We start from the raw sequence: 144,179 nt of genomic DNA, 5'->3' as shown, positions 1-144,179 counted from the left end.
TCCTCTTTTCACAGGATTGTCCTAATGATTATCTGAAGTAGTTTCAGAAGGTACTATATCTTTGTTAAGTATTGGTTCTACTCATCCAGAATAGTTAGCCCTTACTAGTTTTCACATGTTCTGCTTCATTACTGTGTTTTAGTTCCATGGAGTTATTCCTGTTTTCTTAAAAAACCATGAATAAATTGCTTATTGATTGCTTGGCCAACAAAATACCCCCTTACCAACCTCTCCCTTGCTCTTGTATCATCAGAAAATTGGCAAGCTCAAGTAAACTCTGTGCATGCTGTATTTCTGGTATTGACTCTACAAGGAAGTAGCATTAATGAGAACATTCATTGCAAGGTTTCATCCATTAATTCTTCCTCCTCCAATACCATTTAATATAGTGTTTGAACACCGGTGTAAAAAGAAATGGATTTTTAGAACAAGAGATACTTGAGACGTGTGATTGAATACCTATGTATTAAAGTTAAGATGGAAAAAGAATACACTTATGGAGCACTTAGGAAGAGGTGACCTTCTGTTCCTTATGCAGAATGAGGAAGTAGAATGTTAAGTTGCTCCACTACAGGCTGCAGGTGGAAAGGGTCCCCCCCCCCAATTTGGATTTATTTCTTTGATGGAACATTAATATTTTAAAAAAAATAAAAATGCATAAAGATTTTCATGAAATACAAAAGAATGTGCCATGTCTCTCTCTCTCTCTCTCATACAGATTATAAATTCTTTTGGTTGCGTTCAGTGTAAGACAATATGGTATCCAGAGGTAGGGAGAGAGAGTAGAGGGAAGAGGGTGGGTGATAGACGTACACACAATTGTTTTGTTTTTCCAACTTGGTATATGTGTGAGATTTTTATGTCAGCGTCATTTGGGTAGGTTCTCTTTCTATGCGTTTGTTGGTTTACATGGGCAGTGGGAGAAGGTTGAGGGGGGTTCTGCATTTTTATATAGAAAGAATTACACTAGAGACACTTCTGCCCCACTTCACTGAGATTGCTTTCGTCGCCCCAATCCAGTTCTTAATAGGGTGTTGTGACTGTTCTCATAAACGGCTTTAAAAGGTGGTTAGGCAAGTTTATGGAAGATAAGCCATCCCACGGCTACAAGGCACGTTGGCTCTATGCCATCTCTGGGTTTAGGTTGTCTAACAGTTTGTTGAAGCAAGCAACAGTGGGCAAGGGCTATGGCCTTCATGACCTGTTTGTGACCTCTGAGAGCCAGTGGTAGACGTAGCGGTGGATTTTGAAGTGCACACAGGTGCACAACTGTACTAAACTAAACCCGAAGCATGGTGAGACAGAAAAGCTCTGCAAGCACACTGAAAAACCAATAAAAAGGGGATCAGACAAGGCTCCAGAGGCAGGAAGTTCAGCAATCTGGGCACAGTTTGGCTGCTTCCTCAAAGCTACTTTGAAGAATGTGGTATTGGAAAAGCAACCTATACACACACCTGGGAGGAAGTCTCCCTGCTCTCTGCCTTGCAGGCCTTTCCCCATCTGGTCTGGAATGGTGGAGCCCTGACCGACTCCAGATTCAAAAGCTGAGGCTACTGAACAGACTCATGGGCTGGGTATTGCTTGGGGGGCGTTGTTGCTGGGGAAGGTTGCTGCTTTTATTGATATTAATTTTTTATGTATCTTTATCTTGTATCTTTATTATGATTTATGTGGTGATTGGTTGATTTGGTTGTGTACTTTTTGATGTTTTCTTTATCATTTATGATTACTTTTATTTTTTTAATTATGTTTATTTCACGTTGTAAGCCACCTTGAGCATGGTTTTTACTATGGAAAGTGAAATATACTCAGAGTTGCAAAGTGATTTCATGCTCTTTATTCAGCTCATAGTGGTGAGAAAGAAAGAATGAATGTCCCCTCAAAGTATCTGCTTTACATACATTATTTACACAATGGGCTGCACATGATTGGCTAATTCCGGAATTCTACTGTAAGCCAATCAGGTTGTGGATTCACTTCTATCTGGAGCATGATTGGGTGGTTCCTGCCAACCAATCATACTGCTGCATTGTTCTAGGACCAATCAGACTGCTGCATTCTGAATCCTATTGTTCTAGGACCAATCAGACTGCTGCCTTTTGGATCCTATTGTTCTAGGACCAATCAGACTGCTGCAGTTTGGATCCTATTCAACTCAGTACATAACAGAAAGGCACCATACAAATGAATTCAATGGGGTTTACTTCTGAGTAGGATTGCACTGTTGAACATTTACTATGCCATTAGAATTTCTGGTTTTACTGTATGTTTATAGAACAGAGATTATTTTGAGGTGTGTAAAGCTAATGCAAATTGTCTATGGCTGGTAGATACTATTATATGCTGAAGGTGGGGACCCAGATAATTTTTTTCCAGCTATTTTTAGTGCCTGAAAAATTCATATAAGTTCATCATTTTAGGCTGTAGTCTTTGTTTTCAATATATGCAAGTTCTGTAACTGGCTAGGCAGACTTGAGTTTTGCAGGCATACTTCATTAAACAGATCCTGTTCTGGGTGGCAAAAAGGTGTAGCAAAAGAATTGAATCCTCCATTGAAGTTGACAGCTCTCTGAGCTCTTCCTTTCTTCTGTCATCTATCTTGTTTCTCGGGACCAATATGAGCAAATCCTATGAAGTTGTTCTTTTAGAAGAGCTAGCACTAAAACTAAGATCTGGCTTATTGAACTGATTTTTTCATCTAACAAGATTTATATACCGTTGATTATAAACCCTCAGTAGTTTACAAGAAACATTAAAATTATCAATTAAACAGTTAAAAACAAGTAATTAAAAACATTTTAAAACAACTGAAACCAGTAGTAAACTAAAAATGTGCAGTGAAGGTGCCTGCCTGATGCCAATCGGCAGAGAGTTCCAAACGTAGGTGCTGCTACATTAAAATATTAATTTCTTACAAGTGCAGAATAAATATTGTGCAGCACCTGTAACAGTTCCAGTTCTGCAGACTGAAGCAGTCGTGGGCATACGTGGGATAAGGAAATCCCGCATGTAAATTGGACCCAAACCATTAAGGGCTTTCTATATCAAGAGTCTCCTGCCAACCTAGCAGTTCAAAAGCACACCAGTGCAAGTAGATAAATAGGTACCGCTCCAGCGGGAAGGTAAACGGTGTTTCCATGCGCTGCTCTGGTTCGCTAGAAGTGGCTTAGTCATGCTGGCCACATGACCCAGAAGCTGTATGCTGGCTCCCTTGGCCACTAAAGCAAGATGAGTGCCACAACCCCAGAGCTGGCCACAACTGGACCTAATGGTCAGGGGTCCCTTTACCTTATTATACCAAGAGTAACACCTTGAACTTAGCCCAGTAACAAATCAGCAACCAGTGCAGATCTCAGAGCAGAGATGTTATATGTTGACAGGGTCTCACTTCTGTCAGCAACCTTGCTACAGCATTCTTCAGTAGCTGCAGATCATCCAGGTGCTCTTGGAGGAGACTGAATTTCTAGATCCATTTCAATTGGGGTTTAGGCCCAGTTTTGGAACAGAAAGTGCTTTGGTTGCCCTGCATGATAACCTTTGTCGGGAGAGAGGCAGGGAAAATATGTCCTTGATATTTCTCTTTGACCTCTCAGCGGCTTTTGATACCATTCCTGGTTCTATTCTTGCCATTTCAGGTAGGGCTGGGAAACCCTAAAAAACCCTTCCAGTCAGTGTAGGCCGTACAGAGCTAAATGGACCAGTGTTCAGACTTGGTAAAAGGCAGCTTCCTATGTTCGTAGATCATCAGGCTGAGAGTACAAAACAAGGATTCATTTAGCATTAGTTTTTCAGCAAAAATACACAAATGCTTTCTAATGGTTTCTGGCAGACAGTCTGAAATTCTTATTTGTTGCAATGCTATGGGAACTCACAAAGGCTACGATCTCTGTTATACTAAAATATACTCTTTAAAACAGTACCTTTCATCATTAAGAAAAATTATTACCTAGGGCAGGGTGAAGTACTGAATTAATTTGCTCTCCGTGGCCTAGACCCATCAGGGAAGCTTATGTGTTTTTCAATTGCCAGAATTATCATTCTTATCTAAACTGATCTATTGATCATTAATGATCTGGAAACCCTCGGGGCATGACTGATGAGTGAGAAAAATCCAATAAGCTTCCTTCCCTAGCAGAATACAAATAAGTTAACAGGCTATTGTTGTACCCACATAGAAAAACTTGGGAGATGCCGAATGAATTTGTAAACAAGATCATTTGGATGCTGCAGGCTGACCTTGAGTTCTGCTTTCAGAGTCAGGCACCTATCGAATTGAAGCTTTCACTTCAACAGAGGCATGCAAGCTTATGGTAATCTTTTTAACAAAGCAGTATTTATATGGCCAGTTATTTTGTGCGCTCTACAGAGAAAAGTTTCCATGTCACTCTCTTCATGCATCTTTACCAGAATACTAAACTTAACAACAAAATAATATACTGGGCTTTGTACACTTGTGGCAACATGAGTTTCTTGAAAAGGCAAAAGGATGGCATTTAAATACTTGCATATGGAATCACAGAAAAAAATAAATATAAATGGAAATGCACTGCTAGAAAGTGAATGAAGGCCTTCTGAATATCAATGAATTAGATATTTTAAGATTCTTGTCTTTCTCATTTTCATGAGGAAATCCATTGCTGGAATATCTTGTACAGTTCAATATGTAGTGCACCGCCTAGTCATGTGATGTGGGATCATTTTCACTTGTTGCCTTCCACTGACATGGACAAGTTGCTTAAGGTTATGTGGCCCACCACAAATGTCCTCAACCCTTCCCTATCCTGGCTGATAAGAGAGATTGGCTGGGTGGGTTCAGGCAATGGTAAATGGCTCTTTGCAGGAAAGGGTCGTGCCTACAACCTAGAAAAGGGAGGGTGTTCATGTGCCTCCCTCCCATCCTCATGAGGCTCTCCATGGACTCAGAGGTGTGTAGTAACTACCAACTAGGTACTGTACAAATATTTCCTTCTTGGGCAAGGTACTAAAAAGGATGGAGCGCATACAGCTTTAAGTATGCTTATGTCAATCGGGTGTTATTTACATATTTTAAAAAAAATTAATTCAGTGAATTGGTTCATTTGAATTAGTTCATTCATAGAATCATAGAGTAGGAAGGGACTCAAGGGTCATTCCAGGCCCTTCTTATTTCTGAGTAGGCATGGCTAAGATGACACTGATAATGATGCATCTACTCTAAGAAGCTCTGAGGAAACTTCTCCTTGCCATAAGAGACAGAAGGTTTCAGGAGAAGACTTGAAATGTTCCTCTTCAAGTGAGGTTCAGTTTACACTTTCCTGAATAAGTCTTAAAGGGAAAGGGACCAAATTCTGACATGTGTGCTATAACTAGGTCAAATGCTTCTGAAAGCAATGGGAAAATTTAATTTTGTCTCAAGTAGCAGTATATAGCACAAACATTTCTAGCTACAGGCTAGGCTGTTTGGGAAGGGAGATATGCCCACAAGTACGGTAGTTTATTGCAAAACTGTCATTTTACTGTTTCTTAGCCTTTGGTTAGGGATGCAACTTCTCAATTGATGCAAATGTTGTCCCATTCATGAACTGAGTAGGAGACAGCAATCTCATGGCAGTGAACATATTTAGCGTTAGACCGAGCAGCATAACGTGACCAGACTCCAAGTAAAAATAAATTAATCCACAACAACTGACCCTTTTCATCACAGATTAAAGGATCAGAAGTGTGTATAAGATGCATGTGAAGAACTGCAAATGCAATTAAGATTCTTACATTTGCTTTGTGCACAGATGTGCATCTGATGTTTTAATAGTCATTATTTTGTCAGCCATAAGCAGTACTCTTGGTACAACATGCTTAAAAGTAATGGGGCATTCAGCCTCTTCTTTGATGGTAGTTATCGCAGTAGAGAGACTTTCTCTTTGAGTTATAATTAAGATAATGAATTCATTAATCTATATCCATTCTCTTGTTTGGAAAGTTTTCTGCATTAATTATTTTGCTGGCTTAAAAACTAACCACAACGAGGACACTGCACAACTATCTGCATTTTTGTTTTATTGGATATTAGCTGCTGTACTATGAAGCCAGTCTCTGAATACTTAAAAGCCTGTGGGAAATACAGTATCGTCAAAATGGTTTTGCATTTGATGCCTTTATATTTGGGAGCTAATAAAACTGGAAACTGGTTTAGGAAAGAACTCATTAATAAATGAAAGCCGACACCTTGGGTTCACTCTTCACTTTCCAGGTAAGATTCCCAGGTAAGCACACATTGCTCCTTTAACCTTATCTTCTTCCCTAGTGTGCCAGTAATTTTAAGCAGCAGGAAATGGAGGTCTGGAGAGTGCAAGGCTACAGTTTTAGCTGCTAATGCTGTCAAAACTAACACTTAACTCTAATTGGACTTTCTCAGTTGGTATTGGTCAGGAAGATTTCCTTTTAACATAATGAAAGGCATATTCGAAGGATCAGTTACAAGTGTCTCCTCTACAGCAGTCTAGTGATTTGGAATCGCTAGATTCACTTTTTGTTGCTTTATACCAAATTGGTGACAGCAGTCACAAAATTAAAAGACGCCTGCTCCTTGCGAGAAAGGAGATGGCAAACCTGGACAGCGTCTTAAAAAGCAGAGACATCACCTTGCCAACAAAGCTCCGTATAGTTAAAGCCATGGTCTTCCCAGTAGTGATGTATGGAAGTGAGAGCTGGACCATAAAGAAGGCTGATCGCTGAAGAATTGATGCTTTTGAATTATGGTGCTGGAGGAGACTCTTGAGAGTCCCATGGACTGCAAGAAGATCAAACGTATCCATTCTTAAGGAAATCAGCCCTGAGTGCTCACTGGAAGGACAGATTGTGAAGCTGAGGCTCCAATACTTTGGCCACCTCATGAGAAGAGAAGACGCCCTGGAAAAGACCCTGATGTTGGGAAAGATAGAGGGCACAAGGAGAAGGGGACGACAGAGGATGAGATGGTTGGACAGTGTTCTCGAAGCTACAAACATGAGTCTGACCAAACTGCGGGAGGCAGTGAAAGACAGGAGTGCCTGGCGTGCTCTGGTCCATGGGGTCACGAAGAGTCGGACATGACTAAACGACTAAACAACAACAACCAATTTGAGCAGGAAGGCAGGACCATAAATGGCCATTAGCCAATATCACTCTGCTGTGGGACCCCATACCCATGGTGCCCTTTAAGGTATGAGGCAGTGAATATTGAGAAATGAATGGAGTTAGAAAGGAAAGCCCATTCTCATCCCACTCTGCATTAAATCTGCTTGAAGCTCCTTGCAATTACACTCTGAAAATACATTAAATCCTGTTTTTAATCTGTGAATATGAACTAATAATGAAATCAGAGTCATCCTAGGACATCGGAAAGTATATTTTAGTGCATTATACTTTGGATTTAATAATAAGAGTATTTGCTCCCCCACCCACCCACGAACAGTAGACTCTTCAGGAAGAGAATGCTAGGTGCACTTTGGTTCCATCGAAATTAGGGAATTTCTAGCACCTGGCCATGCCCATCAAGTATATTTATTTCAATGGGATTTAGGCTTGAATACTTTCTGGATTACGTGCTGTAATTTACAAAATTCTGCAGTGAAATAAAGTATCATATTATGGACATCTGGTAGCCCCACAGAATACAATGCTGTTGTATACAGAAGGCTGAACCCAGGAATCGACTACCTGCTTACTTAAGGAGATCAGTAGTAGCAGTGGAGACAGAAAGTGAGAAGAGGCTTCACTAGGGCATACAGTATAGTGCAAGCACCATACTCAGAGATGTCTAGTACAGCCCAGCAAGAGCCAGTGACCTCCTATTTGTTTAATTCTATTGGCCATTGCAGAAGCATAGAGCCTAGTGCAGCTCCCCTTGCTTGCTTCTTTTGCTATCCTTATATCCAGTCAGCACAGGGATCCCTTCCTTCACCATCTCTGACATGACACACTGACTGCTGCTGGTAGTAGCATTCAATCACTCTGCTTCCATTGCTACAGTTCTGAACACAAAGCCTATATTCGGGGGTGTTTCCTGTGTTGATTCATCATTTGGTATTTAGCCATTTCTATCATTATTTTGGTCCAAACTGTTAAAGTCTGAGGACATAGGATGCATCCATTCTGTTGAAGCTAAATGGGCCTGGCCTGGCCAGTGCATGGATAGGGGGCTACCAAGAAACCTCATGCACACCTTCTAAAGTTCTATGATGGCAGAAAGGTGTGCTGGGCACTTCTTAGAACACAGCACTTCTTAGAATACCAGAGTTTTGCTTGGTTTTGTGGGCATCTTGACTGCATGGGCTTTTAACCATTTTGAAATTGTGATAACAAAAGGTGGCATCCCCCATCCCCACCCCCAGCAAGTGTATAACTACTTTTCTAGGCAAAAGGAACCAAATGTAATTTCTGAATATTTACTGATTCAATATTCATTCTCTTAGGTAAGCTACTATAGATTTGCTACCATGTTGTGGCTGATCTGGGAATGCCTGTATTGGTCGTACAGTGGTACCCCGGGTTACATACGCTTCAGGTTACAGACTCCGCTAACCCAGAAATAGTACCTCAGCTTAAGAACTTTGCTTCAGGATGAGAACAGAAATCGTGCTCCGGCGGCGCAGCAGCAGCAGGAGGCCCCATGAGCTAAAGTGGTGCTTCAGGTTAAGAACAGTTTCAGGTTAAGAACGGACCTCCGGAATGAATTAAGTACTTACCCTGAGGTACCACTGTACTCAAAGATTTGCTCAGATACTTTGTCAAGGAGTATGTGTTTAAATTAACTTGCACTGAGGAAACTGCAAACTGACCACAGGGAGGGTCAGCCAAAGATTTAAGAAAAAATACTGAAAGTGCATTGGTACAATATAAAATGTTTCTTAAAGTTCAGCATTGCAGGGCCCCTTTAGTTACTTAGAAAATGTATATCCTGCTTTTCAAGCTCTTGTTTCTGCATAAAATTACTTACACACCCACCCACAACCAAACATCTAAAAAATTCAGGAAGACAGCATGGCCAGATAATAATGATGCATTAAAGGATTAAAATTAAAAGGCCTGGGGGATAAAAAGGGTATTCATCTGGTATATACTGAAAGAGATGCTAGGTGAGTCTGTCTGGGGAAGGCATTCCAAAGAGAGTGTCTTAGGTAAGGGGGGGTCATAAAAACTGGCTGAGTTCATGGATGACTCAATTATCCTTAAGGTACCCTGTTGAAAGATATTTAGGTGTTTTGAATTGAGGCTAGAAGTAGACCAAGAACCAACTGAGTTATTTTAATATTAGGAAGATATGTTCTCCATGTCCAGTTCCAACTGGCAATCTAGCTGCCACATTTTGTGTTAACTTCAGTTTTCAAAGCATCTATTCTGTCTTGGTCAGACCACACCTGGAGTACTGTGTCCAGTTTGGGCACTACATTTTAAGGAGGATATTGACAAGCTGAAACATGTGCAGAGGATCTAGGATCTGGAAACTAAGCCTTATGAGGAACGGTCGAGGAAACTGGGTATATTTAGCTTGGGAAAGAGGAGACTGAAGGGAGATATGATAGCCATCTTCAAATATCTAAAGGGCTATCACATGAAGGATGGTGCAACTTTGCTTTATCCTGCTCCAGAGGCTAGGACCCGTACTAATGGATTCAAGTTATCAGCAAGGACATTTTGACTAAAGATCAGGAAGAACTTTCTGTCAGCAAGAGTTGTTTGACACTTGAACAGACTCCCATGAGAGCTGGTGGACTCTCCTTCCTTGGAGGTTTTCAAGCAGAGGTTGGATGGCCATCTGTCAAATATGATGAGATTCCTGCACTGCAGGGGGTTGGATGAGATGACCCCCAGGGTCGTTTCCAACTCTATGATTCTATATACACCCCATGTAGAAAACACACAAAATTCTAGATTAAAGGTCAATATGTGTGTATTTGTACCCAGCACAATAATATTATTAAACTAAAATAAAACCTCTTTCAAAAGGAAAAACTTTGCTCTTTACAAGATGGTTTGGGATCCATCCAACCAGAAATTATTTTTATGAGGTAAGTATATTTTTGCTGAGTTTAACAAATACTCTTCAGTCACCCCAAGCCAGCCCCCCAGAGAAGCCAGTGGCTTAGCATAGTTTTAAAATTATGTGCATAAAATATCCACTGAGTAATTCAAAGCAATTTTAGGATGTTTCAGAGACTATAAAGTCTCCCTTCAGCTATTGTAGATCACTGCCTTTGCTGTACAAGAAACATTGTTTTGCAGGTTTATAACTCCGCTATATAAATGTGCTCCAGGCTAAATGTAAGCATTCGGGATCTCTGCCAAACAGTAATATTTAGTGCAATTTCAAAACTACAGTTATGCATTTAGGCTACTCTTTGCGAGCCATGTATACAGAAACAGGCTTTAGCACATGGATTGCCCTTGTCCATCAGGCAAGAAAGGAGAGGAAATGCTCACATCCAGGGACTGGGATGAGTAGTAGCCCCTTCCTCTGGTGTATGCACACAACAGTGTAGATGAAGCTGGGAAAGAACAGTCAATAGAGCATGAAACTATTAAACGGATGGTTGTGGGTTGAAGCCCCACCTTGGGCAAAAGATTTCTGCATGGCAGGGGTTGGACTATATGACCCTTTGGGTCCCTTACAACTCTACAGTTCTATGATTCTATCTACAGGAAGGAGGCTTTCACATGTACATGGAAAGACTGCCACATGACTAGAACTTTGTGAAACTAGGCATGCAGCTCATGTGCATATAGGTACATGCGCAGAGACCTCAACTTGACAGACATTAGCACAGAATGTGCAGATGTCAGGGGAAGAAGCTAAACCATGTGTGCAAGATCAGGAGTGTGGCTGCTCAGTGCAAAAGTTGGATGAACTCATGATTCCTCTATCTGAAAAGGATGTTCTCAGTTTCTTTTATCTTGCTTTGATTCCTAACTTGAGGTTGATTATTTTGTGCATTTCTGCTCATGGATCTCTCTTGAACTGCCCCATTCATTGTTGAACCCAGGAGAAACAGCAGTCTGTTAGCGACTCTACAGAGTTCAAACCAAAAGCATTCACAGAGAAGGGCCCCTAACAGTCTGGGGCTGTTATGGGTTTCTTTGGTGGTTGAACTGTTCTCCCTCCAGCTCCCTCCTTTGAACACAGTTGTGTGGTGATGACACATCTGTTATCCTGCTCAGGTTCAAGACCCACTGTGGACACATAGTCCTGATAGTGTGGGGCTGCAGCAGAATGGCCTGGATCTATGCAATGAAGCAATATAACACTGATTCAACTGGTAAAAAAAAAAGTGGCGGATTGGAGAGGTGTGTGAGAGAATCACATTCTTATGCAAGCTTTTTTTAAAACTATGCAATGCCCCCTTTTCCATCTGCTGAATACTCCCAGTGAAAGACAAAAATTACTGTTTTCATAGCATCTTGATGTGATGCCTGAGTTTCAGGAATGCTAATTCACATTCACAAAGCCTTTGTTAGAAACAATGCCTTAGCCTGAGGCATAGTTTCATGGATTTAAAATTGGACTGCTCAGGTGTGCCGGATATAATCTTTTTCCTGTGACAAAAGAGAGAGGAACAAATGAATGGAATTTGAAACATTCCTATTTATGCAAGCCAAATTTTTACTTCCTTTTGTGTATAGTTTCTAGACAATGTTTCATACGTCCTGGTATTACATCTTTTTCTGCTCATTGAACAGGACATGACTTTAATGGCTGTTGTGCCGGGACATTCAGGCTGAAACATCTTCCCTTCAATTTGAAAGTGAAACATAAAAGTGACTATTAGGCAGAGTTTTATAAACTCCCACTCCCATAATGGCCTTGCAAAGCTGATGGAGCTACCCATTTCAAAACTGAACTCTCTCCTAAATGTGAGTTCTGAATGTCACTGGGAATGTAATGTTCAGTTCTGCATTAGCCTACCCACTTGTTTCCCAGACGTTCAAAGATTAACCAGCCAAGTATGAGTCACAGGAAGCGAATCAAGTTTCAATGGGAATCCACAGATGGTTAGCTTGTCCCTAATTTTGGAAGACCATTATTTGTCTAGTGATGTAGGCGAATACAACTAGTGATATGGGAGAAGGGCTGAGGCAACTCATGTAACAGTCACAATGTATATTAAACCATAGCTGGCCCATTAGTGGCTAACAGATTGCATCTAGCTAATGGGTTAATTTGATATTCTCCCCTTATCAGTGTGGGGTAAATACTTGACTACCATTTCCAAAGGCAAATGAAAATGCACCAATTTCAAAAGCTGCATGTGTAAGTGTGAGAGAGTTAAATGAAACTCCCTTATACAGAGTCAGGCCATTGGTCTACTTAGTTCAGCATTGCCCACTGACAGCAGTTCTCTTGGGTTTTAGCAGGAATCTTTCCCAGCCCTGTCTGGAGATGCTAAGGACCTAGAATCTTCTGCAAAGCATCTGCTCTGCCATGGAATTATGTTTCATCCCTGCTGAAGTCAATCTTTCTAATTTAGATTTTATGTATAAGGTATAAGCAAGTGTGCTCCGTATAGGTAAATATTTTTTTATTCCCATAAAAAGAATGTGAACAAACTGGTTTGTTTGAAATGCCACACTATAGTGTGACTGCTAAATGCTGAAGCACTGAATTCCTGTTATTTTCCCCAAACACAAGTTTAAATAATTTAGGCTGTAACCAGTTGCCCACTTATGTGGGGGTAAGCCCCACTGAACTCAATGAGGCTGACTTCTGAGAGGCATTGGATCAATTGCACTGTCAATCTACTGGAGCTCATGATTAATGAACTAAGGTTTCTTTAATCAGGTGACATCCCTTTAAAAATAAAATAGATGTTACAATCTAACAAGCCACGCTTGGTTGCAATTTAATTCTGCATACTGGATTATATCCAACCAAGTCATAATCAGAGCACACACACTGACATTAATGGGCATGACCACTTGATTTCACTGAGTAGGGATGGGGGACAAATTCACTTCAGCTTGCATTAAAAGCCAAATTTATCGAATTTGCACTTTCCAAAACAGTATGAATACTGAAACATAGCCATCCTCTGAAATTAGCACTTATCCAAATTTTGCGATGTAGTTCTCCAACCAGTGTTTACAAAAATGTACAAATGAGGGGGAAATATGCATAAAAATTAACCTATTAGTGAAAATAACATACAAAAATGCATTATATTAGGATAAATTGCTTGCGAAAATGTGTACAATAGTAAAAACTGCATCAAAAACTGTCTTTATTAGAAGAAATTCACAATAAAATGCTGAAGAAACTTCATGAGGACTCACAAAAAACTAACAAATGTGGAGAACTGAATGTAAGATTGGAAAAATGAGGATCCACACTAAAAAAAATCCTTCCATCCCTAACTCTGAGCATGATGCGGTTGGATACAATCCTTTTCTTCATCTTATTCTCTGTACATGCACCATGTCAACTTTGATGCCACATTTATTTCTCTGTTTGAACATAAATTTGTTTTTTCATACCTTGTAGCTCTATTGGAAATAAATAGCAGTTCTTGTGCAAACTCTAAACTTTGAAACATAGGTTAGGAAATAAACAATGGTTTTTCTTAAAAAAGTCTCTTATATGTGGCAGATGACTAATTATCCAAACAATTGCTCAAGAAATAGTTTATCCAATGTGGCAGGCATAATAAATATGCATTAACGGGAGACATTGTTTTCAATTGCACATATCATTAATTCCAGAGACTATAATTGTCTTTTCAGTCATCAGATATGTGCATAAATCAAGCATTCGATGAATTTGATCAGAAATTAAGATGCTTTCAAAGTTATTTGTCAGATCTAGAAAATGTGACTTGTAAATTTAGTTCAATTATTTAATTATTCTCTAAATAGCTGTTGTTAAGTTTACTGATGTAACAGCTTTCTTCATGTGGGTAAGTTAAATACACATTTTTCTTCTGTTAGTACCACTTCCACTTTGTTAGTGTCAGTGCTAATTTATATGAGTTATAGTAAGCTGTATATTTCAATTTAAGGAGTTGCGAAAGGCCTTGTTTAATTTGGACCCTGATTTACATGAAGAAAAAGCACAAGCTGGCTGTTATACTGCACCACTTCAGACTGTTACTTGGAAGGGGTGGTGTGTTTGTGTGCTCCCACATCATTAAAAATACTTCCTGTACATAGGAAGTCAGCATGCCAAGAAGCAGAGGTTTAAATTTGTCTCTCTGACATACTATGGGACCATGATCTGAATTTTGGAACCTCTGTTTACCATTCATTCCTCAACATGTTCGTTCAAATGTATGTTCCATGCATTTAGGAAAGGGGTCAGCAAACTTTTTCAGGAGGCGGCCAGTCCACTGTCCCTCTGACCTTGTGGGGGGCCAGACCCACCCCCTCCCAAAAGCAACCCCCCTTCCAAAAGGTCCCCCCCCCCCGCCAATGCCACTCGCGACACCCACGACGCCTTGTCTTCAGCAGCGTCCTCTGTCTCAGCAGGGCGCAGAGCCCACGCCGCTGCCACTTCCTTCCTGCTCAGCCGCTTCCTCCCACTCGGCCGCCTCAGCGGGAAGGAAGGGTTGGCACCCAGAGGTGTCCATGGCTTCTGATTGGCTGCAGGAGCTTCCTGCAGCCAATCAGAAGCCATGCCGTGTCACGGAAGTCATCTCCACAACGAGGCCTCTGCGCCATGCCTGTTTAGCACGGGGACTGACTGAGCGGGCAGCAGAGTCGGCAAGGTTCATGGCCGGATTAACAAGCCTGGTGGGCCGTATCTGGCCCGCGGGCCTTAGTTTGCTGACCTCTGATTTAGGACTTCACTCCCACATAATATACAGTGGTACCTCAGGTTAAGTACTTAATTTGTTCCGGAGGTCCGTACTTAACCTGAAACTGTTCTTAACCTGAAGCACCACTTTAGCTAATGGGGCCTCCCACCGCCGCACAATTTCTGTTCTCATCCTGAAGCAAAGTTCTTAACCTGAAGCACTATTTCTGGGTTAGCGGAGTCTGTAACCTGAAATGTATGTAACCTGAAGCGTATGTAACCTGAGGTACCACTGAACCTAATATCGCACCTTCAGGAAACCAAAAGAAAGCTGCACAAGTAGATAGGTCCAAGAGCTACATTTATAAGAATATAAGATGAAACTTATATTCTTATAAATGAACAGAAGGCTGGATTTTGATCTATAAAGCCTTACAAAGCTCAGGACCTCAATATCTCAGTCTGCCTTTTCTGGTATGCAATGGAGACTCTTCTGATGGGCAAAGTGGAGCAAAGCCCTCCCAAGATTCTTCCCCCCCCCCCAAAAAAACACATTGAAAGCAATAAGTTATGTACAAAAGTTGGAGGAAAGGGGTCGTTACTATCATTAACTTTAGGGCTCTTTGGGGATATTAACTGGCCTGTTGGTTAGCTTTGTCTTCACTCAGTTTTCTGGGATACAATATGCATGACTTGCTAATTATTAAACTGCTAGTGGTGTAAAAATATTATATTTTTGGTTATGCATTACAGCTATCACATTGCTGTATTTACTTTTAATATTGTAAACTGCTTTGAGTACAAATTCAGAAAACGGTGGTATATAAATAAATTGACTGCTCCTATTATAGGATGCAAAATACTAATGCAAGCCAAATCAGAGGGAAGAACAACATGGAAGAGCTTGACAAACCTGGTGTGATCTTCCAAATGTTAAGAGATGCAATTATCCGATAGCCAAACATTACTGTCAGATAATCAGTGTGACAATGGAAATAAATCCCCTGGGTTTTTGACAAGCTGCTTAAAAGGTATCTTACAGCATTGGCATATAAACAGAATGCCATTACATGATGGAAAATTACAGAACCAAGGACAAGCCAGGGGGGCAGAGAGCAAATGTTTGTCCCACAGCAGAACTTGCAACGATGCCAATATGCTTTTTGCTTTCAAGGGCTAAACTAAAGTTGCATCTACTCTTTAAGCATAGATTACCGGTACATCAAGTCTGGAGTGTTTCCAAAAAAGCAGTTTCAGATGTTTGCTATAATATATAAGCTTTTCTATTAAATGAACCCTGACTGGAAGTTAAAATCTTTATCAAACTTCCCGACTGCCGCAATGGTCGCCTGCTGCAACCAGCCGGACGTCAACAAAATTAAACCTGCAGCTCTTGTTTGGCATTCAATAACCTTTGGGGAATAAAGTTCCACAGCTGCGGAGAGGCTGCTGAAAATGCCTATGAGCCTTTATGTCTAAACACAATGCACAGACGGAATTCCTCTGAGGATAAGAAAGGAGGTTATTTGTTTCAGAGGCATAGTAGCTATTACGAATTTTATACACCAAGAAAAGAGAACCATATGATGTGCCCTGAAGATAATAAGAAGTCAATGCAGATGCTGGAACACAGGTGTAAAAGTTCTGTCGGGAGATATGGGTGACTTATTCTACATATGTGGAAACTAACTGATTTCATCAAGCTGGGTCAATGGACATTTCTTATCCTGAGGTCTTTGTTTTTAGAGCTGTTTTTTTTTTAAAGCTTACAGTGGAATTGGTAGCAAGCCCTGTTGACCATTGTCATACACCAACAGTACATTTGTTAATTAATTTATTTACTACATTTATATCCCACCTGGTTGGAAAACCCAGCCAGATGGGCAGGGTATTATTATTATTATTATTATTATTATTATTATTATTATTATTATCATCATCATCATCATCATCATCATCATCCTCCTCCCAAGGTGATCAGGATGGCCTCAGGGCCACTGCTATCATTGGGCCAGATAGGCATTTGCCTAGGCCACAGACCTCAGAAGGGTGCTGTACTGACCTGTGATGGGCAAATTTTTATACGGATGCTTTTTTGTTATACCCTATAAATTTCTGATGATATTTTACTTTGGAAGAATTTTATCATTTATAAAGTACAGTATTTTTCACTCTATAAGATACAAAGGAGATAGAGGAAGGGCAATCTTCATTCTGATCTTGTTGGGGGAATGAAGATAGAAGCCCTCCCCAGCTGTGCGACATGTCCCCTGCCTTTGCAGGGAGAAACAGACACCCTCACCCTCCACAGCTAATAACTGGTGTGCATCTAGTTTGGCCTTAAAGTGCAGAATGTGTTACATAACAACAACAACAACAACAACAACAACAACAACAACAACAACAACAACAACAACCTGCACTAAATTACTACTCAGTTTTAACAAAACCTAAGATATGTGGCCTATGTTGCAATTTATGTTTAGTTCTTCTGTGATCCTGTTGGGAGGAAGGGCGGTATACAAGTATGAATGAATAAATGAATGAATGAATTAAAAAAACAAAACAAGTGGAACTCTTAGAAATAAGCATCTGGACTCAGACTAAACTTAGCAGACAAAGTTTTATTTTATACATCCTTCCTTGCATTCAGACACAAGCTGATGCACATTCTTCCTTCCAGACCCCATCTTGCCCTGGCAGTCTAATGTAAGTCTTGGGATGGACTGCTCTGTCATTAATGTTGGATATTCTGAAATCCTGGCCTGCATCTGCTACAAGCAGCTACCAACACTTGTCTCTTAACTCTGATTTATAGGCTTTTGTTATCAATGATTTATTTATTTCCTTCTTTCTTTCCTGTTTGCTTGTTGCATTTTAGCTTATTTTGTTTTGTTTTATGTTCGCTGGCTTTTTGAGTTAACAACAAAAATAAAAATTGCTGGGTTACTCTTTCAGTGAGTGCATTTGCTGGATATTGTCATTTGAAACCTAGGCTTGAATATTAACATCTCTGCAATTTTCTATTCCATCTCTCCCTCCAATATTAGAAAGCATGATTCAGTGCACAAGTATTCGGAAGGCAGACACGGAAGAGCAATGGTGACAGGAACATCAAGAGGAGGGTACGTACAGGCAAAGAAAACAATGGCTAAGTCTCATTGCTTGACTTGTTTTCGAGATGACTCCAAGCACTCTGGTGCTCTCAGCCTGAGATGAAGGAATAATAGATGTGGCTGCAGAGAAATGCCAAAAGTCACACTGTGGGAGGCTAAAGGAATGACTGGCCATGACTGCTAAGCTTCAAAATCAGCATCTGTCTCAACGTAATTCCAGGGAATTCACTTAGTTGCACTGTTAGCTTTTTATTAATCTCCCTTACCTAAAGACAGCTGTTTGGCTTTCACAACATACCTGGTTGAGATTTGCTAAGCCCCCATAGTTTATGGTTTCTGGCTTCTGGCCCAAACCTGGATGTCTGGGAAGGCTTCAGTTGAAAAATGTTTCCTTCCTTGTTAAATTGTGTAAAAGCTGTTTCCCTTTCTCTTTGCCTTCACTTTGGCTTTTCAGTTGTTAGTTGAGTTAGTTAAAAAAAAGCTGTCTCACTTTTCTGATCATTGCTTTATATATATTTTGAATTTGGTTTTTATTGTATGTATATTTTATTACTTTAAGCCACTTTGAGTTTCTTTCTTTGGAGGAAAGGGACCTATGAGCTTCTTTTATGCACACTGCTTAGAAATGCTATTGATTAAATAAAATTTTAAATTAATAAAATGAAATAAACCTGCATGAGCCTACCAAGACATGTAAATTTGACAGGTATTTCAATGTTGCTTTATTATGTATTTTTAATGTTTACATTTTGAAATTTTTAGGTCAACTTGTGCTTGCTTTTAACATTTTCTCTTATCAGCACTTTCATATATATCCTACAATTTATGTAAACTACTTAGAGGATTTGATGACTAAGTGGTATATAAATACTATTAAGTGAAATAAATAAAATAAGCTCCCACATTTCAAATTCTACCCATTATACTACCCATTATACTACCATACCACTTTAAACAGTTATGGCTTCCCGCAAAGCATCCTGGGAACTGCAGTTTGTTAAGAGTGGTAAGAGTTTTGGGGATTCTGGTAAAAAACAAAGTAGATCATGCAAGCCTGAAATTTGCCAATCCCTGCTCTAAGGGATGAATGGAGAAAAACAGCCCCTTCATATTTAGTCAGCCTTCATGTCTACACCCACAAGAGATGCAGAAACTGACCTCCATTTCCCAAGCCTCTCTAGCCAATCTTGAAATAATTCAATGAGTCGTTGTCCTTCATGTTGTAAGTGACACTTACTAAGAACTATACCAGAAAGGATCAGTATTTTTCTCTGTTCACGGTTGTTTAAGTGAACCGACAGAGGAAAAGATGATGGGCAGCAGATCAGGTTCCGAGGTGGTAAAATGTGAAAGGCCAGACTCATTTGTCATTGCCAAATGTGGGGAACATCGGAAGAGAAATGATAACTGATACAGAAGAACATAACATACATTGAGAAGAGCTCAAGAGGTGACAGCTGATGATAATAAAGTCTGCTGTTGACTTGATGAGCTGCCAGTGCCCAGGGTCAGTAGGACAACTGTGTATTATAAATAGCGCTGATAAGTTCTGTAATTGAAAATAATAGGTATACTGTCTATGCCTTATCTTTGTACCAAATGGAGCCAGAGCTTTCTTCCTAACCAAGTTGTTCATAAAACCAGGGCCAGAGAACCCTTTTTCACTCAAAGGGCCACATGCTCTTCTGGGCAAGCTTTTGGGAGCCAAAAATCAGCGATGGGCAGGGACAGAGACAAAAGTGCCAGAGCGACAAATGTGATGTTTACCTTTGTGCAATAGGCTGGTTTCAACACATCTACACTTCCCTCTCCATCCTCCATACAGGCAAGCAAGAAGCAGTATCAGAGTTTAAGGACGCATTCCTGCCAGGCAAAAGCACTCAAGGCAGGTGCAAGACAAGGCAGATGAGGGTGTGTGACGTAGGGAGAGTTTTGAGAGCCAGAAAGAGAGGCATGGAGAGCTGGGTTTGGCCCCTGGGCCTGAGGCTACCCATCCCTGCTTAACAGTATGCAAGTAATCTTCCCACTTCTCAGTTTAAGATTATAGTCCCATGCACACTTAATTTTGTATGATTGCAGTATGGGTACCCACACAAGCATAGTGGTGCTACTTACTTAGTCCCACAGCTCTGGAATTTTTTAGCAACTTGGCTCTGTCAAACCACAATATTTTAAAGCCTTTAGGAAAGATCTGAACTCCCATCTGTTCTCACTGACTTTTTTCCTGGATTCCACCCCTCCTCCCCGCTATTCTTGCTTTGGGTCATATTGGTGCTTTAATTCTGAGCTGGATGTTTGTCAGTTTTATTATTTGCTGGCTTATTAATATTTCTGATTAGTGATTGCGTTGTACTATATTGCAGTGCTTTTATGGAAGCTGCCAGAGAAGAGTTTTATTCTTAAAGGTACCATATTAATATTTTAAAGCAACAAATGCTTCTGAGCGAACAAGCATAGAATTGAAATGCACAACTATGAAATAATGTAAGTAATAAATTATCAGTTAGAAAAGTTGCTAAACATCGTTGTTTATATACTTTTGTGAGTGGGTTTCAGCATGAACCAGAATTTTAAGTTTGCACAAATGAATTGAAGGTCTTTTTGCCCTAGCAGAACAAATCCACTTTAAGAGAAGGACTTCTGCTGTTTGGAAAGTGACAGAGAAATACATTTAAAAGTGTTAGATGAACAAATGTTTAAAGGGAAGATATGCAAACATCCCACAATCAAATCAGGGTAAATGCTGAAGGATGCTCATTGCCTCTTTACCACACTGTAAGCAAATTAGGATGAATGCTCAATAAAGACTGGGCATATTCTAACCATTGCACAACCTTTGCACAAGCAAATCTAAATGAATATTGAATATGTGGAGGAGCTGTAGGAAAGAAAGCAGTCAAGAAAGCAGAAAGAAAACCGTCAAGAGCATCACCTTTCTGTAACAAATGCTCACAGGCAGAGCTGGATACAATCCAAAAAGATTTTTGACATGGCCTTGGTTATAGGATGCTGTTTCCCTGAACTTGGTACAAACCCAAGTCAAATATTTCTGTTCCTAAACTTTTTCATTTTAGTTCCCCTTACATCAAAGAATGAGGGTGGGGGCTTTGGTGACTGACATTCAGGGAACATATGTCACCATGCAGGGACACATGGTGTGTCCAAGGCATGTTGATGCTTCAGGTGGAGATAAGTTGAGCCATAGTCTGAATTCTGAAGTGTACCACATCATTTCCATGGAAATGAACCTTTGATCTTTGGTAGAACACACAATTTGCACACAGAAGGTCCCAAACTCAATCCCTAACATAACCAATTAAGAGGATCTCAGTTATCCAAAACATTCCTAGAGACTTTAGAAATCAGCTACCATTTGGCTGGATGAGCCTGACTTATTACAGGAGTTCAGAAATGCCCAATGTTTGTATTACTTATTTTTTTAAAAAAAAATCCCAAGCTTTGAGTGGTCAACAGCACACTGGAAAAGATCCTATTCAGTGGGTCACACAAGGCATATGGGGAAAGTCAGACACATAGGCCATTCTCACCATGTTGACCCAAATGCTTTGTGGCAAAACACTCCAAAGCAAAATGTGCATATTTGTAGCTGAAGAGGCAAACATTTAATGCTGCCTGAACAGACCACCAGCAGGATCTGCTGTGACACTCATGTGACCTTTGCTGGCTGCTGGTTCAGATATAGTGATTATATTATATAATATTAACAGCTGCCAAGTTAACTCTCCAACTCAGTGCACAAAACAGTACCTATAAGGTGCATTCATTGGTTTCATTTTAATTCTGTCCCTTTTGGTAGTTACATATTGGTAAATAAATGCCCATAGCAACTTTGTTTCTTAACAAATGGTGTTTTTTGACAGTTAATAAAAATAATGATTGAGCACCAGTAACACAGATATATAATTACACCAGAGGATTCTTGATCATAAAGGCCCAGTGATACCCTGGAAACTTCACCATAGTTAAGAAAATATCACTAAATTTGTGATAAATCCTGATTTATAGCAACTTGTTCTAAGCTGCAGTTGGTTTAAAATGTCATTGTGATGGTAAAGATGTAAATTCTCCTACATGAAAAATTATCATGCTGTAGGTCACTGATGAAGAGAGTTGTATGAATCAATTTTCCAACAATTTTAGATTGCAGTGGGAGTTATCAACTGCTTCATAAAAAGAAGATTAATTATAGAATTCTATTATCACATATTTTTGGGTGGATGATCAAAGCACCTGTAATTGCTTTAAGCCTACTCCACAAATATAACAGGAACAGTTGATGCATCTACAATCCTCTTTTTTCCTTTGGCAAAGTAATGCCTTGTTTCTCAGCAACAGATTTATTCATAAGAATGTCACAATTTGACAAATGCCTAATTTATAATTTCAATCTACTAATAGCCATCTAAGAGACCTAAGAGCATATCTCAGGCACACCTGTGATTCTCCTAAAAGAACCTGAGCAAAAGCTAACGCATGAAGGAACAGTGTTACTTATTCTGATTGATTACTTTGCCAATGCAAGTATTCATTCATGCCATTATTAAACCAATACATCTACCGGAGCCAGCATTTGTCCACTTCCGCAGACAGTTTTTCCAGGTCATGTGGCCAGCATGACTAAGCTGCTTCTGGCGGAACCAGAGCAGTGCACAGAAACGCCATTTACCTTCCCGCCAGAGCAGTACCTATTTATCTACTTGTACTGTGTGCTTTCGAACTGCTAGGTTGGCAGAAGTTGGACCAAACAACAGGAGCTCACCCTGTCACGTGGATTCGAACCACCGACCTTTCGATTGGCAAGCCCAAGAGGCTCAGTGGTTTAACCCACAGCGCCACCCACATCCCTGTGAATTAGTTTATGTAACTTATATTGCCTTTCTTTACATTGCTTTACCTTCATCAAACACCATAATGCCATTCAGCATTATATTCAATTAAATATAATGCTGATCCATTACAATTACAACCATGAGTCTGTGGTTATCACTGGTTATGTTTTTTCCTTGTTCCACTGGGTAGCTGATGAACTTATTCAAACTGGCTGAAAGACCCAATTAGTGTTGGTGCATTGGCTAGGACTTGGCATGGTATGCACTAGCCTTGACTGGATCCCCAAATGAACACAGGAGAGGTGTTAGTGATGGAGCCTGTTAGGGGCCCTGGAAGCTACTTGAAAATGCTGCATACTAACTACCCTATAGGTTTAGCTCCTTCCCTAACTCTCCCTTCCCAAAACAGCTCTTTTGCTGTGGGAAGAAAGAGTTGCTAGATGTTCCTGGCTAAGTGCATTGTGACATGCCACACTAATCTCCAAGTGATGCGAGATTCCACGGGTACCTGCAGCATCCCTTTCCAATCGTTTTTTGTTTGTCTCCGGACTGCTGCCTTGCAGCCCAACAGCAAAAAGCCATGTCTCTCTGACCCCCCCTGCTTTGTCCTGTCAGCTTGCACTACACTAAGCTTTCATTGCCTCTGATTTTCAAAGGGGGGGAGGCCCCACCCTTTGGATGTGCTAATGACTCATTATCCCCAGGCCATCACCTCCAAGGAAATTAGACTGATTCCATTACCTTTCAACTCATGTTGATTTCCTTGGATTAAGAAGCACACAATTTAAGAAGTCTGCCTAATGTAGTCTTCCGCACATGCTCATCAGAGGAGTAAAGCATTTAACACACATCTTAAGGCACGCAGGTCTGACATCCCATTTTAACACACAAATGCTGATTAAATTCTAATGTTTACCCGGAGCCCAGGTATTTAACACATATAAGCCTATGACAGCATTTAGGAACAATGTATGGCATGAATTCCTTCTCCATGAGGGGGGATGCTCACTACAGCATTGGTGCAGCAGCATGGCTAGAGAGAAGTGGGTTAGTAATGGTCTCATTCCCTGACCACACATGCAGTGGTCTGGCTTACACCCTTTGTTCTGGTTCATGTGCATCCCATAGCTCTTCTCACCTTGCTCTTTATTTCTAACAAACTGAAGTAAAAGCTAGTGTTGAAATTGAGCTGCCGACTTCCGGTCGGCGCCAGCGTTTGATGGCGGTCCTAGCCTCGAGCTCCGAGGCAGGACTGCTCCGTAAGTTCGGGTCTTACCCGCTACGGCAAGCGGGGGACCCCTAAAATCACAGGCGCTGAAGCCTGTGAGCAAGGAGATTCGGTGGGCACCTTTGCGCCCCCCCGGCATCGTGAAAGAGCCTTTTTAAAGGCTCCGGAGCGGCATCGGGGTGAGCGCGGTGCTGAGGATCGCTACCCAGCTTACGGAGTGAAGCCGCGTCGCCATTAACGGAGAGCGCCGATTCCTTTCTGAAACTAAAGATTGGCAACAACAATACCCGTGAGTAAGAACGCAAAATTAAAACGGGACTTAAAAATCTAGAAGATTTGGCTGAAAACGGGAAGGCAAAAATTAAGGAAGTCAGCCTCCCGGATCTGCATGATTAACGGAGCAATGAAAGACTGAGCTGTGTTTAAACGGACTTTCCTTTTAACTCTTATTAAACCAGACATCGAAAGGATCTCCCCCCTGTAGTGCAGGAGAAGGGGGGGAGGAAACAGAATTAATTTAACCTGCAAAAGAAAGGGATAAGGAATAAAAAACCTCTGCTGCTGACACTTCTGGTCAGGCTGCCGGAGCAGCGATCGCCTGAAAAAGGAACTGTCAAGTGAGCTGTCAAAAGACAGTGGCTACAAAATAAGACTTATTTGAAACATATTAACGGGACTTTGGTGGATTACAATTTTAACAGTAAAGTGCTACAAATTAAAGACTCTTAGTGGGACTTTTGCCTTTGGACTTTCTGTTTCTTTGTTGTGGGTGCCTTTGGATGGTTACAATTTCCTCCTCTAGAGGGCTTTAGTTGTATTACGGTGTATCCAGCGGGATTTTCCACTTGCAACTTTCCTGTGTGAATGACCTTGAGTTATGAGCAACCCGCCAGAAGAGATTTCAACAAGAAGTAAAACAAAGCAGGCTCAAAAACAAGCTCAAAAAAGAGGCTCTTTATCAGGAGCAGCAGCTGCACAAGAAAAAATAACAGCAGCATCAATGGAGTCAATGACACAGGCTCTGCTCAAAATAAATCAGTCATTAGAAGTACTCACCAAGCAATCTGCAGAACTTACTAAACAGTCTACAGAGAACTCTAAGAAACTGACGGAGCTGACAACAAGACTAGACCTGAACACAACAACAATCTCATCTAATACAGATTCTATAAACCGTTTGGTTCAAGAGTCTACGGAAACAAGGAGAATAGCAGAGAGTGCTAGGTCTACTGCCGAAGAAACCAAAGGAAAGTTTGCGCCTATTGCAAAAAAAGTACATGAACATGATACAGCATTAGCCCTACTAGAACTGGAAAGGAAAAGCAAGAACCTGAAATTAAGACTGGTTCCAGAAGAGGAAGAGGACAAGCTTGGGGAATTCCTCACAGATAAATTTCAAGACTTTTGGAATGATGAGTTAGATGGAGAAGAAGATGAATTTGTGATAACCTCAGCCTTTCGGATTGGCAGGAAGCAAGGGAAGAAGCCAAGAGACTGTTTAATTACCTTGGGATCAAAGGAACAAAGAGACAAAATACTGAACCTACATTTCCAGAAGGCCTTGGTCATTAAAAATTCTCAGATCCAGATTTTCAAGGATATTCCTAAATACTTTTTGGAGGTTAGATCTCAATTTAAAGAATTAGTTGATCTACTTAAACAGAATAATATCCCATTCAGGTGGGAATTTCCACAAGGGCTGTCCTTTAACTTTAAAGGGAAGAAAATTAAAATAAAAACAAACCAGGATAAAGAACTCTTTTTGGAAAGAAATCAAGAGGATCTTCAGAAAGGAACTGTTAGTGAGGGGGAAGTACCGGACATTTCAAATCTATCATTTGGACTGAACCGAGCACCGACCCGGGAGGAACAACAACTTGGTGCAGTCGGTGGAAGAGCTACCCAGTAACAAAAATGTCTCTGCAACTCTTCAGCTGGAATTGTAATGGTTTGAACCACCCTCGAAAAAGGGGTCAAGTATTCCATCTATTAAAGAAGGAACATCTAGATGTAATCTGTCTACAAGAAACTCACATTGCCAGGATACATAGAAAACTCTTAACAAATAAGAGATTAGGACAAGAATTTATTTCATCAGATAGAGTTAAGAAAAGAGGAGTTGTGATCTATGTCAAGGAAAAATTTGAACCAAAACTGATCTTTAAGGATGACCAAGGAAGATACCTGGCAGTGGAAATTCAAATTCATGGAGAAAAGATTTTGATTGTTGGAGTTTATGCACCAAATGAGGGGAAGGCTGAATTCTTCAAGAAGTTGCATGAGACTTTAATGGACTTTTTGGATTTTAAAATTATAATGATGGGTGATATGAATGGAGTCGTCTCCACAAACATGGACAAGGCCCAAAGACAAACAATATCTAATGATGGAAGACTACCAAAGACATTCTTCGAACTGACTGACACTATGGACCTGATTGACATTTGGAGAACTAGGAACCCTCTGGAAAGGGAGGGGACCTTCTTCTCTGAAGCAAAAATGACATGGACTAGAATTGATCAAATATGGACTTCTAGTAATCTGGCATCAAAAGTTAAAAAAATAGAAATCTGCCCAAAGACCTGTTCTGACCACAATGCTGTCAAGATGGAAATGAAACTGACAACAGCTGGAACCTTTAGATGGAGAATGAATGACACTCTTTTTGGAGATGAAGAAATTTGTAAAAAGGCCCAAAAGACACTTAAAGACTACTTCGAGATTAACCTGAGATCAGACACTGAAAAAAGAGTTATTTGGGATGCAAGTAAAGCCGTGATGCGTGGCTTCCTAATACAACAGAATTCAATAAAGAGGAAAAAACAGAATGAGAAGAAAGAGAAAATTTGGAATCTAATAAAAGAAGGGGAGAAGAAATTGAGATCTAAGCCTAAATCTCAAGAGATATTAAGAGAAATAAAATTCTATCAAACACAATATATGGAATTGATGAATCGGGAAATAGAATGGAAAATTAAACAAATGAGACAAAAGACTTTTGAGTCCGCAGATAAATGTGGGAAGCTACTGTCTTGGCAATTGAAAAAGAGGCAAAAATTGAATACAGTGACATCACTCGAAGTAGATGGGAAGTCTATTAATAAACCAAATGAGATAAGTAATTGTTTTCAAAGTTTCTTCAAGAAATTATACAAACAAGGGCCAAAAAACGAACAGGAGATAGAAGAATTTATTGGAAAATACGGCTTACCAAAAATCTCTGAAAATAATAGAAGGAGTTTGAATGAGAAAATTACAGATCAAGAAATAGAGAGCGCCATTCAGGATATGCAGCTGGGAAAATCACCAGGACCAGATGGACTAACCGCGAGATACTATAAAGTACTGAAGGATTGGTTAATACAACCATTGAAAGAAGTTTGCAATCAAATTTTGGAAGGGAAAAAGGCTCCCGAATCGTGGAAGGAAGCATTCATCTCACTTATACCGAAGACAGAAACTGAGAAACATCAAGTTAAGAATTACCGCCCTATATCACTCTTGAATGTGGATTATAAAATTTTTGCAGACATTTTAGCAAAAAGATTCAAAAAAGTTTTGTTAGAGGAGATTCACAGGGACCAAACTGGCTTTCTACCAGGCAGGCAATTGTCAGACAATGTGAGGAATATTATAGACATTTTAGAACTTCTGGAAACTGACATAAATAGAAAAGCTGTTTTGATTTTTGTGGATGCAGAGAAAGCCTTTGACAACATTTGTTGGAGCTTTATGAAGAGGAATCTCCAAGGGATGGGGGTAGGCAAAAACTTTGAAAATGGTATAAGTGCAATTTACTCTGAGCAAAAGGCCAAACTAATTGTAAATGGTATGGTTATGGACGAAATTCCAATAGAGAAAGGGACACGACAGGGATGCCCAATTTCCCCTCTATTGTTTATATCGGTACTGGAGGTTTTCCTAAATATGATTAGAAGAGACCAGCTGGTTAAAGGTATACAGGTCGGAACTAAACATTATAAGTTAAGAGCATTTGCAGATGATCTAGTCTTGACATTACAACAGCCAGAAACCAGTACAAAAAGAGTTCTGGAACTTATTGAAATATTTGGTCAGGTAGCAGGTTTTAAATTAAATAAACATAAGACAAAGGTGTTGGAAAAAAATCTTACGGTGGGGGAAAAAGATAGTTTTCAAAGAGAAACTGGTTTGGAAATTACTAAAAAGGTAAAATATCTGGGGGTGAATTTAACATCTAAGAATGTGAACCTATTTAAAGACAATTATGAGAAATGCTGGGCCGAAGTGAAGAAAGATTTCGATATATGGTCAAGATTGAGACTTTCCTTGTTAGGCCGAATTGCTGTTATCAAGATGAATGTATTGCCGAGATTGTTGTTTCTGTTCCAGACATTGCAAATTCTAGATAAGATGGACTGTTTCAAGAAGTGGCAGAAAGACATATCTAAATTTGTCTGGCAGGGCAAAAAACCCAGAATAAAATTTAAGATTTTGACTGATGCAAAGGATAGAGGGGGCTTTGCCCTGCCGGACTTAAAACTTTATTATGAAGCAGCAGCTTTTTGCTGGCTGAAACCATGGCTACTTCTTGAGAATACAGACATTCTGGACCTGGAAGGTTATGATAATAGTTTTGGTTGGCATGCATATTTATGGTATGACAAGGTAAAGGTACATAGAAATTTTAAAAACCATATTGTTAGGAAAGCATTGTATAATGTATGGAATCGATATAAAGATTTGCTTGAAAGTAAAACCCCCAGGTGGTTGTCACCAATGGAAGCCAAGGCGGTAAAAAGACTGAACATGGATACAGATTGGCCAAAATATAGTGAAATTATAGAATATGATGGTGAAAAGTTGAAACTACAGAGTTTTGAGAAATTGAAACCTAAAGTCCGAGATTGGTTACATTATTTCCAGATCAATGAAACTTTTAAGCAGGACAGAAAACTAGGATTTCAGAAGGAGAGGTCAAAGTTAGAAACAGAATTGCTAGAACCCAATACTAAGAATTTGTCTAGAATGTATAATCTGCTGCTAAAATGGAATACACAGGATGAAACGGTTAAATCAGCTATGATTAAGTGGGCACAGGATATTGGTCATGATATTATGTTTGCTGACTGGGAGCAGTTATGGACCACAGGTATTAAATTTACGGCATGCAGTGCCCTGAAAGAGAACATAATGAAAATGATCTATAGGTGGTACATGACTCCAGTCAAGCTTGCAAAGATATATCATTTGCCCAATAACAATTGTTGGAAGTGCAATGAATGTGAAGGAACTTTTTATCACCTTTGGTGGACCTGCCCAAAGATTAAGGCCTACTGGGAAATGATCTATAATGAAATTAAGAAAATCCTTAAGTGGACATTTGTAAAGAAACCGGAGGCTTTTCTCCTGGGCATGGTCGGCCAATTGGTACCAAAGAAAGATAGGACCTTTTTTATGTATGCAACAACAGCAGCAAGAATCCTTTTGGCGAAGTATTGGAAGACTAAAGAATTACCTACTCTGGAAGAATGGCAGACCAAGGTGACTGAATTTATGGGACTGGCAGAGATGACCGGCAGAATTCGTGACCAGAGGAAAGAGACAGTGGAGGAGGACTGGAAAAAATTTAAAATCTATCTTAAAAATTGTTGTAAAATTTCGGAATGTTAAGATGTCAAGGGATTGGATACAAAGAATTACAGCTATAAATTGAAATTTATAAAATAGAATTTTTTTTTTAAAGAGAATTAAATATAAAAATGGGATGAAGAATTGCTAAAAATTTTAAAATATGGATGCAGGGAAGGGGAGGTTTGGGGAAGTCGTGTTATGTTTATTTGTTTTTTGTTTATGTTGTAAAATCAATAAAAATTATTTAAAAAAAAAAAATGAAATTGAGCTGCCATGCCTTCAAATACCCTTGTCGTTTTCAGATTAGCATATACATTGCCCTATGATTTTTGGTCAATTCTTGTTTTGCTGTTCAAATTCATTTTTATGGTGCTTCTTTGAGATTAAGAAACACTATATCAGTAGCCCCCACCATCACCAAACATGTTTACAATTTCTTTGGGCAGAGAGAGATACTTTTGTTGATGACTAGGCATCTTAATGGGCTTTATAATGCAAACCAATTTATTATGAATGATTGGACTTTGCAATAAAAACAAAATCAATCTATTTAAATAAGGGAGAGATGAGGAGATGCTATTTTTGCACAAAAATAAAATTGAAGGTGGAACTATGTATTGTGTATGGGCCATCATCAAAACATCATCCCTCTGGCTAGTTCTCCAGTGTCAACAGTAAGTGGAAGGAGGGATTATGTGGGGCAAGAAATGAAAACCTCATGCTGCACTATGAGTGGAAGAACTCAACATGGGGATGCCATGTGTTCAGTGATAGCTTCATGGATAGCTTAATTGTGGTGTAGCAGTTAAGTGTGTCAGGCCAGGACCTGGGAGACCAGGATTCGAATCCCTGCTAAGCCACAAAGCTCACTGGGTCACCTTCGTCCCATCACTGCCTTTCAGCCTAACATACCTCACAGGGTTATTGTGGGGTTTAATTGTGTAAGGGGGAGAACCTTGTATGCCAACTTGAGCTCCTTGGAGTAAAAGGTGGGATGTAAATGAAACAATAAATAAATGTTTCACCTCATATAATAAGGAAGGGGTGAATATAAATTTGGATTTTCAGAAATGCCAGCATCTGTTTAAATCAGAGGTCACCCAAGGGCACATTTGCAAATGAGAGAAACTGTTGTGGGCATCACACGCAACCCTTATCTCAGCACACACTGCAACGTATTCTATTGGCTACAACTGAATGCTTTTTCAAGCCTGGTTTCAGTTGGTGGTGGCGACCCTGTGAGCACACACACACTCACCAGAACTACACTGGCAACTCTTGATTTGAAATAACTGTCTACAAGAGATGACTTAGCACAGATCCATTATTTAACACTTATGCTAGTTTACGTACCTTGAGCTTCTCCTGCTTCCCAATTGAATGATATGCCCCCTTTCTGACATCAGCCTGAGAGATCATTATTTAATAGAAAACAGGCTCAGACTGCAAATTATTTCTAGCTAAACTGTACTGTGCTTCATTATCATACCAGCTACATCTCAGAGTCAACATTCATAACTCAAACGTTTAAGTTGTAATGCAAACATGCATGCATCCCAGAGAAATTATTTATGATATTTTAAATATTTTAGACTGAAAAGGCTTACAGTCTTTCTGTCCCCGCACCCACCGCCCCGAAATTAAAGAAGAGGCATAAAGGAACCCATCTGAATAAAATCAATCTTGGACAGCCTGTGTTCAGCCCCTCCTATGCATAGGATAACGTGGCAGATAATATACAATTAAAGTGCAGCTCTGCTTGGGAAAGAGAGTGTATATAAAATGTTATCACTATACACCATCTTCCTAGCTTCTGCATATATTAAAATACTATTTTTCAAACAAAATTACTTTCAGAAAAAAGTACTAGACCTAGAGGTGGTATTACAGAGCAATAAATGGAACAAGAATTTAACTTACAGGGCACTTACTCAGGACCAGCATTCAGGTGAACAGAGGGCAAGCCCATGGGCAGCTGTGATGAAGAGATGGATCCTCTCAAGGTGTATTGAAAGAACAAGTGAGCTTACTCATTATAATAGAAACAGTCATTTGTTATCTCATAATGCAGTAACAATCTTCTATCTAAACTATAGGTTGCAAGAGGTACTTTAATATGTGATTGCTCCTTTTAAAAAATGTGGTGGGGGGAAGTCTTGCTAATGTTGTCTAGTGTAGAAAGCAAAAGGCCATGCATGTCAAAAAATATAAACCCATAAGAAGTAGGTTTAATGGAAATCAGAGATAACATATTTTGGTGTAGTGCCGTTTGAAACCATGCTCATTGTGAGGGGCTGTATTATTGCCTGCAGTTATTTAAAACAAGTGCATATACCATTTTTCTTCAGTTAAAAGCAGTTAATGCATTACAAAAACAAAAGGCATAATATAAAAAACTGATGAAACCAGTCACAAAAGAATGGTAGCTTGTACAGTGGTACCTCGGGTTACAGACGCTTCAGGTTACATACGTTTCAGGTTACAGACTCCGCTAACCCAGAAATAGTACCTCGGGTTAAGAACTTTGCTTCAGGATGAGAACAGAAATTGTGCGGCGGCGGGAGGCCCCATTAGCTAAAGTGGTACTTCAGGTTAAGAACAGTTTCAGGTTAAGAACGGACCTCCGGAACGAATTAAGTTCTTAACCTGAGGTACCACTGTACTGTATCATGAAAGTAAAGAGAAACAAAACAGTCTTTGGAAGTATACAATTGTGCCCCATTTCTGAAAAGCTCCAAAGGATATTTCTGAATGCAATGGAGGCTGATCCATTTGGGCAAATGAGACCCTGCCCATGCAATCTCACTCTGCTCTCACCCAGCCCCCACTTGCCTGCTTTTCTACATAAAACCAGTCCAAGAGGTGACACTGCAGGAGCTTCCTCTCCTCTCAGTGTTGCCCTTGTAGAACTCAGCAGGGAGGATGAACTCACAGCTAGAATTGGTTGACTCTGCTGGTATCTCTGCCCTTTGCCCGACTAGTGCCAATAAGCACCAGACACCATTGTCTACATGTACTTCCATGGGCTCCACAAAACCAGGGCTACTCCACCCATGTCAGCCCTCCTGACCAGGGATCTTTAGGTTCCCCTGCCCCCCTTCAGCCTTAGAGATCTTAGCACATCAAGCAGAGGTGTAAAGTTTCCTCTAACTCCTGTTCCTTCGTTCTCATGAGGCTAGATGCTGCAATTCAGGCTGATACAAAATCAACTAAAACAATAATTCTTCATAGAGTAAATTCTTCATGTCTAGATGAGTTGTAGTTGCCCGGAGGTTTACACATCTTTGGACAGATCCCTTATTAAAGCAGAACTGTTCTAAATTGTTTCCAGCTGAATTTTTATTTAGGGCCTAGGATCTGAAATAAGACTAATTCAAGTACAAGATCTGAGCGCGCGCACACACACTCACACACCTCTTATATGGATCCTATCACATAAGGAGGGATGGGGAACTTATGACCCTCCAGATGCTGTTGGACTCAAGCTCCCATAAACCCCTACAAGCATGGCCAATGGTCAGGGATGATGGAACTTGTAGTCCAAAGCATCTGGAGGACCACAGCTTTCCTGTCTCTGGCATAAGGGTTTTGCAAAATCCTTGTAGAGGATCCATTAAGAGATAAGATACCTATTCAGCGTAGTGTGTTGATTTTCCAAAGATAATTCATTATTCCTTGTTTTTTACTTTTAAGGATCAAGGCCATACAGTGTGGTAAAATAAAAGTCTGCTACATAGCTACTGATATTTACTTCACCTTCACACTGTTTGCTAGTTGTAGTGGTGTGATTTATAATAGCTGAGATTGCTCTTTTGAAAGGGACTTTTTCAATGCATGCTATTAAATTGCTGGTTAATTTTCCACATGAGGTATTAGATATAATCAGGCACAAAGAAGTAGTGGGATGTATTGATACTATGTCTCCCTGTGATATGCCAAAGAAATTCATGTTTTATATTACAGTATGGCTCTCTGTTTAAGATCAGGCTGATTTGTGTCTCCCTCTTGTCTGATGGTGGGACTGGAAAGTACACCAATACAAGGCACCCTTGACACTTTAACAGCTTTATTTAAATTGGCTTGGGATTTATGACCAAGTCGTCCTTTTAGTAGGTGATCCTATTACAACACAACTGTCTCTGCAATTATAAGCAAGAATTCAAACAAATTAAAATTGGCCTTGGTTCCATGGTGACTTTAATGTGAACTACAGCTGGCCACGCAGCTAAGAGGTCATCTGACGGCTCTGTTGCATGGCCAGATTAGAATTTCGTTTGTGATGAGGTGTGTGGAAAAAGTTACTGGCCTCATCGCAACCTTGAAACCAATCTGGATGTGCCGTGAAGCAGTTCAGATGATTGCTTGCCCATGCAACCACATTGAGCTCAAAGCACATATAATTAAATGAATTTATGTAAAAAAAACAACAACAAACGGTATGTACTTGTTCATCCGGACACATGCAGTTGCTGGAACCTCATATTGTGGTTCCAAAGCATGTTCTCCTACTCAGCTACTGCTTCTTTCACTTTCATGCCCATCATTGCAACCAGTTCTTGCTTCTGTTTGAACACAACATTCTTATTTCATTGCAGGGAAAGATATTTCACAGATCACATCCCTTCATGTTAAAGCATTAATCAAAGATGGGAATCCAGAAATATGTATTGACACGGATATCATTCAATAGGAGTTTTGGAGCAAGATGTCATCAGCATGCTGATTATACCCAAATTTTTGTTGCATCTGAGCAAGCCCTGGACCAATACCTAGGTTGTAGCTGTGGTGATCTGGATGGGGGGGTCAATAAACTTAACTTGAATCCTGGAAAGACAGAGGTTTTGTAGGTGGGTGGTTCCCAGGTCAATCGCCTGTTCTGGATGGCACTGCACTCTCAGAGTTTAACAATAGGGATTTACTTTTATTCTTTCTGAAGCCATGCTGGACATGTTACCACAGGTGAGTTATCATGGAGAAACAGTTTCGACTATTTTGCTCTTTCTGTTCTTCAAAAAGCAGCTCTCTGCTTCTTTGATTGATTGCACTATAATATGGGGTGTTATGGAATCACACTACATAATCTAATTTATGTATTATCCCAGCTCAGTGCATGGATGATAAAGAAGCATCATCCGGACTTAATATTTTATGATGACTGATCAGTCAAAGTTTGACCCAGGTTCAAATTTTATGGAAGGAAGCAAAGTAGGTGGAAATGAGCAACCAAAATAGGCTGCATTGCTCACTAGATACTAAATCCTTAGCTAGTACAGTAATGTTATCATTTCAACACATGCCAAACTTTTGGCTGTGCCTACTTTACTTTTCAGGCACAAAGTGAGTTGAGAACATAAGAACATAAAAATCGCCCTGCGATTTTTCCCACAGCATGGGGACTCCTTCCAGACTCCTTCCAGACACTCCTTCCAAATTTCCCACAGCATGGGACTCCTTCCAGACAACCTTCCAGACACCTATCTAGTCCAGCAACCAGTTTCTCCCTGAGGTTAATTAGATGCCTCTGGAAAGCACATAAATAGGACAATGGGGTAATATTCAGGACCCTGGCATTCTGTCACATGTGCTGCTTGGTTGTGTAAATGGATGTAATGTGCTGAAAATGAAATGTACGCAGCTGCTGTCCTCAGTGCCATGGAGACTTTGGGTTCTCTCACCTTCCTTCAATGCTCCTTCACACATTATAACTTGCCTTAACAGGTTTTCCCATCTGGTCGATAATTACATTGTACCAAAGGATTATTCAGAACAAAAGAAATTTGCTTCTTCCAACCAGCTAGCACATCACAAAATCTTGGTGTGAGTTTTCCCTCTCTCAACTGAAATCTCTTAGCCCACTTTCTCACCCAAACCTGAAATGGTTCCCATGGAAGAACTGGTGTAAAGTAGGTGGGGGTGGATCCTTCACAAATATGTCCCTTTTCCCATGAGTTCTCACAGCCACATAAGAAGCTTGGCAACAGAAGTGAGATGCTGCTGCCTTGCTTGACCAAGTCTCCAAACCCAGCAATGGAAGTAGGAAGCGTTCCTTGCTTCTGCAATTGGACAAATTCCTTATTTTTCCCTGCCATGGCTGGGAGCCATGCACAGTGCTGGAAAATAGATGCCTACTATAGGAGCAATCAATCAATCAATCAATCAATCAATCAATCAATCTTTATTTATTGTGATCAAAGACCAGGCAGCAGAATTAACAACAGCAACATATGCATCCTTATCTTCTGGTGTGCTGCACAAATTCCAGCATGACACAGTAAGGGAGGGTCACAGAATGGCCTAGGCAACTGAGTATCATTTCCTGCACTTTGCTGTGAAGCATGTGTTGGGAAATAACTGGTGAATACCAATTAATCCTGAAGTCTCACATGTGTGGGGAACTACAACGAATTTTGAATTCTGATTCTGTCTTCTGCGTCATTAGCTACCTCTCCCAGTTTGGTGTCATCTGCAAATTAGATGAGCAACCCCTCAATTTCTTCCTGTACGGTAAGTCATTTCTAAAGATGTTGAACAACAACAAGCCCAGAACAGAACCCTGCGGCATCCCACTTGTCCCTTTTTTCCAGGATAACGAGGAAGCATTAATGAGTACACTTTGGGTTCAGTCAGTCAACCACCTACAAATCCACCTAACAGTTACCTCGTTCAACCCACATTTTACTAGCTTTCTCGCAAGTACATTATGGGGGACTTTGTCACAAGCCTGACTGAAATCAAGATACTGTACACTATGTCCACAGCATTTCTCTGAATGTTTGGTAATCTGCTCTAGTAAGGCATCATCCAAGTCTTCCGTCTGGCTTGGCAGTCTATAGCAGACACCCAACCCCACACTGTTGTTTCTCTCTCCGACAATTTTTACCCATATACTCTCAATCTGCTTTTCATGGATTTCTTCACAAGTGTCATGGATTTCTTCACAAGTGTACACATCCTGTTTCGTAGTATAAAATTTCCCACAGCATGGGACTCCTTCCAGACAACCTGTTTATTAAGTATTCATCCTGATTCGCTTACACAGAGGGTGGACTATGTCTGGTCTTTATGAAGCATTCATTCAGATGTTTGTTTGCTGGGAGGTTCTAGGACTATATGCATCCATCCTCAATTCATCCTGCATTGCTTGTACTATGGTTCCCCAACTTCCCATTAATCATTCATTCATTCATTCATCCAACACTTTTTTGTGCATTTCCTCATCACTTTCCTAACTGCAAAATGTTTTGTTTTGTTTTTTTAGTGGATCCATTGTGCTAAGACAACAAAGTACTTTAAGTCACTTTAATTGCACAAATCCAAAATGCCAGTACGCATTTGCATCCCTGCCCACGCCAAATACCGACAGTCAGGAAGTGACCATGCATAGTGCTAGAAAGACAGGTGGTGTCTCTGCTTTGCCTTGGCAATGTGGCAGGGGGTGCTCTTCCTCCCCTCCCCATCCCCGGCACAATGAGCAAACTTCACCCATATTTATAGCCCAGCCCTCTTGAAAAATTGCCAGCCAGTGGTTTACAGGCAGTGAAAACAGCTATGTAGTTAGGGCCGATACTTCAGCTCACACCTACACTGCCCACCCCCAGCCACCTGTCTTTATATGGGCAACCAAAAGCAGCCAAGGATAACTTATTCATCAGCTATCCTCAGTCACGATTCTCACTACTATAAATCAAAAATGTCAGTAACAGCTCTCTCTCTCATCCCCAGTTCTCACAGAGTGACTCTTATGCCTGTGAAAAAAAACTCTGGGAAAGAATGGTTTATATTAGGATTGTTCTTCAGGGAAGCATGTTTTATATTAGAATAGTTCCTCCAGAGGAGGAACAGGAAATAGGGGGGCTGAGGGAGTACTAGAGATACAAGGAATCTCCTCTTGCCACTAGAAGGAGAGGGGTTAGCTCATGATCTGCAATATGTTCAAAGGAAAGCATCATTCATTTATTCCTAATTATGCCATATTCATTCCAAACTATCCAGGACCAGTGCATTAAAAGGGAAATTAATATTCAATTAGCCTAAAGCTTCTGCATTAACAAATATTAATGAGTGGCTTTTTACTTGCTGAGGTGTCTTCTTTGAAGAGCTTTGATTATAGGGATTCTCATTTAAAGATCTTAAGGTTTTTTAAGAAGTAGCTTTTAAGATTACAGATCTTCAGAGGTTAATTTCCTGAGGCCTCCAGTTCCTTCATTTTCTGCGGAGTTGTACTTTAAAGTCACGTACTTGTTCTTGGAAGGCAGATTTTGGACCATCTTTAACAGAAAAATACGATCCTTCAGGGAGGCTCACCTGGCACCTTTGTTATGTATCCTTAGGTACCAGGCAAAAACACTTATGTCCTTTTAATTGTGTTTGTGGGAGGGTGTTATTGGTTTGCTTTCACTCTTTTTCTTGTTTTTATTATGTATTTTGTGTTATCATTTTGTATTTTTATGTTGTGAACTGTCCTGTGATCTTGGATGAAGGGCAGCATACAAATTCAATAAATAATACTAAAAATAATAATACTAAATATTAGAATTTTAAAAACTTAATTATCATCATTGGGTTGTATCCAATGATGCACTTCCACTCACACAAACTGGGGCACCTGATTTTGGCCAATCTCCCCTACACATCACATCCTCAAAAGAGCTGCCCCTGTGGGTTCAGATACTCTCCAGGTGCTATTCAACCTAAGCAGACCCACTGAAATTAATGGACCTCACTTAGACATGCTCATTAATTCCAGTGGATCCGCTCTGAGCAAAACTAGTTGAATATCACCCTCTGGAACAGTGTAGGATATAGTGCAGGGCTACAGCAAGTAAGAGATTGGGTGAAAATAAGGTGAACCACTTTGCACAACTGAGAGCCACTGTGGTGTTTACAGTGTTGGACTAGGACCTGAGAAACCAGGGTTCAAATCCCCATGAAACCTTGAGCTAGTCACTATCTTTCAGCCTAACATACTTCACAGGTATCTGAAGAAGTGTGCATGCACACGAAAGCTCATACCAATAACAAACTTAGTTGGTCTCTAAGGTACTACTGGAAGGAATAGTCAAATTTTGTTTTGACTATGGCAGACCAACACAGCTACCTATCTATACTTCACAGGGTTGCTGTGAGGATAAACTGGAGAGGGGGAGAAGTTTGTATACCACTTTGCACTCCTTGTGGAAAAGGTGGGATATAAATGTAATAATAAATAAAATAAAATGTTATTTCCATTTGCACAATGTCACCATTGAATGTAACCCATTTCGTTTTGTTTAGAATCATAGAAGAGAGAGAAAGAAGAACAGCCCATTTTATTATTATGAAGGGTCAGCAATGTGAGTTTTCTGTAAGCAAAATGTTACATTTCGATAATATCTAGGTGGTTGCAAATATTTTCCAAAAATATATCCATTGCTAAACCACCACTAATCCCGTATTACACCAATTAGGATTGGTAACCCTGCATGGATTAATTTTCATATATTATTCCATGCACAGAGGTATATCATGAACGTAGGGCAGTTAATTACAACATATACATATATTTACACAATCCACTGCAAAGAACCTACTTTTATTGCATATTTTCACATGAAAATTAGACGTTCAGTACTGCTTTGATCAGAAAAGTAATTGAAGAAACTAACTCGTGGGATTTTATGTTTGCATTTCAGGTGAAATAATTTCACATACAATTTCTTCAGTTTAAATAGAGTCGTTCCTCCCGCCGCCACCTAACCACAAACTCAGTTTGTCGGCAGAATAAGAAATCAAGTTCTATCTGGGTCACACGTAATCAGCAGCAACAAAGATTTTACTGGACAAATTTAGTTACATCTGTGCAGCAGCCACTGATGAAACAATTCATCATTTTAAAACGAACCTGGCATGCTTGTGCTTCATTTTTAATGACCCATTTCTACCTGGAATTATAATTCATGCCCACACAAGAACATATAATTTTTTTTGTTGCATATTCATCTCTGAGGGGGGAAATCCATGTGCTGAATTAAAAATACATGAGTTTTTGTTATTTGCCCAGTACTTTAAAATGCTACGACAAGCTTGACTGAAGCTCTAACTATTTCCTCAGATCTTGAGGTACTTGCCTTTGCTATCTGCTAGCTCTGCTGAGCAGAAGAAAGTAATTTCAGTGTGCTGTTCCATGCTGAACAAATTGGATACCTCGGGCCTAAATCAATTTTGTTGTTGCCGCCTCTGCTGAAATGCTGGGATCCCCCCACAGATGCTGAAATGCTGGTTGATGCTGTCAGAAACCCTAGGAGAAAGCAGAAACTTCATGATTAACCTAGAACATAACCAAGTGAGCTTTCAGAGGCTGGTTGCCCTTAGGCCTCAGAGCCTTCCTGAGGCACAGAAAGAAGTGCAGCTGTTGCAAAATCACCCTTGGCCATTGACACACATTGAGAAGCCACAGGATCGAATAGACCTGGTATAAATACAAAGAGCCTGGTTTTTCGCCTGCTGCATAGATAGTGCTGGAGATGGGGAGCAGAGCAGAGAAACTGCCTCTCCTCGTCTGTGGCTTAGCATGTCCCTGCCTCTGAGGTTCATTGGAGACAGTATTCAAGGTTTGGCTTGGGCTGCAACCGAGGGGTGCTAAATTGGAGGGTCGGAGATGGGGAATCTGGTTTTGTAATTCCCATAATTCCTAAGCTACTTGGGGCTGATGGGAGTTCGAGTCTAGACTGAGGTACAGTTGGTTTAGATTGAGGTATAACTGTCCGTATAGCCACAACATAACCCACAACCTTTGGGAAATGCAAGGAGTAGGTCTGCAAAACATACTGGATGCAGTTGTGGGGGTGAAATATAGCCTGCATTGCACTTCAAGGCCCAGCTTCCAGAGCCTCCCGATTTTGCTTGAGCCCCCCCCTCCCCGGCCTCACTTGCAGCAAGTGGGCGTTTGCACTCTGGGTCGGTGAACAAAACCTCCCAGCCGAGATTCACGCCTGTCAGCCACAGCGCTGCCTGCCCTGACAACCAAAATTTGTACTACATACCGGTACTTTCGAAGAACTCTGTGATCCAAGAACTTGAAGGGGGGGGTGGGGAGAGAAGGAACAACACACAAATAAAACATAAGCGTTATGAAAATTAGAAGGACTTTCAGAGAGGAAAACCGCAACAAGGGGGGGGGGATTATGCTTCTGGCTTTTACAGCAAAACAAAGCATCTGCCCTAGATACCAGTGTTAATTAAACCAAGCAGTTCTTCTGCTTCTGAAAGCATCTCTGGGAAATTAATTAAAATTTCATTCTGGATAAGGTTTTTACACAGAAGGCTAAAATGAATACACACACACACACGCGCGACAAAAACCCCTACTATCTAAGAACATACTGTTGCAACTTGAGGCCAGCATAGATAGTGCTGCTTTTTTGGAGCTATTGTGACTGCAGCAATTGCTGCCAGCTGCATCCATGGGGCAGATGACATGCAAATAAAGCCCCTGCCATTCCCCCCCCCCACTCTAAACTTCCTTCCTAGAATTGGTTTCTGTTATTGTCATGTTTTGATGGAAACATTTGTGTGTAAGTTCTTCTGGTCGTTCAACCCAATGTACAGTGGAACCTCGGGTTATGTACCATCCTCATTACAAACACTTCGGGTAACGAGCTCTGCTAACTCGGAAGTAGGTGCTCTTGGTAGCAAACTTTGCCCCGGGATGCGAGCAAAAGTCACACGCCAGCGGCACGGCAGCAGCAGCAGGCCCCATTAGCGAAAGCGCGCCTCAGGTTAAGAACGGTTTCGGGTTGAGAACGGACCTCCGGAATGAATTAAGCTCGTAACTGGAGGTACCACTGTACATGTTAGGTTTGCCTAGGGCATGGATAGCCAACGTGGTGTTCTCCAATTCTTAATGTTCTACTTTTCCCATCATCCTTGACCATTGGCCAAAATGGCAGGAGCTGATGGAAGTTGTAGTCCAACAACATCTGGAGGGCAGCACATTGGAGGAAAGTTGGGTAAACTGGCCCTTAAAAGGTAACAAATAGTATGTGTGGTGTGGTTTTTTAAATTGGTTTCATGAGGCCAATTATCCTAATTTTCACTCTAGTATGAGTTATCCATGACTGTACAAGCAGAGCGTAGTTGTCATGTGTGCTTTTGAAGGCTGTAGGCTTGGGCTGCAGCAACCACTGTGATCTCAGAGAATGAACAACATGTCTCCCTGTTACACAAGCAAGCCTCTTCTGTCATTCAAAATGATCAGCGCTGTGATGAAGAAGAGCAGGGGCCAACCCTCTAGCTCCACCACTTCCATAGCTGCCCCCAAGAGGTTTTATCTAACTTCATTGTCTTTGGCTTTTCTCCTGACTTTGTTGTGTCTTTTACATTCTAGCTTCCAATGCTATTTACAGTGCACTTTCAGCCACTGCTGCCAGGACATCCCTGTCTCCCAGTTTCATTGACAACAGTCACCTATCAATGCTGGCATTCAGTTATGATCCCTGGAGAGCTTTGGGGAAGAAGGGAAGACAGCTGTATACCAACTGAAGGAGCACATATTTGACCTCAATTCAGAAAGCAATTTAAATGCATAAGTAATGTTAAAACATGAATGGACCTATTTAAATCAATAGATTGCTCGTATATTTAAAGCAATGAATGGGACAAAACACTTTTCCTGCTATAATGAGTTGCTATAAAAAGAAATAATATTCAAAATACCCTGAAGGGTTTTCAAAAAGCAAATTTGTGCACTTCATTTCAAGATCCAGAGACATCTTGGGGAGAGTTTTAGAACTAGTTGAATTAAACAAATAATCCTCCCCACCATCAAAAAACAAATTCTTGCTAGCTCTTCACTGTTTTGTGAATGATACTCATAGCTTCACTGTGACATATATCAGATTGAAGCACTAATTGTGTGATCCTATGCATATATAAAAAAAATAAGTCCCATTGAGTTCAATGAGGTTTGCTACCATTCAAGTAGGTATTGAAATGTCATTGAACTCAGTGGGACATACTTTTGGGTAGACAAAAATAGGATTGCACTGTAAATCAAAATAATTTCAAAGGTTATCCCACATTACATTAAAGGTAAAAGGAACATTAGAAAGGTCAGGAACCTATTGGATGGTGTGACATAATGTTGGGGTTTTACTAAGAAAGAAAGATGGATGATATATTTCCATAGCTGTGCATGTCCTACTAAGAGTGTGTGTGAAAGAACAGCACAAGTATGGTGATGAGGAAAAAAAATGCATCCAAGAAGCAAGGCCAATAATACTTAAACCACTCCAACAGACATCTGTGTTATCTAATGAGTAGTATATTCCAGATATAAAAGCTTACTGTATGGTATGGGAAACATACATTATACATGGCCTGCATGTTTTAAACTCTTTACAATACCATTGTTAGAGGCAAAATGGAAATAATTCAGACCTCAGAGGCAGTGAGGAAGGTCAAACAAGAATCCATTGGATGGGCAAACAAATAACTAAACAGTCAAGAGTATTCTGAAAGATGAAGAAGGGGTGAAGGGGTGCAGAAGGCCCTACTGAGGTTCAGTAAGCCATACACATACAGTAATACAGGCAGCATGGATAATATATAGTACACACATACATACAATACATACCATATACTATATAGAAGAGCTCCAGAAACATAGGCGCCAAAAAATCAACAATAAGACCTGGTGGACCCCTCACATATTTTATTGGGTGGTAAGGGACCTTGGACCCTAGAATTTTGCTCCTATGCCAAGTGATTTCAAATCTTTATTAATAAAGCAGGATCACAATAATCCTTAGATTTGAAGTCCAGAGGCGAATGTAGTGTGGAATCTAGAGACATATAAAAAATGTTGTGAATATGCTTTTTTTAATAAAAAAAAAAATTGAAAAATATATATTGAATTTGCCATAGCTCACCATCTCCATCTAGTGAACACATTTGTATCATGCACTTTACAACAAACTTAAAACATTTTATTTGCAGCTATATAGCTGAGTCCTACCATGTGTAGAGAGGTTGCTCAGAGGGTTGAGAGGATCTTCAGAGTCTTGGGGTGGGGATTGGTCATGCAATGCCGCTGGCTCTGAGCCTCCCTCTGGCAACATTACCATTACCATTTGACTTATGGAAGTTAAAGGTCTTATGTGAGGAGCCTTCTGAACGCATAGAGGTTCCCCACATTCTTTAGAACAGGCATAGGCAAACTCAGCCCTCCAGATGTTTCGGGACTACAACTCCCATCCTCCCTGACCACTGGTGCTGTTAGCTAGGGATGATGGGAGTTGTAGCCCCCAAACATCTGGAGGGCCAAGTTTGCCTATGCCTGCTTTAGAACCCCAGTTTTCCAGGGTTCTAAAACATACAAGGTGTTTCCACAAGTTTAGAAGCCTCCTCACTTCAAACCTTTGCCCCCCATAAGTTGAAATGTTGCAGGAACAGTGACAGATAGCAGAGGTAGTGTGCTTGTCCCTTCACATGTTTATCCTAACTGTAATATCTAAAGGGTTTTTCAAAACTCGGAAAACTGCTCCAAGAACATATCTGATAATCACTCCACAACATAAATCATAATCAAGTAACAATTTGGCTATTGCTAAGAGGTTTCTTGGTATGGTTCTAGATTTGCAGCATGAGGATGTAAGAAACCTCTGTTTCAGATACTCCTATTTTCCTTTCAATGCATAATGAAAAACGTGAGTCCAAAGGCTAACATAAAATCCTCTAATTTTAGTCTTCATCAGAAATCACAGCAGCTCTTGGATCCTATGCTTCTATTTTCATTTATTTTCTGAGAAGTTATTTCCATAACGGAATCATCAGACACATTTAATAGAAGTTTTTGCCACTTATAAATTTTTATTTGCACTAAAAAGCCAACTCTAGGTCTATCTCTAGGGAGCCTCGTCTGTGCCAATATCCTGAAAGACGTTTTCATTAACCTTCTTTGACCTTCCATGACCATAATGTAGGCTTTCACAGAACTTATTTTCTGATACTGCACCTCTGTTAGAATATAAACCAATCTAAATTTAAATGCTCATATCAGCAGCAAATGTCTTAGAAGAATAACCTTTGTAAATGCAACATAAATCCTAAGATAATGGAGAGGTTAAAATATGAGGCAAAAATAAAGCAGCACAATTTGAAGAGAATGGGGAAGGCATTTTGGTGAAGTTGCTATTGCCAATGATGTTTCCGCATGTTCCTTCATTATTAAAACAAGAGGGAGAACTTTGTTGCTTCTGTATGTTCCTAAGTATAATTCCTTTACCAAAGATGTGTCTACTTCGTGCTTTCATAAAACAAATAAAATCTGTTAATGCTTGTAGTATTTTTGCACATGTGGGTTCTCTAAACCAATTCAACAGTCGTCACGTCAGTGTATACAGGCCTCCTCTCACTTAAGCGGGAGTTACGTTCCAGGACCCTGCACACATAGGCAAAAATTGTGAAAGTGGGGACCACCCTCTAAAAATCCTCTCAATGCCCATTTTTCCTACTCTCCAGCTCTCTCTAACAGTCTCTCCCCAATCCAGACCTAAATATCTGGAGTTGAAGCTCTGGGGCCGGCTGGAAGCTGCAGGATGTGTGGGAAAGTGGCAGCTGCTGCTGCTGCGCTACCCTATATACCAGCTATTAGGCGGGAGGCTGAGCAGCCTAAACTAGGGGTCAGCAAACTTTTTCAGCAGGGGGCCAGTCCACTGTCCCTCAGACCTTGTGGGGGGCCGGACTATATTTTGAAGGGGAAAAAATGAACGAATTCCTATACTCCACAAATAACCCAGAGATGCATTTTAAAGACACATTCTACTCATGTAAAGACACGCTGATTCCTGGACCGTCCACACGCCGGATTTAGAAGGCCATTGGACCAGAATCCGGCCCCTGGGCCTTAGTTTGTCTACCCATGGCCTAAACAAAGCCCTGCTGCCCCTCAGGTCTCTTTGGGGCTTCCTCATCCTTCACTAACATCCTTTTTGGGCTCCTTGTGAGACACGAGGACTCTCTAGCTGTCTCCCGCCAGGTTTGAATTTATTTATTTATTTATTTATTTATTTATTTATTTATTTCCCAGTGCCACAGTCATGCGTGAGTCAATCATGCATAAGTGCAGGGGGGGGCACCTGTAGTAGTTTGTAATTGTTTGCGATTGTAAGCTGCTTTGCGAAGGAAGTTCCTCAGCAAGTGGGGTATTGATATCAATAAACACCAGCCAAGAGCCCTAGCATTCTGTGGCATTCTGACCCCAAAGTTAATCATGTGGAGGGTGAGCGCATGTTTGCACCCTGATCTTTCAGATCCATTCACCACACATTACAGGGACATGTCTGCAGGGAGCAGCAAAGGCTAAAAGACTCCTTTCATGATGTGGAACCCAGCATGGTTTCACATCACATAGGTAGAGTCTACGCTCATAGAACAAGCGTTGAGCCCACGCAACTTATGGGCAGTGGGGACATTACAATGGGGCTTGGGCTAATGGGCTGTCCTCTGAATACATGCCTGAATAGGGTTAAATAGGGAAATGAAAATATCCCACAAGGAATCTTAAATAAAAGTGGCCATTGAGCCTACATTGACATTTGAGATTTTATCCGCTTCAAAGATTTCCAAAATTTCATCAACCTAGATCCTAGCTCTAGCCTTCCCCAAGTTTCAGTACATAGGCTGCCCCTATCACCTGTAGCTTTGATTGCACCAGAATAGTCTGTGCCAGTTCTGCAGGCTGTGTCTCTTCAGATTTCTCTCCAACGCATGGGCAGAGTGGGGGCTGAGCTGGCGGGGGACAAGATCACTTGGGGGGCCAAATAGCAAGTGTGAACCAACTGTCTCTCCACATGAGAAAACGCCTGAACAGGGCTAGCTTTGGAAAATCCACTCTACTTTACTACAAGGAAATTCTATATTACAGTGGTACTATAATCCATTGAAGTAACAGGCCATTGTAGTGGTACTATAAGCCATTGAAGTAACAGTCTCCAAGTTCATCATACCAAGAATGGTTGGCATTTTTAAAGGTGTCTTTGTCTCTTCTTTGCCCTGGACAATGAAGATATTTTTCCCCCATAATTCAGGATTTAATAGTTAATTTTCTGCAGTTCTCTGAAAAGAGAAGAGAGATCATTTTTCCAGGCAGTCTTGAAAAACACCATCCGGCTTAAAGTGTGCATAATGTATCATCTTGTTAGGGTTATTGCCAGGCAGAGACTCTGAAGGGAGGCATCAAATAAGGCTGGGGACTGCTATTCTTCAGCTTGCAGTTAATGATTTTGCCATTGCTACAGTGAAATCAGACCTACAGGGGAAATGGTGCCCTTTAAAGACATATCTGTGAGCTTTTCCCTATGGGGAAACTCTACTTCATCCATGACAGGATTCAGAGGACATCTCAGACACTTCAGAGTTTTAAATCCATTTTACCTTTTAGGCTTTTGTTATTAACCCTATTATTCTGGTCTGAAGAGGGGGTGGGAAGCTAGAGCCAACTCTCTTGGGAACCAATCATTTCTGCATTCTGATCAGGTGAAGGAAATTCTGTGGAATGATACAAAGCATTTTTTCCCCTAGGGAGGATTCAGAGGTCCTCATTTTTTCCCCCTACTGCAAAGTGACCTTTCTCTTCCTCCAATCACCTTGTGTTGCTGTTTCCTGGCCTTGGCAACAGATTCAATAAGCATTTATCAACCTGGACTTCACTTCCAAAACATGGCAGTAAGCCTGTTTTCTTTCTTTCTTTTTCTGCTGACTTCCTGGTTCAAGTGTTTCCACATAGTGCATGTGTTCATCTTATTTGCGGAAGGAATCGACCACAGACTACGTTGTACTTAATTTTTTTTAAATCCCTGTTACCAAGATTTAGTAATTTGGCACAGAACTTCCTGACACCCACACGCCAAGTGTGTCAGTCATCTCATCGCACTCTCCCACACCCATTTTTAGTGCCTGCAATATCTAACTCCATTTGTTGCATGTAAAAGGAACCAATTTGATCAGTGGGCAGACACTCCTTCCCCCAGTACCACCTCAGGTTCTACTATAAGTGACATAGGAGTTCTGTAATTTGAATTAATGTCTTTTTAATTAAAAAAAACATAGCCATGGGAGCTGTAGCTGATGGTATTCTAGTTTTCCAATAATTTCATTTTAGTGGCAGATGACATAAAAATAACTGCACATATGATAAATGTGAAATTGCCAGAAGTGTCATTTTCCAGATAGCATTATGAATAAAATGAACACATTCACGAAGCTGAAATATCAGTATTTCTGATACACATAGCTCCATTGTGAGACTATAAAGCTTCCGGGATGTAAAAAAGAGAGAAAAGCTAGTGCTTCCAGAATTTCAAACATTATCCAATAAAAGGTATCACCTCGTTTACTCTGCAGGAGCAACTTTTTTCTCTGTAGTGCTGGTGCCATCTAGTGGATTAAAAATTACTTAACTGGGAAAGTTTCTGTAACTTTTATAACTAATAGTTTATTCTGGTTTCGGCCTGGTAAAATTTCAATCAGACTGAGGTCATAGTTACGATGTTTTCTTTTTAACAGTTTATAAAAGTACTTGACTATGTGAAAACTTCACAAAAGCTTTTGAAACCTGGGAGAGTTTTGAAAATAGTTTACAGTGTCATGATGTGGATGGGTTATTGGTTTTAAAAATGGAGATATCTCCCTGAGTTGAAGTAAGTCCTTTGTTGGTACTTGTTGGCATCCATATGTCTCGGGAGACAATAAAAGAGTGTGCCTTATGGGGTGAAGTCAAACCATTGGAGAGTTACAGTGCCTTCTGTGGATGTAGAGGCCAGTACGGGAGAGACATGTTTTGTTGCAGCTGGGGCTACAGCAGGTGCACCTTGGCGTTTCATGTGCCTATAAGTATTTTTATGAATTATGGCAACATGTTGATAATAGGTAACCATATAAAAATGCTTCCATTTTCTGTTGGTTGGAAGAATTTGTCTGTAATAACTAGAAATGGATGCTCAAGATCAAAATGTTGTTGTTATACTAGCATGAAAGGTTGCATTTAGAATCTTTTCCTAGGCTAAGATGGACTAGCAAGACTATTTTAGTGGTGAATGGTTTTCTGTGATGTCTTTGATAGTACAGCTGTATTAAGAGCAGATCCACACCATGCATTTAAGGCATATTTAAAGCAGATAACTTCCCCAAAGAATTCTAGGAAACGTTGTTTGTTAAGGGCACAGGGAATTGTAGCTCTGTGAGGGTAAAACTACAGTTCCCAGGATTCTTTGAGGTGTAGTGGAGTTTAAATTTGTGCTATATGTGCTTTGCATAGTCAGAATTCTTTGTGTACAGTCAAATTTGCCAAAACAAAATGTGTAATATTTCTTTATTCTGAGAATTAACAGTCCCAACAATATTTTAGTATTGCATACTGCCCTTACTTGTCTGGAGCAAGATCAAGAAAGTTGAACACCTAAGCAATGAGCCTTTGAAAAGTTGGGGTTCCTTCTTCTTTTCTAATTTTGCATATGTTCACAGGCAGCTACTTCTCAGAGGTGTAATCAAAAAGGAAGTGTGGCCTGCTAATTCTAGTCTTTGTACTTGAACAAGAGCAAGAGCCAGATAATCTATTTTTGCCTACTACGGTGTAACCTTTCATGATATTCTTAGGTCTATCCCAGAATACTTCTGCCAGTGACATGTGATTCACAAGGCAGGATCATTTACAGGCAGCACCAAAGGAAGTAAAGAACCTCCAGAGCTTCTGTTCCACGGCTGGTGGAGGAATACCCAGGGAAATACTCGTAGTGGAGGGAAGCATTTTTACTGTGAAGGATTGCAAGGGCTTGTTCACCAACCCACTCAGTTTCCTTAAGCCTGCAGCTGAAGATGCCTTGCTGGAGGGAAGCAGTGGCTGAAGTCAGCTTGCTACAATGGTTGTTTTTTTGTGGGGGGAGGCCTTAGGCTGTGTGCACATTCCCAGCTTAAAATGCACCCGTCATTTTGTTTCTCAATTCACATCAAAGGTTTTAGGAAAAACACATCAGAATGCAATATTTCCTGAGAAATGACAGGATATGTGCAGGATAAGTATGAATTGTGGCTAATGTCATGTACAATGGTACCTCGGGTTACAGAAGCTTCAGGTTACAAACTCTGCTAACCCAGAAATAGTACCTTGGGTTAAGAACTTTGCTTCAGGATAATAATAATAATAATAATAATTTATTATTTATACCCCGCCCATCTGGCTGGGCCTCCCCAGCCACTCTGGGCGGCTTCCAAAAGAATATTAAAATACTATGATACATCAAACATTAAAAGCATCCCTAAACAGGGCTGCCTTCAGATGTCTTCTAAAAGTCTGGTAGTTGTTGTTCTCTTTGACATCTGGTGGGAGGGCATTCCACAGGGAGGGCGCCACTACCGAGAAGGCCCTCTGCCTGGTTCCCTGTAACTTGACTTCTCGCAGTGAGGGAACCGCCAGAAGGCCCTCGGTGCTGGACCTCAGTGTCCGGGTAGAATGATGGGGGTGGAGACGCTCCTTCAGGTATACTGGACCGAGGCCGTTTAGGGCTTTAAAGGTCAGCACCAACACTTTGAATTGTGCTCGGAAACGTACTGGGAGCCAATGTAGGTCTTTCAAGACCGGTGTTATATGGTCTCGGCGGCCGCTCCCTGTCACCAGTCTGGCTGCTGCGTTCTGGATTAGTTGTAGTTTCCGGGTCACCTTCAAAGGTAGCCCCACGTAGAGTGCATTGCAGTAGTCCAAGCGGGAGATAACCAGAGCATGCACCACTCTGGCGAGGCAGTCCACAGGCAGATAGGGTCTCAGCCTGCGTACCAGATGGAGCTGGTACACAGCTGCCCTGGACACGGATTTAACTTGTGCCTCCATGGACAGCTGTGAGTCCAAAATGACTCCCAGGCTGCACACCTGGTCCTTCAGGGGCACAGGTACCCCATTCAGGACCAGGGAGTCCTCCACACCTGCCCGCCTCCTGTCCCCCAGAAACAGTACTTCTGTCTTGTCAGGATTCAATCTCAATCTGTTAGCCGCCATCCATCCTCCAACCGCCTCCAGACACTCACACAGGACTGTCACCGCCTTCACTGGTTCTGATTTGAAAGAGAGGTAGAGCTGGGTATCATCCGCATACTGATGAACACCCAGCCCAAACCCCCTGATGATCTCTCCCAGCGGCTGCATGTAGATGTTGAAAAGCATGGGGGAGAGGACAGAACCCTGAGGCACCCCACAAGTGAGAGCCCAGGGGTCTGAACACTCATCCCCCACCACCACTTTCTGAACACGGCCCAGGAGGAAGGAGCGGAACCACTGTATGACAGTGCCCCCAGCTCCCAGCCCCTCAAGACGGTCCAGGAGGATGTTATGGTCGATGGTATCAAACGCCGCTGAGAGATCCAGCAGAACCAGGAAACAGCTCTCACCTTTGTCCCTGGCCCGCCGGAGATCATCAACCAGTGCGACCAAGGCAGTTTCAGTCCCATGATGAGGCCTGAATCCCGACTGGAAGGGATCCAAATGGTCCGCTTCTTCCAGGCGTGCCTGGAGTTGTTCAGCAACCACTCGCTCAATCACCTTGCCCAAGAATGGAAGATTTGAGACTGGGCGATAGTTGGCCATCGTGGCCGCATCTAAAGATGGTTTTTTAAGAAGTGGTTTGATAACCGCCTCTTTCAGTGGGTCTGGGAAGGCTCCCTCACGGAGGGAAGCATTCACCACCTCACGAAGCCCATCACCCAGTCCTTCCCGGCTAGCTTTTATAAGCCAGGATGGGCAAGGATCAAGGAGACAGGTGGTTGGTTGAGAACAGAAATCGTGCGGCGGCGGCGGGAGGCCCCATTAGCTAAAGTGGTACCTCAGGTTAAGAACAGTTTCAGGTTAAGAACAGATCTCCAGAACGAATTAAGTTCTTAACCTGAGGTACCACTGTACACTGCTTCCCAAACCAGTGGTGGGAACGCACTGAATGCAGAGGAAATTGGAGTGTATACACAGCCTTTGTTATGTCCCAGAAGCTTTGCCCTCCTTATTTATCACTCTCTCCTTCTGCCTTTTCTCTGCTTCACTTTGTGTTCTGCTCACTGTACTGATGGGTTATAAAAATTGGTATGGAGTTAGCCCCGAGTGCAGCAACTGTTAATGTTACTGGAAGAGCTTCTATGATGCCTACTGGACTTCCACACTGAAATCTTGATGCAGCCAGGTTACCTCATTGAAAACACAATGCCAATTTGTTGTCTTGTTCTAAATTTCAATCCTTCTTCAGAAAAAAAATATGCTTTTTTTCAGTTTCAGTTAATAGTAGGACAGAAACAAGGCAATTGGCATTAAGGAAATGCTTAAATACTCATTAAGGGAAGACATGAGTAATGTGAGATTCTGGGGTTAAGGAGACCAGCATTTTTCATTTAGTTGCCTGCACGTCTGTGCAAAATATTTTAACTCATGTTCCAGTGCAATAATTTGCCTGCAAATGATAGTGTTGTTGCTGTTGGGTTTTTTTTTTTAAAAAAGAACATCTACTGATGTTTACAAATAGGAACATGTCTTCAGAAACTATCATCTGTACAAGTTGTTTCTGCTAGATTAAGCTAGTTTAGCCCAGATTTTATAAGACAGCCAAGTGTAGAAGATTGTGAGCAATCATATGCACATTTGCTAAAGAAACAAATCCCACTGAAATAAGTTAATACTCTTTATGTGAAAGACTGTGCTGTTAGAGACCCTAGCAATCCTATCAGTCTGTTATATGAACCATTTTAATTACTAGTGTTTCTGAGTTAGATGGCTTACCACTGGTTATGTGCTCAAAATGGTAGGCATTAAGACTAACAGTTTGAATGCCAAAACTGGAATGACACGGGGCTACAATAACCAGCACCTGTAACAAGCTACACTTCCCTTGATTCTTTGAGGGGAAGTCATGTGCCCTGAATATGTGCTGAATGTGCTTTTGATGTATGGTGTGGATATGGCACAACAACAGTAACCTTAAAGCATGCTTAAGAGCTCCCATTTTGGACCCACAGTGCTGGGAAGGTTTCCCCCCTATCTAAATTGCTCCCCAAGCTACTGTTAATCCAACCTGAGAAAAAATAGAGGTACTTGTGGTGGGAGATTTTACAGTCAAAACATAACTACCATGCACAATGTTAGCTAATGTATGAAAGGGGTTAGGACCACAGAGCTATATTTGCTGAAAGGCAGTCTCAGAAATGAAATTGGTAGGGAAGGCTCAGTTAAGTCACACCCCCTTACCTCTGGAAGTGAGGAAGTAAAAGTTTATCTCCTTACTCTCTTCTCTTCAAACCTTGTAGCCAATTACATATGTGAGACTGGCACTCCAAGCCCGGACTCCACATTTAAATAAACTTTTTCTGAATTTTGTACTCAAGAATGCAAAAATGCATTGGTTTTGCTGTAAAATTGAATGATGCTTGACTGAGACCTTGGTCTACATAAGTAAAGCATCTAAACTTACTTCACAATGTGGTCTATTCACTGCCAGAGGGGTAGAGACGGGGGAGCACATTGTGAGCGCCTGAAACTGGATATTCAAAGGTCTAATAGCCTTTGTTTTCCAAACTTCACAAATACTGCATAGATTTGTATTTTTAAACTCTGCTGGGGGCGTGTTTCAAGCCCCACACTTTTGAGTCAAGTCCCACACTTTTTAAATTCTGGCAGGCAGACATTTCTTTTGCACTTTCCCACACATATTGGACTTCAGAATTAAATATACTTCCCCAATCTATTCCCATAATTTGTTTCATACCTATATTCTGCCCCCCAGGAGGAAACCAGGATTAAGAGCAGCTTGGAGACAGGAACAGGTTAGGGGAAAGGGTTGGCTTCCCAACCCCAGCATCACGGCTTAGAAGCAGAACTATCAGCAGTACCATCACTGCTCTCCCTTGTCAGCCTGTTTGGGCCTTCAGTCTTCAGACAGGGATGCAGAACCTGTGGTCCTCCAGATGTTGTTAAGGCTCCAACTCCAGTTAGTTGCAGCCAACATGGCCAGAGGTCCAAAATGACTGGAGTTGTGGTCCAGCAACATCTGTAGGGCTGCAGGTTCCCCAACCCCTGCCTTAAGCTGTGAGAAGTTAACAACTCTTATCACCTTAAATGGCTATCAACTTTATTTGTGTCATAAGCATCCAAAGACAACTTGTTGCCAAGCTGTATGCATCTGACTCAGGATTTTGTCTATGGAAAAGCATGTCATAATATAGTTGTTGGTGATGGATCCCATCAAAGTTCTTTTAAGTCTTGCTGGCTATAATGGAATAGTAAAAAGCATATTCTTTTAAATCTCTTCCACTAAATCAATGCAATTTAAAACTATGTGCTGCCTTGGAGTGTTTCCACTAAAGGCAATATTTATTTATTTAACAACACCCACATGGTGCCCCATTTACATAAAGTTCTCTGGGAGGAGCTGTACATCAAACAGCACAACTATTCTGGGGAAAATAGGTTGTGGACTGTAAGCATTGGCCAGAATCCAATGTTATGTGGATGGAATTTCACTTGCTAAATGAGACATCACCGTCCTCTTCCCCTCTCGGGCCACCAGATCTGATGCAGAGAGCCTCTCAACCCTCTGGAGCAGGTTTTGAGAGCACGCAAGGGGCTGCAGGACAGAGAAGAAGAAGGTGAAGTCCCATTTTGTGCACAGAAGTTGGCTCTGCTTGTGCATGAACAGCATTGGGTATAACCCTTTGGCTCTAGTTGTTTGATCTGTCAGAGGAAAGCCTATGGGCATTGACTGGAGAATACTGTAAGCTCCACCAGACACAGTATAACTTACTTCAGTGTATTATACATAGGCTTCCACTCCATGGTTAATTTAAATCATGGATGTACTTCTGCACCTGCAATGAGATTTGAGCAAACTGGGCACAGTCTTGGTGCTTTTTTCCCAGAGGGTACCCAATGCACCTGTTGTTGTTGTTAAAAAGTGAGACACTTCCTGTAACAACTTCATGGTAAGTTGTTGTTGTTGTTGTTGTTCAGTCGTTTAGTCATATCTGACTATTCGTGACCTCATGGACCAGAGCACGCCAGACACTCCTGTCTTCCACTGCCTCCCGCAGCTTGGTCAAACTCATGGTAAGTACTGGCACCTATTTTTCTAGGAAAAAAGCACTGTACAGTCTTAACATAGCTTAAGTAAAGAAGAAGTGTAAGAATGGGGGGGGGGGATGTTTCCCAGCATTTAATCTGATATACTAATGTCCTTTAATTGGCCCTTTATCTGCCTTGTTACATCCAGACAGGTTGTTTTATCATCGTAGATTGTGACATAAAGGGCATATAACAGTCTTTGTCAGGAGACAAGGATCACCATATGGTTTCTGTCTTGCTTAATAGTCTCTTTCATTTGTTACAAATTGGTAAAAATTACAAGAGCCTAGTCCTATGCTTGCCTCACAGCGCCAAGCTCTCCAAGTTACACAAAATAGTACATGTTGTCGCAAAACAAAGTAAATTATGCAAATTGCTCAATTTGCATGATTTATAAAGATTGCTGAATTCAGCTTTCCTTGTGGCAGAAATTGTGCTGTCTTGGCATATAGCTTTAATATTTTTTTAAAGAGCAGTTCTTGCAACCCTTCTATTGACGCTTAACTTTTTCATGCATATAGCATCGCTGATAGGTTGCATCTTTCATTACTATGGGGCAGTTTGGTCATATAAACACTTTGCAGTGAGTTCCTAACTTGTCCTGGTAAGACACCATAAGATGCTTCTTGTGTAACAATTTTCTTCCACGAATGTCACAGCACTGAAAGGCTGATCTTAAAGTGTGTGAGAAATGTCTTGCTGCATGCAGGAAGAAGTGGGTTATTAGATTCCCCCTGAGTAAGCTTTTCTCAATGAGCTTGCTGTATTCAAAACAGTCATGTTCCCGAGCCAGACAAAAAAACAAAACACTTTGCAGATTTGTTTGAACAAATTGTATTTAATAAGGCACAAGAGGCTGAAATGACTACACATTTCTTGCTAGTTAACGTATACAATGTACACAACACCAAAAAAATAAGAATATGTAATCTGTCATATAACCATGAAAGAAAAAACACCAAAAGAAACAATGAGCTGTAACTGTATTTACTGGTGTTTTACTACAGAAGAAATTCAATTCAATTATGTTAACTAACAAGTCAGAAAGAGTGTGGAGGCAAAAGCTTGATTCACTTTAATGCCTGCCACATGTTTTCATTTCAAAATGTTCAAGTCAATGTAGTGCTAACCTGCATGTGTCATTAGCGGACCTGGCATGTTCAAACACATGTCTGCTTTATTTACATGTAAAGTGGGGGGTGCACTATTAAGGGCCATGTGGGAAGCAGAAGCTGGACCTCCCCAACATTGTAGCTCTCCCCCCCCCCGCCATCTCCACTATGCTGGGTTCACTTTCAGTATCATAAACCAACTGGAAAAGAATCTATCTTGCATGCCAGCAGGACTAAAAGAGGAACAGCTCAGCACCTCCTCTCTGTGTGCCTTTTTGACCTTCTAGACTAGGAATAGGCAACCTGTTGACTTCCAGATGTTGCTGAACTGTAACCTCCATCATCCCTGGCCATTGACCATACTGGCTGGGGCTGATGGGAGTTGGGGTTCTAATCTCCCACCTCTCTCTTTACATATAAATGGGACAGGCCAGTGTGTGTGTGTGTGTAAAATCACTGACAGACTTGTTTTATAATTCTTTAAAGCTGAAGCCAGAAGCAACACATTCTGCAACATATTTTAAGGTGTGTTTCACCCTGTGAATGCAGACATGGGTACTCATGCATTCATAAAAACCAAGCAGTCTGACCAAAACTATAACACAATATATATTCAAACAGAATGAGTAGAATATGAATAAATGTACAGAATTCTAATTAAATTATTTAATGGAACTCAATAAATGCCTTCTTTATAGTAAAGTTTTTAATATGTGCTTTTCTGTTGTAACCTGAGTTAGCAATAGCCAAAAGTAAGTGTTAACTCAGGTAACTTGAGTTACAAAAGAAAAATCCTGGTAGGGTATGAATGTAAGTTAATGTGAGCACAAACATATGAATGCTAAGATCAGTAAAAAGAACTTAAATGGTCTACATTTCAGAATATATAATGCAAAATGCATCTGTTGCCTTAATCTATCAGTGTGACCATCTAAGGGCATATTTGCACCACTCATTTCTTTCCTAAAACATGGAAGTGCAAACAATCCCTCCTTAGCCTGACAAATTTTTCTGCTGCTGTTTGGGGGTGGACAATTTGCACCTTTAAAAATAGCGGAGGAATTACTTGTGTGAAAGCACCCAAGTGCATGAGGCTGCAGACTGGGGCAGATACTCATGAGCTGATTTAATCTCCCTCTTGAAACAGAGCCTCTCTACAGATCTGCTGCAGCTAGTCAGCAGAAACAGATCTAATGTCTTTGCTGGAAGGCAACCTCAGAACCATGTTCACTAGTACAGTGGTACCTCGGGTTACAGACGCTTCAGGTTACAGACTCTGCTAACCCAGAAATAGTACCTCAGGTTAAGAACTTTACCTCAGGATGAGAACAGAAATCGCATGGCGGCAGCAGGAGGCCCCATTAGCTAAAGTGGTACCTCAGGTTAAGAACAGTTTCAGGTTAATAACGGACCTCCAGAACAAATTAAGTTCTTAACCCGAGGTACCACTGTACAGTGTAAGGGCCACATGATGTAGCGCACTGAATCTAGCAGAGGAAAATTATCACCGTCTCCCCTCTAACCTGGGGCTACCCCTCTTCTCCAGGAAAAGCAGGACATGCTGTTCCACGCAATCATTTAACAGTTCCTGGAATGCCTCTTGGCTCAGCATCATTCTGTGTGAAGCTCCAAAACTTGGTCCATCTCAAGAGTCAAGAAAACTTCACAGGTGAAAAGTTTCCAACAGTTCCTCCTGCTTCCCCTTTCACACACCTCTCCTGCATTGCCTGGCCCTGGAACATTGCAGGGAAGCAATGAGGACCTCACATAAAGCAGAAAAGGAAGTTGCCTTTCCTAACTTCTCATTGTTTGCCCCAAATTATCCTGCGCTGTGGCAGAGGTGTTGAATGGAGATGCATTTGAATGTATATTATGTTGTCAGACTTTTGAGATTGCGAACCCATGAAGTTTACCTTTTGCCATCAACCGCTGGGATGGCCAGCTCTAACCTGTACCTGTTCCTCACCCCCCACGCCAGGAATGGGAAATCCTTTCTGCATTCATAGCATCCGATCTGAGCCTATAAGGCAAAGGGTTGCACATGACAATCTGTAAACTCCTTTCTAATTATTGAGGAGGAAGCCAGGGCTGAGGAGCTGAAGAAATCTTCCTTCTGAACCACACAGTCTTGTGTAGCTGAAAACTGTTCTCTTGCTTGGGATCTGACTGCACAGAGTTAGCTGAGAGCATTTCTTGAACATTTCATTCTCGGCAGGCACCTGGGAAACCTGCTGAGCGGCAAAGGAGCTGCTGTCATTGTAGCTCCTGTCTTGAAAAGGCCTCTACAGCATTGTTTTGGGGGAAAGGCGGCAAGTAGTTGCTGGAAACCTGCAGGGTAAAATGGGGTTATAAAGAGCTCTTGACTGTCAAGGGTATTGCTTACTGCTTCAAGATCTGAACCCATGTGAGAAGGCCTGTCAGCCGTTAGGTCTTCCATATTGAATTCTTCAGAGTTTCAAGTTTTAATTTCCAGTGGCACTGGACTTGATGACAAGAGGGACTCTGTACTGCTGGCACAGCTGTTTATTTCAAAAGTGCTGGCTCCATCCTTTGCACAGTTTGCTATTCTGTTTAAAGCCCTTTATGACGTTTCCTCTAAAACAACACACTGCAGAATCAAGTGCTTCTCCTTTACAAGGGAGCTGAAGCCAAAGTGCTTCTCTCCAACTTAATCCCTTCAGCTCCCCTTTCCCATTCACATGGGGATCCGGGGATAATGTTTTATGAAGGTGTTTGTGTTTTGTATCTCTAAGGGCTTCTCGATTGCTATCAATAAATGCAGAGTCCTGAAGTGTCTTTGTTTTCTTGCCTTTCCTTATTTCAAGGAATTGCAGGCAAGAGGAGTCCAGCTTCTCACAAATATCTTTTCGTTTTTGTTTGTTTTTTTAATAATATTTATTAAAAGTTTCCAGTTATAACAATATAAAAAAAACAAAACATCCAAATTTAAGATCTTATTTTCCGTAACATCTTTCCAGGACTTCCCCTCCCCTCCCCCTCTTATATTCCAATTCTTACAAATAAATTCAGCAATTTATTATCCCAAATTTTAACCTTATTATCATTAACCCAATTTAAAAATATTTTCCCATCTCCTAAGATCGACCTATTCCCTTCCACGCGTTCCCCCCTTTAATATACATAATAGATTAAAATATAATAAAATAAAATATGATTTTACACCCTTTGGATTCCAAATTTCCCTCCCCCTTTTCCTGGTTGCGTTCCCCATATTAATCAACATCTGATGTCTTCCTGGAGCTCCCACATTTATTTAAACCATAGTCCTTTACCAGTCTTCTTTAATTTTAAATGTCCAATCTTGGAAGGAGTCTATCTCAAAAAGGCCCATTTTTTCCATCCAGATTTTTATATATTTGGGAGTAAAAACTCCAATTTTATTTCTTAAACCTTTCAAATCTGGATGTCCCAAATGTTCCCACTTCCAACTTTGTCCAATTCTTATTATTCTTGTTGTTCTTGTTAATCTCTCTCCTCTTTCTTTTCCTGTTTTCCTGCACAAATGTTCTAATTCCAAAAGCTTCTAAATTCCACTGCAGAGGCTCTGTTATTCAGGAACGAAACATGATGCCAAGTCCCTTCCATTCTTCAATAGATAAGTCTATTGTCTACTTTAGTGTGTAAACCTCTGTAGCCAAAATAGTGTTCCATTTCTGCAGTTTCCCAGGAGATAAAAAGTTCTGTCAAATTCGATGCCAACAACTTGTAATATCCCTCGGCTCCTCTAGGTGGATTGTAATAACTCAGTTCCCTTCCAGATCACGTCCACCAGTCAAAGTAACTTATTATTCCTTGTTTTAAACATTTTGTATCCAATTTGTAACAAATATAACCGGCAAAGTCCTCGTAACAAAGTTCTCATTTTTGTTCTTCTGCTTTGACAGCTCTTTGACAGCTGTCAAAACCTCTCCTTGTCTTCTCCCGGCGCTCTAACTAAAATGCTCCCAGGTTCCAGGGGGGGGGTTGCTTTTTGATTAAATTCCACTTTTCTCCTCCAGCTCAATCTTATAGTTTTCCATCGCGAAATTTCATAACTTTATCAAAATAGGGTTGCGCTCAATCTTAGATGTTAAGTCCTTTACTTTAGCTCCTCTACAACGGGGGGGGGGGCTGACTTCCTTTTTACGCCTCCCCCGCTCGTTCCGAATTCTTTAAAAATTTCTCGCCTTTTTTAATCCAAGTTCCGATTACTCACGGGTTATGCTTTTAAGTCCAAATTTCCAATAGAAGAAGTCAGCGCTCTCCGTCGAATGGCATGCGGCTTCGTTCGGCAGGGGAAGCGGAGGACTCAAAGCACCACCCCCCCTGTCACCCGTTCCGCAGCCTTTAAAAAGGCTCCTTCGCGGGTCGGGGGGGGCTCAAAAGGTGCCAGCCGAGTCACCATGTCCATGGGTTTCAGCGCCCATGGTTTTTAGGGGTCCCCGCATCGCCGGCGCGGTAGGACCCAGCCCCTGCCGAGCAGGCTCCCTCCGGAGCTCGGAGGGAGTCCGCCATTCGGCGATGGCGCCAACCCGGAAGTCTCTCACAAATATCTTTTCGATCATAGTCCAAGCAGTGTGGTTCCTCAGCATGATTTTGACTCACTCCAAGATGTTTATCCTTTTGGAGAACTGGATTCTTTCCATTCCCCTCAGACCTGACCGCATTTTCTTTTTTCAATACAATAAAGAGTTTCTTCTTATTTTCTGCCTTCCATGTTTTCCACTTCTTTCTATGTTTCTTTGTTTCCATTTTTTTCTGAGTTTTTGACTGTGTTTCCAAATAGTAGCTTCCACACAGGCCCAAAAGTCTAACTTCCTCCTCAATGGATTCAAAGTAAGTAAGTTGAAAATGAAAAGATTCATGGCTATATTTATGTATGCAATTATTTAGCACCATCAATATTTGCAATACATTTATATAATGGTAGTAAATGCAGCTTGCCTTTTGCGAACCTAGATTCATTTGCGCCCACTACTGGAAGAAATTCCTTTCACATTTTATGTGGCAGCAAATCCAAGGGACATGATCTTGCCCAAGTTGTCCCATTGATTTAAATTGAAAAATTAAGGGTGTGGTTTGAAGCTTGCCCACTAAAAATCAACGGGTGACACCCAGTGTTGCCTTTTATGCTTGCACAACATGATCTTCACTGTTGCAGTCCCTCATATGCCCTCGAAGTCTGCTCTGGAAGTCTCCTTGTGCAATAAATAATATCTGCAGAGAAGGCTTGCTAATAATAAATAACAACATGCACAGATGCGCAAAAGAAGAGGAGCATGGCATGAACGAGAAATGTTTGTTTAATTATTTTACCCTCCCCTCTATAGGCATGCTCTATACATTCTTTGGGCAGGCTCCCTGAATCCACTGAGATGGGGAAATCCCAGTCATCTCTGTTGTTGAGCCAACAGGTCCAAAGGCTGAGGTGAGTTTCCCTGGATTTGTATTTTTATGGGTATGATTAGGGCAATCTCCCAAATAAAGATTTATTAGGGCCAAATTACAATGTGGCGTATTTTTTGAAGGGAGGCAGGACTGCAGTCCAAAGCACACTTACTTGAGAGTAAAGCCCACTGGGATCAACATGCGCATTGAGGACATACCAATACATCTTAAACCCTTATGCTATAATTATGGGATTGCGCCTCTAATTATGAATCTTCCACAATATGTTTAGTTTGTCCCTGACTTCCAAACACATAAAATCAGGCTGCATGCAAGAGTCAGAGTAAAGGACCACTATTACTACACTTATATTATAGATACATATAGAGAAAGTGTTTGACGATGTGATTAAACGTTTATGAGATTTTCTATGAAAATGGATGTGCTGTCAACCAGGACTATTTCTGAGATTCCCAGTGAAAATGGATGTACTATCAGCCAGCATTTCTGTTACTTTCCTCTCAACTAAATGCAGAATGTGACTGTGGATTGCATAAAGCAACTGATAAACAAGATTTCTGCAAGTGCAGGAAAAGGTCGGTATATCCCCCATGTGTTTGTTTAGATGGCATCATCAATAAAAGCATTGCGTACAAGATACAGATTATTTGACAATAAGGGAATCAAACTGAAAGGGCACACAGTTTATAAAAGATGTTCTGACCAGCAAATTCTCATTCCCTCCCCTCCTTTTTAATTTCCTGGTAGAATTTGCAATTTAGCTTAATCCTCTCAGGGAACTGATAGGTAATATTAATGTTGTAATAGAGCGCAGAGCTACCATCACTGGCAAATATCAGAAAGCTTGTTGTTGTGAGAGCAATATTAGAAATAAATTGTAGAAAACAGAGCTGAATTCTGAATGTAACAAGGTAATAACAATTCCCCCCCAAGGAATTAAATGACTGGGAAATGCCAAGCCCTTGTAATAACAAAGAAAGATATATAACAATTTCTGGAACTCTTTACCAGCAAGTAGTTTCGAACAGCCATCATAGTAAACAAATATTAGAAAATAACATTCTAGCAGGGAAAAAAATACATCAATTTACCTGCATGTATGTTCTGTATTTCAGAAGACAAGGTATTAGTAAGCTGATGCAGAATTGCAATGGAAATTGTAGCGCCATCCCTGGGTAGCAGCACTGAGTACAATGAACAATAAGTGCAATAATTATATTTCACACTTGCATCTGCAAAAAGTTGTAGATGTTATATCATATCATTATTCACATATTGTACCAGGAATAAGTGTAATCAGCCCTGACCACAGACATTTTTGTACCTACAGGCAACCTCACATTAACACAGGGATTACTTATATTAAAAACTTCCCTATACAGGACTGCCTTCAGATGTCTTCTAAAGGTTGTATCTTATCTCTTTGGCATCTGATGGGAGGCTTGGGTGAGGTATAAAGTGGGGAGTTGGCAACACCGTGGTGGAGTTGATGGGGGCAGGGGCAACTTGAGCAGGGGCAGCAGCCCCTAATATAAAGGTATCTCATACTCTCCAACATCTTGAGTCCCAAAACCGGGATGTGTGTCTTCCTGCCTATGCTCCCGCATGAATCACATGACCCACACACAATCATGGAGCCCAAAAGACACACTTTTTTCAGGACTATTAAACCACGGGGGGGGGGCATGCTTTTTTTTAGAGAGGACAGTGCTTTTTTCAAGGTAAGGTCTCGGTGCAAAATTGTGCCAGATCACAACACCCAGAATGGTTGCCATGCTCTCGTGAGAGAAAACGGGGTGTCCTGTTTTTCCCAGGACCCTTTATGGCCAACTCATAAAGGGTCAAGGCAGTGAACATACAATAAAACATAAACACTATACAAAATAATATGAGTGTCTAATTAGTAAAGTTTAAACATAACTGCATAGGCCAGTCAGCATAAAAATAACTCCAAGAGACATGGATCTCTGGTGGGAGACTATTTTGCATCATGGGATTGGTGACGCTAAATGCCTGACTTCTCGCTGAAGCCAGTTGGGCCTCTGTAATACAGGAAATAACTAACAGCGCTCCTCTAAATTATCTCAGTACGATATAAGGTCTCAGGCACTTCCTAATTTGATCATCTCTGAGTCCTTGTGAAGAAAGCCACATGCCTGGAAGCATCACCACTGCTAGCAGACACATTAGCACTCATTAGCCTCAAGGGTTTTTGTTTCATTTTCTTGTTTTTATTATGTACTTTGTGTTTTTACCTTGATTTTTTATGTTGTGAACCACCCTGAGATCTATGGATGAAGGTCGGTGTACATATTTAATAATAATAACCCCTGCAGTAGATGCTGTCTGCCTTCTCATGGCCAGTTAAAAGGTATTTGAGCCACATCTCGCGATGTTGTCAAAGGTGTTCCAACTAATGTAGTTATTATTATCCTGCTGTTCCCTTTTTCATTGTTGTAGATGAATTGGACTCTCTTGTGTGTTGCATTGTTCTCGCTGGCAGACACAATATAATTAAATACACAATATAATTATGGCATCTTTGCACTTCATTCCTTTTCTGGTTAAGATCCCCCATGAATAACAAGCTTTTTATGAGCTTGTTTATCATTAAAATAAAGGATGGAACGATAACCATGGTCTTTGCTGCAGCGGTTCCCAAGCAGATGGCAGCAAGCAGATATTTAATTTCTACCCATTGAAATATGGGAGATTTTCTTAAAAGCTGATGATATAGTAGCCAATATATACATGGCTGCAAATAAGAGGGACACTGCTAGTTAAATAATGCCAGTGCAAGAACAGACCCTGGTATAATACTATTTCATAACTGTAGTTTCTTGCATCCGTTACTTTCCACAAATAGGGCAAGTGTGTAGTCATTTGGCAAACTAATATGCATTCTCCTTATTCTGAAATAATAAAGTAGTAGAGATGATCTGAGGAAGGAAGAAGACCTTGGGGTTGCAATGTGTTTTATGGCATCATTTCCACTATTTAGCTATGTTTGCCAGTTGTGATCCTATACACACTCACCTGAGTCTTTCAGATTTTGCTATTGATGGGGAGTAAAATTAGGAACTGACAGAGAACACTGGATGAATATAGTGGAGAAACATGGCCTTTACTCATGCAGCAAGTTTGCTTCCCTACAGTAAAGCTTGTTAGCAAACTTGTACAGAAGGAGGAGGGAGGAAGAGAATCCCATAATAATTGGAGACATTGATCCCAGGCACAGTGGCAGCTAGTCCCAATGGCTGGCTTTACAGGTCCAAAATACATGTGAAATGCAAGTATGCTTCAGATGCTTCTGAAAAGAATTCTGGTGCACCTAAAACCCCCCCAAACACACCACTTTTGGAAACATGTGAACTATCCCCACACCATATTCCAACACAAAAAAGGGTTGGGGGCACTATAGAACCCCTCCCTGAGGCTGTCATTTAAGAAATGTAATTCCAGAATTAAAATAGAAACTTATATTTCATTATTCATGAGACTGAATGTATGAGATTGGATTGTGTGAGAGGGAGGCTATTATTATAAGGTCATACTGACCTCAGAAAATAGAAACCTTGAGTACATAGTACCAACATGATGACTGATGCTCAAGTGGACAGCATGACTGTATGAAGAAGTCCTTTCTTATTTGGAGTATGTTGTGTACTACCGTTACTTTTATATTCACTTTATTTTATAACCAACCACATTAAAATAAATCTCTATCAAACATTTTCCAAGTGATGTGAGGCTTGACTCAATATTTATGTTTCTAGAGCTACCTCATTCACATTTGCAATCAGGTAGCTTTGGCTCAGAGGATTTCTTCTTCTTCTTTAAATTTTGGTTAGCTAGTTAGCTTGAAATTGCATCCTCTGAAAACAGTCTTCTTGATCACAATTCACATTTCAAATAGTGTATAATAAATAGCCTTTATTCTGGACACATGGACATACAAACTTTTGTAATATGCATCGCAACTGCTATACCTTAAATATGTCAAAGGCCATGATAATATAATATACAACTGTGTGCGCATACACATGCTATATAGTTTTTGATTTTAAAATAATATAACTTATATGCTATGATGATTTTTGTTTGTATTTTCACAATAAAAACATTTACAATTTCTAGGTATACATACTCTTCAATTGCAAACAACTCTTATATGATATTGCTGGTTTTGAAATACCCTGAAATGAAGACAAACCTATTTAATTTATTTATATAAATACACACATCCTCCCTTTTGCAAATAAACATGTATTAGACAGGGTTGTTTGCACACATTACAGGGCAATCCTAACCTGAGACAATAAAAGCAGAAGAACCACTGCCATATCCAAAGCCAATAGCCCATCTGGTCCATCATCCTATCCTCACAGCAGCCAACCAGAAATCGGAGGGGAGCCGACAAGCAGGACTCAAGGACCAAAGCACATTCCCCTTCTGCAGCTTCCAATAACTGGCATTCAGAAGCATTATGCATCCAATGTGGAGGCAGAGCATAGCCATCATGGTTAGTAGCCATTTGTAGCCTTACCTTCAATGGAGTATCCTGCTGACTCCTGCCAGCCAGTTTTTTTATGCACCAGCTCCAGACTGGCACAGAGAAGGAGGAGGAGGAGGAGGAGGAGGAGGAGGAGGAGGAGGAGGAGGAGGAGGAGAAGAAGAAGAAGAAGAAGAAGAAGAAGAAGAAGAAGAAGAAGAAATTTGGATTTGATATCCCACTTTATCACTACCCTAAGGAGTCTCAAAGCGGCTCACAATCTCCTTTCCCTTCCTCCCCCACAACTAACACTCTGTGAGGTGAGTGGGGCTGAGAGACTTCAAAGAAGTGTGACTAGCCCAAGGTCACCCAGCAGCTGCATGTGGAGGAGCGGAGACGCAAACCCGGTTCACCAGATTACAAGTCCACTGCTCTTAACCACTACACCACACTGGTACATATATTGGAGGGTGCATCTGGCAGTGGGCCAATTAGAATGAAACAATTTACATGATGGTTTTTATCTTACATTCCACTTTTCAAAACAATCGTCAGAATGGCTTACATAAAACTAAAGTATAAATATTTTCTTAACATTTTTCATTGTCTTTCCCCCTCTTTTCCATTAATAAATGAGTTAATTCTTGTGCATACAGCTCTCTCATGACCATAGCAAACACTTAATATTTGGGGGCTTTTTCATATCACTCTCATCTTTGCAATTCACTGCTTGCTCTACGGTTTCTAGGCCATCAGACTCTTAATTCTAACTACGGGATTATAGGGGAATTTGGCTTTAGCAACACTGCCTGTAGGGAACAAAATCAGCTATATGGATCAAAAATTGCTTCATCTTCTTTGCGCAGTTGTGTGTACCCTTGTCTGTGGGATTATGTTCACCCCTCCCTTCACTAATTAGTTGAACTTTCTCTCATAAGACTCAGAACAGAGAGGCCTTCTTTGATGTTTATGAAAGGTAGGAAGGAATTTCACACTTTGCTGTGCGTCATTCAGCTGCAAGGAAAGAATGTTACAGCTTGCTGGGCACATTACTTGGAATCAATTATTGACTTGTCTTGGCACAGAATGCCTGGTAAAACTCAGTCTTGCAGGAGCTGTCATTTACTCTGGGAAATATACCTCCTTTGTGGATGAGTGCTAGCATGCTTTTTAGCTGAGGTACTGATGAAGTGGTTTAACTTCTTTTCTGTGTGGAAGCAAATCATTGCTTGCAATGCCACAGAACTTTTGAATCATTCTCACATTATATTTCTACTGTGTTTCCAGGCTGAAAAGGGGAGAGAAGGGAAAAAGTACCTGTTATGTTTACACACCAACCAAAGTGTAATAGATTAATAGTCTTAAGTGTAAAGGGGACTGAAATGTGCCTTGCATCACTGTAAAATATGCCAGAATATTCTCCCGCATTCTGCTTTTATGGGTTATTTTGACAGTCTTGGTCACTTCCTCATGAATGTTGATGTAGCTGTCATCATGTGCGTAGCCAGGATTTTTGTGGGGGAGGGGGCAGAACCTCAGTGTGCTATGTATTTTTATTGATTGGGGGGGGCAGCTGCCCTCCCTTGGCTACGTCCATGGCTGTCATTCACTTTCTTATAAGGAAACCAACGCTGCCGGAAGTAATTTGCCATTTCCAAATCAGAAGCAACCTTTGCCGCTATTATTCTTTATCCATCTCAAATCGCTGCTGAAAAGCCATCATTTGCTGATCGTAATTTCATTACTGTACTCTACTGAAGACTCTTCAGATTACTTAATAGCATTTCAGTAAATCTGCCTCTTGGATAGAAAGTGGGAGGTGGGGGGGGGAGGCATTAATCAAAAAGTAATACAAAAAAAGGACGAGCTGTTACGGTTTCTTGCAAGTGCGCCTGCAAGCTTACTTGGGAATAAACACCCATCCGCTGAACTCAGCGGGGCTTATCACGGAGCAAACCTGCATAGGATGGGGCTGCGCGTTTCTCTTTACGCGCGACTCAAACCTTAGGCACGTTGACGGTGCGAATTAAGTTGCTGGGAATTAAATGCGGCTTTCCTCTGGGTTAAGCAGCCTTCACGAAAATCGGTGCGTGCCAGTTTAAAGACATGGGAGGGCGGAACCAACCGAAAGCAAACTCTCCACCAAGTTGCCTGCCTGATAGCCAGAGAGGGCGGGCGGGCGGGCGGGCGCCAAGATGTTTGTTTTATGAGGGTCAAGGACGGATCGTCCTCGTCCTCCTCCCGCCTCCTCGGGAGACAGTGCCGCGGAGCCCGGCGGAGCGCCGCCGGCCCTTCACAGGGCGAGCAGCCCGGGAGCAGGCCAGAGGCTTTCCCGCGGCCTCTCTGAGCCGCTTTCCCCCAGCAGAAGGTGGGAGCGGAGGCGCCCTGAGGAGGGAAGGGCTCCAGCTGCGCCGGCGACGTCTCGCGAGAAGCCCGTCGTCGGCCATTTTGCCATTGATTGGCGCTGGCGGAGGGAGGGGAGGGCAGGCGGCTGAGGCGTTGCTGCGCTCGCTGAGAAGGGGGAGAGGCGGCAGAGAGACACACGCACGCACGCAGGGAGCCACAGAAAGGAGGCGGCGGCGGAGACCGAGACCGTAACGATGCCGAGCGTGCCGCGGCCCCGCTCCTCTCCCTCCTTCGCGGACGGCGCCTCCTGCTGACGACGACTCCCCGCCCGAAGCTGCCGCGGGCCCCGGGCTGGCTGCGCCACTGGCCATGGTGCCCAGCGAGGAGAACCAGCTGGTCCCCAAAGAGGTGCGTCAGGGGCCCTTGGGCGGAGGCCGCGCCTTCAGGCCCCGCTTCAGGCGGCGGCGGCGGCGGCGGCAGAGGAGGAACGGGAGGCCGAGGCGTGCGCGCAGCCTCACGGAAGGAGTCGTTGCGTGCCCGGGCGGGTTACAGGGGCGGCGAGGGCCTGGGGCTTGGCGGGGCCTCGTTTGGAAGCCCCGGTGTTGCCTGTTCGGGGACGGGCGGGCGGGCTGGTGCTGCCGGGTGTTTCTCGGCAGGGCCTTCCTTCGCTGCTCTAGGGCCTTGCGGAAGGGAAGGGACGGCCGAGAGGCCGCGCGCATGAGTGTTGCTTCAGACGTCGCGAGGGGAGGGGGGACCTGTCACTGTGAGGAGGGAGCGAGGGAGGGAAAGGCCAAGGAGGCCCTCGGGGCATTCATTCGTGTCAGCAAGCGCAGCTTTCCAGGAAGTCGAGGTAGGTTCGATAACCATGGAAAGTTGCATGCGCGTTGTGATGCAGCTCACCTGTGCTCCCACGCTGTTGAGTGGCAGTTTTGCAGCACCGGCAGAGATCCAGGCGACAGGTGTGGGCGAAAGTTCAAAGGATGCTGGAGAGAGGAGGAACTTCCCGGGTTAGTCGGGGCAAGTTCATGTCCATGAGTTCAGGTTCATAGTTGTAATAGGCTCTACCTGGAAGGAGCCTTTTATGCGTGGTTTGTCTGCCATGGATTCGTGTGTGTGTGTTGCAGAGGATTCTGAGGATCGTGGATGGCACTCACATAAACACACACACACTCACTCAACTAACTGTTCATGTCGGGGTGCTGACTCTTGCAGGACATCTGGAGAGAATGCAGATTTCACACTAGGGCTGGGGTTTCACACTAGAACATGCTGTTCCCCCTGCTCTGGTACTTCGTAAAAGAAAAATAGTGGTAGACAACCTGTTTTCCAGGGAAACCCATCCACCATGACTGATCTTGTCACTGAAGAGCTACTGATAAGGGTTCTCTTGAGTACAGTTTGAAAACCACTAGTGTTAGAGTTTAATAAAAGAAAATAGAACCAGACTTCCAAATACAAGGAATATTATTCTGGTTGTGATTGGAACCATGTTTTTTTTACAAAGGTTGTGAAGACTGAGAAAGAGACTGGTAGCTCTTCCTTTATGAAATGTTGGATTGGGGAAGTGATAGAGAAGTGTTCTATAATATTTTGGTGGGAAGGAATGGTACAGGATGGTTTGCCCTATGACTTAGGCTGAAGCAATGCTCTTCCAAGTAGATGTATCTATCTATAGCAGCGTTCAATATTGGCCAGGCAACAGGCGTATTTTGCACCCGGCTGTCAGCCACTTGTGACCACGATAGCACCTGACATCCCTACCACCTGGAAGTGAATGCCTGGGAATCCTTAGATCTTGCCTGTTTTCACACACTAGCAACACATCCCATAGAATTCTATCTGTTATATTTTATCTGCACAGTCAGAATGAATTTCAGGAACCAATTTTTATTCAGTTTTCCAGTATGAACTTCTGTCCCCCAAATGGCAACTAGGAATTCCGTTTTGGCCACTTTTACTCTGGTTTAAGGAGTCATTTGGCAGCTAGCTTATATATCTGAGTTTCTAACACTGAAAGACTTGGATACTGAACTGAACTGTTTCTGGATTATTTACACATTATTGCTTTTCATGTAAGAAAACTCCAGTGTTGGCTTTAGACTAGACTGTTACCTTTCCGCTTGTAACATGAGAAATAGCCTTGAGATTGTTGGAACTCCTAGAGGATCTTTTTGAAGCGAATATAATCTTTTCTTCCAAGTCAAATCTTTTCAGTTGCAGGGGAGTAAGATGGCATATAATAAATTACCATACTGGAATCCTGACCCTAAACTCATTCAGTAAAATATTAAAAATAATTTGCCTTTCTACATGGGAACAGGTGTTTGGATGCATCATTGCAATTACACAAGTTCATAGAGAAGAGGTCACACGCATGACCCAAAAATGCATCTGAAAACAGTACAGTACTTTGTTTGCTTTGCTCCCCCCACAAAAAAATATTTAGTACAACTTACCTTGTATTTTGAAGTCACAGCATAGTGGGTTTCCCTACCCACAGTTAGGGCTGTGAGTTTCTTCAGCCCTAACCACTAACGTGGTAGGTTGTACAAAATAATATAGATGAGAGGGGAGGTATGTATGTGACATTGTCACACATAAAAATTGTAGCTCAGTGTATTTGTTTTTTTTAATAGTGTATAATTTCCACATTTATGGCATGTATGACATACCCATATAGTTCTGAATTATATAGTAATGTGAACAATAATGGTGCAACATCATGTGACAGCCAAGAAGCAAAGGCTAATAGCAGAAGGCCTTTGGCAGTAATTGTAGATAACTAGCACAGACTGGAATGATTAATGGCAGAGTCTGGCTCTGATCATTGTTCCTCTGTAGATGTTATTCAAATGCCTTAGAAGCTTATTTTTATCTTCTAGAGCTGAACAGGATTTCAGTCCTCTTCTTTTTGGATATATTGAATTCTGTACTTAATAGGATGAAGAAAGGTTCTTGTTTCTTCTAACCTCACATTTTAAAGAAATCACTTAACTACATCTGTAGATTGTGTATAATTCTTTTTTGTTTCTTCTTAAAATATAATCATGAAACATATTTTGTAGTGTTTTTTGGACATAAACACAGACTAGTACACACCAAATGATTAAAAGGAGCTGCATTCTTAAATCTAGTTCAATGTAATTCTTAGCATGTTTACTAACAAGAAAGTACATATGAGTTCAGTGGTATTTATTTTCTAGTTAGTTGCAGTCTTGATGGTATAAATATGCATGTAAAGGTTGGAAACACTTAACTTTTTCTTCAAGAAAGTCAAGGGTGGTGTGGGATGCCTCTGAAAATCCATCAGAATACCCCCCCCCAGTAGCATTTTATTTTCTACTTTAATTATTACACTGTACTACCTTTCGATTAGAGCACTAGAAAGCATTGCATTTTATATCTCTAATCTCTACTCTTCAGACACTGATACTTTTCAGAGTAGAAAAATGGTTTGTGTCTGTATGTGTATAGGAGTTACTTTTTCTTGTCAACCCCATATATTTTTCCAGAGTTAACAGAAACATTGTGTTTGTATATATCTATGTATCTATATTGCATGATTTTGTAACCATAAATCATTTCCCCCTTATAAAATACACTCCCCAAACTGCTACATCACATTTTTGTAGGAATGTTCATAACTTAAGTATACAGTAGCACCTCGGCTTTTGTTACACTCGGATAACAGAAACTTCAGGTTGTGAAAGCGGCAAACCCAGACGTGTTTCACTGCGCGCACATTTGCAGGAACACTCTACTATACCGCACATATGCACAGAAGCGGTCCCTCCAGTTGCAGAAACCTCAGGATCTGACTGGAGCTCCGGAACGGATCCCATCCGCAACCGGAGGTACCACTGTGTTACGAAAATGTCTTGCGAGTTCCTGCGGGTTTTTTCCCCTTTTTTCTCCCTTTTCCTAAGCTGCTAAGCCACTTATCAGCTGATCCGCTGATAAGCCGCTTAACAGCTGATCGCTAAAAGCCGCTAATAGCGCTAATCCGCTAAGCTGTCAATGGGCTTGCTTCGCAAGACGAAAAAACCGCTATGTCTTGCGAGGCACCACTGTAAATATTTTAGTGAAATTTATGCCAACTGGGATGTACAGAAATGCATCGTGATAATCCACCAACTCTTTGCTTCAGTTTAGTATCTGAAGGTGGGACACATTTCATTTGCATATTTTTATGTGCAAGACAACTTAATGAATAGCATGTGTTTTTATATTCTGCTGGAAGCTGCCCTGAGTTGCTGGGGAAACCCAGCCGGATGAGTGGGGTATAAATAAAATAATAATAATAATCATCATCATCATCCAAATAATTACTTGTAAAGGTTCTGTTTCTAGTACATAATTGCAGTGATTTGGTACATAATGTGAAATACATTAAAAGACTTAATAAACTTGTAATATGAATACTTTTGCCAAAAAAGCTAGCTACTAACATGCATAGGTGAATATCACATTGTTGGACCATGCTGCAAGCAACCTAAAACAGTTTCTGAAAATTAAAGAATGTGTTGTTTTAATAATTAATTTGCAATTAATCCCTTAGCAGTAGTTCAGAGTACATATGCTAAACTTTGAGCAGCTACTGCTCCACAGGGTGAATTAAATCAAATTGTTATTTCTTTTAAATTTTTAACATATTCTTGAGGTGCTGGAACACTGGGGAAAACAGCACATGAAATTAGAGGGACAGTTGATATGTTTTTGGCAGTGCTAGAGTTCAAAGCCAAAAAGAACTTTTGCATTTATAACCATACTACAGATATATGTACAATATAGTTATATAGTGTAATATATTCATTGTAGGGTCAAACATGCAAAAGTAAATCAGTTGTAGAACTTTTCAGCCAGTCACTGAGGACACATAGTACAAATTGATTTTTTTTTGGAGCTGGGTTGCATAAATATGCTTGATGCTATTATTCAGTTGAGGTTAGTACCTTTTTGAAGCAGTTTTAGCAAATTTATTTAAGGCCAGGCAACAAAATCAGCAACAACTTACAATACAAGTATTGGTCTGGAAAACCAGGATCATTGGAACTGTATTCAGTACCTTGATTAGAGATTATTACGGTTGGCTAAAATTAAAGCTGTAGGGCTTGATTAGGTTCAGAGGTAAAAAAGTAAAGGTTGATTGCAAGCACCTGGGTCAATGAAGGCAATATTTTAATTGTAATTTTTAATTAATTAATTAATAATACTTTTTTTCTGACCTCAAAACAGCTTACAAAATATTCTTAAGGTAAAATTACATGTGAATCTTGAGAAATTTCACAGAGTATGAAAGCAGAATTATTCAGGCAGCATTTCCTATATCGGGCAGCAGCTCCTCCTGAATTCTCTGAGGCAGGGGTCTGGGACTGAGCAGCTGGATTGCACTACTTCAAAATATTACTCTATAAAAAACAGTGTTATATAATACAACTAGCCCATCCAGTCCCGTACACTTTGCTATGTGTGGCAGTTACTCTACATAGTTTTAGGTAGAAGTCTTTTTCAGCACTTCTGTGTGAAATCTTTTTAACTAAACACTCCAGGAGATGAACTTGGAACTATCTGGTTGCAAAGCATACACTCTGCTGGTGATCTGTGGTCCCTCTGCTGAATAAAATACATACAGATTGTATACAATGTAAATAATAACAGCTGCGGTTTGAACTGGCAGAAAACTAGACCCAGGCCTGGAGGAGAAATGACTAATCAAAACTGAGGCAAATAGTAGTCTTTGGATTTATGTTTAGTCATGTCTGCTGAACTGTGTGTTATGGAAATTTTGATTTTCAAGGCAGACTGCTGTGAGCTCCATTTGCAGAAACTAAATAGACAAGGATTATGTTTTACTACTCAATCTTATGTTCATTTTAAAATTTAAAATGATGATATTGCAGTTGTCATAAATAGATCTTGCAGATTCTCTGACTGGATATGCATCAATAGAAATGTTATTTAAAATTGGAAATTGCAAAACTTTGGGATGTGATATGCAAGTGCTCTGTTGCAATAATCATTCTCCATCTCTGAATCAATGCAGACATCCAACATGATGCAATCTCAGTGTTGCTGGACTACAACTCCTGTCTTCCTTTACTTTTGGCTGGAGCTGAAGGAAATTGTAGTCCATAGCACCTGGAGGGCATCATCTTGGCTGTCCCTTGTAGTAGGCATACATGGGAAATGGATATTGTTCTTCTCTTTTTCTAATAGCTTTCCTTTAAAAAAAAATGCATGCCAAATCAACAATATTTGACACATCTAGGTTGCATCATAGCCATGGATTTTGTTGACATGTTGCAGAGATCATACATTTTGGGATCATACACATACACAGTCATAATATCACATTATATAGCCACAGTATTTGTTTTCATATCACTAGGACCACATCCTCCACAAATTTGTTCAAGTCACATTTCCAGTAAATTGTGTGCTCATTTGTTGACCATAGAATGAGATATTCCTACCATGGTTATTAATGGGTTATTTTGAATTGCAGGATCTCTTTAAAATGAAGAAAGTCAACTGCATGCCAAAATTAACAAGGATACTGCAGTAATTGAAGGGCAAAAAGTTTTCAGATTTTTTGGCATTTCTATGGTTATTATTTGGTGATGGCTTTGCTTAGGTTGATTGAGCTTTAGAACTGTTTAGTGAGGTGCAACATAGAAACAATTTCTGGCCAGTAACTTTTTACAGTACTTGTACAGATGATATCCAGCTCTACATCTCCTTCAAATCAGAACCAGTGAGGGCAGTGAAGGTCCTGTGTGTGTGTCTGGAGGCAGTTGGAGGATGGGTGGCGGCTAACAGATTGAGGTTGAATCCTGACAAGACAGAAGTACTGTTTTTGGGGGGACAGGGGGTGGGCACTCCCTGGTCTTGAACAGGGTAACTATGCCACTGAAATACCAGGTGCGCAACATAGGAGTCATTTCAGATTCACAGCTGTCCATGGAGGTGTAGGTCAATTCTGTGTCCAGGGCAACTGTTTACCAGCTCCATCTGGTATGCACACTGTCTCACCAGAGTGGTGTGTGCCCTGGTATCTCCTGCTTGAACTACTGCAGTGTGCTCTACTTGGGCTACCTTTGAAGGTGACTCTGAAACTACAACTAATCCACAATGCAGCAGCTAGACTGGTGACTGGGAGTGGCCACCGGAACCATATAACATCGGTTCTAAAGGATCTTCACTGGCTCCAAGTGCATTTCTGAGCACAATTCAAAGTGTTGGCGCTGACCTTTAAAGCCTTAAATGGCCTCTCCACCCCCATTGCTCAGCCCAGACACTGAGGTTCTCCTCCAAGGGCCTTCTGGCGGTTCCCTCACTGCAAGAAGCAAAGTTACAGGGAACCAGGCAGAAGGGCTTCTTGGTAGTGGCACCCTCCCTGTGGAATGCCCTCACTTCAGATGTCAAGGAAATAAACAACTATCTGACTTTTAGAAGACATCTGAAGGCAGCTCTGTTTAGGGAAGCTTTTAAGGATTAATGTTTTTAGATATGTTGTAAGCCACCCAGAGTGACTGGAGAAACCCATCCAGATGGGTGCAATATAAATAATAATAATAATAATAATAATAATAATAATAATAATTTCCCCATTAGGAATTAAATTCTGGACATTGCTGAAAGTTTCACAACAATATGGGAATGGTGCACCTTTCTCTTGTGGCCATTGGAAGGGGAAAGGCCTCAAGATGCATGTGCTTGGGTTTGTAATAGATTTAGTTGCCCTCTGCATTAGGTTAATCTAAAACATTGATGGGGAACCTGTGACCCTCTAGAATCGATATTCTTGGACTCCCAACTCCTGTCATTCATGACCATTGGTCAGGCTGACTAGGACTGATGGGAATAAGTCCAGCAGCACCTGGTGGGTCAAAGGTTCCCTATCCATGATCTAAAACTTTGAGATCTCAACCAGACAGACTGTGAACTAGGATTTCCACATTCTTTTAGGCTCAGTTTTCCAAGTGTTCATTATTTTAGAGGAAAATGGTTTTTCTTTTTGCAAGTAACTTTCAAAGCTGTATAGATATTCTGAGTAAACATTTGAAGATTCTTCTCCACTTCAGGGTGCTATAATCTTACTATTTTGTGTTTATATACCATAGGATATGCTTTGGAGATGCAGACAAAGTATCTTTGATGAAATGAAGAAGAAATTTTCGCAGGTAGTTAGCCGCAGTAAACATTTAAAACCGATTGTTTAACTGGGTAGTAACAGCATGAGACTAGTACTTGTTAACATCTGCATGAGTTAGTAAAATGCTTTGTGAGTGTACTTTGAGCTTTATTCTTACAAGGAAGCTTTGGTATTTGGGTGTGTGTGTTGTACAAAATGGTAAGCTTGGTTGCTTTTGTTGTGTAACATTCACAAGAATTAAAAAGCATGGTGTTAGAGCTCCAAAATAAAATAATGTGCTAGATGTTTTTTAGAAGAGTTGTATGGCACATAACTGAAAATAAAGTAGTGAGTATGTCTTATGAGCTTTGTATCTGCTTCTCATTAAGGCAGGAGTGTTTGCTTTGCTGCTTACATGACCTTTTTAGCGTTCATGTGGATTGTTTTGTTTATAGTGAGCACATACACGTCTGTCTTTTTGCTGAATGCATGTTTGATTCTATCAAAATGTTGGCTATTGGGAAGCATTTTTCCAGAGAAAATGACACGAGTGTGTTTTATTGGATGTGTAGTGAGAAAATAGTAGATATGTTTTTAAGAGCATAACATTGTCATGCCTCAATAATAGACTGGATAAGAGCCAACAAACAGAGATCTATGAGTATAGGGCAGTATACAAATTTAATAAATAAAAATAATAGCATGAAACATTTCAGTATGCATAATATGGGGTGGTGTGATTTATAATTTTAGTACTTCTTAATGGTTGAAGGAAAGGGGCTTTGGTAAAAAAAAAAAGATCATTCTAAACACTGTCCAGGGAGGCTCTTGATGTGCTGAGAAGAGAGAACCTTTCAGTTGTTGTACAATTTGCACAAGTAAGCAAACAACCCAAACTGCAAAGAAGTTGTTTCACACAGTTGCAGGAGGGGAGATTTGGCTTATTTTCACCCCTCCCCTTCAGTATTTTGCTGAGACACACTGTGGTTTACAAACAAACAAACAAGCTGCAAATGGTTAATGAATTGCTTCTCAAAAATGACTTGACTCTAGCAGTAAAGTAGTGCCTCTTTTCTAGCTTTGCTTTTCATTTCTCCTAATAATATTTTTGCTGGCTTGCCTGGAAGAATAAAGGCTTGCCCCCTTTATTTGGATACTTGTGAGTGGGTGCGTGGGTCCCTTCTTCTGTAGGTGGGTCCCTTCTTCTGTACCTCCCCACTCTGAACTTTTTTGTGTGTATCTGGTGGCGTGTTTGGTATGGAGGGAGGAGTGTAAGTAGAACAACTATTATTATATATTGAAATATATAATAAAACCATTCTGGTCTAGTTCTTGGTTCTGGTCCCTAGGTTTTAGCCAGGGTTTTCAAGCTGATATAATCATGCTTAGCACTGACCTTGGTGTAAATGTAAATGAGGCCACTCACCTGCCAATAAAACAATGATATTAAAATGTTACATGATTGGCTTGTGTTGTCCCACCAATCTGTCAAAATCCTTTGCATGGGGTTCCCACTTGAGAACTACACCACCAGGGTCACCCCCATGTTTGGTATTCTAGGAAGCCCTGAGCATAGGCCTGGCAAAGTGGCTGTTTCTCCTCTACTTGCCATTGACAGGGATAAAAGAAAATGCTGCTTAGTGCTGAGTTTGAGTGCTTTTGAGATCTTCCTTAAGGGAAAACCTTGACAGGCCAAGATTGGAGCGTGAGCTGGAGGTACTTTAACCCTCATTTAAAATATTACAATCAGTTCTGATTGCTTTACTTGTAAAAGCATATAGCAGAGCTAGAGAAGATGTAAAAATTGCAGCTGCAAGGATCTGAAGGATAAGTTATCTTCTGAAAAATGCTTGCAAAAAGATGACCGGGGTGGCAGCATGTTGGAGGCTTGTTAAATGGCCAGCTGTATGGAGAGTAAATATACTGTTTGTATATACAGCACCAACAGTGTATATAACACATTACAAAGTGTTGTAAATAAATAAAAAGGATGAGTTATTGGTCAAAAGGAGTTGGCAATCTAAAATACAGTTGTAAATACTATGTAGTTGTAGAATAGGATTAGGTCTTTGGGTGTAGCTCGAGGTTAGGATTAAGTCTGGTTTGCACAAATAGTGATTTACCAAACCAACACAGCTCATCAAGTTTGGCAAGCCCCTGTTTTTGCATTCCCAAGTAGACTTCATGACCAAACAGTGTACTATCACACTAACAAACTGTATTTAGATGACAGGCTTGGCTGCAATGTACAGGCTTTGTTGAAATGGGTTTTCAGGGGGAAATTGAGGGAGATAATAGATGGCACTATTTTCATTTTCAGCATCTGAGTGTTTGATATTAAAACTAGCTAGCAGTTTGGCAGGAATCGGAAATCTGTGGCCCTGTAGATGTTTCTGGGCTATAGCTACCATCATTCCAGGCCTCTGACCTTTCTGGCTGGTGTTGATGGATTTTGGAATTCAGCAACACCTGAGGGCACAGGTTCCCAAACTCTGGATTAAGACAGACAGATGTAATTATCTAGAAAAATTGTAGTTTATTAGTGGGATTTATTATTGTCAGACAATGCAGTACTGTGTAACATAATGTTTTAACAAAGCATGGATAGATAAGTGTATCTGACAGTAGCTGGTCATCGCAGCAAGAACACAACCTTTTTCTCCCTCTGCCCCATACATAGCTTGCCTCTGATTACTGTATAATGTAAGTCCTGCCATTAGAATTCTGTGCTTGGCCATTGGTTTAATCTAGCATGACAGTCTTGTATGTAACACTGCTGTACATAATTCAGTTGACCATGTAAAGCTAATGAGAGGGGGGAAAGTGTGGGAACAGGATCAAGTATGGAATTAACTTGGGGAGTGTTTTGCTAATCTCTTACAAACCAATTTAAGTTTATTGTTTGCCTTCAAATAAACATGCAGTTGGACCATCAATAAAAAATTAACTATTAACTTAAATAGTCTAATGGAAAGAGAACAGAGGTATGAGGCCCACCCATTGTGGCCAGTAATCAGGGATGAAAGATAGCATGTTTACTACCATGTTGACTATTTCTGCTCCAAACAATAGTTATGGATGACTGTAAATAAGTGCTCACTCTTGTACCATTTCTTTTTCCTTCCTCCATATAGCACCCTTCTGTGCTTCTTGTTTGGCACTTACCATAACTTCTGATTCTACTTTGAAGGATAAGCATTAATTTACTATGTGAACTATGTACACATACAAGCAAACTAAGGTTATTGTTAAACAAAATGTAGTGGGAAATGTGAGATGGGGAAGAAGCAATATACAACCCTAGATCAACATGGTTTAGAGTGGTGAAATCCCCCCCCCCAGATGATTGCCTCTAATGCTGTTAAGATGGTGCAGTCTTAAAGAAAATCATATGCTCATTATTTTGATCCATGAGATAATAAAATATTTCACTTCATTTTACGAAGAAGTTGGCTATGTTTAAGCAGAGGTTGGATGGTCAGTTTTAAAAATCTGTTTTCTTCTTCATTACAGATCGAAAGTGCCGCTGATGAACCTAGAGTGCTTTGTATAATCCAAGATACAACTAATTCTAAGACCGTTAATGAGCGCATCACTTTGAACTTGCCAGCTTCCACTCCAGTAAAAAGACTGTTTGAGGATGTGGCCACTAAAGTGGGCTATATTAATGGAACATTTGATTTAATATGGGGAAATGGAGGCAGCGTTGCTGATACGGTAAAAACATGCTATCTTCCTTAACAGAGTACAAATGTAGACATTTTGGGGAATACTTGTATAAATGTTGGAGGCAGTGGGTGGGATTCATCTAAAGAAGCCATTCAGAGGCAGCTTCCACAACAGAACTACCCTCTTCCTCCTCTGCACAGGATTGGGTCTGTTTATTTTTATGCATTTTATTAAAATATGCCTTCTGTTTATATTGTTTACATATGTGTCATGCTGCTTGAATTTCTTTTTATCAGTTTATTTAAATGAATTTTTAAATACTGAAGTTTTTTCTTAATTTGAACAGCATGAATCCTAGAATATGTATAACAGTGATCACCACCTTTATTTAGCCCTGTGGTCACATTTGGAGTTTGGCCATTTCTTCCCTTCTCCAGATCAGCCCTTCCCCCACCGACACAGAAGGAGAAGGAGTGCATGAAATGAAGTAACATTTAAAACATAAAACAGAAATTAAGACCTGGATGTGTGAACTCCCTGGCCTCTATTTTATTCATTCTGTTTCTGTATCTTATTGTTAGCAAACTGTACAGCACTTCTAATGCATGTCCACTGTACTTTGTATTTAATTTCTAGTTATGCTGTAGAGGCTACTAATGTTGGAAGTTTAATAAATTGCCATTATGGGTGGGGTGTCATGCAGGTGCATTCTGTAATTTGAAGCACTTGTATGGTCCCTGTGCTCTCAGTAGAATCTTGAGAAATTTTGATTTCTATTACAGCTAAATGCAGGGAGAGTGTGCTGATGACCAGGGATATTCCAGGTCATACTGATATTTCACATTAGGCCTGTGGTTCTATCATCCCCCCCCACTTGTTCTCCTATTAATTTAAATTTTCAAAATAAATAGTAGCCAGATCTATTTAGCAAACAATTCCTTTGTTTTGTTGTAGACATCATTGGATCAGTCAAGTGATAAATCTGTTGTTGATGCTGGTTTTGAACCTGGGAAAAAGAACTTTCTGCATCTGACAGATAAAGATGGAGAACAACCTCAGATAGTATTGGTAAGAGAATTTAAAATTATAAAACAAGTACCTATTATGTACCTGCATTTTCTTTATGAATCACTTTTAAGAAAGCTTGGTTTTTGCTATAATTTTTATTTTTACTGGTACCAGTACTGTATGTGTCATTGCCTAGTATAGGTTCAGAATCTTGTGCTGAAGAGTATTATAAAATGAGATAGCACTGACTATATAAATAGGAGTGGAGAAGATGGAGAAATGTTAGTGGAAAAACTCTACAATTCTATGATTCTGTGGAAGGCTCTGTTTGGCAAGGCATATAGGTTCTCTGCATGCAACCAAAGAATTGTTCTGTCACAAAAGACTTTGTGAATCTGTATATTCCAGTAAACAGAAACTAAGACATTTTTCCACTTAGAGAGAGCAAATTTGTTGACTCTCTTGCTGGTAACACAAGTAAACCAGTTCCAGTAATCCCCACTGCCCTTCCCAAACCAGTACGGCCTTTTAAGAAAGAAGACCACTTTAGCTTTCAGGCATGCACTTAAGAGGAAATGCATGCTAAGACTTCAAACACAATAGTGCACTTTGTCTTCCCATAATTGTACCTCATAATTCTGATCAGGCCAGTGCAATTTGAGTGCTGAAAGTAGCTTTGAATACTGATCAGCCTCAGATTGGAGCATCAAAGGCTTTTTTGGAGCACAGAGAAGGAGTACCTACACCTAGTAGTTGGGAGAAATTGATCCTGTGCATTATTGCTCAACTAGCAATCTGGGTTTGGGACTTACTAGGTGGGAACATCATAGGAACTCTGTTTAGGCTCCCTTCCCTCCTCACTCCCATTACACATTCTCTCTTGGAGAGACTGCTTTGTGTAGTACTTGTGGATGGGACTGTTGACATGTGCACTTAGTCTCTAGACTTCCTTAAATAGGATAACTTTGTGTGGATGGATTTGTATTAACTGCATCCTTTGCAAATGTGCTAGTTAACGTATCTTATCTTTTAGGATGAGGCCAGTGGAGCAGATGACCGTAATCCAGACAGGTTTATAGGCCCTCTTCCACGAGAAGGTTCAGCTGGTTGTTCAAATGATTATGTTGGTCAGAACTATTCTTATACATCAATTCTGAGTAAATCAGAAACGGGTAAGGTGGTTTATTATTTCTCTTCCACTGTATAGTAAGGCTTCAATGGTCTGTTAAAACAAGTTATATATTGGCAGGACAGAATATAGCCATACACCTCACTTTTGTGTGCGGTTTGGTGCAAAGGGAAAAGGCCTAGGGAACTGTTGTTGGTAAAACTACTCCCAAGCATGGTATGAGTGAGTAGGAAGTGGTGGCAGTGAACCCACTGCCCAGGGTGTGAGCTGATTCCTGTTTCTATTATTTGCTTCCAAGTTTTTTCCCCTAGTACAATTTGATACCTGGGCTATATAATGTATTGAGAGCAGATTGTTCCACAGGTCTCCAGGCATGTTCCTTTTATTTTACATGTTAAACACTACTTTGACCTTTGCAAGTATTCCATACGGCTAGAGAACTCAGACTGCTCTCCAAAAATTCAGCACTGTTTTTCCCAACCCCCATTCACAGTTAATATACTTTTTTTTCTGCCTGCCTCTTTCAATCAATCCTAGCATAGAAACTCTTGATCCTGTTCACCCCTCCACTAATACAGAGATTTGTTCTACAACCCTCTGTACCTTATAAATTGCTGCTGTGGAGGTTTGGGAAGCCTCTGGGTGTTTGAGATATAGAATAGTGCTGCAATGGGGAGTGGGATTTCTGAAAATTGCCTTCCTACTCCCTCCCTTCAGTGTGAAGCTTCTACTGGATCTTGGGGCCTTCCATGAATAGGAGGACTATTCTGTTTACAGCTACTTAGAATCTAAACCCATGGCTGTTATTACTTTCCCCAGTTCATGAATTTCAAGGAAACTAGTGTATTCTTGCATTCTGATAGTCTAGCGGGCCTTTGGATTAGTGGTAGACTTACAATGGTCGCAATCGGAAAAGCAATGTCTGTTCCAAATTTCATTGAAATTATTAGAATAACTGTTAACCTGTTGAACAAGAAATGTTACTCTATTACTTTTGGGTGCTAGCCTGGCTGCTAACCATGTCCTCCCCCCCTTTTTTAAGGCTATGTAGGTTTAGTAAATCAAGCAATGACTTGCTATTTGAACAGCCTTCTGCAAACCCTTTTCATGACTCCTGAATTTAGAAATGCATTATATAGGTAAGTGCATGTTATCAAAAATATTTTAATGTCATAGGTTTCAGAGATGTTCTAATGTTGCAGTTTTCTGAAATGTAAGTTTTTGTGATAGTTTTCATGCAGCATTACTTTTGGCAGTTACGAAAATGAGTATTAAGAAAAAAAATCGACTGTGTGTGTGTTGGACAAGATTTTCCCCTCCCAAAGCATGTATTTTTATGAAAATCATTCTAAGAAATTAAACTTTAGTTATACTTAACCTATACTTGAAATCCTCCTTCTAGGTAAAACAGTAGTGGGCTCTTTCTGATTCCCCCCCCCCCATGAGAGCACATAATGTAACAGGGTTAGAGTACATTCATGCTCCTATAATAACTTCTTCTATTTGAAGTGTCATGACTACTCCCTCTGCAACACAGTAGGAGCAAGAACTTTTTTTTAGACAACTGGCCATTAGTATTGGAACATACTTTCAGAATAGACCTGCAGTTTTAAAAGTTGGAGTTATCAGAAATAACAATAGAATATTAGAAGGAGCATTATTCTCTGGTAATTAACCTTGGATAAAATCAAATTTGATACTCCAAGAGATGTCATGAGATTTTTGTTTAAGCAGGGAGGCGCACAGGATGCAGAATGCTCATTTTTCTGTGCTCAAGCACTTGAGAGCATGTTCATAGTACTAGTAGTAGAAAAAGTGATTTGTAGCTAATACCATGTTTCATAGTGTAGATAAAAAATCGTCTTCTTCTTCTTTGGCGATCACTCGTAGCCAAGTAAGATTGTCTTCCATAAACATGGTTTTAACAATGATTCCGTAAGTGACTGTGGAGGCCAGTTCTGGATCCACACATCCTTTCACAGTGGGGACATTGGTTTCTGGGTAGGAGTTGATCACGGTGTAGTTTTGCCAAGCATGCCTTCCTCTTAGCACGTCTCTCCCTTGCGTCCTGAGTTTGAGTTTGTCAAAGTCCATGTCACCTTTGGTAAAGGCTGTTCTCCAACTGGAGCACTCACAGGCCAGTGTTCCCCAGTTGTCAGTGTTTATACTACATTTTTTAAGATTTGCCTTGAGACAGTCTTTAAACCTCTTTTGTTGATCACCAGCATTACGCTTTCCATTTTTAAGTTCGGAATAGAGTAGTTAAGGAGCAATGTATAAACCTTTACCCACTGTATGGTTCAGTGTGTCTCTGTAAATTCTAGGCCAGGGGTAGGGAGCCTCTGACCTGCAACATTGAATAGACTTGGCACGTCCCAATTTGGCCTCTTAGGCCATTCACCCCCAATTCACAGCCAACTTCCCCACATTTGGCAATAAGCTCCTTGCATTCTGGCTTTGAAGCTGGTAATGCAAAGGATCTTCCTCTGTAGGCTGACTTAAGCCTTGCCCTTGATGTCAGGTGATTGACAGGTGGGAGGCTTTGCTTACCTCTCAAAATGGCCTGAGGTTCTATGACTGCAGAGGTCAGGATTCCACTCACTGATGGGACTCCCTTTCCCCACTCTTGTTCTAAGCAGTGTTTAATCCTGTAACAGTATTTGCAAGAATTCATGAGAGTTCACATTTTGTGATTTTATTAATTTCATTTTCTAATGGGTATACAGTGGTACCTTGGTTTTCAAATCTCTTCTTTGATGAACATTTCAGTTTTCAAATGCCGTAAACCCAGAAGTACCATATTTTTTGCACCATAACACTCCCTTTTTTCCTCCTAGAAAGTAAGGGGAAATGTCTGTGCGTGTTATGGAGGGAATGCCTATGGGTGGCATGCCTACGGATTTTCCTCCTCTAAAAACTACGTGCGTGTTATGGTCGGGTGCGTGTTATAGAGCGAAAAATACAGTAAATGCTTCGGTTTTCAAACACGCTCGGAAGTTAAACATGCCATGTGGCTTCCATATTGAGTTTTCTGTATTGAGTTTTCGGTTTTCGAACGTTTCTGAACTTGAACGGTCTTCCGGAATGCATTATATTAGAAAACTGAGGTACCACTGTATTTGGAAAACAACTGTTTTATAAAAAAAGTGTGCAATGTTTCATAATGCTTCTTTATAGAAAGTGGTCTGATGAAAACATTAAATGCTGAAGAATTGTTGCGCATGTTTTCTTAAAAGTTGTTTTTATGTTCTATATTAGACTATGCTAAGCATATGAATTAGGATTTCGGGTTTTCCATATTTGCACCTTGAACAGCAATTTCTACATCAGCTTGTCGTCCAAGGAAGATCTCTATCTAAAAATGTACATTAAGAAGGCAGCTTTTTAAAATGTGTTGTAACTTAATTGCCTGATCCTACTAAGACCCCTCCTTTTTGTTAATAGATGGGAATTTGAAGAATCTGAAGAAGATCCAGTGACCAGCATCCCTTACCAGCTTCAAAGGCTATTTGTTTTATTACAGACCAGCAAAAAGAGAGCAATTGAAACAACAGATGTTACACGAAGCTTTGGATGGGATAGTAGTGAGGGTAATTAAGACAAATTGCTTGGTTAAATTTAGTGTAATTGTTAGGCTAGATATAAACTGACATTCTGTGTTGAATGTGGATTTGTTCCATAGAAAGAATCCCAGAGAGTACATTAATCTTCTGAGGTGCTGGATATTTTTTTTTAAAAAAAATTGATTCAACTTTCTCTGGAATGGAGAATGCTCTAAAAGATATAGGCATTGCAAGTTTTTGTACTGTTTTTACAAACATTGTTTAAGAACACATGCTGGATTATCTAGTCCAGAATCTTGGTGACCATGGTAATCACCTAGATGCTTCCAGGGATAGCAGAAGAAAGTCAAGCTACTTTTAAATGATTCTTGGATAAATTTAAACCTTGTTTTCAGTGGGTGAAGTCTAATATTGTAAGAGTGGACATCCCCTTCCACGTCCCCCCCCCTGCAGCTGACATGTTCCCCCCAGATATGCTTTGATGGGTGCAGAGGAGCTGCGGGGGCGGGGGGGGGTAGGAATTCATTCTGCCGACAGTATCCATTCTGATGGTGGCTGGACAATGTTTCATTTTAAGCAGTATCTGCATTATCTAGTAGGCAGACGGGGGTATTGGTGACTACTGTATTTCTTTTATTTTTTGTTCCATGCAAACATGAATTCATATTTGCAATTTTGAGTTGTTACAATGAATTCACAGAAGTAAACTTTGTTATGTGTTCAGTGCCTTATTGCTTTTTATCTCCTAGAAACTATTTTTGAACTATGAACTAAAATAAATTATTGAGACTAAAATAAAAGGTGTGTTAGAAGCAGAACTTACAGCTCTTTTTAGTATTGTTAAAGTCCAAAGTGTATGTTCTGCAGTGTTAGGTCTGTATCAAACACTGCTGTTGTATTTGCGCAAGAGACATTTGTGCCGCAGAACTGCCCTTCTTTTCTTGTGCATCTCGAGTCTGCTCCAGAGGTTTTAGGGACCCCAAAACTCCTGTTGTAAATGTCCAGGTTTTTTTTTTAGGTTTTTTTTTTTTGAAAATATGAACATGCTTGGAAAGAATGGTTAGTTTTTAGCCAAGTGTTGCACATGGGAGAAATTGAGTGATAATATCCTGCTAAGCTGTACTCCAAGTAAACCTATCAAAATCAGTGCACTTAACGTTAGTCATGATTGTAGCTAATAAGTTGGCTGCTTTCAGTGAGTCTGCTCTGAGTATGACTTTGTCTGCTAGTACCCTTTGACCCCAAAGCTAGCAGAATCCTAAACAGAATAAGTTTACTGTGAAGGGAATCCACCTCTCTAGGTCTGCCTTGATATTACATAAAAGGTTCTGCCCAAATTAATTGTGGGGTTTGCGTGTGTGCGCATGTAAACCAGGTAAACAGCATTCTGCAGGTAGATGTCTGCCTAAGGTCACTTTTATTTTCCAACAGCCTGGCAGCAGCATGATGTCCAGGAACTCTGTAGAGTCATGTTTGATGCTTTGGAACAAAAATGGAAACAAACAGAACAGGTAACAGTTTTGGCTCTTCTTTAAAAAATAATGGAATAAAGAGGAATATCATGCTACTTGAACTAGAAATATTAGCTAGAATGGATTAAGTAGATAATGTTGCGTTGGACCACATTTCAAATGCTAACTTCGGCAAAGACATTGAGATGGTATGGTGAAAGTCATGCTCTTAGATTTAGCTAGAGAAGAAATAATAATCAGAGGCTATTAAGACTAATTGGAGAAAGAAACATTTTACCTGCCCTGAACTTTGTGAGTAGGTTTATTTTCTGTTTTGATGAATAACCAGTATATTGTAATAAAATTAGATGGAAATGAGAGTATGCTCTGCTTTTTAGTAAAAGAACACTCTTACTTGACAGATACAAAAGGTATTGGCAGATTTCACACACTGTGAACTTCTGTCTTATCCTTGTCAAATGTTACTTGTGCATTTCAATATGAATACCTTTAAATGCCACAGGAATGAATATTGTATAAAGCAAGATAATATCTTGTTTGTCTCCCTTTGGCTTTGCTGAAATATTTAAATTCTTTCTCAATTGCAGGCTGATCTCATAAATCAGCTCTATCAAGGCAAGCTGAAGGACTATGTAAGATGTCTGGAATGCGGCTATGAGAGTTGGAGGATTGACACATACCTGGATATTCCATTGGTCATTCGGCCCTATGGCTCCAACCAGGCTTTTGCAAGCGTGGTGTGTACTGCTCACCTGAATGCTAATGCATCTATGCACACATTACATACATAATGCAACAGTGGTATCACTTTCTTGAAAGGTAAGTATCATCCTAGATACTCCATCTTGGGTTGTCCGTCTTTGTGCAGTAAACCAGCTAGCAAGTTCTAGAAGTTTTTTTGACCCTTCAATGAGTCCTACTGGTGCATGTTTAAGAGGGAAGTTCGGCTAACTGATTTAATGGTTACCGTAATATTATTATGCTCTTTTTTGTAATGCTTTTGGGATTTAGTGTTAGTTCTGTTTTGGTATGTTGATAGGTGTTTATTTTATTAATATCTAAAAAGTGTTAATGTTGTTGACAGTTGTAATAAAAATAGAGCAACTGCTTGTGGTGGTAACAGGAGTTTCTCATTTTACTGCAGAAAGGAACACTTTTTGAAATGAGGAGTAAGAGTGTGAGCCATATTTTTGGTGTAGTTCTCCTTAAACTAGTGAGAGGTGTCATATATGCAAAGGGAATGTGTATGGAATTCTAATTTAGATTTCCATGTGTGCTGTGTGTGGGTGTGTTTGCATGTAGTGAGGGGATAATCTTTGGCAGAGAACACAAACAGCAATAAGAGGAGTCATGAGAAAATAAGCCAAGTAGGTAGGATATCTTCTACAAAAGTAGGTAGGATATTCTACAAAATCCTTCCTTATGGTGTGGTAGGTGATTCAGGTGACCCCATCATATTTGATAATATAGATGAATAGATTTTGCATATACATCTGTTTTGAACCGAAGTATAATATGCTGGACATAATAAAAATCAACTGGTTTGACTAAGCTTTTCCAGTTCAAAGACCACATTAAGGGTTTGTCATCCCCTACTCTGAAGGCCACATGAAAGTGTTTGCACACACACACTTAGCAGTGGGAGGAGCAACCAAGCAGTGCCTGCTTACTTGGCAGCGCTTTTGCTCCCTAGCATAGCGCTAGTGTAGGAGAAGCTGCTCCTCTCCCACTCCCTGGTGGGAGCACATTTGTGAAAGCCTTGCCTTCTTGCTCTGGTGGAACACTATTCTTGGAGATGAAACAAGAAGGAAAACTTCTTTCTCTTTCTTAATACTCTGGCCAGTGAACCATAAATGCTTTCTGCCCACCCTAGAAACAACTGAACCAAACAGCTGAAAATTGTTTGTTTAGTTTTAGCCATTTTCATGTATTGTTAAATTTATCATGCTATTTAGTATATACAGGCAGCAGCCATTTTAAGTGTGTCCAATTGATGTGTGATTGCCAGTGTGTGGGTCCTTTTGGACCTGGAAGAGGGCATGGAGGCGGGGCATGATTATGTGTGAGCTGCGAACATGCATGAGGGCTGGGAACAGAATGGCCCCCCACCCACCAGCAGTTTTACTGCAGGGTGTTGGGTAACTTAAGGGCTTATAAATGTGACATTATCTAGTAAATAGAACTATTCTGAATGCCTCCCTATTTTGATTGGTATTAAGCTCACCATTAAGTCATCTTTTTAATTAACTGGCACCTAATTTCCCTTGTCTCTAGTGTATTTTTAAAAAATGTTGTAATAAGATCTACTGTCTTAAATGCTTTCGCTGAGGTGGGAGATAAAAAATTAAGTCAATTAACTATCACAGGATGTGCATTTTGCATGAATATTAACTACTGGAAAGTTGCATAGATACCAACTCTTATTCTGTCTGGTTGAAACAACATCTGTTTCTATCATGAATATCTGCACATGAGAATCAAGTTTATCATATGTTGAGGTTCTTCTAAAGCTGTGTTGGAAACTCTGTTGATGCTCCACTTAGTCAAGCTCTTATATTTTTCCCTGAATTGTATTGCAAAGTTGGTTATTTTGGTGGTAGAAAATATTTTAGCTGTCTAGTCTTTAGCATTTGGGAACTATGGAGGATACTTGCTTTTGGAGAAAGGAAAAAATCGCATGTTTCTAAATGGAATTCTCTGAAGGTAGTATCCTCCATTGATCCACAGATAAGTAAGCAGTGGGCTCAAAGGTCATATCAGTCACATAATGGGATCAACACATGCGCTAATAGGGCTTGTGGAAGGGAATGTAAAACTCTTAGATCTTGCTAGTCAGTTCCTGAGGGACTTGCCACAGGCGGCACTACCCAAAATAGGGAATCTAAGGAGGATACTACCTTCAAAGAATTCTAGCCAAAAGGTAAGTGATCTCTTATTTTTTAAATAAAAGTAACAGAAAACATGTCAATTCCTGGCAAAAAGAAAAGGTCTGTCTTGTCAGTGGTTGCCATTATACACTACAAAGGATTTATACTTGAAATTTCTAATAACATTATGGTAAATGGGATTTTTGAGAGAAATTACAAGCTTAAGATATATCCAACTGTTTATTTCTGACTTTGCAAATCAAAATAGAGATTAAATTTCTTAACTGGAAGCTATTGGGGCTTTAACCTTTAATTGCCATGTCTGTTTGTAACTTGAAGAAATAGTTTAGTTTTCTATTCTGATCTCCCATTTTGTTTTCTTTTGCATTATAGTAAAGCTTCAGTGTTTGAAGGAAGAACAAGAGCTTTGTTGTATTCCATATAAGGCCATGTAGAAGAGCAGTTTTAAAAAATTAATTGCTCAAACCTTATGAAACCATCAGTAATTTGCTGTTGGTTAAGCTAATGATTTGCAGGTTCCAAATACAAATCTGAAGAAAATGCTAAAAGGGGAAGTTTGTGCTGCTACTGTTTGTTTATAGAGGAGAACATATTTAAGAATTGTGTTATGGAACTCTTGCATTTGCATTAATATTGTACAGACTTTCAGTATATTGCAATCCCATCTAGTTTTAAGATTAAGTGCAGCTTACAGCTTCACACATCAGAAAAGGGTTTAGGATGAAAAATACTAAAGAATCATCTTCCTTAGCTTCATGGTAGTGGCATTGTGTTGGCATTACTGAACAGTCTAGGTTCTACTTTGACCTTGTCCAAATCAAGCTTTCCAAAGGACTTCTTCAAAAGCATATTTCCCAAGCTGATGTCGTGGTTTAAGATTAAAATAGGCCATTGTCTTGAAGGCACATCCTTCATCAACCATGCTGAAGCTGAGCAGGTTTGTGTCTGGTCAGATGGGAGACTGACTAGAAACCTTACACACACCACTTTGGGTACCATGGAAGAAAGATGCAAATGAGACTACTTATAAACTGCTTCAGTAGAAATGTCATTGTGCCAGCTCTACATAAACTGTAGACCAGCAAGGTGATAGAAGCTCACCAGTCATGCTTTGTGACTTTCCAGACAATTGAAAATCACCTGAGGGAGGGGGGTTGTGCCAAGTGCCCAGCAAAAACAGTTCCTAGTGGACCACTATTTGTAGCTGGTAGCCTGCACCACCAAGCCAGAACTAAACTAAGATGCCATATTTTGGGCACAGCACTTCATACTAGCCTCTAGCCTCTAGTATGCATTCCACCCTACTTCTGAATCTACCCTACTTTTCAGATAGATTGATATATGTAATCTTTGAAAGAGAACTAAAACTTAAATTTTACAATAGGAAACCCTCATCCTTTAAATTTAAATAATCCTTTGAATTTAACTTGGTGGCTGGATTGGCTGTCTGTTGCTCCTAGTCCATCCTACAGTTGGATGTCATTTCTTACACGTGAATTGTCTTACTGTTTGGGGTGGGGTGTATGAGTTTTTAAGGGCAGTAACTATAGTAAGGCTGCTGTGTTCTAATGCTTCACATGGCAAATTAATAGTAATCAGAATTTTGTTACAAGCACCTGGAAGCATTTCTATAGAAAAGTTAGGCTGTTTGCCTTATGTGTTTGCAAGAAAACAAAATTGTTAGGAAACACAACAGTTCAAAGTGGTAAACTTAAAGAAGTATTGGTAATCTTACACAAGCAGATATTGGCAGTAATGAAACTTCCATGAAAGTGGAAAGTCAGTGGATGCAGGAAAAAATAGTGCAATCCTAGACATTTCTACTCATAAGCAAGCCCACTTCCCAGGCATTATTCTCCAGTAAGTGGATAGTGAGCTGCAGCCTGTTAGTTGTATGTGGTCCCTTTTATTTCAGTGCAGCTGAAGTGTAGTGAACATAGGGTTGGATGTTGCCTCCCATGAACAGAAAAGTTCCCTCTATTCTTGGAAGGCTTCTTATCCAACTAAGGAATTCCACAGGCAAAATGGGTGAGTAGGTGGTTTTTGTTGATTTTGCCCTGAATAACAGGGTTGGGGACCCTCAGTTAGCATGAAAGGTGACTGCAGGAGGAACGGGAAATTTGTAACATTTCTCTTCCCCCTTTTTTCTGCCATCAGTAGCATATTGAATAAAACTTTGAGTTCTGTCACCAGTGGGAGCAAACTCCAGATCAAACATCTAGGACATTATATTATCCCACTAACCTAGAAGTAAATCCTATTTAATTCAACAGTACTGTCCTTGATAGTGATATGAGAAATGAAGTACTTTGGGTGATCTAGTGTCACATTAGGTTCTGCAATGGGACATCACCTCTCTCTTTTACCCATGCAATTCAAGGTCTGCTCTGAAAGCCCCACCACCACCACCAAGACTCTGAAGCAGATTTAGGGGAACACTGGGAAGGGAAGGATGCAGTCACAGACACACTTTGCTGTGAATTATTTAGTGGATGATGTTATTGATCAACATTTTCTTAGCCCCAAAGCTAACTTGCTTTGAAAGGAGCCTTTGGAGGCCAACCATGACATGGGATCTAACTACTAGAATAAATTTTAAATGGTTTGACTTTTCTATAATTTCTTCTTGACTTTCCTTGAGTCAGAACCACATTGAAAACCAACTTATGCTAGTTAATAGAGACATTTTGGTAGAAATAGTATTTATAAAATACTTTTCAATTTCATTCATATAAGGCAGAAGCATCATAGAATCGTAGAACTGTAGAGTTGGAAAGGGACCCTGAGGATCATCAAATCCAACCTCCTGTAATTATACAAATTATAGAAAATTGTAGAAAGAAGTAAAAAAAATCTGATCTGTAAAAATCCCATTAAAATTACTTTGAGCATCACTTCCTCTTTGGTAAGCACTAAAGTCATTAAATAATGCATTACCATTCATGAGTTTTTTTCATTCAAGTTCTGAAGATCCATAGGAGCATCACTTGTTTTTGTTTATATCTGTATATATATCTATATCTATATAGATATGGATCTATATAATAGTATGGTTCCTTGTTGACTTGCACATCACACAGTCTACATAAATTTTACATAACCACTTTGTCAATCATTCACATGCCATTTTTTTAATGAAAAAGATGCAACACATTCTGTTGTACTGCATATTTCTATATCTGACTAATTGCTTCCCACATATAAGATGTTGCTGGAAAAAAATACCTCAGCTGTTTTGGTGCAGATTACTTAAGCATTCTAGTCAGCAATTGTTCCCTGAATGGCCTTATTAGCAGGTCATAGTTGTAATCTAAAAATCTATATTTTGTACAGGTGATACACATGCTTGCTTTAGATTGATTTATATTTTATAGAGTCAAAATTGCAAAATCTGTAATCCACTTCATAGTAATTGCCTTCTGATGCAAAGATTGTCGCTTATAACTGATTTAAAAAATACTTCCTTGTACTCTGCAATATTTAGGTACAATTTTTAAAACAAACAAACAAACAAAAACCAACGGTGCAGAGGAGCCAAGTAGAGTAGTTCCCCCTACCTTCCCCATTATGGTTTGAAGAACAGTCCCTTTGTAAAGAGTTCTTCTCTATCAACAATGACAGAATTTTTGTTCATGTGGAAAAGCTGGGGCTGTAAAACCTTTGTTCTGTTTGTTCTTAGTGCTTCTCTGAGCTCTCAGAAATGGAGGGAGAAGGGATGAATTGGAGGCTTTTTGAAGACCTTCCCATATCCTTGATCTCCTCCCAAAGTGGGATCCATCAAACAACATGCTTTAGATAGTAATCTTATAAGCTGTGTACCAGCCATTTTGCAATTGGTGAGTTTTCTCTCCCATTAAGCCCCCTATTATTTATTTAGAAATCAGGGGACAGCTGTTGATCATGAGAGAAAGTGACTTTCAGAACTTTTTAGAATGTCCTTATCTGCCTTTAAATTACTCATTTTACAACATAACAAATGGTGTTTCTGATTTTACCTTCACCAGTGAAGGTGCTTCTAGAATTCATGAGCCCAGTCTTCTGTCAGCTTTCAAGCTCTGTGTCTCAATATTTTTAGTTACTTTTGAATAAAAGACTCACCTGGCATAAATAGAAACTAACAGGTCATATGCTCAGCATTTTTGACAAGTTGTTTCATACAACTCATAATTCACCCCCCCCCCAAAATATTATTCATAGTATTGGGAAGAAGAGAGAAATGGGGAATAATGCACTGAGAAAAAATAATAATCTCTCTTAATTTCCTATGCTAAGGACTTCCAGTTGATATGTTCAAAACATACCTATTGTGCATGCACCATTTGTGAGGTAGTCACACATGTCTCAAACCAGAAACATTACCTTATTTTATTAAGGGATTTCTGTACCACCCTTCAGCTTTCATTTTCTGAGTGGTGTGTGTATAGTGATAAACCTATTAATACAAAGATATAATCTAACCACTGAAAGCATAAAATCCTTGTAAAAACATACTAAAAGCACAGGAGAAAAAAAAGGCCTTTGACTACTGGCAAAAAATGCAGTGCCATCTTTTTGGCGCCAGGTGATTTTTCCTGGACTTCCAGGGACAGGACATTGCAACTGGAAATGCCCTGTCCCTTGCTGCCACTTGCCTTACATCAAACTGTGGAGAGGCCCTTGGAGGAGGTCATTAATGTATAGTCAAATTTATACATTTTTATTACTTGGAGTGACTTACAACAACTAAAAAACTACAAAGCATTTGAAATACAATGGTATGTGGGAGTAGGCATTTCTTCAGGTACCAAGAGTCAAGTACTGAGGCATGCTTCACTGTTGCCTACATCTAAGCATTCCTTATCCTCAGAAGAGTCCACGCTCTGTTTCTTAACGAGTCACAGATTTAGTGTACCAACTAGCTGGAACGAGCCAAGCTGAGCAATGACTTGTTGCATTTATTTACCATTAACAGTGGCACCTTTTTATAAGGATTTATTGAAGGATCTAATCACACCCATAGTAGATACACTGCAAAACTATCGGGGACAAAATGATGCCAAAACAGTGGTTCATGCAGAATGGGAAACCTGTAATAAATCTGAAGTTTTTTTGAAACGGGAAAGTTGTACCTCACTCCATTTGAGCAGATGGAATAAATGGTTCAACTGGAGAGTTTTTTTCAGCACACTGGCCCAAAATTTATTATGCATCTTAGGGCAGCAGCACCAGAGGATTTACTTCACTGTATTCTTGAATATCAGCTTTATTAGAACCTTTATTAGAACCTTTACTAAGGAACATGAAATAATAGAGAATTTAAAAAAAGTTTACTACAAGGGGCTAATCTATGTGACATGAAAAGTAGTCTCCTTTGTGACAAAAGCCTCCAGCCTCAGGGAAAGGGATTTGGAATCCATTTCAGACAACCGATAGAATGAATTTATGTCCTTAGAACTGAGAAATCTATCTCCCCCTATTTTCATTTTTTTTGTTTTAGTAACAGTTAAAACATTCTGTATTATTTGGGGTTTCAATATATTTTGCTTTTATGCAGAATTTAAATGTAGGTTATATTCTCTTTTGATATGGTATACGACAGTGCTTTCTTTCTAGAAAAAGAGGTGCAGGTACTCACCGTGAAGTTGTTACAGTGCCACACTTTTAACAACAAAAAAGAGGTGCTTGTACTGCGTACCCTTCAGTACCCCCTGAAAAAAAGCACTGTTCTACCGATTAATTCAGTAAATTCTACTCCATTGGGTAGCTGCCTCTGTGGTTTTAGGCTTACCAGAAAAATGAATTTCTTATTCTGCTTTCATACCTGACAGTTCACACACATTTTTCCATATATGGAGCTTTTTAATCTGTGTTGGAAAAATTGCAAGCATAATCCACCTCTCTCATATAGCCATACAATCATATAAAGTTAGGCTGTTGGCAGTTGATACACTGAAATATGCATATTCTGTTTAATGGGACTTAATATACACCTAGCTATGTGCAGAGCTGAAATCTAAGATTTCAGATTAATATGAGAATACCTTTAAGAGAAGACAGAACAGAATTCATACCTTTTAAAATATGTCCTCTGCTTAATTTTGCATTTGTTCCTGAAAGATCAAGGCCATCTTTAAACCAGGGGGGTAAGGCCATGAAACTGCTGACTGTGCCACTGTGGCTTAATGTGATGTGCAAGATAACAGACTTGGATTGTTCACAAAACCTAATTCTGATGGAACCATCAATTTGTTAATAAAATGTGATGTGTTATTGATCATGATTTGACTGCTTACCTAAGGTAGAATGCAAAAGTTGTTTACCCTTGAGTTTTTTCCTCCCTAACCCAGTAGCTGCTTTTTTAATTTGTTTATGGAGATTATTTTAAAATATTAAATCACCTGTTAAATGAACTTTTGCTTGTTGCACAGTTCCACATTATCTGTCTCAGCAGCTGCTTATCTTTTCCTCCCCACTTGATTAGGAGGAAGCTTTACATGCTTTCATTCAGCCTGAGATCCTTGATGGCCCCAATCAGTACTTCTGTGAACGGTGCAAGAAGAAATGCGATGCAAGGAAGGTAATAAATGCCTTTTGACAGAACTCTGGACTAACTGGATATATATCCTTGATATTTATCATTGCCTTTATATCTTTTTTTTTGGCCTTATGTTTTTCAGGGCTTGCGATTTTTGCATTTCCCCTATCTGCTGACCTTGCAGCTAAAGAGATTTGACTTTGATTACACCACTATGCACAGGATAAAACTTAATGACCGTATGACATTTCCAGAAGAGCTAGACATGGGTTCATTTATCGACATTGAAGATGAGGTAACAAGCTGCATGCTGGTTGTGTTTTAAGAATTATCTTTATCTCTCAAATGTAGTTTTGTTGGCCTGAGTATCAAACAAAAATCATTTTGAAATCCATTCCCAGTGTCAAGCCCTAAACATATCATTTCCCCCTTTTTGAAATTCTTGCTAAACATTAAACACTGGCTTGTTGCTGTGATGCCTGGTTTTTAAAATTTTCAATCCCAGATGAAAACACCCATTAAAAAATATATCTAGGCCTGACTATGGAACCAAGTTGGTACTTCTTGCATCAAAGAGATTCACTGGTGGAAGAGTGATATTTGCCACTCTGCCCTGTCCCCGTCCCCCGCCCCCCCGCAAATACCTTCTTGTTCTGGAAGATTCTCCCAGCCCTCTGGAGATTATTCTCAGAGGGACTGGACTGCAAGATGGAGGGGGAAATGGCAGAAAATGCTCCCCCCCCCACTTCTGCTACAGGCTACCTCCGCTGGCTCAGAACCTCTTCTTTGATTACAAAGGGACACCACTGGCTGTAACCAGTGTTCTGAGCTGCCTGAAGTTAAATCTGCTTTGTTCTTTACTGGAACCTTGAGGTCCACCAACAGGATCCAGATGCAAAATAGTGGTCCATGGATGTAGGAATATAGTTTGAATAAAGGAACAGAGGAACCCTGAGCACATACAGAATAAAATTCCTGGCCTGAGTATCAGACTTGAGCTCATCATTCTTTCATGCCAAAAATCCAGATTTCTTTATTTCAGCAGGGATTTTTTTGGGGGGGGGTGGGGAGCAGCCTTTTAGCTGTTACTGTTACTCTTGTAAAACAACTAGAAACCCTTGCCAGTCTGCTGGAGAGCACAGAGTCCTCAGAGTTGATCTGCCTTCTGCTGACTCCTGTGCAAAAGGCTATTATTGTCTTGTCTAGTATCTTTATCCAAAGGGGTAGAAAAATCAATGAAGTGTAGCGACATCTTAGCAGCTAACAAATTTATTATGACACAGTTCTGCGAAAGCTTATGCCATGATAAATTTGTTCATTAAGGTGTGACCACAGCTTATTTTAAACTTTTATGTTACAATTGAACAGTTCAGAGGTCAGTGAACAGACAATGAAACCATGTGCAGAGGGTTCCCATGGGCATCTATAATGCCCTATTTTCCCTTGCCCCTACATGTACACATGTATGCAGGTAGTCCAAGGAATGAGAATAGGCACTCAAACCTATTTCCCCTGCCTCTGTTCATGCATATTTGGGGGTTTTGGGGATTTGGGAATCCACATTTGTACTTTGAACTTTGAATCCTAGTACTTTGAACTAGATTGGGTCTATGGAACTCTTTATGTTGAAGCATAAGAAATCTTAAGGAATGTGTCAAATGTTTTTGTAGTATTCAAGAGTACAGCACGAGCATTACATACAAAGTTCATCAGATGTATAGGTCCTTACTATTTTCTAAACTGCTTCTGGTTACTTATTTTTAAGAAGTCTCCTCAAACAGAAAGCTGCACTGACAGTGGCGCAGAGAATGAAGGGAGTTGTCATAGTGATCAGATGAGCAATGATTTTTCAAATGATGATGGGGTTGATGAAGGAATATGTCTGGAAAGCAATAGTGCTGCTGAAAGGATTTCAAAAGCTGCCAGTGAAAAGGTACCTTGTAAAAGTGGCTATGTGTTATTTGTTCCACCCAAAAATTGATCATGTTTTTAAAATGTATGCCTTATTGAGAGAGTTCTGTTATGCTATCAATGAATAATACATATTCCAGTATTTAGAACTGTAGAGGAATCTCAACTAGATCATCCAACCTCTGGTTAAAGACCTCCAAGAAAGAAGAGGCTACCACCTCCAATGAGAGTCTCTTCCACTGCTGAACAGCTCTTACTGTCGGAAAGTTCTTCTGATGTTTAGTGGGAATCTCCTTTATTGTCTCTTGAATCCATTGGTTTGGGTCCCAGCCTCTGGAAGAGGAGCTTCATCTTCCATGTGACAGCCTTTAGAGATTTGAAGATTGCTATCATATATCCTCTCAATCTCCTCTTTAGCGGGTTAAACATACCCAATTCCCTCAACTTTTCTTTATAAGTCTTGGTTTCCAGTCCCTTAATTATTTTGGTCGCCCTCATCTGCACACATTCCAACTTGTCAATATCCTTCTTAAATTGTGCCCAGTACACAGTACTCCTGGTGTGGTCTGACCAAGGCAGAATAGAGCGGGACTATTACTTCCTTTGATTGAAACTCGATATTTTTGTTGATGCCAAATCCCTTCGCAAGCTTACAGTGTAAAACTGACCTGTCAGATGTTGAAAATGCTGAAGGAAAACATGACTACGGCTTCATGACTGCCTAATGTTTGTAGAATAAAATGTATGGTCAAATCAAAATTGTAGTGCTTGGGTCAGAAGGCAGCACTAATCTTCATGATATCTACATAAAAACATGAGATACATAATGTGGAGATAGCAAAGTCATTACCCAATCTAGGAAAATTCCTTCCCCCAGATGTGACCGTTAGTTGTTTCATATAGTGAGTGCAAGGAGGAGGAACAGCAGTATTGGCTAAAGGTTACCAGTTTGCTATGAAGATGGAGCTGCTTCCCTACATCCACTGGCGGAGGAAGAGGAGTGCGGGAGGAGCGCACCACCCCCAGCAGCGCAATCCCGTTGGGGTGTCATCACAGTGGGTCCCCCCACCCGCACTGGGCGCCATGCCCCCAGGATGCGCACCAGCCCCACCCCCGCCTGCTCTCTGCCCCCCGGTGCCGGAGCATGAAGCTCCGCCATTGCCTACATCAATATAAAAACTAGCTGCTGTCCAGAAAACTTGGTATACAACTGGCTGGAATAATGTGTGTGAAATACTAGAAATGGTTCATAAGCTGTCTTCAGCGTCAGTACCACAATCCAATGCTGTTTACTATACTAATAAATTGGTGAAGGAAGAGAAATGGTTTAAATGTTTTTAGATGGTATTATGACTATGTTAGAGGACAGGGTCATAATCTGAAAAATTTCTACAATTTTTTAAAATGTGCTGTTCCAGAAGTATTCTGTTAGATACTCCTAGATGTTGGTTAAACGTCCATTGAAAGGAGTTACTTAATGGTGTGGTAGCTACTAAGGAATAAATTTGAAGTATTAGTACTAACCTTTTAGTGCATGGTTGCTATAATCAAGAAAGATACCGTCAAACTTGAACAAATCTTAAATTTTAATTTTATATAATCCTGCAAAAAAATTAATTGTAGCCTTTTTCTGAACAATATGTTTGTTTCTACCTTCTCACAGAATTCATTATTATATGAACTGTTTTCTGTCATGGTCCATTCGGGAAGTGCAGCTGGAGGCCATTACTATGCATGCATAAAATCGTTCACTGATGATCAATGGTACAGCTTCAATGATCAACATGTTAGCAAGGTAAGTTAATTGTCTTATATTCAGTTTCCAGTCTCTGAGACACAGTGCCTGCTCTCATGTAACTATAATGGCAGCACCTGTAAGCTAGTGGTACATATTGACAGGCTTGGGGTAGGGGATCATGAAGATTGCAGTTCAACAAACCATTCAAATTTCAAAGCAAATGCAGTTAATTCTCTATACTGCAGGTTGGAAAGGACTGTGGCAGACTGCCTTAAGATAGTCCTATAATGCAGTTTATTCCGCATAGTGCAGGGTAGGGTCTGAGCAGACTTGCCACAACATTGTAGCATTTGTCTAGAGACATTAGATGGGGGTTGGGCTAAAGTGGAGAGAATAGCTTATATCAGCCCTGTAGTGTAGCCCATAATTAATATTGCAGTTTAGATATACTACTGTAGCTGACGAAGTAATTAACAAGGAAAATTATGTGCCATGTTTTCCCCTAGATAACTCATGAAGACATTAAGAAAACTTATGGCGGAACATCTGGAAGCAGAGGGTATTATTCCAGTGCTTTTGCAAGGTTAGGAAAGTTTAAATACACTATAAAACTTGTATAGTACAACTCAATTTTCTGAATTAATATAATTATATTCCGAGTTATGGATAAAAGGTTTCTCAGTATGTTCTGTTGACTACCTAGGGGTGAAATCAAAGTATTTTGAGGGAGGCGACACAAATCTTCGTCTCTCCTCCCTCAAAATACTTTGATTTCACCCCTAGGTAGTCTCTAGCCTAATCAAAGAGGTGGGTTTTTTTATTGCTAGGTCATGAGCTCTGCTATGCTAATTGTAAAAAGTGTTTGTGTTATTAAGACTTTGGTATGTTTATAAACATTTAGATTAGATATTGTGTGCAGGTGTGGGTTTTTCCCCATCCACAATAGATACTGACTCTGAAATCTTCCCAACAGCTCTACAAATGCATACATGCTTATATATAGACTGAAGGATACAACGAGGAATGCAAGTAAGTGGTGGTTTTCATAAATATAGTTTCATACATCACAACAACAAAAACTGCAGAAATGAGCCTCGGATTTAAGATCTCCGGGTTGATGGTTTTATGAGATTGATGGACTTATGCTGGGGACCGAAACCGGGGAGGGGATCTGGTGGAATGGAAATTGGGATCTTAAAGTGTATATAACATAATTTGTTTTTTGTTTTTTTTAATGAGAGTTGGGAAATTCGTGGAATGGAATCTTTTTTGACCTTAGGGAAACGTCTTAAGAATAAGTATAGATATTTAGGCTTGGATGGGAGTTAAGATTGGATAAAGTAAAAGTGGTTTTTAAAAACATTGTAAAATTAAGGATTTTGTTAGAAAGATGTTTGAAAAAGAAAATTATGTGGTTTTGGCAGAAATGACATAAAGGATTAAGTAAAAATGAATTGATGAAAGAGAGAATGTAAAATTACAGTATTTTAAAACAAACTATTAAGATAAAAACAAGGTTGGAAGGATTTGCTGAATTAACAATTTGAATTAGAATACAAAAACGGGAGGTGTGAGGAGGTCAAGGAAATAAGTTAAAGAAAGAAAAATATGTAAAGGTTTGATTTGCTCTTTTTTATCTTTTTTTTAAATGATTGTATTTTATCTTTTTTTCTTTTTGTTTTTTCTCTTTTTTCCCTTTTTGTAACCTTTAAAATTCTGAATAAATATTGTTTTTTAAAAAAACTGCAGAAATGAGTAAAGACAACTGTCTCTTTTAATATAAAAATTAATTCACATCCTCTCCATTTTTGTTTACTAAGTTTCCTAAGTGTTGCACATCAAGCTAAATACTTTTTAAAAAACACGAAACAAAAACTTCACAAAACCAGTGTCTTCACTTACACAAATACTTTTAAAATGCAAGTCAGGGCATGTTGTGGTAAAATGTTAAAACAGTACAACAGATAAAATTACATAGTGAATTTAAAGTTATGGTGTTTCTGCTGTTGGCCTTGAGATGGTCTTGAAGGCGCATGATGCAGCTCTACTGCTAAGGCTAATGGGATATGTGTCAGTACTGTTTATATGATAGGCTGCCTGGTGGTTTGATCTCTATTTTAGATGAAGAATAAGCAAAGTACTGAACGTTCTGAAAGAGTAGCTCATTTGAACTTTTGCCTATTTGCATTGTTAGAGTTCCTAGAAGTGACTGAATATCCAGAGCACATTAAAAGACTTGTAGAAAAAGAAAAGGAGTTGGAAGAACAAGAAAAAAGACAACGTGAAATAGAGCGCAATACTTGCAAGGTTTGTTCTGACATGTTTCATCTCAATAGAATTTTTGCTTTCACAGTAGAATTTGTGGTGGGATTGTGCATTGACCCCCCCATGGAAATCAGTCAAGACTCAATCCCAAATTAAGACAGCCATCACCAACCTAGGGCTCTCCAGATGTTGTTGGGCTGCTACTCCCATCAGCTCCTGTGATTTTCTTCTTCATTTAAACTATAAAAATGATTAAGTTAGAGAGGAATATTAAGTATTATTTATGTATTAGTTAAATTTCTATACCGCCCTTCATCTGAGAATCACAGGGCAGTTTACAATATAAAATAGGTATCATATAGTTAGTTGATAGGCAGCAATATTTTTCTTTGGAAAAATGGAGATCAGCAACAATACCAACTTAATGGAGAGAAAGAAATGTGAGCATTTTTCTCTCAATAGCCATGTTAACTCATTATATGGGATTTAAGGCAGAAGGCAAGCGAAGAAAAGCTAAATTTGCAGCAAATAGGCAGCCATTTGTTGGAAACTAGCAAGGATTTAGTGCTAATCCAAATCTATCATACTTTTACAATATTTTGAAGTTGGGTTTTGTGGGGATGGTTGAGCTATTATTTAATCTGTTGTCAAAAGGTTATGATCTAGATTCTTGGTGCTTTTTTCCTCTGCTTTTTCACTTCAATTCCCATTGAAATTGAATGCATGTTTCTAATTAGGCAGTGTTTTTTCATTAAAGAAAAATAAATTAATCTACAAATTCCAGTAGTTTCACAGAAATTCTTTTGTAGAGCCAAAATGAACTATTTTTTTTATTTGCATGAAAATATTACAGAATTCATGAGTGTGAATAAATGCATCTCTTCAGTTTGCAAGAAACACGCACTGAGTTACGGGAGTTTTTAACTCTAACCAGAAATTCCCTTTTAATGTGAAGAGATGACTTTCTGTAGCCTGTAGTATTTGTCTCCACAAAAGAGGTGTAATATATGCACATCAGTTACATCAGTGGTCATTGATACCTGAATTGTCTGCATGTTCCCGCTTGATGCTGTGCTAACAAATTACTGTTACACTATAGATTTCTAGGGACCTAGTACAGTAGGTCTAAATTTTCATTAATTGCCTTGTCTGACAATTGCCCAGTTAAGAGTTCCAGTAACCGTAGTTTTATTAGGCTAAGAACAAGCTATATGCCTGCATGCTTTTCTTCAACCCCCCCCCCATCTTCCCTTTGTGAACCCACCTTCTGCTCAAAATGATTGTGTATAGAGCATATTTCTCTAAACATTGCTAGATACTACTACTGCATTTTTATAATTTCATAGATCATACCTATCAAATGTATTCAAATCTATTTGACTTGATCCTTTTGTTTATGACTATACAGATAAAATTGTTCTGTTTGCATCCTGTAAAACAAATAATGATGGAGAATAAACTAGAAGTTCACAAGGACAAGACTCTGAAGGAAGCTGTCGAGTTAGCCTATAAGGTACAGTATAATGTATTTCAGATTGTAATTTATACACTGGGTATAAATCCATGTATTCATGGTAAACCTTAACTAATTAGCTCAGTCTTCATTAGACAATAACAACACTGAAAGTAGAGTTTTCCTGGTCCACTTTTTAGTAGGGCTGAGGGGAATCTTGACATGTCTAGACTGAGCATGCAAACATCTCTTAACATTATATTTATTTCTCATATTTTCTTAAACTCACGGTGGCTAGAACCAGTTGATCAAATTGTAAAACTTGAAATAATAGTTCCCTTTTACTCCAGTTTTGACTGAATGCTTGCTCAGAATTACTGTACATTTCAAGGAATTATTCTTCATCTTTGCATTAGATAATGGATTTAGAAGAAGCGGTTCCCCTGGATTGCTGTCGTCTTGTTAAATATGATGAGTTCCATGACTATTTGGAGCGATCATATGAAGGAGAAGAGGACACTCCAATGGGAATCTTGCTTGGAGGTGTTAAATCAACATACATGTTTGATCTACTCCTGGAAACAAGGCGACCTGACCAAGCTTTCCAGTGTTACAAACCTGGTGGTAAGTAATATTTCTTAAAGATTCCCTGTGTATGACTAAGAAGCATTAATTCCTTCAATAAACATGCTTAATTTAGCTAAACTGAGAGATCTTTGAATCAATCTTCTGAAATCATTTTATAAAATTATGCTATGTGCTTTCTCTGAAGAGAAATTAATTTATGTACTAAATGGCTGTAGCTGTTGAAATGATGATCTTTCTTCTTTTCATGTAATGTGTCTTCATGTGTGATAATTTATTTTCTTATTTTGATAGAAGTCATGGTAAAAGTTCATGTTGTTGACCTAAAGCAAGAAACTGTGGCTCCTCCAATTAGTGTTCGTGCTTATTTGAACCAGACAGTTACGGAATTTAAGCATCTCATTTCGAAGGTAAATCAATTGCATCATCTTGTGTTATTGCAAAGTTCACTCTTGCATGGCATTTGTGTTTTATAAAGATATAGCAATATCTATATTTTATAAAATGTACCCTGAACAGAAATTATATGCAGATTATCTTTTCATAGTCAGCTTGCAAAAAACGATTAACAGTATCTTATTTCTTTTGGCCTCCTTAGACTGTACATTTGCCGGCTGAAACAATGCGGGTTGTGCTGGAACGTTGCTACAATGATTTGCGTCTCCTCGGTGTGGCTAACAAAACACTTAAAGCTGAAGGCTTTTTTAGGAGCAATAAAGTAAGATTTTATGTTAAATTAGTTTTGTCTTGGGAAGTGCTAATGTTGTTTCTTAAATCCACTGTATGTCAACATGTGTTTTTTAAAAACCTATATCTCAAATGGCATATGAAAACAAAATGAGATGGGGTGGCTTTCAAAGAATAACCATTGTCTAGATTTCAGCAGTATTGGCTAAGACCATAGACCTGTCCTGTAAGAATAACTTAATTGACAGGTGCATCCTTTGTGTATTTCCATATCTGAGTGCTCTATACATAAACTCCTTATGAAACAGAATTTTTCTTCTTCATTTCATCTCTATATTTTAGGTATTTATTGAAAGTTCAGAGTCTCAGGATCGACAACTGGCATTTACAGATTCACAGTTATGGAAACTCCTAGATCGGCATGCAAATACAATCAGACTGTACGTTTCATTACCAGAACAATCTCCTGCATCACAGTTCAGGCGGACAGTTTTACAGAAAGCCAGTGGAGACTCTGGAAATCTAGATGAAATATGTGAAAGAGTGAAAGGACCTCTAGGTAATATGAAATCAGTAGAAGCTATCCTAGAAGAAAGCACTGAAAAACTTAAAACCTTATCTCTACAGCAGCAGCAGCAAGAAGGGGATAATGGAGACAGTAGCAAGAGCACAGAGGCAAGTGACTTTGAAAACATTGAATCTCCTTCAAACGAGGTAGACTCATCAGTATCAGCAGAAAACCGAGAACTTGAAAACCAAATACAGGTTTCTGATCCAGATAATTTCCAGTCAGAGGAGCGATCAGATTCTGATGTGAATAATGACAGGAGTACAAGTTCGGTGGACAGTGATATTCTTAGTTCCAGTCACAGTAGTGACACATTGTGCAATGTAGACAGCGCTGCTATACCCTTGGCCAATGGACTTGACTCACACAGTATAACAAGCAGTCGGAGATCCAAAGCCAACGAAGGGAAAAAAGAAACATGGGATACAGCTGAAGAGGATTCTGGAACCGACAGTGAATATGATGAAAGTGGGAAGAGCAGGGGAGAAGCACAATATATGTATTTCAAAGCAGAGCCCTACGTTGCAGAAGAAGGTTCGGGAGAGGGGCAAAAATGTATGTATGAAAGGCAAAACATATGTTTTGAAATGTACATTTTTATTATTTTACGTTTGCATGCCTCCTTTCAACAAAATTTGTAAATTTACCCGCACACGTATTTACATAATGGAGAAAGATGCTCCTAGATACTCAGAGTGATATCCAATTTTGGCTCACCAGATGTAACAGATCTTTCCTTTCCTCTTATACACTGTACAGTCCGCTGCATCCCTGTAACTAATTTGGAGGATCTGGTCCAGGGGTCAGGAAACTTTTTTAGCAGGGGGCTGGTCCACTGTCCCTCAGACCTGGGGGTGGGGGGCGGCGGACTATATTTTGAAGGAAAAAAATGAACGAATTCCTATGCCCCACAAATAACCCAGAGATGCATTTTAAATAAAAGGACACATTCTACTTGTGTAAAAACATGCTGATTCCCGGACCATCCACGGGCCAGATTTAGAAGGCGATTGGGCCGCATCCGGGCCTTAGGTTGCCTACCCCTGGTCTGGTCCCTCAATCCTCTAGAGCAGATTTTGGAGGTCTGCAGAGAGCTGCAGGATATGGAGGCCCCACTGTGCAAGTGAAAATCTGTTGTATTGACCCTGCTGGATATTGCCTTTAGAAGAACATAAGAGAATGAGGTGTGGGGAATTTTCTACTGCCCAATATTTTATTGGAAACCTGCACGGCTAATCTTCATATTTTGGCAGAGTATTTGCATTTGAGTGAAAATGGTAGGTGCCATTCTGTAGTTGACAGGAAATGCTGCAAATATGCTGTGCCTCTTCTGCATGACAAAAAAGGGGGAAAGTTAGAGACAGTTCCTTTTCGGGAGGAGGGATGACATCCTTCCCAAACTCTTGGACCTGTGTGCCTGTAATTTGGCAAACATGATTCATTTTGAAAGGGCAACTATGCCTATAAAGTTTATCTACTTCTGTCAAAAAGAAAAGTGTCAGGCTTTGTTTGGTTTTTGTTTCCTAATACAGTAGTACCTCAGGTTACAGATGCTTCATATTACAGACTCCACTAACCCAGAAATGGTACCTCGGGTTAAGAACTTTGCTTCAGGATGAGAACAGAAATCGTGTGGCGGTGGCCCAGCAGCAGCGGGAGGCCCCATTAGCTAAAGTGGTACCTCAGGTTAAGAACAGTTTCAGGTTAAGAACGGACCTCTGGAACGAATTAAGTTCTTAACCCAAGGTACCACTGTAGTGAATGGGGGTAGGGTTAGCAAAGCAGATATGAACATCCATTCCATTCTACACGTTGCTGAACTGGGGTTCACAGTCTGCACTTAGTGGAGAGCACTTGAAGATGATTCACTTGACACTGCTACATTACAGGAGTAGCATAGTAGATATTAGCAAGTATACATTATGCACAAAGAATTCCATTGGGTTTCTTTCTTTCTTTCTTTCTTTCTTTTTTGCTTTAGGGCTATTGATTCATGTTGATAAAAGAATTACGCTCTCTGCCTTCAAACAACACTTGGAGCCTTTTGTTGGCGTTCCATCTTCTCAGTTTAAGGTCTTTCGAGTTTATGCCAGCAATCAGGAGTTTGAGAGTGTTCGGCTGAATGAGACCCTTTCATCCTTTTCAGATGACAACAAGGTTAGCAAAATATGCTGTTAAATACTGAAATGCATGTAAATAATCCCCAGAATATGGGGATTATTCAGATATTTTGCATGTGAAGCATTTGTCTCTGTGTTGCAATATAGGGACTTAGTAGCTACATAGGAAAAACCACATTCTACAACTAGGGTAATTTATGAAACTTTGTTAACTATATATATATATATATATATATATATATATATATATATAAACTGTATTTTCTATTCACCTTGCTTGTAGCTAGATGACTTGGGTGGGCCATCTAACCCAAATAGTATATTCCACATTAAAAAAAAATATCCCTGACTTGAGTCTGTTGAACACCCTTTTTAAAGCTTCTTGCCACACCTTCCTTCACCCTCCTAAAATCTGAGACTCTAAATTTTGTAGTGCAACCATTCCCTCATGCCTGTAATATCAAAATACCAAAAATCTGTGGGCCTTCTGGTGGTTATGATTCTTGCTGTATTGACTAAGGGCATCGACTTGACCCCCACATTGTTGGGATGTATCGTGTGATGTGTCGTCACATTCCACGTCACGTGTCCCGCTCCCACCTAGCTGCTAGCGCTTGTGTGCCAGGCCAGGATGCGCAGGCATCCTGCCACCGAGATGCTGGTGCTTGCACACTGGGTGGGGAATGGGGAGTGCGGAGCTGTACTCTGTGCTCGGCCTCCTCCCCGCACAATATCGGGTGGGGAAAAGACAGCAAAGTGCAGCCGCCAGGCTCCACACTCGGCCTCCTCTTGCCCATGCAACATCAGCAAGGAGGTGGAGCAGGCCACAGGATTTTGAGGGAGCCCAGGCCCTTTCTTGAAAAATTTGGGGGGGCTGAAGACTCCACAGCCCCCGCCACTTGACACGCCTGGTATTGACTATATTCTATATTGATGATAACAGCTAACATCTAATCTTGTTTCTATTTTTCCCACCCCTAATTTAAAAGATAACAATTCGGCTTGGGAGAGCATTGAAGAAAGGTGAATACAGAGTCAAGGTTTATCAGCTCTTGGTAAATGATCCAGAGGTAAGTAAAGCTTGAAAAAACTTGTGTTTGGGCTAGCTTATCATCTGAAAGTTGACCATTTACAGTTTAATTATTTGAGTATGTGCATCATCTTTTTATGGGAGCCAGTGTGACAAAAAACAGAAATTATCTCTGGGAAAAGTTGTGCATTTAACATATAAATTGTGGCATGAATCTGTTGTCACTTAGTTGCAACAGATTCATGCCACAATTTATATGTTAAATGCACAACTAACAATAATTGTTAACAATAATTGGTTAAACGATTGATGTTGAGTTCGTACAACACAAGACAGTGACATGTGTTTTCCTTAATCATTAAATGGACATGACACATAACAACAAACCAGTAATTTGCACTTTTTAAGAATTGCATTGCTTTATTACTGAGTTCTGCATACTTGATAAACAGAAATCCTAAATAGTCTTTGTCACATTGGTGGTGATCATGTGTGGAAACCATGGAGGCTATGGCAGCAGCCCTGTATTTTATAACTCCACCTTTTATGAGTGTCTCAGAGAGTGATTTCTCTAATAAGCTTAATAATTTTACATTTGTTTTCGCAGCCCTGTAAGTTTCTTCTAGATTCTGTTTTTGCTAAAGGAATGACTGTGCGGCAGTCAAAAGAGGAGCTACTTCCTCAGCTCAGGGAACAGTGTGGACTAGATCTGACTATTGACAGGTAAATCACACTACAGTGAAGTTTATGTGAGGTGCCTAAAGCCTGAACTCAAGATACTTATAAAAAATGGGGTACTGTTGATTTTTGCCATTTAAAGCAAAAAGTATGGGGAAATGCTACTTTTTTTATTACGTGTTTTAAAATTAAATATTGAGCAAATATAGTGTGACATGGGAAACCTAGTAGCACACAATATCTGTCTTTGCATCAGACTTTATATTGTTTCTCATGGAACAAAAACTTTGCTCCATTTCTGCAAGTTCAAACATTATCCTAAAAAACAAAGGATTCCATATGGATATTGAAAAGTATCCTCTTAGCTGAAATTGGCTAAGTGCTTGTAGTAGAACACATGACCTTTCCCTAATGTAAACAAGGCATTATTCAGATTAAATACTGTGGCCTTAATCTTGATCATGGTTTTGTTTATGGACATATGCTAACATTTCTGCAAATCTTTTTCCTGTAGATTTCGCCTGAGAAAGAAGACCTGGAAAAATCCAGGAACTGTGTTTCTTGATTATCATGTTTATGAAGAAGACATTAATATTTCAAGTAACTGGGAGGTTTTCCTAGAAATACTTGATGGTAATAAGATTGCACAGTAAAAATTATTTAGCTTAAACTGTTGGAAGTCTTTTAATTGTACCAGAATTAGCTAGCTATATTATCAGAAAATTATCGGTTTTTTAAAAACACATTTTAGTGAGACCAAGTGCAACCAATGTGTATTAATGTATTATAGTAATTCAAAAGGGACAAATGAGTGGCAGGAGCTGTATTAAATTTCTTGACTGTGTGAGTGAGATGTCTTAGCATAATCAGTTTTGAGAGATTCATATACAGGGAGGAAGTTAAAATTAGAAACTAGATTTAAAACCTATAAATGTTATTCATGGTTATCCTTAAAGAATTTGTGAATATCTGTTCTGCAAATAGTTTTTAATTGAGACTACATAATATTAAATTCTGTATCTGTGGAACTACTTGCTCAAAGTCTTTACATTATCTCAAATATTTTCTTTTAAAAATTAATGTCTATTTTTAGTGACACTTATCCAGAGATATACGAAAGTTCATACCCTGTACAAAGTATCTCTTTATAATACACCAGAATAAAAGAAATCTAAAAAGGAACAGAAGCAAAAAGATGGAAAGGAAAGAGGGGGTGGGGAGACAAAAGAGAAAATGAAAAAAGATAAAAATATTTCTGGTTCTCTGTTCCTCAGCTAAATATAGTATGCCATTAGCATCTAATTATTCTATTTTCTATAAGCCATTTTTTTTTCAATCTTCAAATCCAGATATTGCAAGTTCATTTTCTCTTATGCAAAATGTCCTTGTATTTCCAATAAATGATTTTTCTTCAATTAAACACATTAACTTTGCCATCTCAGCTAATAAGTTTATCAAATCTTCAGGAGCAGAAAAAATGAAATCTATGTCACAGCTTGCTGTTCTGTCAAGAAGGTGGAGGCCATCAGAGATGAAGCTGGATCCATTTCAGGAAGTAGTTTTGGAGAGCAGCAGTGTTGATGAATTAAAAGAAAAGGTAAATTAGGTCCGGGTGGCCGGGGGGGAGGGGGGAGTCATCCAACACCCTACCTGCTAATTGTGGTCAGGGCAGCTTTTGTTCTTTTTACCTCTCCTATTGACACCAAAACACATTTTTCAACTCAAGAGTTGTCACATTTATTTATGAGCAACTTCTGAGGATTGCATGCCAGTGGTAGATGGGGTCAGAGGCAAAGGTGGGCAGAAAAATGTATGTGACTCTAATTCAGCCATATAGAAGTCAGAGGTTTCTATATGCACACACTTCTTGCTGTCTTCCATTTCAAACAATCAAGAGTGATCAGTCTAAGGATACATTGTAGCCAGAAAAGAGCACTTGGAAGAGCAGGATGAGTGAGGGATGTGGACTGGGGGGAAAGGATGTGATCTAGGAAAAGTCCCAAGGGCTGAATAGAGAGGCCTGGATTGCCATATTGGGCCCCCGGTTCTGAGTTCCTTGCCCCTTCTGTAGTTAATTGATTAACCCCAACTGGAGGGAAAATTAACTATGTTGCTGTACATCTTTCCATATCCATCCTATGTGATGGTGACCTCTGTTCTTCCCCACATGGAAGTCATTCAACAAACTGAGGCTTAATCCAGACGAGACACATGCTGATGGTGGTTAGTTATGTTGATAGGGGCTGAGAAGTTCACATATCCATGTAAAGATCATACTTGCAGTTTGCCAACAGAGGTTTTGTTCGGTATTTACAAATGGCATTCAATATGTGAAAAGCTGCACTTCTTAGGATTTTGTGCTGATTGTTATGTCAAGTCTTGACACTTGAAGCCCTGATGTCCCTGGTAGCAAGAAGTAGCTTCTTCTAGATTCAGCTAGCTGGAGGCTTCAACTAGCCTTGAAAATAGCTTGGCCACAGTGATCCATGATTTGGTAGCCCTCCAGTTGGATTACTGTAATGGGTTATATGTGGGGCTGCCCTTGAAGACGACAAGGAAACTTCTGTTAGTACAGTACTTGCTGCCTGTTCATTTCCAAGTCCAAGTATTTTAAAGCTCTAAGCAATTTGGGTCTGAAATGTCTCCTGTCAAGCCATCCTGCCTATATCCTTAAGATGTTTGGGGACTTTCTCTTGAGTCCTTGGCAGAGTTTTGTATGTATGTACTAAGGAAAAAATTCATTCTGCAGTGGCAGACATGCTTGAGACATTTTTCTCAGCCCTGCCATTTATGAAGGGTTATGTTGCCTCAATCTTTTTAGTTTTTTTTATTTTGTTGCCTCTGTATAAATTGCATAATGAATATTGTATTGTATTTGTATGTGGATTTAATGTCTTATTGTATACTATATTCAATGAACATTTAGAAATATTTTAAATAACATTTTGTGTAGAACTTTAAATGTGCATAAAACATAAATGCAATTTGTGATAACAAATCTGCTACTTTATCTCTTCATCAAATAAATCTGGCACTGAATTTTTTTTACAGCTTAGTGAAATAAGTGGAATCCTTTTAGAAAACATTGAGTTTGCAAAGGTGAGAATTTTATTTTTCTCTTAATCCTGCAGTGCTTTTTTTAACATGAAAGCCCATTGCTATGCACTAGCTGTTTGACACAAGCGTCTCTGTACTCATACCATAGTGGATGGTATGCTAAATCCTCTGTTCTGGGGAGGAGAGTAAATGGCGAGCAGGGGTCTGGATGATGAGCGCTTTCACTGATGGTCTTACAGTATCTGCAGTTGCCCATGTATGTATCTTCTTGTTGTATAGATGCTCTTTTTGCTAAGGTGCTTTGTTCTTTCCAGGGCAGAGGAACATTTCCATGTGAGATCTCAATTTTAGAAATACATCAGGATTTGGATTGGAATCCTAAGGTTTCAACACTGAATGTATGGCCTCTCTACATCTGTGATGATGGAGCAGTGATTTTTTATAGGTATGCCTTTCTGTTGTTGTTTTTTAAATACATTGAAAAACATAGTAATTGTTTAGTACTAAACCAATAACAAAGTTGAGGCTGAAATTCTCCCCCCCCCCAAACAAACCTCCAGTGGAGCAGTGTTTTAGAGTAGTCAGGAATGGTCAGTGGATTGTGCACAGGCACTCGTTGCAATCAGCCTGCCCAAGTCTGGTGATCCTGCCACCTCTGATTAAATTAAACTTCAGTGTGTTCTTAACCCTGCTTTCCAGATGTTGCTATCTGTGGGGAAGCTATCACATTAGGCACCATACAAGTGTCATCAGATCTGCTGTGCCCACCACCAGACTTCCAACTAAATAGAGATATTGTGTCAAAACACTTTTTGTGCACCGTTGCCACTGTTCAAGCATTGTATGTGCAACTACTGTGGTAACTAAAATACACAAGTGGCAGAGTATGCAGCTCTTTGCAGTTATGCCCGTTCACATACCACCAGTGAAGTACTGACAACTGGGTCTTTTCCTCAGTGCAACTGGTCCAAACATTGGCTCTTACTCAGAGTTCTGCATATCTATTCAGAGCAGATGTCAAAGTTGATTCTCAAATTGCTTACCGTATCCTTTCAGAGTCTCGGGTTGATGATGATGGATTTGGGATAGGACTATTGCTTCAGGGGGACCACATGGAGAAAAGCTGTCTTTATCTAGCATTCATCTACTACCATGATGTGTCTAGCATTATGCAAAGAATTTTTTAAAAATCTTTTGACTATGCCTTAGATTAAAAATGAGCAAGCCCTATTTATTTAAAGTGCATTATTATGGAATTTAAAATTGTTGTATTTATATAAAAGGGATAAAACTGAAGAAGTGGTGGAATTGACGGAAGAGCAGAGAAATGAGTTAATGAAAAAAGAAAGCAGCAGACTTCAGAAAACTGGACACCGTGTGACCTACTCCCCCCGTAAAGAAAAAGCATTAAAAATATATCTGGATGGAGCACCAAATAAAGATTTGACTCAAGACTGATATTTCAGCATTTTCCCTGGGGAATTTTTTGTTACATGAGAGAGGTACACTACTACTGTGTAGTGCCGTTATGGCAGGACATTAGGTGTAAAGACACCAGCACTGATTGGTAAAACTGCAGCCCAATCAAGCTCAGTGCCCAGTCAGGTCACTGTTTGATTTGGAATCATGTTGTGCACTATAGTCAAATGTACTGTAAAGATAAAAGGGATGTGCAAATAAACAAAACGAAACAAAAAATGGGGCGGGGAGGGGTAATGAGCAAATCGACCATGTGCACATAGCAGTAGCTAGTAAACTAGCCTCAAACAGGATATTCATAGCTTGATAATAAAAGCTGTGCAAAGGCCATGAATGAATTCTTTTCTGTTTTGTTTCACTGATGCACACATTACCTCATTGAAGATTTCTGAAGTAAATGTGACAGTGGCTTTTTGAAAAGCTCAAGAGTGGAAATGTGATGGAATTGGCAGAATCCAACCCTTAAAAGTTAACATTTTTATCTGAATCTTGTTAAGATTTCTCTTCTACAAAGCAGGACATCTCTGAAGTAAAAAGAATAAATAAATGTATTTTTTAGCAGAAGTTACCATTACCAGCAGATGGTGTTTCATTTTGGAGCAGTGTTGTAACCAATTTTTATTTAGGTTATGAATAACAGGTGACTTCACTGTTCCATTCAGTGTGTAAATACAACTCTGTCCTGAGTTAGCAGAACTACATTTCAGCTGCTTACTATGGTATTTCTCTTCACATATCAATATTCACTGTATACATTTAAAAGTATAGCTGCCTATTTAAATTTGTATTCATTTTGTGTTTGGCAAATGCTGGGTACTTAGATTTGTAATTTTCCCTTGTTACTGAGTTTTTGGGGGTGGGTTTTTGGGTCAGCTACTTATTTTTGTACATTTTTGTTTTTGAGCTCTTACAGGTTTGGATCTTCTAGTACCATTAGAAGTCATACTTTATTTTTCTTTGGAGTTGATCATAGTTTTTATATGTAGCTTTTTAAAAAGTTGGACATCTCCCAGTATAAATTATCCAGTAGTTCAGGAGTGGTACAGATTGATGCAGTAAACATGATTTCATTTGCAAAGCTTAGACAAGTAAGATTTTGCTTTGCTATGTTAAGATCAATTACAAACAATTCTATAGAAGGTTGTCCTTTTTTCAGAAATACCATCTAATTTATATCAATAAAAGGTTTTGGTAAACTTTTCCATGCCAGATGCTGTTTACAACAATGAACATGCCAATAAAACATTTGTTCATTCTGTTATTTTAATAACATTTCTCTGGACTTCTTTTAATACTGAAAATATTTCATCTAGTGTTCATGATGCCACGTTTTTCTTTTTGGATTTAATTTTCAAACTAAAGGTCTACTTAAAAGTATGCAGCCTGCAGAAATTATCAATGCCCTGCAGCAGATTATGGAAGAAAGTCACATGCAGCTTGGTGTCAGTTCTATGCTTTCAACATGCAGTTTTGAGACAAGGGTTTCAAGTTGCAATTCAGAGTGCTGCAAGAGCCAGATCAATCACCTTTTTTAAAAATGGTGATGCTAGACCGCAGGGCTGAACCAAATAAGGAACAAAATGATGTTCCAAGTAATTTGAGCATCAGATTTCAAACCCACCTTCCTCTTGCTATTTAAGTGTTATAACAGACTTATGATCTTTAAATAGTTGAGCGAGGGGAGGGGAGAGCAAGGACTTGGTTCAAGAAGGTAGCTTTCTTACAGCCAATTAGGGATGGGTATGGACTGGACTGGACAGACTGCTATTGCCAGGCATGCAGGTGCATTCTATGTGGGGGAAATGACTGCAGAAGTTAAGTATTACATGTTACATCTCACAGCCAGATGCTTTTAAAGAGTATGGTCTCTTGCAAACTCCCCTTATCTGACTATGCCTGCTTTGAAATTAACACACTTTGGAGGTTTCTGCATAGATATTGAATTGGCATTTTGATAGTTATCTGGCAACTACACTCTGTCTTGGCATCTTTTTAAAAAAGGGGTTTCAGTACCTTCCTTAGAAAACATGAAGAGCCTGCCCTTAGCTGTAATATAGAATAAAGTTACCTGCCACAGTATTTGTAACTCAGCTTTGACATAGTCAATTCCCCTTTTTCTCTTTCATACTGGAGCGAGCTGGGTTCTGTTTCTACTCTAGGCTCCAAATGCAAGAGTTCCACCTATAGTCTACTATGTGCGAAATATTATCTGTAGTGATGTTATTTGAAATAGGGCTGCCAGACATCCAGATTTTCCTGGACATTACCAGGATTTCAAAGGCAGAATTCACATCCGGGGGAAATTTCTGAAAGGCGGTTCTTTGTCCTGTATCTTAGGCAAGTCAATAGAAAAATCACAATTTTATGGCATTTTTGTAACAAAAAAACCTTAACAACTTTGGGGTCTTCCTAAAGTTTAAAAGGTCTCACAACAGGTTTAGGATAAATTACTTGTGAAGTTTGGACCTGGTGGTTCTTAGCATTATTCAGGAAGTGGCTTGACTGTTGGAGCAGGTAAGGGCTGAAATAGATGACACTAGGAGAGGGGCTCATTACTAGATTGTGCCCATTACTAGGGAAGATAGTAGGATTCATATGGCTTTTTTCAAATCATACTGCTTTATTGTAAGTGCTCAATAGCAAATATGCATTTTATATAAAACATACATGCCTACTAGAACTTGCTTCTAGGATGGGATAAAATAGCCATCTAGAGGAATGATTACTATCCTTTTGAGGTTAAAGTTTCAGATCTTTGTTAGAGATGCTTACTAATTATTGCTAAATTACATGCCACACTGACTTTTCTCATCCCTTATACCTCATTTTAAAATCTTAAGTCCCTGTAGTTGCTGTTTTTAAAAACACAGTTACAGCAGTGTCGTCGGTTATATTTTAAAAGACTGAATAAAAACAATGCCCAGTCTAAAAATCAAGAAGGCTCTTGACAAATTTTGAAAAACAAGCAACATATACATAAAATGCAGAGCTCAAACCACCACCAATAATCATAAATAGACTTAAATTAATCAATCCATCAACAAGTTCAAATCATGCCTTGTTTAAAACTCAAACTTGTCCACAAAAGAGTCCATTGACAACTTTTGACATTATAGTGTAGAATTTGGTTTGAGCTTGAAAAGAGAAAACCTCATCTGATCATGCAAGGGCAGAAGAAGATAACTATGTAGAATATGCTCTCAATTATTGCACTTATATCCAGTAGTGAAAAAGGGTGCAAGTTTAGAGTTATCAAACAAGACACTATCTAAATTACTAGAATGGTGAGTGTGACTAATTAACTTGCTTAACTACTTTACATTTCATCTCCAAAAATCAGATCCAGTTTCTTTGGATCAGTTAAGTCTTCATCCAAACCTTCCTGTACTTCTGTAATCAGTCTCTCTCCATAGTCGCCAGGAATGTGTGAGGTTACAAAATCCAGAAGTGATATTTCATCCACTGGTAAAGGCTTCTCCTCATTTTGGGTCTTATTGAAAGAGAGTTCACAGAGAGAATCACTGCTATGCCTGTTGAGAAAGTTGTGCATTTCTCTTAGATAAGTTGTACAAGTGCCTATGCAAGCATGTATACAAGTGTGAGAAACCAGTCCAAAATATAATTTGCTTCAGGCTATGAGGCATTTTAAAAGTAGCCAGAACATGTACCCTTAAAATGCAGTGGTCCTGTTTGCAATTCTGTCTTGGATATATCCAAAAGTAGACCAGTGCTACTGAAAATTCTTTCCATTCTCCCTGAACTCTGAAATGATAACCCTTCTTTTGCCACTGTTCAGTTAGGGTCAAAAGAAAGGCAAATCTGATATATTCATGGCATTTATGTCCTATGGAAATTAGGTTTCGGTTCTTTAATACACTTTAGCTCCACTCCAAGTCAAACTTAAGTGCAATTCAAACCACAGAGGCTTAAGTTAGTCTTGAGTAATTTGTGCACTTGATTTAAGCCTGAACCAGGAGGATTGCATCCTTAAGTTTTTTGGGAAGATGAGACCTGGTCCACCCCAAAAAATCAGCAGTCAATATTTTTGCAGTGTGCACATTCACCCCCAGCCTGGTACCCTCCATACATTTGGACTAACTCCTGTCAAGATCAGACAACTGGCCATGCTGGCAGAGACTGAGTTAAAAACCCAGTAACATTTGGAAAGCCCCAGGGCAGGGAAGGCTTGTCTGGAAGTCATATGTCCAGAAAGTGGGTTTGTCTTCAAGTGAAAAATGAGGTGTGCACACAGGATCTGCTCCTGATCTTTCTGTGAAAAATAATCCATTTTCCTACCTCTGCATCTGACAAATGAATCCATGTGCACATGGGCAGCGATCGAGGGCTCCATCTGGCTCCAGCTCCCATGTAATTAGGTTAAGAAGCCTGTTTGAGGGATCATAGCAAGGCTCTCTCTCTCCAGGTAATGGGGTGCACACAGGGAACAGAAGGTCTGTAGGTTGAAATTGGAAAATCCAGTAAAACATCTGATCTCTTCAGTTTCACATGCAGAATATGTGCAGGTTGAATATGTAAAATAAGGAATATAAAGTTGCCTAATATTAAATATAAGCTGAGTTTGCATAGCAATGTCAGTCCTTTTCCTTCCAACAAATTCTAAGGGTTCACCTAGAAAAACTCTTAATTCACTTAAGTTACAAGGACACAATACACTACTAATGACAAATAGATCCACAGGAATCCTAACCCTAACCAAGATAGCACATGTATTTAGTCATATGTGCACCATCTTGTTTTCAAGGCCTTAAAACAAGCCTTTAGTGCTCTCAGTTGGAACAAAAGGCTGCATATCTCCATCCTGAAAACCAAATTCACTTATTGCACATTCTTGTGATAAAGGGTGGTGTTCTACTAACTCAGAAGAAATTAATACTATTAGCATACCATTAGCAGCTAGTAATCTCAACACAGCATGTCCTGCTCAAGGTATGAGCAAAAAGATAAACATGATGTCTAGGATTATTTGAAAAGAACCAATATGTTCATTTTAGGGAAATGGGAGCTAATTTGCTTAGTAACAGATATCAACGTTATCAGCATCTATTCTATGTAAGATGCTTCAATTACCTTTATCTTGTTTCTTTACAGTACCTTGTTTCATTCCATAAGAGCTGTTTGAGATCAATGCTAATCCTATTTTACAGATTGCAGAGGACTAAGAGCTAGTGGGAACACTTGTTACCAACATACCATATGGTGATAATTTGTATGGGAAATCTCTTCCTCTGACAATTTCTTTTTCATACTGAGTGATCATGAGAAAAAAGCCACAAGACAGCAAGCTGCCCTCTAGACATCCAACGAGATCACGGCTGGGCAGGGACATGGACTCAGGGAAAGTGTGTAGGACTATGCTACCTCTCCGATTTAAGCTAAGGAAGACTTTCCCAGTGCCTGGTTCTCATTTTCATACTCTTGACAATGGTAGCTTTTCCTCAAAAGCATTGTAAAATCTCTAAAGCAGGGCCTCAAGAAACACAACCTCCCATATCAACAACCTTGCAAATACAAAGTAGACAGAAAGGAGTTTCAAGATTAAGAAAACTGCTGCTAGTTGACAGGAAACCTTGCACAAATCATCCAGAGGTTTTTTTTTTTTAAAGTACTATTTTCATAGCATCATGCTCAGTTGTCAAGCACACTGCTTTACCATTTGGCCAAATTTTGTATTATACAAGATGTGCATTTTATGGCTTATTCTCTGCCACGGACTTCTCCTACACATACAGATTAATATATACCAGCCTCCCTCAATCTGCTGTGCTCCAGTTGTTTTGGAATACAACTCTTCGGCTATGTCCAAAGTAAGAGGAAGAACAAGCAAGCAAGTGGTAGGAGGCAGCTGCAGCCCAAGACAGGAAGAGAGGTAGTAAGTGAACACTTAGCTACTTCAAATGAATTCAAATCTCCAGGGCCTGATGAGCTGCATCCAAGAGTACCAAAGTAGCTTGTGGAAGTAATTTCAGAGCCTTTGTCTATTATCTTTGAGAATTCTTGGAGAACAGGTGAGGTCCCTACAGACTGGAGGTGGGCAAATGTTATCCCCATCTTCAAAAAGGGGGGAAAGGAAGACTCATGTAACTACCAACTGGTGAGCTTGACTTTGATACCAAGGAAGGTCCTAGAACAGATAATTCAACAGTCGGTTTGTGAGCATTTAGAAAAGGATGCTGTGATCACTAAGACCCAGCATGGGTTTTCTCAAAAATAAGTCATGCCAGACCAATCTGATTTGATTTTTTTTTAATGGAATTGCAAACTTGGAGGATCAGGGAAATGCTGTGGACATAGTGTATCTTGATTTCAGTAAGACTTTTGACAAAGACTCCCATGATGTTCTCACAAGGAAGCTGGTAAAATGTGAGTTGAAAGAGAACTGTTAGGTGGATTTGTAGCTGATTGACTGACCAAACCCAAAAGGTACTCATTAATGATTCCTCATCATCCTAGAAAAAAGTGACAAGTGGGGAGCCACAGGGTTCTGTCCTGGGCTTGTTGTTGTCTTTCGAAATGACTTATATGAAGAAATTGAGGGGATGCTCATCTAATTTGCAGATGACACCAAACTGGGAGGGGTAGCTAATGATGCAGAAAACAGAATCGGAATTCAAAATGACAGTAACAGATTGGAGAACTGGGCACAAGCTAACAAAATGAATTTCAATAGGAACAAATGTAAGGTTCTACACTTAGGCAGGAATATCCAGATGCACAAATATAGGATGAGGGACACCTGGTTTACTAGAAGCACATGTGAAAAGGATCTAGAGGTCTTGGTGAAACACAAGCTTCACATGAGTCAACAGCAGCAAAAAAAAGTTAAGGCTATTCTAGGCTGCATCAACAGAAGTATAGGTCCAGATCAAGGGAAGTAATAGTACCACTGTATTCTGCCTTACTCAGACCATACTTGGAATATTGTGTCCAATTCTGGGCACCACAAGCTGGAACATGTGCAGAGGAATTGATCAAGGGTCTGGAAACTAAGTCTTAGGAGTGCTTGAAGGAGCCTGGAAAAGAGACTGAGAGGAGATATGACAGCCATCTTCAAATAACTTAAGGGCTGTCACATGGAGGAGGAGCATGCTTGTTTTCTCCTGCTCTGGAGGGTAGGACTCAAACCAATGGCTTCAAGTTGCAAGAAAGGAGATTCCAACTAAAGATTCAGAAAAACTTTCTGACGGTAAGAGCTGTTCAGCAGTGGAACAGACTCCCACGAGAGGAGGACTCTCCTTCCTTGAAGGTTTTTAAGCAGAGGCTGGATGGCCATCTGTCATGGATGCTTTAGCTGAGATTCCTGCATTGCAGGGGACTGGACTAGAAGACCCTTGGGTCCTTTCCAACTCTAAGATTCTATTATTCTTGTCATCCCTATCCATTGACCATGCTGGCTGGGGCTGATGGGAATTGTAGCCCAAAGCATCTTGAACAGGGCCGTCTTAAGCATATCCTGCACCATGGTGCAAAGATCCCTCCAGCGCCCCCCCCAACTCCAAAACAAGGGAGGTGGAGGTGGAAAATGTCCTCTGCCTCCCCCACCGCCCCGATCCCTGGCGTGGTGGTGGCGATCAAGCAGGAAAATGTCCTGGTTGACATGCTCTCAGGTGTTGGGGCGCCCGAGAAGGCAGCCCAGGAAGGCTGCACGCCGCCTTTTGCCAGGAAGCAGGAGGAGGACAACGACCGGGAGCAGGGCCGTCTTTAGCAGATGCAGAGGCTTGGGAGGGAAGCAGCTTCCATCCTAAGCCTGTGCGGGGATCGCTCTCCTCCTGTGAAGGCTTGGGAAGGAAGTTGCACACCCGCCAGCCATACAGTTGGCAGGGCGCAGCTGGTGGGTGTGCAGGGAAAGAGGATGCTGCCGGCAAAGCCGTGCAGCTCCCCCACTCGCTAGGGTGCCCCTGAGAGGCCAGCGTCCTGGCGCAATGAACCACTAAGACCAATGGGAAAGACGGCTCTGATCTTGAAGGTTGGTGAAGAGCAATATACAGTGGAAATGCAAGCTCACACACTGAAGTAGTTTCTTGCTTGGCCTCTCGTGCAAGGGAAAGAATAGGAACATCAGCAGAAAGTGATGTAGTGGCTGACCTTTTGAAAATGCGCAACACATTCCAGGATTGCAGTCTTTCTGGTTTTCACAAATCGTTCCATTTTCTCCTTTTGAGGCAGCTTTCACGCACTCACCCCAGACGCAGAGTTGATGTCCACAACACTCCACATCTCGAGAGCATTGCTTAGGAGAGAAAAATAAACACACACATGCTGAATTGGTTCTTAATCATAATGGGACACACAACATCATAAATACAGTCAATATAACCTGGCTACAGTAACTTGCATCGGGCATGAACTTCTTCATAGACCTGCATTAAACAATCCCACTTACCTAAATTCTGAAAGTCCACACTATCACTGCATCAGTAATTCTGTAACAGCTTAAAATAAAAACATGGCGCATTGCCTAAGAAACACACCAACACAAACCACAAAGAAAAAACAGATATAGTGGGGTGACTTGCTCCTGATCAAAATGCAGCTAAGTCTGGATTACTGTAATGTGCTCTATGTGGGACGGTTCTTGAATACTTTTTGGAAGCTGGTGTAAACCAACGGCACAAGCTAGGTTTTTTAAAAAATCCAAAACTAAAGGGGATAAAGGACACCTCTGTAAAGTACCCTATTATAGTTTATATGAATAAACCTATTTTGACTATTAGTTTAAAGGTTGGACTTAAATGTAGAATTCTGCTCCTGTGAAAAATCCGGTTATGTTTTTCTACCATGCTGAAAAGGGTATTTCCTGTCATTACATTTAAGGCTCACATATAAACAATTAAAACCACATGTTTCTAATTTAAGTTGAGAGCTCAGCAGGCATTTCATCAGTACTTTACCACCTTCACTCTGCTTTTCTTGTACTTAAAATAAATAGGGCCTGGACTCTACCAGTCACTATTATTCACATTACCTAGGCATCACACAATCAACATAGTTCCGTTATATAACTTCAGCCTGCCTGCCAAGTTAAGAAGAGCTAGATGGGGGGAAGGGGGATGCAATGCTCACAGTGTGTTGAGTTTTGCAAACATGACACCGGTACTCCAAGCCGGAGAATTCACAGTATTTTCCTGTCTCACAGTCCTCATCAATAATGCACTCCTGAGAAAAGAAATGACATACCTTTGGTAAGTATAGAAGAAATAGTTGCTGCGATAACACCACATGCAGCTAAGATTTACTAGTAGCAGACTGGGACACTGCGGTCCTACACATTGCTTTACATAGCAAAGCTATGCGGTCAACCTATTACTTGAAAGTAAAGAATATCCTTTTGCAATCACATACAGTACATGCAGAGTTTTGCCAAACTTTGTCCCACGTCACAGAAAACAGCAAAGCAATTCTCCCTGGATGCACTCATTCAGTAACACTAGATCAATATATTGTCAGGTCATATCAAAGAGCTGCTACAAATGGTACATAAGAGTCCAACATCTTACATAGCAGTAAGTAAAAAAGTGATGGACGTATTTCAGGCTGAACTGGATTCCTAGCTGGATTCCTTTCATCAGTTTCTCAAAAGAGTACATGACTTCCCCAAAAGGTTGAACGCAAGATTTTATTGCAAAGCAGTTTATTGCGTGTTTAAATTTGACATCTTCCTTGTTTTCTAGGCTTGGGGAAGATTTCAATTTCAGACATTTTCAAAAAAAAAAAACCTAGCAGCCAGCACACTGAAGGATTAATATCTTAGAAATATTGCCATGGACCTCATCAGATGTATTTTAGCTTAAATACTTTCCAAGTACTTTTGCAGATGTGGAAAAAGGCAAAGAGCCACTTATACCACTATAATTATATAAATGGTTATAGTGCTATACCAAGAAGAATGCTGAAATCGCGAATCATAAGAATGCTTCCTCCTCATTTCTTGGCTATGTAGTTGGCACCTTACTGACTTATAAGTCATGCTGACTATGGAAATCAATGGACTTAAATTACTTGAGACCATTGACTTCAATGGGTCTATCCAAAATAGGATTAATGTTCCATATCACTCTTAGAGTACAGAGCTGTGCTTAACAGGAGTGTGCCTAAACTGTATTAAAATAGAACCACTCTTTGCTGTAGGGGTCATTGGGCCAGTGTGTGCATTTTGAATTTTAAGAAAGTGTTGTGGGTACCAGCCACAAATGGCCACCATGGAGAGGCACTGCATGACACAAAGTGGTTGCCGTGGTAGCATGACATAACAAAAGGCATACACCCCTCCATTAGCCATCCCCCAATTAATGGTAAAAAACACCTGCATCTAGGACTGCCAACAGGATTTCCTGGGGGAGGTACACTGTATGTGGATTGGGCCTCCTGCACCCTCACCCCACAATCTATTGGCAACAACTGCTGCTTATGTACCTATATTTACTTAGCCTAGCCTACCTCACAGGGCTGTGGCAAAGATAAAGGGGGGGGGAGGATAATGTACACAACCTTGAGCTCCTGTGTGGGGTGGGTAGCAAGGTAGAAACATATAATATCATTCACAGATAATGTTGAGAAAGCAAGAAAAGCAGTTTTCTTGCTTTAACAGCAATGTTTCACTGTCTCAACAAACAGTATTTCATTGTCTGACTCAGTCCCTTTGTATCTGCAGTGGGCAGACTGTGGTACAGTTTAATCTCAAAAAAAGAAAAGAAAAGAAAAGAAAAGAAAAGAAAAGAAAAGAAAAGAGAAGAGAAGAGAAGAGAAGAGAAGAGAAAGAAAGAAAGCTTGAAGTTCCAAAACAAGTTAGTTGTCAAGAACTGCCAACTTTCCACACTGATTACAAGTCATGCTTGGTTAGATAGAGAGGCCTGTGAATTTTAAAATATAAGAAGGCAGGGAACCCCCTTTGAGTTTGTCAACGTCCTTCAGAATAAGTCCTGATTCTGAGCAGCTAAACTCACCTAATATTAGAAGCTTGTTTAAATGAGTCTCAGATTCCAAGAGCAGCAACTTTGGCCTCAAGAACCCAGAATTCAAGACTTAACCAGTCACAATGGATTGTACACTCTTCTTATGCTAGGGGGAATTGTGTTTTCAAATGCTCTCTTTTATGAGGAAAAGAACACTTGTGTAATTCTATGAAATAGACTGCATTAAATTCTGATAAGCTATATAAGCTGCCTATAAGGTAGTCAACATGAAAGCAGTTCACAAGCGCTTGAGATTTTGACTAACAAGACTTGACGTCAACTCAGCCAGAAAACTCAGTTTCCCTCACTGGCATCCAGGCTGTTTTCTTTTGCATTATCTTGTACAAAAATAAATTGTAAATTGCACCAAAACTTTGTATGTAACCTTCATCTACATCAGGTCTGCTTTTGCTACTATATAAAGTAACTTTTAGAAAATACTTGAAGAGCTGCAAATAGACAAATGTGTTCTATAGTGCATGCAGCTTCTCTATGCCAACAGCTTATTTAAAGCTATGATAGGTATCCATGGGAAATCTGACTTGGAGAGTCAGAGATCAGGGAGAGATGGGGAGAGGGCTGACCATAAGTCTATAATCTATCTACTTGGCAGACATAGTAAATGCACAACTGTGAAGACTGCACATTCTCTATCTGTAGTAACTGAAAAGAGGAGAAAAATCTTGAGGGAAAATGTTCTGTCTTGTCAGAATTGATTCAGAATTGTAAGTTTATGTTTTTATTCATTCAGGTTTTACATAATTTTATTAACGTTTGCGTAAATTCCATTTCATTTTAGTATTTCTTTAAAGTGGGACTTTTTTAAAAAGGGTCATTCTGCACTATGCCAGAGAAGTTCAGCACTTTCAGGCTTGTCTAGATTTAGTTTTACGTATGTGGGTCAGAATTACCTTCTACTGATGTTACCTTGTGTCATGCAAGAAGGATTCATACAGAGCCACCTTACATAACTAATTTTTAGTACGTTTTGACTTAAAGGTCTGGCCTACATTATCTTCTGTTGTTGCAAGCTGCATCAGAACTTTCCATGACTCACCACTGAGCTGTGCTTATGAAACACTCTTTCTAAAAAGCAAACTGTCTCTCAACTAGTGTTGTGGAGCATTATGGAAAATTGTGGGAGAATTTGTTCTCTCCTTTGAACATTAGAAGCGCTTAGTGTTCCAGGGACAGATGAAGGCACTGCATATGCAAGATCTGTCAGACTGCATTTTTGGTATTCAAGAATACTTTGGGTCCAGGCTAACTGAAACATCAACTACCCAAGAAAACCTGGTTGTTTTCTACTGGTCTTGCAACTTCTATGGCAGGGATGGGAAATGCACGGCCCTCTGGATGTTGTTGCACTCCAAGTCCCATCTGTTCCTTTTTTTTTTTTTTTTTTAAATATTTTTATTGGATTTTCAAAATTTTTTAAACAAACACAAACATATATCATAAACACAAAACACAAAACAGAATATCTGTAGTTTCATACCCTTACAATCATTACCCTCTTTCAGTGACTTCCCCCCACCCCCCCCAGCCACCTTCCCATTTCATTAAATATCTCAGCAAGTTATTTGTTCAAATCTCTTAAATATTATTCATATCTTTTCTTATAATTTATCCTTTATCCATTTTTACTTTAAATCCCATTATACATTATACATATTAAGTTGTTTCTCTAAGGTCGGCCTAATTTCTCTCCCACAAATTCCTTACTCTTTATATTAAATCAAAAAACAATAATATTTCTATTCTAAACCCCAGACTTTTACCACTCTGCACTCCCCTCCCCCTCTGTCCCGGTATTTGCCCCTTCCCACATTAATATCCCAAAGAAAAAAAAAAAGACAGATTTAACCCGGATTTCTCACATCAGAGGCCCTTAGACCCCCGTTAATCACTCTCCAGCAATTTTGTTTATAGTCCTTTTTATTGATCTTCTCTTCTCGAAGGAATTCTGTCACCAGTTCCTCATATTTTTCAAACAAAAACAGTCTTTGTCCAGGATCAACAGATCTCCCATGTTGCAGCTTAAAGAAGAAGTCTCCATCATACTTATTCGTTCTTTCGTAGCTTAATGTTTCAGTTGTTCCAGGGACTTCCATCTTTCTCTCTCTTTGCAGATTTATGATCCATTGGTTGTCTTTTTCACTTCTTTTCCTCCCAAAAGTTACAGATATTTGATTGCTCTCTTCCTCCTGAACTCCTTCTTCTTTTTCTTCTTTTTCCCCCAGTTCTGAAGTTGTCTCTTTTTCTGCAGCTGCAGATTCTTTTTCCATCCGGTTAGCTCCACCAACAGATTTGTTTAGTTTAAGATTGAAGGTCATCAGTTGATCTCTCATGGCTAAGCTCTGCTCTTGCAGAGCTCCCACCAGGGAAAACATTTTTTTTATCTCTGCCAGTAGTTTTCCTTCCGCAGCCATTGCAATGTCTTTAGTTCCCTCCAGGGGGATTTCCATCATGGTTCTTTTCCAACAGTTCGTTACTTTGTTATTCAGAATTAGTTTGTTTCCAGTCAATTTAATGTAACACTTTTAGTCCCAACAATATAGTTATAACACAGTTTTAACTCAATTTCCAAGCTGACGTCCGTTTGACAGCTCTTTTGACAGCTGTCAAACACCTTCTTTTTTCTCTCGGGTTCCCAAGCAGGGCACTGCCCGGGTTCGGGGGGGGGGGTCCGCCAAAAGCAAAACCTCTGGGATTCCCCTCTCTTCACTCCAGCACAAGTAACTTTTTCAACCAATTTATGAAAGTGTTCTTTCTCCTTTCAACACCAGAGTCTTTCCGACTTAGTGCTCCTCTCCTTGCTTTAAGTCTTTTGGTGGGGGGGGGAGTGTGGACTTCCTTTTTAACACATCCCCCGCTCGTACTCAAATTCAATGATAAAACTTTTAGTGCCAAAATTTCCTTCTACTCACGAGTTGTTTTTTCAGTCCAAATTTCAGGAAGAAAGATAGCGCTCTCCGGTCATGGCTCGCGGCTTCGCTCCGCCAAGGCAGCGATCGACTCTCAGCTCCACGCCACTCTCCGGTCCCCTCCGTAGCCTTTAAAAAGGCTCTTCGCGGGTCGGGGAGGGCGCTTAAGGTGCCCGCCGAGTCTCCATGTCCGCAGGCTTCAACGCCTGCGGTTTCTAAGGGTCCCCGTGTCGCCGGCACGGCAAGACCCGTCCTTAGCGGAGCCGATTCCCTCCAGAGCTCGGAGGGAATCCGCCATTACCCGTTCGCGCTATCCCGGAAGTCCAAGTCCCATCTGTTCCAGCAACAATGGGCAAACGCCAGCGATGATGTGAATTCAACATCTGGAGGACCATAGGTTCACCTTTTTTCCACTGGAATGTTTCCAAGTGCAACAGAACTACCATGCAGATTTTTGTCATGCATTATTTTGACAGGACGAAGGAAAAGCTCAGATCCACAGTGAATAAAATATTGGTTTGATGGCAGTATTCTTCTGGATTGCCTTCCTGACAACAGCTAGCAGTGACTCAGCCTTCCAGAAAGCTCAAACACTCATTAGCAAAATATGCTGAAAAAAACCCTTGAAAGTCTTAATCAGAAAAAGGGAACAAATAAGATTTTATCTAGCTGACATAAAAAGCTTAACTTTATCCAAGTGGTTCCAGTTTATATTAGTCATTCCTCTATGCTTCTTTCTCATGCACTCACTGGATTCAGCTGGACTGAGAGGAGAGGATAACACAAACACACACACACACACACACACACACACACAGCCTAGTTCACCCCCATCAGCATTTACTTATTGTGCATTCATGGACCTGATCCATGTGTGGTGTGGGAGCTTCTTATTTAGGGCAATGAGATTTGATAGAGTTCTATCTTAAGTTCATTTATTGCACTGGGTCTACTCTGGGCTTGACTTAGTTTGCTATCACCTATATGCTTTAAAATTTTGACTGTGCTTTCATGGTTTGGTTTGGTTTGGTTCTGTTTTATATTGCTTTGTTTTAGTTGATTATCAGTCCCCCTTGGAGTGAACTACTGCAGGCTAGGGCATTTTAACAAATTAACAACCCAAACAACCTATAACTCAATTTAGCGTGCCAGCATTCTTTTTGATGGGCTATAGCAGCTGCAGGTTGCAATATTGTTTACACCTGCTGATTTGATTTGGGATCAGCAATAAGCAGCAAATGATAAGTACATGGAAACTGAAGTGTCATCTTCCCACATCTATCTCCATCACATCATGAATATACTGCATGAGCCAAGAGCTTCCAGCACTTCTGTATCATCCCACTCACCATACTCCCAGTTTATACCCATAAATTTTCAAAAGCAGGTGACATTTTATGCTTTCCCCACCCTTTAACACTGGACAGAGACAATGTTTTCCAAAAGGCTAAAGACTCGTAGGTAAGACTGCAGACACAGAGGCTATGGGACTTTGCTTCTTAGTGCACCTCTTCTGGGGAATTTCTTCAAAAGCAATTCTAGTAACTTACGTTCCCAAAGACAAGGCCTTGCAACTAGGGGGCTAATGTTTTATATCGTCCAGTATATGTTAGGACTTGAAGCCAGGAACAGATGCCCAGCAGCCTAGCTTTATACATTCAGATGCTTAGCATACAACAAGAGGGTTTTTCTCAGACTTCTGGTAAGTTTCTTCAACCCAATACAAATTGACTAAGAAATGACATGCACCAACATTTAAAGCACAAATTTAATTGTTTTACCTGCTGGCTCTTTATTCTTGTTGCTTTTTAGAATTATCATATTTTAATATTCTTTTATTAGCTGCCTTGCACTTATGTAGGGTAATATGTAATTTAAGTATTTTAAATAAAGTATATTTACTAGTAACGCCAGTATATAAGCCTGCATCGTCTTCAAGGCTGCATCATCACTTATTGTTATCAATTATCTTTTGAGGCTTTCCAATATTTGTTTCAGAATTCCTCTGATCGAAAACAAAACAAACATGGATTATGATCCACAATTTCAAAGCAAGAAAAGCTCTATAAAATTAAAAGTATACATTGCTCCAGACTGAAAATATGAGAAATTATTTTAAACTTTGTCAATATTAAATGTAGGTTTAAGAAAATACCCAAGTGGCACCACAATGGATAGCCACAATTTATTCAGCTCTATCAGCTCACAACTCAAGTTCATAAAACTCTTGGATGAAAGCCTAATATCCATCTTAGTGCCATCAATCGCAGCTGAAATCTGAGTAAGGAAGAGTTGGTCTGAGTATGTAAATGGCGCCTCTTCAACAACACAGCACCTTCCAAGAACTGGACTCTGGTGCCAGTACTGGCAAAAAGCCCAGTTCCTGTTCTAGGGACTAGGAATAGATATTTTCACTTGGGGGCCAGAAAGGACATCAGCTGAGCTGTCACCAAAATGGGAGTGTGAAATATGCTCTTTTGTGAGGGGAGTTCTAAAATAAGGCTTTGCTTCTATTATCTTTGTGTCCATGTTATTTAAAGTAACATTTTAAAAGCTATATGGACTTCAAACGGCTTTTCTTCTAAAAGCACGAGACTTGGGCAGTTTTTTCAACCGCTGTATTTAATGTCAGCTAGAATTTTACCTACTAATAGCAAAGCAAGTCAGAGGAGGGAATAAGCCAAAAATCACAACAGAAGATTTGTCCTCCCCTGAATGATGCCATGGCTCAGGTATCAAGTGACCTCATGGTTTTAACTCTGGCCTAGCTAATGGGATACACAGTGACAAATACCTTAGCAGAATGCAAGCACGGTACAACACAACCTTTGTGCAAACTGGGCAAGTCAGACTACAATGAATGCAGGATTTGCCAAAAGTTTGCATGCCATTCACACATGTTCCCAAGGCACAACATTGTCCCCACATCACATGGAGAGACATGGTAGAAACAAGCACTTGAACCTTGTCTCTAGCATGAGGCACATTATTTACTTCAGTTCTCTGCATGAGGCACACAGCAGTCTATAAATACGAATCACTGAAACAATGGACCATCCATCAACCCCAACAGTTTAGCCATTGGGCGCTATCCAACTGAACAGTTCCACTACTTTGGGCTCTGCACTGGAACTTCTTCTCCCCGCCCCCCATTCCTGCTCTGGAGGAGTGAGAGAACCACCAGGTTTTTTTTGTGGGGGGGCAGGGAGACAAGAGGAATGGATACTGCCCATTATATACAGCGCTGAACATCTTTGTAAAGTTAGGAGTTTGTCTTCACTTTTCAAAAGCAGAAGTCACTTACATGATTCCTTTTGCTCTCTCCTTCCCGTATTGATGTAATAATAGTTTCAGAATAGCTAGTCGATCCAGTCTTGTTATCTGTGGCCTAATATTGCAAATAAACACAGTACATTAAATCAATATTTTAAATTCATTTCAGTTAAACAGAGATATGGGGTGTTTCTAATCCCCATGTATTAATCCCTATTTTTAAAAAAATACCCATTATTTTGAACTATCATCAAGGAAATGATACAAATGAAAGATATGAGGGGCGCACATTTTTTAAAAAAAGAAAGCATGAAATTTACTCCTTACTATGTAAAAATATTTGGAATGCTTTGTTCACCAAACATGCAACAGAAATGGAGGGCAGTGTTGCAGTCCAAGGCTGTAACCATTGTAGGAGCATCTCTAGACTACTTTCCACAGACCTCAAGGCGAGTCAAAAGGAGGCTACCAATGTAACTCTATGCATACTTACTTGGGAGTAAGCCCCACTGAACACAATCACACTTATTCCAAGTAGACTTGCATAGGATTATACTGTAATAATACATTTCTGCTCAGCTTGTCTACACCCAGCTCCTTCACACTAAATATGCCTTTTTCAATGCCTTGACAATTTCCCTTCCATATACATTGGCTCAGACCACTGAAGCTTTTATAGGCAATAAGCCAACACCTTGGCCTGGGCCCAGATATTGGAAATGGACAAAAGTTACTTTGCTATATTGTTAGCACATGGGCAGCATGATTCTGCCAGCGGCTGTAAACTTTCAACCAGCCTTCCAGGGGCAGTACAGTGCAAAAGGTATTATAGAAATCCAATTGTTACCATGGCACAGACAATATAAATTACAGACAAAATGCAGCTCTTTACCTTATTAATTTCTTGGTGACTATGTATGGTTTTATTTCCAATTTTTGTATCTGTGTCCGATTCATTGTGGTAGTTGGCAGGTAGCTTCTCAAAGTCAACTTCTATCCTTTTAGAACCTTCTTCCTCTGCCTCCATCTAGCAAAATCATGATCAAAACAAGTAATAAATACTAGACAGCATCTAAAGCAATTAATAATTATAGGCACCACTCAACAAATTATGTATATTATTGGAGACTCTACATTCTGCCTACATCAATGTGACCTGGCCCCGATCCCATAACTGTCCAGAAAACAAAGTAACTCCCACTAAAAAAATAGCCTTCAAAGAGGGCAAGGACACAGTTATTTGCAAAAATAATATCCATGACAGACAGACACAGACAATCAGCTCCAAGGACTGTGAGTACTAACTTGAACAATCAATTAGCTTCAAGCACTGACAGCTGACTCCTAAGAGTTACTCTCAGAATGCTGACCATTGACAGCAGCAGCCATGTCCAAACCTGGCCAGCAGCATCAATGCTCCCCACACTGCTGTAATTTTACTTGCCTTCAGAGCAAACAAAGTAGTCTTCTGGTCTTTGCATGCCCTGAAATGGACCTGAAATGCAGGGTTGGGGCTGAGGGATTTCTTGTTTACTTATCTGATTGGCACACACTGTGGGTCTTAAGCTAGCTAGTCTCTGGGTCCGACAGGTTTGCATGCCCTGAAAGAGCTTTGCAACTAATCTCTGACTGTTCAAACATGGTGGTTCATTTTGATGGCTGAAGCAGGCTGTCAAGTTTGCTGAATCTTCATTCTAGGAAAAGCTACACCTGTACATCTGCCTCCCCTGCAGCTTTAAAAGCACAAGAACCCTGTGTGGAGAAAATGTGCTAATCACAATCTAAACACTGGGAGCAAGTCCTACTGCATTCAGCAGGGCTAGATTCTAAGTAAACATGCACCGGACTAGAACTGAGTATTGCAAAATAATTTCCTTCCTAAAGACAATGTTTGCTGCCTTTTCCATAGGAACAATGTATTATTCCTGCATGTAATGACTAATTATATTGTGATGATTAACAAAACCCTATGCATTCTACTCTGAGGTAAGTCCTGTGGGGCTTACTTTCATGTCAGCATGCACAGGACTGCAGCCTTGCAGGACTTCAACTACCAATAGCTCTGCTTCTTGTTATCCCTGACTCTGACTCTGCATATGGTTGTCTGCTTTGTCCTCCACACCACCAGCCACCACTGGCTAATACTACAGGTGGGTGGCTCACAGCATATATCAAAACATACAAAAACATCAAACATTAAACATGTCCTGATACAGGGATGCCTTCAGATATCTTCTAAAAGTCAGATAGTTGTTTATTTCCTTGACACTTGAAGGGAGGGCGTTCCACAGGGCGGGCACCACTACCGAGAAGGCCCTCTGCCTGGTTCCCTGTAATGTCGCTTCTTGCAGTGAGGCAACCAACAGAAGACCCGAGGAGAAGGACCTCAGTATCCGGGCAGAACGATGGAGGTGGAGATGCTCCTTCAGGTATACTGAACCGAGACCCTTTAGGGCTTTAAAGGTCAGCACCAACACTTGAATTGTGCTCACTGGGAGCCAGTGAAGATACTTTAGGACTGGTGTTATATGGTCCAGGCAGCCACTCCCATTCACCAGTCTAGCTGTATTAGTTTTAGTTTCCAGGTCACCTTCAAAGGTATCCCCACATAGAGCGCATTGCAGTGGTCCAAGTGGGAGATAACCACAGCATGCACCACTTCGGCGAGACAGTCTGCAGGCAGGTAGGGTCTCAGCCAGCATACCAGGTGGAGCTGGTAGACAGCTGTCCTGGACACAGAATTGACCTGTGCCTCCATGGACAGCTGTGAGTCCAAAATGACTCCCAGGCTGCGCACCTGGTCCTTCAGGGGCACAGTTACCCTATTCATGACCAGGGAGTTCCCCCCCACCTGCCTGCCCTCTGTCCCCCAAAAACAGTCTTGTCAGGATTCAAGCTCAATCTGTTAACCACCAACCATCCTCCAACCGCCTCCAGGCAGTTAAGCAACTGAATTGTGCCAATAGGAATCCATTGCAGATTTAAACATAACCTACTGTGTAGCCTTTGGAATTAGAAAATTAAGTATGAATTATACATGGCTTTAGGAACATAACCCCTGCACAAGTTGACGGCTTACTGTAAACGCAAAGTTATCTAGTCCCATTTGGGTATTTGATGTGTGCTAGAGTGTGTGGTATACACATATAAAATGTAACGTAATACTTCTCCTGTCCAGCCAAACCTACAAATACTGCAATTTATAAAAATGTTCGTGTGACAATTTTTTTCCAGAGAAGGAAAAAGACAGACACACCCATTCATGGGAAAGAAAAGGAAAGAGAGACAAACAGAATTAGTTCACTGATAAGAGATTGTAAAGACTACTGCACTGAAAGTTCTCTTTTCCTTTGTTTGCTACAATTTCGTTTGACGGAGAAGTCAGTTTGCTGTGCTTTTGTTACCGCTTGTTAAGGGAACAGAGTAATCCACCCCTCCTCTTCAATTATTTGCCTATTCCTGTACTTCCCAAGATAGATGTTTGAACTGTCCTAACACATTAGAACTATGGAACTAAGAAACTGTGTTATGTTTGCTTTGAGCAAACAGAAGGCAAACCTATAATCAGGCTAGAGCAGATGGCTAAATGCATTCTCAAGTCAACTTCACCACCCACCTATATTGCAATCTAGAACCAGCCCAGTCATTAGGCAGGGTGAGGTGCTGCCTCAGGTGGCAGAAGTACCCCAGGTGGCACCCCCATGGGTACCCTGCCTGTCCTGCTGCCTCCTCCAGTGGTGCATGTTTTTGGCAAATCTTGACCAAAATTGCACAGGATATCACCCCAGATCACTGCAATCTTGCCTGAAATTGGTGCTGATGGTGGTGGCACTTCACCACCACCAGCAGTGTATGCAACAGGGTGCAAGGTAGTGGCAGGAGCAGGTATGGTGGTGGCAACATCAAGTGGCAAAACAGGAGATGCTACCCCTGTTGCAATCACAATCACTTCCAGGAGGCTCCACTAGGGGCTATTCAAAAACAGGAGTTGGGACTTTTGAACAAGCTTTTTATATCATTTCTGGTAGGAACCACAGGTATGATTAGAAGTGAGATAAATTCAATATTCATTCCCACTTCATGAATAAACAGATTAGCCATGTCCTCTTATTCTGCTCTCAGTGTACTCATGGTGATAGATTCCGACCAGTTTAAGCTATTGCAAGAGTCCAGAATTCAGGGCAAGGAGGTGTTCCCATAACCAGGGATCAGGTCTTAACACAAACGGCATGCCAACCCATATGAGTTTATTGGCAGCACAGATTATTACTGAACAGATTAAGGATGGAATTCAACATACTACTAAGGAGACCATTCCATCAGTGCAACTGTTCCTGTTTGCCCAATGGAGTGACAGCCCTTCCCTTTCCACCATGTGCAGTTCTGGAGATTTTCAAGACCCTCCAGAGCAGTTTTGGGGGAGGAGGTACACAGGTGGAGAGGGGGAAAGCCCTGTTTATGCTAGTGGGATTCCTTGCTCTGGCTTCAGCTAGCAGAATGGGCTAACTGGGTTGGCTCTTATTTTCCAAGTAAGAGTCAAACTCTACTCATGAATAAACACTCCCATCTTCCCATGTGCATAAGTACACTGTTCAGTTCTTCAGCACAAAGGACACAGACTCTGTTCAGGGTTGCAGCAATTTTAACAATGTATGTCACATGTTCAACTTTAGGGAAAGCATGTGATGTGTTATAAATCAGAATTGTAGTGTTGGGTGGACATTGTTTATATTCCTTAACGACTCTCCTTTCCATTTACTACTATCACTTACATTCTTGTGTGCTGAAATATCCAAAACCAAGCTACAGTGTTATGGAAAAAGGAAAAGTGTTCTTACTGTGTAAACCTAATACACTGAAGGATCATATGATGGAAATTCTGGCATATGCGTAATGATACTTAGCTGTTCCTACATTACAGGAAACTCTTCCTAGATGTCTGTTTTCCACTGAAATGAGAGTTCACACATTATAAAGAAAAGTATTTAGCAGGGGCCTAATCACATCCAGAATATATAAAGTGCAGGCAACAAAATCATTTCTGTTTCATCTGCTGTATGACACATCTTTGAATTAAAAGTGTAGTTTGACACACAGCAGAACACACATCTTTGACATAAGAATAATTTTTAGTGGTCTGTTCTACTAACAACCTACCTGACAGATCATTGCAAAGGGCTGTTAATATACCAGTTTCTATAATGATTATTACATTTTTAGTCTTCCCATAAAATAAGTTTCCTGGTGACATAAGCAAAATAGGATTAAAACAATGGAAAAATGGAAACAAACATGGACAGAGCTAGCAGAGGACAGAGGACAAAAGGACAGAGCTAGCAGAGACTGCCATCCACAGTCAAATCACTTAAGAGTGCCAACAAAGCTTTGTAAAGAATACAAATGATGTAATCTACTCAGCATCCTATTCTAAAATAAGCTCCCAAACCCTCTGGACCAAGACAGTTACTTCCTAGTACTCTCTCTCAGGTACCCTCCTTTTGCTCCCTGTGCATGTCTTAAGCTTTAACACCTTGCACAAATTAGCTAACACAACAGTCCAAGATACATTAAGCTATACAATGGATGGAAAGCCAGAATTAAGTTTGAATCAGATGCTCATTGTGATACAAAAGTCTTTTAATGAATCCATAGAAGCTACTGAATACCTGTAGGTGTCTGGATTTAATAACGATTCAGATATGGATGGACAAACTATAGCTTTAACCCAGACAAAACAGAAGCATTATTGGTCAGTAGAACAGAAGATCAGGAAACAAAGGCTCAGACTGTATTACATGCAATTGCACTTCCCTTGAAGACTCAGAAACAGTCTGGGTGTCCTCCTGAATCCATCTCTAAGCCTGGATATGCAGGTCCCGGTGGTAGCCAGGAATTCTTCTGCATAAATTGAAACTGGTGTGCCAATTATGCCCATTCCTAGATTTGTCAGATCATCTTCTTACGTTTTACTACAAAATGCTAAATATGGGGCTCCCTTTGAAAACTGTTCAGAAACCTCAGCTATCGGAAGCATGTGACTGCCTTCACTGACTTCCAATGTGTGTAGGAGCACAATTCCTCTATAGCTTGGAATCAGATTACTTTAAAAGGCCACATTCTCTCATATGAACCTGCCTGGAGTTTGTTATTTTCCGGAGTGGTCCTTCTGTCAGTCCCTCCAGTATTCGAGGCACATATATATTATGTATTATGGCTGGTTTTGTTGTCAGTTGCCCTGTGTGGCATGTAAGCATCTGTATAGGATATAAATAAATTTGGCAGCAGAATGAGGAAAGGGCCTTCTCAATAACTGAACCCAAGCAGTGGGGCTTCCTCTATGGAGTCTCTCTTTGACTTTCTGTTATCAAGGCTTTTGGCCTGCAGGCTGACTTTATTTATGGCTTGCTTTAATATTTTAATGTAGCCTCGTTAGTGCCATTGATTTATTTTACTGATAATGAATGGATTGGCACCCAACAACAACAAATTTTTATATTTTATTGTGGAACAATTATTTTCAATATGGGTTTGTTTCATTACTCATTTTAAAGACAGGCATTATTTACTCACAAACTGCAAACCCATTTTAAGGCTTTTATTTGGACAGCTGAAGTCTCATTTCAAAGCAAACTGACACAGCTATCCAGTAACTAAAGTATGGGGTTACAACTTGCATGAACTAGCAATTCAGCAATTAAACTGAGATTGGGATTAAGTCCAAGGCCATATGTAATCAGACTATGTCTTTTGTGTGTGTAAATACGGTAGATTTTTCTTGGTTTTACAATTTCAAATTCAACAATTGTTTTCCATCAAAAAAAGAGAATGAGAAATACAAAATATACAACATGGAATATAAGAACTAAAACAAAAAACATCTTTTCAGAAGTTCTCTTTAACCTCCTGACTTCCTTCCATTTCCTTTCCTGGTTCTCATATACATATATATACACACACACACAGAGAGAGAGAGAGAGAGAGACAGACTATGTCAACAGGAAGTAAAGTAGCATAGAAACCTATAGCTTTTTCAAGAATGGACCCAGAAGTGTTACAAAGGCAGAACTTTAAAACCAAATATAGTAGTCAGATTTAAATTTAAATTTATATCAATATAATTTAATCATTCCCATGTTAACAAGAGCCCTCTTAAATGTATGTGTTAGGAAGGAGATAAAAGTTTTTCCTTAGAGAAGGACCATTATTGTTCTCCCTTATCCTATGAAACATGAAAGAGTAGGAGGGGGACAATGATTTCCCAGATTCCTGCAGCAAAGGGAAAAGCTGTAACCAGTGCTTCAGTTGTCAACACATTTCTGGAAGGCATGCCCACTGATTACATTGTCATTTAGTTCAAAGTGCTGGAGGGTGCCAATAACAGAAAACAAGGCAACACTGATATCTCACCAGTGTCAGTGAAAAATGTTTTAAGAGAGCTAGAAGCAGAAGGCAGAGGCAGTTTATAGGTACCATGACCTTTACAAAATTAAGTGCCAAGGGTCAACCTTGCCTGGACATAATTTCTTTTGATAAGGAAGATTTTTGCCTAATCCCAGATGCAGAACTATGAGCTGTTCCCATCTACCCAGAGAGAGAAGGAACCTGAATAGAGTCAAAAAAGCATTCATCATTTCACATATCCCAAACCTGAACTTGACACAGATTCTAGGCCAAACCTGGGCTAAACAAGCAATGGATGTATAAGAAAGAAAGAAAGAAAGAAAGAAAGAAAGAAAGAAAATTGGGGGTGTGGTGTTTATCTTCCAATCTAGAGTTTTCAGAGGAGGAAATGCAACCATGCAAGAGTAAGCTATTAAAATTCAGGATGAAGAAAAGTGCAACCATATTCATTTCAGTCTCTCAGGAAAACAAATTTGAAACAGCTGGATTACTCTCAACTATACAAACAGAAACCTTGTTCTCTCCCTCCTGCTGCTCCATTAAAACCACTGAAATTTAACTACTGGAGCCCCACAAGACAGAAACCATTAGCTTTTTCACAAAGAAGTTGCAAACATATCTTAAAAACAACAACAACTGCTGGCCAAGAAAATAAAATCTTCAAGTTCAGACAGTAAGACTTTCACCCTCTTTACTGTCCCCTCCTCAAACACAAGCTACTTTTAAGATTTGTGTTCCTCGGCACCCACCCTCACTTCTTTGGATTGTTGCCAGTGTTAAAGGTGAAGAAAAATACATCATGCATACACAACCCTGTTAAAAAGCTTTTACTGTAACTCTTGAGAAACTGACATTTTCAAATGCAACTTTGGATACTTGTTTCCTCTGAACAAGCTTTTATTGTTAGAAGCCAAGTTATAAACAATTGAACTGATGGGTAGGCATGCAGTTTGTAGCGAATAAAAAATGCTGCAAAACAGCAGGATAAAGGGAGGAGAGCAAGCTAAATCTGGAGAAACAGACATTATGATAATCTCTCAACAGAATAATTATTTCTGTGCAACAGTGTACAGGATGGGGAAAGGTTCCCAAACCAGGAATTATAAACAGTGGACAATTAGCAGGGACATAAAGCAAGTATTCAATAACATCCTTTCCAGCCAATTTCCCATACAACAAATGCACAGATTTAACACATTTGTTGGGGGAAGATGCAGAAAACACAAAATCAAGCAATGCCTTCTTTCATTTAGAGAAGTGTTTCTGTTGCAGGGTTACTACATCCAACCAGCACTAGCACTCATTTTGCCACTGGAAAAGTATGCTTTCCTGTTCCTTAGCTTATACCATAAATTGCATGTGAAATATTCCAGGGTTGTAAAGTTAGGACTCTCGCTGCAAAAAGGTAAGGTTTCTGGAACAATAATATGGTGGTGGGTCATATCATACTCAAGACTAGATAGGTTTCAAGCAGCCATTTCCATGTTTCCCTTCAGGTCATGTATAAGTTCATTTGAGTTTGCAGCTAAGCTCCATTCATTCCTAAAGTCTTAAAAGAATACTCAACCAATTATTTATTTTTTAAGAAATGTAATCTAAGCATACAAACTAATATCTCCACCCTGAATCTAAACGAGGTTCAGATGAACTAGCTGGGTTATTATAAAACTTAGGCAAGCATTTAAAATACTTGTAAACACATAAGCAACTTTGAGGGTCTACTGGAAGGCACACATATGGGGGCGGTTTCCTATGCTCAACAAGGCTTACTCACTAGTAACTATACTCAGGACTGTAGCTATCTCTTTCCTCCCAAAAATCTTTGTTCCCTGTAGGACATAACTATCAGTTTAGAAAAGCGCTGAGCAAATTTCATCCCTTGCATTAAGATAATTCTCCCCTGCCCATGGGATGAGAATGGGATATAGTACTACTATTGCCAATGTAACCTGTTCATATGGATCTTCCATATCACATTCAATTGTTCCTTCTTGTCTTTTATGCCACTCAGGAAATCTATGGCCATTTCCTGCTGTAACAGTATGTAATGACGATGGTGGAAGATGCCCCTGTGTCCGGAAGATAACAAAACCATATTCTAGATATATATATTGGCAGAAGAAGGCATACTTAGCAGTATCCAGAACTGGAAGGTAAATGTAAAAATGCAAGTGAAATGTAACAGTGGTGTGTAATAACCCTGCCAGCATTGCTTCAAAAGCAGATCAGCCATCCACATTTGCTGATTTTATCCATCATGAAATTAGCAGGGGCAGGAGCCACATATCGGGCTGTGTAGTAGTAGTGTGAAAGCACCCCAGGCAACTAACTGCAGCAAATCCCTCACATTATCAAAATGTTTACTGAGGCTAGGGAACAAGGTCAAACTACACCCCCACCCTAGCATTATTGGCCAGAAGAAACATATGCAACTTCAGAGAAAGAAAAGAGGAACGGGAACAGCAGCTAATGTACTCTCCTTTGTGCAAAGTGAAAGTGGAGATTTGTAGATGACAGGAATGGATGCCTAAAGCCTGCTTCTTCCAAGCTCTGCACCTGGATTCATGTGAACAATGAATAACTTATTTGTACGGTATCTGCACTTCTCATGGTGTGTGCATTTTAGAATTGTGATTAAGTGCCCTGTTCTCTCACGTTCTTTCCCCCACCCTCTCTTTTGGCTCTGGCATCTACTACTTCTGTTGAAAAGTGTTACACTAGGAGACCCAGTTACTGTAAGATTCTTTGAAGCTATGCTGCCTGCAGATATTTTTAATGTCCTTCAGCAAGAACTCCTCCATCACTCACAGATGCCTAGAACAGAGAGGATGCAAGTGAATAAATGAACTGTTGGTGCAGCAATACTGAAAGGTGGACACAGCTCAAAGCCTGTTTCCATATCCCCAATGGTTTGCATGCTCATTATCCAGACAAGCAGCTCAGGAAGAGAACCCGTACTATCTAAATGCATAGCCTGAACAGATTGGTCCAATTCCTGACAAACAAGCAAAAATCCACCATTTAGGGAACTCTGAACACAGTTTCCCCCATGTTTTGCCACACTCTCATTGTTCTGATCAACCCAGCTGTGGGTTTTCAAGCAAATATTTCAAATAAACTAGTTCTGTTTTGTATGTTAAAAAAAGAAGTCACTTTACTTAGTATTTAGGTTAACCTTCTGCCCATTTCTCATCCACAGCTGTACCAATCGATCTGGACAGCAAGTCTCACCTCTTGGACTGCATTCCTCAACTTGTACTGTGTGTCCTCCATCAGCTCTTCTACCTCTCGGAACATTTCATTCAGACTAGCTTCATCCTTGGGAAAGTTTAGTAGTACTTCTTCAGGCTGCTCATCTCCATCTGAAGCAGGAGCCGCGTGGGCCACCCCAAAAAGGACAGCCAGCAACAGGAGCTTTGAGCCAAGCAGGAACATCCTCAGAAATGTCTCACCAACTCCCTGGAAATAAATGCCAAAAAAAAAGAAGAAGAAGAAGAAGAAGAAGAAGAAGAAAAAGGAACTGAACCCATTTTCATGACACAGGGAACACAAACACTTTTCTTCCTAATCCTTTAATGGTGTGCAAACCACACAATGAAAACACATTTTTCAGCAAAGAATTCTGCGCACTGTAATTTAAGGGATGCTGGGGAAATTTGCCAAGGGGTAAACTACAGCGCCCAGAATTCTCTGAGAGGAAAATGCACTTTATAGGTATAGCAGGTAGGATCCAACCAAGTATATTCAATCCTCATTGAATAGTAAATGGCTTTGGGATGCCTCATGGAAAGAGTTTCATAATAATAAAGTTGTTCCGGGGTTCTCACCTTAAAGTTTTTCCCCCACCCCCAAAAAATTCTGCCAACTTTGCAATTCTCCCAGGTTTGCTGGTGCTTCCCTCTTACCTGCAGGGGCTGATGTTGAGACTGCAGAAGGAAGAGCACTTATCCTTGAACTTCAAAAACGGATATGCAGTAGAAGACTATGCCTATCGCTGGGCATAAGTTTTCATAGACCACATACATCCCAGACCACAATATCGCGTGAAGCATTTACCAGCACCACCCCTCCTCCTCCCCCCATCCCACCTCTTCGTTGTTTCGAGGGAAGGGTGCTTGGACAGCCGTCTTAAGGAGGCAGCTTTAAAGAGCGAGGACGCCGCGCTCTTGTTTTATTTTAAAATTTATTTATTTGGTTTTTCGAATTATAATTTCAATTAGGACGCCTTGCTCTGAACTCAGGCGAGGGATGCCTGCAGCAGTGCCCGCGCAACTGAGAAGCCCTCCGAAACCCACGTTGCAGCAGCGCGACATCCTCAGACAACAGAAAGAACCCAGGTGCCTCTTTCCCTGCAGGAAGAGCCCACCGGGAAGAAGTGGAGGAACACGAACCCCCTTCAAGTTTCTGCAGGAGAGCTCTCCCTTCACACGTTACGGGGTGGAGAGGGAGGAGAACAACGACCTGCCTGCACGAGGGCCGTTTCCCCAGCAGCCCAAACCTTGGACGGCGGCGGCGAGGAGCCCACTCCTGCCCCTCTTTCCTTCCCGCTCCTGGGCGCGCGGACTCCACTCCCGCCGAGCCCACGTCAGCGCGCGCCCAGGGCGGCCGCCTCAGCCCCGAGCCCGCCGCGCGCGCCGCCTCCTCCTCCTCAATACCTGCTTCTTGCAGAGCCACGAGCCCTGAGGTAACCGCTCTCTCCCGCCTTCGCGTAACTCCAGGCCAGCGTGCACGGACCGCGCGCGGGGCGCCACAGCCGGCCTCTCTTCAGCGGGCTGCCCTGCTTGGGTGAGGGATGCTTCTCCCCACCTCCGGAGTTGGCTACTCCCGCCCGACTGCTGAGGAAGGAGACGCCAGAATCCTCCCTTCGCCCCAACAGAAGCTGGCGGCTGTGGCTCTGGCTGCTGAGCAACATTCACCGCTATTGGCTGCAGGCGAGGAAACCCAAACAGGCGCCAACAGGCAACCACAGATGAGATGAATGAAGTGGGAGGAGCCAAGGGACTGGGGTCCGGAGGGGGGCGGGAGGGCTAGGAGCTGCCCAGCTGCCACAGTGATTGGTTGGTTGGGGCTGCTGGGGGCTGCCCAGCCACGGGTGAAACCTGAAAGAAGAGGGGGCACATTGTCATTCCCCCCCCCACAAAAAGGGATCCCCCGCGGGCTGGATGGAGAGGCCAGGTCAGCACGTGTCATCTGTGTGCCACAAGATGGATCTGCTCTAACCTGCTCATATTTTCTTGGAAGAAAGTTCCTTTGGCTTTCTTTTTCTTGCTTTCTTTCAAAATATTTTTTGTTAAAAGATTTTCTTAGGTTACAAATGTATGTGCATCGTCTCTTTTTCCCAGGTCGTGAGTGCAAGGAAAAATAATAAATGAATAGAGAGAGAACCTACCCAAGTGACACTGATGCACCCCCACCACACACATACACTAATTAAAAGAATGCAAGTTTTACCACACACACCCTCTCCCTCCACTTCTCCCCCAACCTGATACTCTAATGTCTCACATGGAATGATCTGTAGAAAATGATCTGGAGAAAAGTTCCCTTGGCTTTGAGGTTTACTCCTGTGTAAGTGGATAAAAGGAACGCCTCCATTTTTTACCTCAAGCACAAGGGGGTGGGGTGGGGTGCCAAGATTAT

At 40.4% G+C, this 144,179-nt stretch overlaps 3 protein-coding genes and 1 long non-coding RNA gene across 8 annotated transcripts in view; 1 reads left to right on the top strand and 3 right to left on the bottom strand.

The window, feature by feature from the left end:
• Positions 1-31,503, bottom strand: part of GALNT18 (polypeptide N-acetylgalactosaminyltransferase 18) — a 334,135-nt gene extending 302,632 nt beyond the window's left edge. Inside the window, exon 1 of the mRNA XM_081840990.1 lies at positions 31,476-31,503. Coding sequence (XP_081697116.1) covers positions 31,476-31,488 — 13 coding nt within the window. The 5' untranslated portion in view covers positions 31,489-31,503. The remainder of the gene's footprint in view (positions 1-31,475) is intronic.
• Positions 31,504-39,096: 7,593 nt separating this feature from the next.
• LOC309330979 lies at positions 39,097-40,846 on the bottom strand. Its single transcript, XR_014151675.1, has 2 exons — positions 40,351-40,846; positions 39,097-39,820 (listed from the first exon to the last, which is right to left on the bottom strand). It is a non-coding gene; the product is annotated as an uncharacterized lncRNA (long non-coding RNA).
• Positions 40,847-67,945: 27,099 nt separating this feature from the next.
• Positions 67,946-115,238, top strand: USP47 (ubiquitin specific peptidase 47). Of its 3 annotated transcripts, none has more exons than XM_081840131.1 (29): positions 67,946-68,428; positions 76,144-76,203; positions 79,668-79,871; positions 80,778-80,891; positions 81,865-82,003; positions 83,003-83,099; positions 85,405-85,550; positions 86,955-87,034; positions 87,583-87,732; positions 96,344-96,439; positions 96,540-96,692; positions 98,166-98,330; positions 99,972-100,103; positions 100,553-100,629; positions 101,020-101,075; positions 102,241-102,353; positions 103,720-103,824; positions 104,181-104,388; positions 104,644-104,759; positions 104,948-105,067; positions 105,379-106,159; positions 107,586-107,761; positions 108,714-108,794; positions 109,362-109,477; positions 109,947-110,065; positions 110,899-111,029; positions 112,484-112,531; positions 112,804-112,934; positions 113,773-115,238. In XM_081840131.1, exons 1-29 carry the CDS (start codon positions 68,390-68,392, stop codon positions 113,945-113,947), a joined length of 4,128 nt encoding a protein of 1,375 aa, XP_081696257.1. In that variant the 5' UTR covers positions 67,946-68,389; the 3' UTR covers positions 113,948-115,238. The 3 variants fall into 3 exon arrangements, with proteins under 3 accessions (XP_081696257.1, XP_081696256.1, XP_081696258.1); XM_081840130.1 differs by having other exon boundaries at positions 67,947-68,428; positions 98,163-98,330; XM_081840132.1 differs by lacking the exon at positions 76,144-76,203 and having other exon boundaries at positions 67,948-68,428; positions 98,163-98,330.
• Positions 115,239-116,568: 1,330 nt separating this feature from the next.
• On the bottom strand, positions 116,569-143,524 carry DKK3 (dickkopf WNT signaling pathway inhibitor 3). Of its 3 annotated transcripts, none has more exons than XM_081841769.1 (9): positions 143,195-143,524; positions 141,771-141,998; positions 132,031-132,165; positions 131,170-131,253; positions 123,050-123,142; positions 122,072-122,216; positions 120,075-120,110; positions 118,265-118,421; positions 116,569-117,498 (listed from the first exon to the last, which is right to left on the bottom strand). In XM_081841769.1, exons 2-9 carry the CDS (start codon positions 141,972-141,974, stop codon positions 117,285-117,287), a joined length of 1,068 nt encoding a protein of 355 aa, XP_081697895.1. In that variant the 5' UTR covers positions 141,975-141,998; positions 143,195-143,524; the 3' UTR covers positions 116,569-117,284. The 3 variants fall into 3 exon arrangements, with proteins under 3 accessions (XP_081697895.1, XP_081697894.1, XP_081697896.1); XM_081841768.1 differs by lacking the exon at positions 143,195-143,524 and adding an exon at positions 142,931-143,045; XM_081841770.1 differs by lacking the exon at positions 120,075-120,110 and having other exon boundaries at positions 143,195-143,487.
• Positions 143,525-144,179: the final 655 nt, after the last annotated feature.

The sequence above is a fragment of the Podarcis erhardii genome, assembly GCF_964252035.2.
Source record: "Podarcis erhardii genome assembly, chromosome: 1".
Taxonomy (NCBI): domain Eukaryota; kingdom Metazoa; phylum Chordata; class Lepidosauria; order Squamata; family Lacertidae; genus Podarcis; species Podarcis erhardii.
Note: the sequence above shows the minus strand (reverse complement) of the source record. Positions and strands in the feature narration are given on the sequence as shown.

What these genes read in the sequence shown, in the direction of transcription:
- USP47 (XM_081840130.1), top strand. Translation starts at nt 68,390, where the DNA reads ATGGTGCCCAGCGAGGAGAACCAGCTGGTCCCCAAAGAG. An exon ending in TTTAGAAATGCATTATATAG is followed by an intron (nt 83,100 to 85,404) that starts GTAAGTGCATGT and finishes TTTTGTTAATAG; the next exon opens with ATGGGAATTTGAAGAATCTG. An exon ending in TTCGGGAGAGGGGCAAAAAT is followed by an intron (nt 106,160 to 107,585) that starts GTATGTATGAAA and finishes TTTTTGCTTTAG; the next exon opens with GGCTATTGATTCATGTTGAT.
- DKK3 (XM_081841769.1), bottom strand. Translation starts at nt 141,974, where the DNA reads ATGTTCCTGCTTGGCTCAAAGCTCCTGTTGCTGGCTGTCCTTTTTGGG. An exon ending in GTCACCAAGAAATTAATAAG is followed by an intron (nt 131,254 to 132,030) that starts GTAAAGAGCTGC and finishes TTGCAATATTAG; the next exon opens with GCCACAGATAACAAGACTGG. An exon ending in AAAGTCAAGCTCACCAGTTG is followed by an intron (nt 118,422 to 120,074) that starts GTAGTTACATGA and finishes TTCAACCTACAG; the next exon opens with ACCTTCTGTTCCCTGTGTGC.